This window comes from Ascidiella aspersa, chromosome 3, assembly GCF_963924565.1.
Source record: "Ascidiella aspersa chromosome 3, kaAscAspe10.2, whole genome shotgun sequence".
Classification (NCBI taxonomy): Eukaryota; Metazoa; Chordata; class Ascidiacea; order Phlebobranchia; family Ascidiidae; genus Ascidiella; species Ascidiella aspersa.
In genome coordinates, this window is record NC_139449.1 from 26,664,855 (window position 1) to 26,786,750 (window position 121,896).

Genomic DNA, 121,896 nt, shown 5'->3' on the forward strand with positions numbered 1-121,896 from the left:
TGATGCAAAGCTTACAGTCTCGGGAGCCGGAAATTGTACAAGATATTTCCAATTCAACAGCACAGTCTTTTAAAACTGCTGAAGATCTTTTTGAAGTTGTCAAGAGCTCTATTAACCCTGGGCTTGTTTCTGAAGTTAATGCAACCTATCAGTTCAATATTACTGGTGGTGGGGACTACTACCTTGATCTTAAAAATGGAAGTGGTTTCGCGAGTCGTGGTAGAATACCAAATAACGAAGCAGATGTTGACGTCACAGTATCACCAGAAAACTTACACAAACTGCTTTCAGGAGAATTGACCCCATATACAGCTTACTCAAGTGGCAGACTCAACCTTGAGGGAGACCTCAGTAAAGCAATGTTGCTTGATAAAGTTCTTGAAAGTGTAAAGTTGTAATACTTAAAAAGATTATTTGCAAGAGAATAATACTTCACTGACTTATGATATTTGTTTTATTACTTTTACACTGTGCTTTTATTCACCTCAATTTATTGCCAGTTACAATTTCATAACTTTGCATTTAAATGTGATGTCTAAGAGTTGAAGTATAAGAAATTGTACCTGTGTTTAGTAGAACACTGCTGAAAATACATTGCTAGTAGTTATGCTCTTTGTAAAACATGTGTTTTTCTAGGGGCCCTGTGTATTCTTAGGAAACTTTTAAAATGATATATATTCAGTACTCCAATACACATATTGTCACTTGTGTCAAAGCAGGGGTGTCCAACACACTACAGAAGTTTTTATTCAGCTAAATGTCAGAAAATACTAAATTTCTATACAGCCAATTGACATTGTTTATTCACAATATGAAAGAATCGCGGCAATTATGGCAACTAACAATTACTTCTGATATTATAACATTACACTGTAGTGGAGTCGGCATTCACAAAATTATATAGCATGGTGTAAAGAAACTAGTAGCAAAAGTCATGCAGCACGCCTTGCTACTACACAGCTTAAGGCCAATCTTCCAAGTTTGGCTGAAAACAAATGTTTGCAAAGAAGCAGTTTTTGCTTAATTAAATAAATGTTTTTAAGTGCAAATAAACGCTTTTACTATTAGAAAAATAGACACCCCTGTGTTGAAGTAAGACAAAAACATCAGTCTACGATGGATGATAAAATTGTTTTGTTCGACCTGTTTCTTTGTACTATAAGCTTATTTGTTTTTCAATGAAACAATGAACTGTCATATTATGCACATTTATTTGTCGCATGGTTGGTATCATCCAACAGGCCATTGCCAGATGCACCACGTAAGCGGCAAGAGCATGAAAGATTGACTACCAGAAAAATGAGAGAGAAGTCTTAGCGACGATTCTAACACCACTTGCAAAAGTTCCGTTTTTAAAATGGCAAAAAAATGCACGACGAGAAAATATAAACGAACTAACAAGGGTATAATAAGTAGCGTTTAATTAAAGAGTTTATACACAATAAGCTTGCTATATTTAATAACAAAATTGTTTTGATAAATTTACATTTCAACACATAAAATATAACTAGGCATTAGATGTTAATGTTCACTTTAAAATTTGCTATGTGGGTACTACAGAAATTGTCACACAATTTAGTTGCCAATATTAGGGTGAAATCAAGAATTAAATGTTATTTATCTTTCAAACAGTTAAATATTTTTTTCACATGTTAAGTAGAATATTGTAAAATATCACTAATGATGGTTATTTTTATTGCTAAGATTTTTTTCAAAAACAATCTTGTCTACCTTTAAAAGTTGGCAAAACATGCATTGCAACCAAAATCTTGTTAAAAGCTGATCTTAACTATAACTTCTTCCATTCCACAATGACCAGATAAAATATGTCAAATTTTGTTTGAACCGCAAATAATAATGGGTCAGTGAGAAGACAGATGTGAAACATTACAAGAACTCAATTGCACTAGTTCATTAAATAAAAGTACATACAGCTTCGAAACACTTCCCTAGGATTGGAAACTTTGTGAAGCACATGATCAATAAAGAAAGCAACATTTTTTTGCTTTCCCAAGACATCTGAAAAATAGTGGGGAGTTTAAGTTCATTCATTGTTGGAAGTTACACCAGTATACGGTGCGCTGAGTTGTGCAACAGAATACAGTATTTGTTTTCACTTGCTGTCTATCATTCCCAAGCTGTAGTTGGAAAATTACTGAACTCGCCCATTTCTTGGACGGCTTTTCCTTGGCAGGAGTAGGAAATTCGCATACGTAACCTTGGCTGAACCTGAGAGCAATATTTTTGTTACTCATTAAGCTTTCAATAATGAATTTTGAAATTACTCAAGAAGCATCAAGGTAATCAAGAATACTTATAACTAGAGACGTCCGGTAATATTGGAGCCGATACCGGGTGCCCAATTCTAGGGTGGTATAGGTGCCAAGGCAATACCATACTAATATAGGTTTATATTTGGATCCAGCGCAGGGATTCTACCAGAAGAGGTGTTTTTATTAAAACACAGAATGTTAAAACTGAGAGTAACGATACTCCTAGTATTTCAATTTCATCTTTGACCAGAGTAATTCTGTCATTTAGTATTGGATCAGGTTGCGGTACTTTTTGATCAAAATTTGGGTATCAATATCACAATCAAATGTCAAGTATCAGACATCCATACTAAATTTCTCAAACTTTTTTAGCTTGCGGCAAAAGCAATACGTAAACATCTTAATATTTATCGGTTTGCAAATAAATAGTGTGCATTCCGGTTTCACACGCGTGTCTGCATGCCTATTTGGAACACAAATATATTAAAATAAGCTATTGCTGCCAGGCATAATATATAACGGGGTTTCGACGTGCTATACAGAACGTCTTCATCAGGATACTGACGTATCGTGCAAAACAGATTCCTTATAAATGGTTACAAATATATTAGTTTTAGAATTACACAAAGTTTTACATCACACTTGAGGATCTGTTGAAGAACACTGGTTGCCGTGGCACACAGCAGGGAATTACTGGTTTAAAAAGTTAACACAGATATCTGTATTTTTAATTAGATGACAGCTGCTTACCTGCAAAACTACTATAAACCATAGAAAAAAACGTTTTGGTGCAAACTAGACATATTAAATCAACAAAAGTTTCTACTGTTTTAAACCTGTACATTTGCAGACCACATAGCTAAACAAGGTAATAAACAATCTTACCCCACCTAATAAACTACATTTGCACAATTCAGATGTAACTTACTTTACTCGGATTGTTAAGGCGAATTACTTGTGTTACACTTCCTGCATTATTTGCTGCTACTAAGCTACCACTCGGTGGCATCATTTGAAGTTGAAAAGACTGTAATAAAAAATTGGAAGATTGGTGGATGGCTAATTAGAAAACCCTAACAGCATATATTGGTTACCTTCGGCACGGCAGCTTGAAATACAAAGTCGGTAAAGTCTGTCATTGTAGAGTTGTTAGCAGTTAGCTCAACGGAAAGTATAGTTGGGGTTTCACGATTGAAATGGAAGGATATCTTCAGGCCAGCTTTATCAAATGCCACGGTTCCAGGTGGTCCTAGACACACAAATGTTAGTCTTTTTCTATTTGTTTGGCAAATTATTCAGGGTAAAATCTAGGTAACATTCAGATCGATTTGTCTTGCGTGGAAAGCAGGAATCTTACCCGGGTGAGGTGTAGTATTGCTCATCATTAAGTTAGGAGTTCCCATTTCTCCCGTGGCATTCATGAGTCCTTGTGAAGGCTGAGCATCACCCAAAAGGCCCCCACTGGAAGGGTTGCTATAAGGAGAACCCGAAATGCCATTCATGGTAGGTTGCATCATCGGGTTAGGCATGCTCGGTTGTTGCATGCCAGTTCCAATGTCCAGCAAACTGTTAAGGTCCATCTGGGCACCTGCAGGGGCCATAGGTGCGGGAGGAGCTACAGAGGGAACGCTTCCGCCAATGTCAACCAGGTCCAGCAGAAGATCAACGTTACTCTATATGAATTTTATAAAAACAGGTAAAACCGGACTTATTTTAATGACTGATGGATAGATGGATGCTTTTCCACTAGGGGTAATTAAACCTACAAGCCGAATACGGTTCGCCAATTTAATTTTTCCTGCCCGCCGCATATTTTATTTAAATGCTAATAAAATAGTTCTAGGCACATTTTTTATGAATTTTTTTAAAGCTAAAATACATTTTCATAAACCTTACATACATATTTGGGTAAACATTTTTTTTATGTATCCTTCGTTTATTAATAGCCCACTTAAAAACATTCTGTCTGGCCCACGATCTTCCATATTTACATTTCTTCGGCCTGCGTTCGGCAATGCTTACAATCATCCCGGCCTTAGGGAAAAAGTTGAATGACCCCTGATTTAGATAAACAACACTCTCGGTTATTACTTGCATCGTTTTTATTACCTGGCTGGATGTCACACTAGGTGGTGGCGAATTTATACCAGCGACTTCCTTAGGAATAGAGCCCGGTGATGGGATAACAGTTACTTCCGATTCTTCATTGCTCTGCTCGTTTTCTGCTTTTGGGGCTCGTTCGAACTGTGGCATTCTCTCAAGCACCCCTGGCCTTAGGGTATCATGTTTTCCGAAAAGCTGGGTGTACTCAACAGACCTCTGCTGAACTTCGAGGTTGTGTGACGTCATGTGTTGACTGATAATATTTTGCGAGTCCCTGAAATGGATAAATTGTCTACTTTACTATCAATGTTTTGTCAGGTAATGGTAGTTTGGTGCATATTCAAAACCAATTAGGTTTTTTGCTGGGGTGTACTTGCATTTTAAAGGATGGAAATCTTGTGCTGAGTTTCATGACTGCGTTTATCGCATAGGACTTTGTCACCGCATTTGTAAGACTGCTTTCCAAAGATCTTCTTAACAACAACAAGACATCGCTTTCAGAAACCTACTCAGAAAAAAGATAAACCCAATGATCATACAATCTCAAGTCGAGTTGAAAAGCATAATAATATAATGTGCTCTAAAGGTAACACACCTTAGTTTAACCTATCTGTTAAACGAAATGCACAAAACATTAAAACACAAGGAACACAAACAAAAAGAGAGTTAGAGAGACTAAATTATTTTAGGAGCAACTAATGTACATAAACCTAATTCTTTAATATAATATTCATACCTGAATTGGTTCTTCATCATCCATATGACCAGATATTAATTCATCTCCATATTCACCCAAGCACCAAGACGCCACCTACCAAATCAGGGTGAAGTGATTAATGAATAAAAATTAAAAAAAATGATTAATCTGATATCAAGTTGTTTGCAAGCAGTCAAAAAATAACGTTTGATACTGTACTGGCCTGTAAAAGATTAATACAAGCGGAGAACACTAAACTAAAACTAATTAAAATTTTAGTGTAACGATATATTTTCCTATACATAGAAAAGCAAACACAAATGGAGACAACAACATGTTCTTTAAAATATTGAAAAAAATAAATATGCAGAAACAAATCATCATTATTAACTAAGAAAAGTTTACCTGTGTCAATGGTTGAACAGACAAGTCATCCACCTCCTGAATTGCCTGGTAAAGTTTTTGCGCTGCATAAACATGCATTTTCTCGTTTGCTGACAGAAGGTGAATTAATGTAGGGACAGCGTCATCTCGCACATAGTTTCCAGCCTTTAAGTAATTGAGCAAGTATAGTTTTGGGGAAGTGAAATTTATCACATGTCTAACAAAAATAAATTTATCACATGTTTAAAATAGGCACTACAATTAACATTGCCAAAAAAATATTTTGTTTGACGAAAATAACAATTGTTTTTCACCAGACACCAACTTACAGTGGTTAACACTTTAACCATTGTGTCGATGTGCCATTTCGTGTTGGGAGCAAACTTTTCTGCAGCTAAAAAGATGCCCGATGAACAGTCAGACTTGAATTCAAAATGGCACCTGAAAGCAAAAATAAATTATTAGGGATTTGTCTAAATTTTTTTTTTTATGATAGTAGGCAATTATACATGTAAAGTAAATAATTACAGCTTAACAAATAAATAATGCTTGCCAACAGTAAATATTTCCAATCACAAATGCATGACATTTGCCATCAACACAATTTCCCAGTTGCCTACTAACATTTGACTTACCTGCTTAAAAAGCTGAGAAGTTCACGCATTGTCCCTCTTACATTCTGGGTATTAATAAGGGAGAAGCAAAGTTCCATGGCACGCCTAAAATATATATTATTACCATTTATTACACATACCTAATCAAGAATAATAATTTTGAGACTTTGTTTCAATATTTTATATTTTTACATGTTAAAAAATCAATATAATTTTTAATCAGTATTAAGACCTATGATTTGTATTATTTTAATGGAAAAAAAATCATAATCATTTTCTCAAGGGAAACTGAAACCTTAGAATAGAGGTGTCTGGGTCTTTGAGACAATCAAGAACAGTTGTCCTATGCCTCTGGACAGCCGTCATGTCTGTGTGAACTGTTTTTAGGAGAGAGTTCAATGCAACATATCTGAAAAACAAAGCATTTTAACTGATTTCTTTATTTTCAAATGGTTGATTGCTAGCCTATACTAATTGGTACTAGGTGCAAGTTATTAAACATAAAATGCATTGTATGTACAGATAGGATAGCTCTCAATAAAACAAAGCGATTTGGCAATAAAACAACTAGATTCAGAACAACTGAAAAATTATACACTTGGTCATGGGTTAGGTTTTTAAGAGGTCAAGTGATACTTTTGTATTAATTGCATTTATACTATTAAAGCGTTCTGCTGTTGTGGAGGCAAGATTTTATACCAATTATAAAAAATTACAGTGTAGCCACAATGCATAAACGTTAAAAAGGTATAATTTTTACCTTATGTTCTTATCATTGTTCAGAAGAAATCTCCCAAGAATATTAACTGCCAGAACCTGCAAAACAACAATGCTGTAAAGAAAGTTATGACGAATCCAATTAGTTAAAAATGTAAACAATAACAATACGGTGTTAAAGTTTAATCGTTTTATGTTAAAACCTACCCTCAAGCCACTCTCTGACTTGATGTCCATAATAGTGAGTACAGTTTCATACAAGATTGCGTTGCCCACATTCTTGTTTGTCTCAGTGTTGGTTGCTACTTGAGCCAGGATGTCGTTCATCACCTCACTCGACTCGCCATCGTTCCTGCCTAAGATCCTTAGAAGTCTGATGATGCGAACCTAAATTGGAAGAAAATTAAACAGATGCCCAATAGTACATTTGAATTAAAGATGTAAAGCTGCATAATGATAACTTATTTGTAAAACACAACAAAATATTTATTTATTAATTGATGGAACACATGTTGGAATAGTCCTATGTTTTTACTAAATTCTAAAAAAATAGTTTATTAAAGTATTTAGAGTTAATCAAAATACTAATTTTAAGGATTTGACACTAGTATTTATTAGGCAAACTTTTCATGAACCAGCTATTTGGAAAAAACAAAAAAGTGCTAAATGGGACAAAGTAAGTATGTTCCAAGTACCGTTTCCAAAACTGTAGAAAATTGTTGAAAATGGTGTATTTTATTGACATCATTGTGTTGTTTTGTTATTGACTTTTCACAGGTAATCCGTTATTTTTAATGGGATAATACGGTTAAATATTTAACAGTCTGAACTAGGCCTTACTTAACTTTTATGTAGATAATAAAGAAATGCACTTACTTGTAAAAATGGATCGCTGATGCCATTGACATCATGTTCTGGGGAATACCCGGCCATGATCAGGTTTTTCAGAATGCGAACCAGGGTTGGAACAAGCTGAAAGCAACCACGGTTTCGAGAAAAGTTCTGGCATTTACAAGAGAACAGTACAATTTGGCGCATGAAAAGTGTGTGATGATCTGACTTTTTTGCAAATTTCAACCCATGCAGGAGCGAAATTATTCATTCTTAACCCTTTTAAATTATAATTAAAGCATCATGCAAATATGTCAAATACATCAAAAACACATTCATGTTCCAAAATCTGTTCTATTCTTCATTTAAAGAGCAATTTTTCTATTAAATTGAAAGCGTTTTCCATTTTTTTGTAAGCAACAAAGCATTGCACTTTCATTAGCTGTTTTCGTGCGAAAGCAATTTCATACCTTTTTAAAGTTTTCTCTAACTGTTGCATCTTTTCTGCACATTTCAGTAACAAGGGAAACAGTAGCCAGCATCACACCTAAATAAAAGATAATTACACTTAAAAAAAGGATCTCACGAAGTAAAAAAAGGATCTCACCAAGCTGCAATTTTTAGTCATCTTTAATTGAAATAATTAGCGTTGTCCACAGAAAATAGCAATAATGTATGGGCTGTAATACAAGTAACCTGTCTAATATTGCATTCAAAAATAAAGCAGTTCAAAAACTAATGTTGCCATGTTAAATTAACTTAAACCTAGAGAAAAAATAGATGTTGACTGTGTAAAAGAAAACAATGCTGATGCAAAAAACCTTAGATGTTTATTATAAACAAGTAAAACTAAAGCTTTTATTAGTTCTGAATAGCGATCGACCGCTATAATTTTATTAGATTGATACCCGATTTTTACAATTTTGTCAACCGATACTCGATTTTTTATATATATATATACCTAATAAATCTTGAAAAGTTGAGTCATTCTGAAATAAAATCCAAATCATGTTTTACTTTATATAGCTTCATTAATTTTTAAACTATTATTCTATTATTTTGCATATTAACTTGGTATGATACTAAAGCCCAAATTTTTTGATCAAAAAATAGGTAAAATCATATCATATTTTTGTACTAAAATATCGGCAAAAGTATTGGCCTACTTTTACCAATACCGATATATCAGTAGAAGCCAAATATCGCCGATATATTGGTCTATCTCTAGTTTTGAAGTCCGCATATTCAGTAAAAATAAATGAAAATCAAATAGAATAGAGTAAGGTACAAAATGCATTCTTAACAAACCATGGTTTTTATCTGCCAGAAGGGAGCGAGTCAGTGGTATAAAGTTTTCCATCATCTCAGGAACCTTTCTTACAATCCGACATGCACACAACACAGCCTGAGGAAATAGGTTCAAGAATATTTACTCAAAAGGTAATTTACAAAGCAATAAATCATGCCACAAATGCATCAATAAAAAATCAAGCCTGCAATTTATACCTAAATGCTTATAGGTACAACATTTAATATAAACTGTGAAATAAAATTGTTTTCATGTGTATGGCAGCCAATAAGTTAATATGACCCTATCAATCAAGTTATGATACCTGTATCATAAAGAGCTGCAAAATAAACAAACATAAAACAACAAAATCGGGTAAAAAAAATTGCTTATATATATTATTAACCAATTTAATTATTATTAAATATGCACAATACCTTCTTTTTGACATATCCATTTGCAGTTTTCATTAGCCTTTCAACATCAGATGCTAGATCTCTTGCCATTTCAGTAGAACAAACATTTCCAAGAGTGCACAATGCAAGACTTTGCACATACTGTGAAGGGTTGTCCATGTCACTAAAAACAATTAGTATAAAGAAAAAAACATTTTAAAACAGTTTAACACAATCTAAAATAAAGCTGGTTAATTAGAAAGCTAATAAACTTGCACATATATTTTGCTACAAGGTACACAAACTAATAGTTTAACCAACATTATACATAATAGTTAGTAACAATAATAATGTTCATAACTAAAACAAGATATGATAATCAAATAAAAAAAAAGAATAAAAATTAAAAGATGTTAAAATATTTTTTTCTAGTTTTGGCAAAAAAAATACAGATACCTAAATACGCCCAGGATATGTCATAGAACATTAATAAAAACACTGGTTATTATACTCATTTTTACTTTTTAAGTGAGTTTGTCATGAGAAGATGTACTTCTCTGTGTTCATCAAGTAACAACATTGCACCAAGATATCCTATCCTCTTGTCTGTAAATCGACTACTGACAATAAGTTTCAAGGCTTCCAACTGCAAAAAAAGTATTAACATATCAGTAAATTTATTCAATTGACTATAAATGTGAGTTTCAATGTCACAAGTGAAGATAAATATATTTTGTTTATGATCCTTTAGTTTAAAGACAATTTCAGAAAATAATTTAACTAGCAAAATGCTATTAATTGTTAAAGAATTTTTTTTTATGTTAAAAGGCGTTTTCAGACTTCATATACCTGTCCAAAGTGAGCAGGGTATCCAAGCATGTAAATGTATAAAACTTTGGCGACATTTCGACATCTGAAGATGTTGTCTTCCTCACGAAAGCCATTTCTGATGTCTGCACATTCCTTTTGAATTAAAGCACGTTCATCAGCAGCAGTTTTACAACTTCTGATATTTCTGATAAGGTCACGAAGCCTGCTTGGAACTGGCATGGCTATGTGTACCTTGCCAATAAAGATATTTAAGCCCTTGCAAACTGCAAAACATGAAATATTTAGTTGTCATATATAAGTAACTTCAAATTGGTAAATTTACTTATAATGCTAAACATAAAAATGTTAAATATAATCACAGTAAAATCTCATACTTATCAAAAAAGTCAAGCCATGGCCTGAATAAGTTATCCCAATAACTCAAATCTGACATATGACATATTATGTAAAACAGATAAATTTCTTGTTAAATATTAGGTTTGTTCTAGATTAGTATCCAACAAACGATTAATAACATATTTGTAAATTTGTAAAAAAATATATATATTGAAAGTGTGTTACGGTTTTATACGTTTTTTAAAATGCAATATTCAACGTTTATTATAACAACCTTTTTTACAGAAATGCAGTTTCGTTTAAACGCCTAATTTCAATTTATGAGAGTGTATTTCATTAGCAGTTAATGAACAAACACAACACAAATTTTAACGAAAAACATGTAATTATTATCTTCCGCTGCCGTGTAAAGTCAAATACATTACTTTCCAATTTCCTTTGAAATACTCTTCCTTTAGAGAAAAAGTAAGCACCGGTTCATAAGTTGTGACATCACAAACATGAATCCATTCAAGCAGAACCAAAAGTCTGCGGTTTCCATTTTACAGTGTCATTTTTAATGTAGGACCGGGGTCTGTACGGCAGTTTATTAGATACCTGTAGTGTATACGCTTGCCGTTCGTTTGTTTTCTTTTAGATTGCTAGCCAGAAGAAATGTCATTTTGTTTCGACATAAGTGCTGCTTTGTGATGACACAAAACGTTTCCCACTTTTAATTACTTTACCACAGTTTCTGTGAAAGACTGACCTATGACACACAGCATTCTTTAAAGGCATGCCACGATCAAGTAAGTCTAAATTTATTGTTTTGTAGTAATTTTTGACTCGTTAATTTAATATACGTAAGTAAATGCGCTTATACCTCAATAGTGATAGGTATAGGCTACATTTGAATTTTTATTTCTATTATTTAGGTAACAGCTTGTCTTTGACGGAGTTTCGAATATTATTACGCGAGGAAAATTTCATCGATTTCTTTAACAAATTTTCTACCTTGCCAGTAAGTGCCGTGGTAGTTTTTGATTTACGGTAAACTTAAACTAGCAGTTATATTCAGATATTCGGTCAGCTAGTCACTTATGCGAAAGATAGTCAAGAGTTTATTTTGGATCCCTGTCTTCCAAAGAATGAATATGTAAGTATCGTCGTATCGCCTTAACGCTTATACCCCGCCTTAGTTGTCTTTTGTTTTTGGTAAATTGAATCTTAAACGCCCATGAGCACGATTTCATTTAATTTCAAATCATCAGGTGCTGAATAGAAATGGCCTGTTGGAATGGCTTTGGCGCAAGAGATTCAACTACTTTCAGAAATGTCACCTCTACAACGAATACCAACTTGCAAGGCATCTGCTAAGTCACGATTTTACCTCCAACGATGGCAGAAACTTTAAAGATTCTGGTAATTCTTTGCTTTCAAATATGTGTACGATACTTGCGGACGATTTTTTTTTATTTTTACCTACAGACAAACGAGTGCTTGTCGATGCTCTGCACTGGCTGTTGCAAAAGTGCTTCGGAAAAGTTTCGGCATTGCGAAGATTTCGAATCTTTTTACGAAAAACGGACCAGGGCTACAAAATGTATCGATTTTGGCTAGACACTGAACAACTGTAAGATGCGTAAAGCGTGGTACAGTCAAGTTGGTTGTTTTTTTAACACATTGATGGTCTCACTAAGCCAAGAAATAAGCGCCACGTTTCAGCTAAAAATAGACTATTATTATTAACGTGAAGTAGTAATTTGTGTAAATTATGATGCTCAATCATACAACCGCTATCAAACTGCTTCGAGAAGTGTTCTGCAGATTAAAAACCGGGCGAGCAACCCAATGCGGCTCTTCAACAAGATCAAGGACCGCTATTTCTCCGGCGCTGGCAACCTGGTCCTTCCTCAGCACTTGCTGGACGCGGCCTGGAGGCAAATGCCAGAGTCAATTCAGCGCGGCTCCGGCGACAACGACAAGCGAGTCTACGACTTCACATTTGCAGTCTACATGCAAAAGGTGAGTCTGTGGACCAGAATTGGATTAATAGTAATTTGTAATTGTAATTGATATAATTAGTTATATACAGGTTTTATTGTAATCGTAATTGTAATGAAAGTGAGAAATTTTCATTCTGTGTAATTTTAATTGTAATTTTAATTTGATGTTTTTAGCACGGAGTAATGTTAATGTAGTTGAAGCATTTAGAAGAGTAATTGGAATTGGAATTGGAATTGCAATTGAACTGAATTAATGTAATTGATTTAACTATGCTGTGGACCGATATACGATTAGGCTTAGTAAGTTGTAAAAAAATCCGATTCAGATACCCAAATGTTGGTCGAAAACTATACGGCCGATGTATTACCTACTGACTTTACTGGGGTCAAACAAGAGATTTATAAATTAAATTTTAGAAACGTAATGTTATCTCGGTCGTTAAGAAAAAATATAGCACAGTGCTATGAAAACATATGGTTAGCTTTGTTATTATCGCGAAGAGCCCGGTTGCGCCTTGTCCGTTCGTCTTGTTAACCCGCCTCTCTACACTATTATTTGTGGAAAAAATGTCGCAGTTAGGTCAAACAACGCAGTTTTTTTACCTTTTAGCTTTGCAAGACCCGCCTCTGTACCTACTGGGTTCCCCGCTACGTGGTGTCGGTCGCGATCAAGCCCAAGGGTGCCATGGAGGAGTCCTATTACTCGCTGGCGCTGCAGTACGTACGATTCAGATTGGCGGCAAGCGGGGCGGGCTTCGACCCGAAACCGACCAAGACGAGCGGCAAGTTTGGTATATGCACACTAAGAGGTTGCCTGGCGCGAAAGATGTCACCCAAAATGTCCTATAATTTTTACCATTTCAAATGCATGTTAAGTAGTCTTCTATTAATAAGGTAGGAAAGAAAGTTATTGATGCTTATATATAATCTACCGGGAATTCGTTTGTTATAGCTGACACTTTATTTTTGTTAGTTCATACCTTTAATTTCAAGCCGGTTTGAATGAAATACTTTTTTGTCAATGCATTCCTACACCGTGAATTTTATTTATCTTAATGTGTATTACACTTTGATTCAATTTAGTAGAAAAGTATATGCATTTACCCAAAGTGATGTTCTATATTTCTAAAAGCTTGAGAATCACACCGCCTCAAACAAAATTCAGCCAGTAAGGTTTAAAACTTAAAATATGATAAACGCATTTCGCCAGGTGTAGCGTATTTTTTAACGCTACATTGTTAAATGAAAATCAGGTAAGCGGTATCATCGTTTTTCACAATTCGAATCAATCCTATATATTTCGTTTGTCATCTTAATTGAAAAAATGTTTTCACAAGAAGGGGGGGGGGGGTCGTTTTTTACCACAACGTGTCGATTTTTTTTTCCTAAAATGTGTACAACCTAATACGTTCAGGAGGAGGATCCAAGCTCGAAGCAAGCTTGATCCCGGACGTAGTCGTTTCGTCACCCGATGGCAGCACAGAGCGCCTGATGACGGCGGGGAGTTCCCGGGACAGCAGCACCGCCAGCCAGAGCAAACGCAAGGTCAAGGTCTCGTTCGCCGAGCACGCGCCTCCGGGAAAATCAAGTGAAGACGAAGAGCTCGAGGATTGGGAGAAGGAAGCCATGAAAGAGAGGTTGTGTGTTTGTCATTACTTGTTCGGCGTATGTTTCCACTTGCATGTTGTACAGCACGGGTTATTAACCTCTTTTAAATCGTGGCCCTCCTTGAAAATTTTGACAAATCAAGTAAATTTTTTTATTTTACTTGCATTGGTATTTTTACATGTTCGTTTTTGTACAGAAACTGACGATGCCATACAGGCGTAATATATATTTCTGAAAGATTTTAAGAAATGATTTTATGTTTTATCTGTTTTAATAAATAAACAGTTTTAAGATCTTCGGATACGAAGACAAGAATCTTTCTTTTACATTTTATTGTCCGCGAGAGATCCTTACTTTTCTAAAGTGTTTCAGCTTAAAATCAATCACACATATTTCACAGTTTTGGTTTACTTTTCGCCGTTTAACGATTGTATAAACTAAGCGGTTTGCAGCTGGCGCCTAGCAGGGGTGTCGAAGACGCACGTGTTTGTTTTGCGTCTAAATGTTCGCTTTGACTGGACGTTACTTGGCTTTTTCTGATTATTTGTTTCCTTTTATGACGTCACTACAATCACTATTTTATGACGTCATACCCCAAACTATTTTGTCGTGTTATTATTCATTAACGTCATACAGGAATTCACTAAGCTGTAGGAAACAAAAGTAAAATGACGTATAGGGAACAAAAAAAACTGTAGGAAACAAAGAATAAAACTTTGCTTCCACAAACTGCAGAGCTACAAACAGTTGTTTTCCTCAGGCAAAAACGGAGAAAGTCGAAATCTGGTCGCAGGTCGAGGGACCGAAAGCGCTCTCCGCACGACGACCGGGGTTTCTCCGACAAACCGTCCACTCCTCCCTCGGGTGAGGATGACATCAGGGGAGCGGAGGACCCCGCCCTCGGACCAGGATCGTCTTCCGACAGCGTTGGAAGTAGTGAGAGCTGGGAAGGAATACAGTACAAGGTGGTAAAGGGCAGGAACGAGAAGCAGTTCAAGTCCAAGAGTCGCCACCGGACGCGCTCGCTAGCCACACGGAAGCAGCGATTCGAGCAGTTGCTCCAGAGCGCCACCGACCGACGGAGCAGCGTCTCCTCAGAGACGTCGGCTAAGGCAAAGGCCAAGGGACGCAGGAAGTCCGGACAAGCGGTGGGTAGCCTGTTTTGGTAAATCATGTTTATGCTTGTATGATATCAGGGTATACCCAAGGTGCTTTCGAGATTCATTTTAGCAAATCGATATAGGGATGTTAACCATGATTTGTAGTCCAACGCCGTGATTGCAAGGTAATTGTTTTAAAAAACAGTAGGTTATCAACGTGAGGTAACTGAACCTCTCGAAGCTAAGGCAATTTTTTGACTGATACCCTCTAAAAATACCTTAAACATATCAATTTTAGTTATACGTGTTAAAGTATATTTATGACGTCATTTAGAATCGGATCTAACCGCGGTAAGTATCGGACATCCCTGCCGCACCGTTTCTACACAGTGCATAATTCTCGCCGTTTCAATGTATAATGCTCGCCCTTTTGTTCTAAAAAAATGTAGAGGATAGAAAAGGAGATACCCCATAAAAATTCACGACACATGAATCCGACTTTATGTAAGCAGATTGTCGACAACGTGATCGACGACATCGAGCTGGGCGGCACTTGGGAAACGACTACGGTACAGAAACCCCCCGACAAGGAAAGCAGCAGCAGCAGACGCGACAACAGCGTAATGGAAACTATGGGCGGCAAGGCTTTGTTAAAGGTTAACTTTGCTTAGAGACGGCGAAAAAATTTTTTTTTGCTTAGAGACGGCGAAATGACACCGACCTAAGGCGAAAACTGCTACTTTTATATAGCGGCCTGCAATTACCACACCGAATACTGCGACACGTTGCAATTTAAAATATTGGGGGCAATAAAATAAAAAGCATCAGGTCTAAATTAATTAGAACTACATTTTTCCCGACAAAAACGAAAAAAAATCGTTATATTTCTAAACTTTTCGAATTTCGCTTGACAACGCCAAATATTTTAAATTGAATATTTGTAAAAGATACTTGATAAATTTACAATATTATATTCAACATAGTTTACGTCACACTAAACTTTAAACGTTTATTTTTCGGCGCACGTAATTTACCAGTGCAGCAGTTTGCGTCGTATTTAGTCAAACTATATACTAAACTAAATAGTCGTAACAGGTTAATGCGTTTTGCACACAGGCCGCGTTGCGTTTGAGTGGGACAGCGAGCGACGACAACGAGGGATTCATCAACTCTGCTCCCAACTCATTGTGGGATGTGGAGGTGGCCGACGACCAGGTGTCGAAATGTTCGCGCAGAAATTCGGAAGCGTCCGATTTAAGGGAGGAACTTGGCGGAAGGTAAATTGACTAGAGCTTTGCAATTTTAATTTATCCCATTTCATGTGATTTGCTGACTTACATCGAGGGTATCTCTTTATGTATTGAAATTTCATGACTTTCTTGGCTCCTAGTTAATGTGAAACCCAAATTATTTATGGTTTGATGGACTGTCGGCTAGTATTCGATACTGACTCATTATATTTAATACTAAAATGAATAATTATCTCAATCCTATGCGCCTTTATGGTATGGGACGGTGTGTTAAGTTTATTTTGCTTTTCAAAACATTAACGTAATTTGTTTGTAATTTAAAGCTAACTGTTCGGTTACTTTTTAGGGGAAAGCATTCGAGAAATGGCTAGTCTATAGCAAGTATTATCTAGTTCAATAGATAGATATTGGAATACGCAATTTATTATCGTGTTATTTCTGCTTTTTCCACAGCCTTCTGCTTTCAAGATTATCAGAAACACGACGCTCCAGTCGCAAGGGCTCGACCGAGTCGTTCATTTCCACAGCCACAACTTTGGTGGTAAAAAAACGGAGGCCCACCGTTAAAAACAAACCGAAGAAAACTAAGGTAATTCAGCAAACATTCACTTGGAAAGTTCCCTGTAGTCGTCTGAGTGAATTTTAGCTATCGTTTTACTTAAGCTGACTGCTGCAAAAATCGTAGTTGGTTGTCTGTTTAAAGTACACTCCTGTCATTTGATATGGATAATATTAAGACGTTTTTCTAAAAAATTATGTCGATCCTACCGATGACTGTTGACGGTGGTAGTGTAAAATCACCTTATGATTACTTTAGCCACGAATTCGTGTTTTTGCAGGTCACTACCCTCACGTTTAGCTTAAGTGGTGAAGGACCGACCGAGAACGTTAAAAATCAAACGCAGAAAGACGAAAAGCCTAAGAAAAAAGAGAAGAATGATAAACTAAAAAAGACGCAGCACGCTAAGAAGATGCCAAGAACTATTCACAAGTCAATCGATAAAATGTAAGCCTTAAAATATATTTAGGGTAAAATATATTTTTCATTTCTTCAACAATAATTGAACTATTTAATATCAAAATTCGGTTTAAGTTGTACTGACCTATACGCTAACGGTGCACATTACTAATAAAAGTATACACGCCTTCGGAAATGCTTAGCAAATCAATCGTCCTTTAATAAGTATAATCCTACATTCAACGCAAAGATAAATGATCAGTCCTGCGTTGAGGTTCTCGGCCCAACATGATTATCCAGATTAGGCAATAAAAACAAAAACATTAAAACAGCCAGGTGTATTACAATGGGGTAGCTGTATAGAATACAGTTATAAACTTTATGAAAAATCACATTTTGATGAATGAAAAACCGTATTTTTATAAACAAATATGTTAATAGGTATATGTAATTTAGTTACATTCAGTTGTTAACCGAATATTATTTTGATAAATTTGTGCTTTAAGATTTAAATCTCTGGTTGGATCGCAAATCATAGCTGAAATTCCTCTAATTATTTCGTATCGGACCGGCACCGATAGCACCATAGTATCGGGCGTGTACCGCCACTACAACTTGACACCGGGTATCGGCTGCGATCTTATATTAACGGACATCCCTATATACCACCAATAATGATAAATCCGGCTTGTGCTGGACAGCTCGAACCTGGTGCAGTTGACCGACAAAACATTCTCGATACTGGAGGACCACGAGTACAGGAGCCAGAGCGACAACGCCCGCGTGGTGCTAGCTCTTCAGTGCGACAACGCGGCGGCGCGACCATTTCGCCAGTTCCTGATCAACACGGACAACGACGAGATGGTGCACCACCTCTCCTTCTGGCAGCACGTTGAGTGCCTCCGCTTGGACTACAGCTTCGGCAGCATGACGTTCTTGCGCTTTGTCAAAGGGGTCAGTCTTGTGTTTTTCTCCATTATATCGCTTCCCTTCCAGGTAGCCATTATAATTGTTTTGTGCATGGAGCTATATAGACACCGTTCCAAGTAGCCTTATGTCATGGGCTGTTAGACCTGTTAAGACAGAAGTTGTTACGGTAAGCTTGGCGCATTTATATTTTTGAATTTGTAACCTTTTTACAACATTGGATATGATTTTAAATTTGGCGTAGATCAGTATGTTCGACAAAGGCACATTTTACCGTGGTATAGGGTATAAAATGTTTTTGTTTTAGACACCACATATACTTGATAAATTGTGGTTTGTGATCACATGTCCCTTGGTTGCAACTATACCAAAAACATGACGGGTCCGAAAGCAAAACGATATCTTAAAAATACACAACTTTCCATTACAGATCGACAATGCTTAAAACTGTAGATGCAGTTTTTTTTTAACCCACAACGATTCAATGATGATTTTGTAGCTGAAAAACGAGGTGCACCTTTATAGACTTCCAAAACCTAATCTGCATCACGTGCAAGCCTTTCTCGCACTCATAAAACTGCCCCGACCTTTGTTAGCACTTCACAACGCTTCTTCGCAGCTGAAGGCCATCGTTTCGAACTTCCTCTTGCCCACCTCCCCGTTTCGAATCGAGTCCCCTCCTCGCCTCCGAACCGCCATCGTTACCGCTATCCGTTCAGCCGACTTCACCGAGATGCCATGGCAACTGAGGAAGCTCCAGATGGAGGTCATGGAGGACCTCAAGTACTGCTACGAGGCATTCGCCCAGCAAGACGTCCACTCATTTATCACTGCCGCTGTAAGTATGGTTTAGCATGGAATATGGGTAAAGTACGACGGCAACTTATATCCGATAGGTTTTTTGTTTATTTTTTTACAGTTTTGGTCTTGGACAAGGTAAAGCATTTGCTGGAGTTCAGTGGTATGGCTTTATCTGTATGCTTGCCTCGAAATAAGCACGAAAACGAGGAACAAATTTTCCCATTTCTTTTAAGTTGTAAATTACGAGCAGTTACTTATATCCGACAAGTTTTGCTCTTCTATTTCAAACGATTTTAGTCATGAACAAGGTAAAAGTTTGCTAGAGTTTATAGTGGCATGTACATCTCTATATTTTTGACTAATAATGAGTACAGAACGAGAAACAAATAGTCCCATTTTAAAAAAACGAATGCAAGCTTTTTTTTTCAACGCCAAGTGTTATGTCGACAGGGTTTGAATACCACAATTTTTTTGTTTAGTTAGACCTAAGCTTAGATTGAAGTGTACGTGTCCGTCTTGCGCAGTCGGTATAGTATAAAGCTCTTAGCGTTGCTTCATTCAAGCCGGCTCTTTGTAACCTGAAAGCTGATTTTGTCTCTGATCTAGAATCCTACCACATTTTCGTCCAGGGTTTGCAATGCTAACAATACTTTGGTTAGGGTGAGAGTTAGCGTTTGAGTTTGGTTAGGTCAAATATTCTCAAATATTTATGCCTTCCTTGCAATCTCAACTTTGATAACTCATTTCGATACTGTTAAACAATTGTGGTTGGATTCTAGACCAGCGCCCTGATTTTGTCTGCCGGTGATTGCAGGCGTTTCAAACGAACAACTACGTACCGAACTCGAACGCGCTTCAGTGGCATTTGGGCGGCCAGCAGCAGCCTACCCCGCTCTCTGTGGTGGTTAACAAGCGGATTCCCGACGCCGCCCCGCTGGCCCCGAGACTGCCTGGGAGGGAGGAACTCAAGCCAACCGCCTTGTTTGATGAGGAAAAGATCAGGAAGGAAATGAAGCAGCGGATGATGCGCGCCCACAAGCTGGCCATCGAGGGTCACCTGCCAAGTGGGTGTCGGATGCATAGACTAAACATCTTTGTATATGGCCGTATTTGTCTAATTCTAAATAGAGGAATCAGGTGGCACTGTATAAAGACAAATTGTATTTGTTTCTCGACAAGCTTTCGCACAACCGTGATTCATCAGGTCAAAGTATAAATGAAAACAATTAAAATGCACGTAAAAGCACAAGCGCAAATAAAAGGCGATAAGGGTGGTGACGTCTAACATATCCACAGGCACATGCTCGCAAAAGCGTGTTACTGACGCAAAAACAATTATACTACGAGGCCTGCGCTTCAAGGTACGATGGGTGTAGTACAGCCTGCTATGAGGTGTTGTGTGACATAAAGCCCAAATCCCGATTGAGCCCGACATTTAAACAAATACAATTTGTCTTTATACAGTGCCACCTGATTCCTCTATATAGACTAAACAAACATCGATTAGTAGATCGAAAGAGTAATTATTAACCAGGGCTGAGGAGTCGGACTCGAGCAAGACCACGTAAAACTACCCGAGTCCCGAGTCCGACATGCGCATGCTCAGTACCAAATTTTAAAACTGACATGGCCGCCAACTGGATATTTTAAAGTTGGAATAGCATATGGTGGATATTTTCCAACCATGCATTGTAGATAAATGAATTATACGACATTTCTATAAGTAGATTACTGAATATTCACGTTATTTTAGTTACTTAGGCCTAAATTGGCGGAGTACAGGCTGTACATTCAGGGCCGGACTCGGGACTCGTCAAAATCGCACAATTGACCGGAGTCGGACTCGGGACTCGGGAGGATTCGAAACTCGGGAGACTCCGCATCCCTATTATTAACCTAAGGTTTTTTGCAACAGGAAAATGAAGCTAAAGTTTGCAACCCGTAATTCTTTAAAAAAAATATTTTAAAAATAATTTAGCGCGACATACATAACATCTATATGTAACGAAAAACTGTTGTAAACAAAAAAACGCTTTTATGCAGCTGACCGCGTTCCGGTGCCCGTTGCAGAGCTCAGTGACGATTCCGACGACAGTGACGTCAACGGGAGAATGAAGTCACCAACTCCACCGAAATCCATCCTTCTACGTAATATCGTTATACAGTTACAGAAAATCGGGACCTTTTTACCTAAGATCGGTGCACCATGAGTCACAAAAATACTTGTTAATTGGCTCCCCACTTTACTTTACTACATTTAGAAGAACATCATAAAATTTTATTACACTTTCTGTCTCAGCAACGATTGCAAACATGTTTCATAAAATTTCACATGAATTTTGACCTAACTTAAGAGCATACGCACCTGGGAGACGCAACGTAAAAATAGTTGAGAGACTCTTGTGTTTACCAATAAATTTAATCCACAAGGACCGGCGGTTGACATGAAGGAGCTGGCATCGCGCTCGCTTCGCCAATACCCTGTCAAGAACCGCCGGCAGGTGAACCAGATGCGCCTGAAGAAGGCTGAGCGTAACCCACAGGCGGCGAGCTTCTACCGGCCTACCAAGCGGGGAGCGCACTACCTGAAGAGACCGCTCACCACTCCCGCGTAAGTAATTTAGAAGACACCGAAAAGCCATTGCAGACTCACCAAATCTGTCGATCAATAATGCCTGAAATGTCAGACTCACCAAATCTGTCGATCAATGAAGCAGGGCAGGCTTGGAGAACAACTAGCCTGCTGTGAGGTTCGAGCTCACGACTTCCGGTCATACCGGGACCGTCGTTATAGAAACCCCTATAAGTGGATTGCTGAATATCCACGTTATTTTAGTTGCGTAAATTGTCGGACAACAGGCTGTAGAGCAGTGTTTCCCAACCTTTTTGACACTACTGCCCCTTGGGCTTAATATTATTTCATATCGCGCCCTCACCTTGCTTTACAGTAAAGTATTATATTGATCGTTGTCTAACATCATATTGTCTTCACTTTCGTTTCGATAAGCTGTCAGTCTTATTTTATGTTGTCTAACATACATTCACTATGGGAATTTATGGATTAATTAATTCACCAGGTTATGTCATTACCAGGAAAAATTCAACTTTCTGCACCAATACTTTAAATCAGGGGTCGGCAACCTTTTCTTGTCACGGGCACCAATCAAACTCAGAAAGGTTTCTGTTGGCCGCACAAAATGTTGACTAAGAATTGTGTTATTGGAATGTTAGAACAACTGTGAATCAGGCGGACCTCGGATTTGTTTCATACATACTACTAATGAAAAGTGTAATAAAGCTAGTTTGAGGAAACGCGATAACCTTAGTGTTTATAGATAGTTTAATCAGTGTTTGTTAAGCTCTTTAAGTCCTGGCGAGCGAAGCGAGCGCGATTACATTGCCGAAAAAAACAAAAAATGTTAAAAAATATATGTATTATATTTTTGAATAGGTTTTCCGTTTGTCCGCAACGGTAAAAAAACGCTAATCTATTCCAAAGACAGCATCAAAACGTAAACAAACTGGACGTAGTAAGATCATTCGCGTGAAGCGCGAAAAATTGTTGCCCGTAAATAGTCAAAAAGTATATAAAATGGACTCGTGTCTAGTTGTCAAAGAGGTGGCGGGCCGTAAGTTGGCGACCCCTGCTTTAAATATACAAACATTTTGCCGCGTATAAAACTGTGAAACGCAACAGCAACCAACAACTTTACATAAGAAAGCCAATTATTACGTAACAATGGTCGGAAAAACTAGTGTAAGTTCTCAGTACGAAAGTTGCCATTTAAAGTTAAAAGTTACCTACAGTCCTGTTTGTTACTATTTTTATAAAATTTTTTTTATGTAATACCCCCTTATGTGCATTCAGCGCCCCCCAAATTAGAAACAGACCCAAAACGCCCACTTGTAACTCAACTTGCCAACGCCCACAAGGGGGCGGTACCGCCCACGTTGGGAACCTCTGCTGTAGAGTGAGGGCCGGACTCGGGACTCTAAAAAATCGTACATTTGACCGGAGTCGGACTCGGGATTCGGGTTTATTTTTTTGGCCGGAGTCGGAATCGGGTTATTTTCAACCGACTCCGCAGCCCTGGTACAAGCAACTTCATTTTGAAGGGGATCCACAGTTACATATCATTTATTTAATGTATTCCTGGTAGGTCAAAATTTTTTTTTTCAGGTCAAAATTTATTAATTTTTTTGGTCAAAAAATAATCGCCCTAGTGATCAGATGTTCTCGAATCTTTAGGAATTTTTAAATCACCTTTTTTTGTGATGTGAGAAACTTGCCTAACATTCATTGTGCTGGAAAATTACTATTCGGTTACCAATTAGGTAACCTTATTTTGCTGAAAAGGAAGCACATTAAATGTCATTTAAAAAGGGCGACTCGATTTATTTATTTTTTGGGTAAATGCACTTTACCAAACAGAATTTTAAAGTAAGGACAATTTAAAATAAATACATTCCCAAAACTACCACGTTACAATATAATTTTATGCGTCCTGCCTAATTCGTCAGCAGTTTTACATAAAGTAGGCTATGTACCGGGCATAAAAAATGGCAACACTGCGCAGGAACTTCAACGAGGTGCTTCGAGAGCAGGTCCATCTCGAGTTTTTCAAGAGATTCCTCAAAGCGTACAGAGCCGACACCCCCTTCCTCTTTTGGATCGCGGTGGAGGCGCTCCGGACGCAGGAGAACGTCAAGGAGCGTCAGAACAAAGCGCGCGTCATCATCAAACGCTACTTCCACAATCCCAAGATGGAGGCGGTCAAGATGTTGCAGTGCACGTCCGACATCATAAGGTGCTCAAATAACCGAACGCTTTCGTAGTTACAAAAGGGATGTGATCTGGTCCTGGTGTTCTATATGATGCTGCTATATTGAGTTTTGTAGCTCAATTTTAATCAACTATACCGCGTTTTCAATTCAGACCCCTCTGTTCTATTTTAAAAGGCCATCATTACGATAACCAATTATATATATAGAAGATAAAACTATCCTTAAAACAGTGGTATAATCTGACCAATATTTAGGCACACTTAGTTGTATTACATTCAAGCAGGGGTTACCTATACCTACAACCATCCGATTAAACTTTCGGCCCGCAGCATATTTCTTACAAGGTTATTAATGGTTAGTTTGCGAGAATGTTTGTCAGAAGCAATACTAAGCCAATTTTTCATAAATATTACAATTAAACTACAAATTTGGAATGTTCATTCTTTGGTTGATTACATTATGTTTGTTCATTTAACAATAATACAATCGAATATATAAGGTCAAAACTTGATATCCAACTCGCGATCTTTAGTCTTTACAGTTAACCGTCACATCCCCCCCAAAAAAGTTTGGTTCCTGCTGTACTTAAGCAAATAGCCATCGAATTTATCGTCGTTAAAGGGAAATCCCCTATCTGGACGTGGTGACGACCTCGATGCTTTACTCGGCGCAGACTGTTGTGGCGAAGATGCTGGAGGACCGATGGTACCGCAAGTACGCCGACACCTTCACCGATTCCATATTCACCAGTTGCATGCAGGAGGAGGTGGGCACCGCCCACGTGAAGAGCAACAAACTAAAGCGAGGACACCTGGTAGGAGAATTGTTATTAGACAGGGATAATTTTAAGTTTTTTTTTGTATTTGGACCTCTGTTATCCTACATCTTCACCTGACTAGGTTCAGTTTTACGGTACATTTTGTCGTTAGTTTACCCATAGGGCAGCTCGGCTTGATGACCGTAAAGGTCCTTTCGCTCTCCTTGTGTTTTTTTTATGCTCTGTTTTTTTTATTCTTATTTCAATGTTTGCAAAGAAGCAAAAAAATAAATTGAATTTTGAATCTTGAATAATAGTAAACTACTGGGCCTGGTGTTCTTTAACGGAGAAAGTGGTTGTATTTCAACAATTTGCATTGCTGGCTATAGGGATTGCTATTTCGTTATGTTGACAATCTGGCTCTCCAAATAACTCACAAAATACGTGCAATAAACCAATGATAAGCTTTGTTACACTAAAAATCTTTAAATGAGTCATGCCTAAAACAAAATAGCTAAATCGTTTAGAAGCCGGACTTCAGTTGATAAACAACTTGATTTTGTAGGATTGCCTATATTAGACAATATAATTTTGTGCTGATAAAAAAAGGATTACACTAAATTAGACTCGTTTCGATCAAACGGTCCTAGTCAAACTAAAACAGTAAAAAATCCTGCAGAGACGCGCCTGGACCATCTTCAACGACTTCATCAAGCGTGCCGCCATGTTCATGCGCTATATGCGAAACCCGAGGTTTATGGAGATGTTCAGCGAGTTCCTTAAACGTGCCATTGAGCAGGACGACATTGTGCGACCAGTCGATGATAGCCTCCAGTCCGGTAAAATACTTAGGGTCGCCGAATATGCTAGTAATGTTCCAATTGAGAGCGCAGTAATTTTGGTGCAATCATTGAACGGGAAATTTATCAAGAAGGCTTGTACAGCAAAATACATCTTTCGATTACCGCGGTTTACAAACGGTTTAGAAAGTCGCAATAAGTATGGTTTGTCCCTCTTATCATACTTCGGTACGCATTCGTAAACTTGTTATTGGAAATCGTTCCGAATATTTAGTATACACAACTCTATAACTTCTAATAAACGTATAGTTTCTTAAAATCGTTTAAAACAGTATATCTATTAAAATATATAGTACGTCAACTACACGTTACGACTGCGTGGTAATATCACATATATCACTAAGTTTTACCAACGTTTGCTGATTCGGAAAGCTTTCTTGATCAAAGCAGCTACTGTTTTGATTGGCAGCAAATCGCGACAAGCTAAAGATTATGACTTTGCTTAGCGCTAACACTCAAGTATAGTCCTTGTTTTACGGTGACTCGATTTATCATTGCAGACGTGGTGGCGAACAGGAGCAACAATATGCCCCTGATCGACCTCTCTCGCCCAGTCGGTGACGCGGAGAAGGATCGCAAGTCCCTTAAACAGAGAATTATTAACGGCCAGCTCGTAACCTTTGACCTTCTACCCAACGACCTCAACTTTTGGCGGGAAATTAAGTGGTAAGTATCAGAGAATAGGCTATAATCGGCCATGGCTATTAATTGTTTTGTTTTAAAGAGCATTCGCATGTTGTATTACGTGATGTATATGGCTTTTTATTACTTACCGAGTCATTTAATTGTGCAAATGTCTCCTAGCTTTTGACCAACAGGTAGCAACATTCTTTTATCCACCTTCTGCAACCAGCAACCAGCAAAACGTTTGATTGATATTTTTTGGGTAAAATCATAACTTGTGCTGTAAAACATGCTAATTGTGCTCAAAATAGGTTGATTTAAAACCGAAATTTATGTGTTGGCTACCATGTATGAAATCTTGTGTTGGACAGCTACAAAACGATGAGCGACTGTCTGTCCGCCAAAGAGAGCATCGGAGGTTATTCCCCGGCGGACGCAGAACTTCTTAAGTGGAAAGCGAAGCTTATCGTGAACTGCTACCTCGATTCTTCCATAGCGCCGCCAATCAGGGTGAGCAACAAAATAGATCTTATGTGTTCCGGTTTAGATCCGAAAACTTTTTGTTATATTAACATATTCGTAAATGTAGGATTATGTTGGGTTTTTAAAACAAACCAATTCAACAATGCAATTTGATTGTTTTTGTTATTTGAAAGCACTGTAGCGCTGTCAGATCTAGCCTATATAGTTTGAAATAAAGTCAATCTTAATAAAAATAATAGAGCCATTATATTCGATGATATCGACATTTCGCCGTTTACAGACGTTTCGACGATACCTCATCAGTATTAAAATACAAGTCAAGATAAAACGTTTTTCTTTATTAAAATTACTAAAAAAAACTGTGTATTTTGTTCCAAAGTCAATCTTATTTTTTATTTAGCTTAAAATAAACGACAACATGACACTCCTTACTGTTTAGGTGAACGTTCCCATGGAGGTAGCGGAAATAACTTGCGAGTCGCTGCAAAATGGTCTGGTCGACCGCGGGCTCTTCCACGAGGCCACCATCTACGTTTTTCCTGTTTTGCTCACTTTCTGGAAAAGGTAAATTTCGATGGAATGGCCGTAGCCTGTATTGTGTGTAAGTTGGTTCTCAGCGATGTCAAGTCAATTATTATCATAATATGTAAACTGTAAAATATCAAAACAAAGATTCATACATTATTACGCATTCGTTCCTAGTTTAAAGTGATTTTAGCCTATAGTCTGCAACCGTATCTAGTTTTCCATGTAGGCTATAATATCGCAATTTACGAAAATATAGGCCTATAGTCTTAAGAGACCCTTGATGGACAGCTCTTACCTCGGCTTGATGGCTTACAGGAAAAATCTTAAAATTTAATTGGACGTTAAATTCTTTGTAGTGCAAACTAACCAAACAAATTGTTTCAAACTGCCATTTTTGGCGAAAAAATTGTAACCCAGTAGAATTTGAATATCCCCTGGCACCCTTGAGCGTTAGAAACGGCACCCCGGTTGTTAACCACTGTCTTAATGCAATTAAGTTCCTATTGCCTATAAGGCGTGTGAAAAAAGCCTTAAAGGCGCAGGGCCTTGTCTCGGCACTCAAAAATACGTTGCCGAAGGTTCTGCGATGAGCACTACAAGTACTTCCCGGTGCTGTCCAAGAAGTACAAGCGGATTTACGGGCTCAAGATGACGCCAGCCATCGCCGAGGCCATGAAGCGACAGAACGAGGCCAAGAAGCAACAGGCAATGGCGCGAGAGCTCTCGCAGCAAAAGACTGCGCGCCTCTCCACCCCAGACTTTCCCGATTACCTGCACATCGACCCGAGGAAATTTAAAAAGCGGCGCGGATCACCACACGGAGGTAGACTTAGCGCTTTTTTGCACATTACCATGGAAAGCTTTTTAGACATTTAGCCTACTACTCAATCGGACCCGCTGCGGCGTCGTTGTAGGAAATCTGTGTTTGTTTTGTTTACTGGAGTGATATCGCTGTCGAACCACGATCACATAGGATGAAAGACACACACAAACATATGTGTTTAATAACATCTGTGATCTAGCCCCTCGGAAGTTGCGGAAGTACACGATCACAAAGGTTATGCAGTTAAGCCACAAAAGGCAGTTAAACTCGGTAGCTTATGTTTTGTCAAAATTGTTTTTGTTAAACGACAATTTAAATTTTTGTTATCAGAGTTGGAATAAATTTTTTTCAACAACTAGTTGTTTGTTATTCGTACAAACAATATAAAATGGTTTTAACATATATTAAAACATGGATTGTATGCATATATTTAATACGATAAAATGCAAACTTATGTCTCTTCAGACAGTATTTTGTAGGCTACTTTTTATTTTAATTAGACTTTATGGTAGAAAAATTGAATTTATTTTACAGTTAACCTGAAATTGCCTTCGTTATTTTGAACATTTATTGCTGTGTAAAACCATTTATTTGCTTTACACAGAAGAAACGTGCACACGACTAACGTTTTCCGTAAGCAAGGGAGTAACTTTGGTAGAACCTGTCAGAAGAAAGTTTAATGTCATGAAAAATACAAGGTACACTTTTTGGCGGCCGAAGCCTCTTTTACGTTTTAATGATAAAATTCAATAACGTATATGTTTTATAAGGCCTATACTACTTTTATACTGTATTGGCCCGTAGGCCTTTGTTTACCATGTCTATAAATCCAACAAAGCTACACCAATCTAAATGTCTGTTGTCGTTAAACGCTGATAGGTTGATAGGTTAAACCAGTGTTTCTCAACCTTTTTCACCCCAGGGCGCACTTGTAAACCTTTCAAAACGTGGCGGCGCACCTGACGAGCGAGTCGACTGCTAACTTTGTTTGGATACTTTGGTTTTTGCTGGCAATTTTTATTACAACAGGCTCCCAATTCTATTATCTATTAAGCAGCTTGCGGAGTCGGTTAAAAATAACCCGACTCCAACTACCGAGTCCGACTCCGGCCAAATGTGTGATTTCGTCAAATTCCGAGTCCGTCTGCAACCCTACAGCATTTAATTTTCCCATTTACGTAACTAAATTAAGGTGGATTTTCAACAATCCCCTCATAGGGGTGTCATATATTTCATCCAACCACAATACATTGCTGGAAAATATCCACCATATGCTGTTTCGCCTTTTTAATTTGCATTTGGCGGCATTATTCGTTTTAAAATTGGTACTGCACACGTCGGACTCGGGACTCCATCAGTCCGATTTCAGCAAAAAAAATCGATTACGGTACGCCGAGTCTCAAATATGACTCCCGACTCCACAGACCTGCCATAAAATTCGATGTGCTCAATAACACATGCCTAAAGAGAAAGAAAATAAATGAAATAGGCCTTTCATGTTGTAAATTATGAAAACACACGGTATGTTAGTTAAAGTTAGATGGAAACACAGAAAAAGCCACAAGAGCAACAACATCTAAAAAAAACACCTAAATGGACAAAATAACGCCCAAAACTGTAAAAAAACAGGGTATGGGACGATTAAAGGACATTTTCTTGACATCGGCCGTTTTGGTGTCGACGTTTGGGTGCCAAAGTGTTTTGGCACAGGATTGTTTGCCTCTGTTTGGGGTTAGGCGCGAGTAATGGGTAGAATTAGAATTTGGGTTATGGTAAAAATTATTAGGGGAGTTTGTGTTGAAGTTATGGGTGGGGTTTGGGGTTAAGTAAAAGGTAGCAAAGGCCTTATTCTTGCCGTTTAGGACTTATTCGGACGAATTTCGGTCTTATTTTGATTTAAACGCTATTACAAGTATTAGGTATTAGTCCCATTTTGGTCTTACTCCGAACTGTTTTTTATGCCGAAGTTGCTGTTGTTTTAATTGTGGTCTTAGGCGGAAGCCCCGCTAGATTGCAATAGTTCCTCTTTCTTTGTTAGCGAAGAGCCAACATCAACCATTGGGACTTCAATAAGGGCTACGAATCCAGTCATATTGCTCAGTGTTTATTCACAGAAAATAGTGACTAGAGTTTATTCTAAAATTATTCGCAAATTCTACAAATAGGCCTAATACAGAATTTTTGTAACATTTTTTCCCCATTTTCTCGCGTCGCATCTGGCCACCTTCCACGGCGCATCGGTTGATAAACGCTGGGTTAAACGCTGATAGGTTAACCGTTAACCAATGATACTATATAACCTATAGCCTACTATAGGCCTACTATCATGTTGCTTTGTAACCAAGTCAAACGACATATTACGTCAAGCATTGACGCCAGTTATTTCTCTTTGTATCAACATTTCAGTGCCGACGTGCGGATGACCTTGGCAGGCTCCTTGCCACAGATTGGCAATAAACGGGCGGGAGTAAGGACGCCTGGAAGTCGAGGTGGCCCACGTGTGGCGCAACGGCGGACCGGTTTGATCGACACAAACCTACTTGAACAGTTCAGCAAACTGGCCAAATGACGATAAACTATAAAGAACAATTTACGTCTAAATATAAACTATCTAATGAAACGGACTAGTGTTTACTATAATCAGTTATTCGTAAACGTTTAACTAACACGCAGGTTTACTTTTGTACCTAAAATTGTTTTTTAACGCCTCGCTGTATAAGCAAGTATCGCGTGGTTGCATATACCTAGATACAACAAACACCTAAGACCATCATTTTTAACGGGGGCCTTCGCCTCCTATAGAAATATTTTATAGGGCGTTGGGCGCAAACATCGACGAGTGTTGTAATGTTTGTTGGTTACACTCAAACTTGTGTTTTTAATTCTGTGTTTTTTTTAAACGGTGAGCAAATCAGAGGAAAGGCCAAATTGAGTCAATTGAAGGGGCCCCCGACTAATGAAGGGTTATGAAGCAACAATCGACACGAAGAGTTTGTTAAACGTTTATTTGCGACTAAAAAATAGAATGACTCAATTTAAAAATACTCACGTCATGCGTTTCTATTTTACTATAGTTAAGTTAATCGGTTTTTGTGATATAGAATTTCGTTTTCGGCCACGGTTCACCGGTGTCATATACCAAGGTTTCAATGTTCTAGCTACATGTTTATTAGAGGAGCGGGTGTATGATTAGGCATGGTATTCAATTGACAAAAACCAGTTAAGGCCCAAGTTAATACAGTGGCGTAGCCAGCCGAAAATTTTTGGGGGGGCCAAAATGTTGGAATGTTTTGTTTAGCTCTTAGCATTGTATCAACTGCCGTAACGAACACAAGTAACAATGCTAGCAAACCGTTTCGAGCAGCAACTGACTGAGTGTTAACGCAATACTCAAAAAACAGTCAATGAGCAAAAACTGTCTGAAAGTAGTAAAAGTACACTAATGTATAGTAAATCTTATATTAACTACATCGTTTGTGACGCAACAATGCATGACAATTGAAGGTGTGGCATGCCTGTGATCAAATGTTGTTGTACTTCTCATAAATGCTACAAAACAAATTATTAAGATTAAAATATTTATAAATTTTTTTGGGGGCCATGGCCCCTCAGGCCCCCCTGGCTACGCCTATGAGTTAATAAACTCTCTACTGTTTTAAAGTTTGACAACAGACACTTTGGCAATGTAGGCTGCAGCACTTTTTATGCAAAATAACTTATATAATCTACATATATTCACAACCACTATTGTTTTTTTGGTCCACCACCTTTGGTCTGTTCACGAGCGAAACGCAATACTTAATGAATGTTGAAGTTTCCGTAAGGTTATTATATTTCAGTTACTTTATATCACTGAAGGACATTAATGTATTTCAACTAACAATAATTGGATTTGTGCACTATTAGCACTGCTCAAATATTGTACTGATCTTAGTCACAGGCTCACAGCATAACTATAACAAAAATGTTTCTCAAAAAATCCGTCTTGCATTATTTGCAAATAATTAAATGACTTACTTGATTTATTTTTATAGATTGAAAAACCAGTAGTTTTTATATCACTAAAGGACATTTATGTCGTAACAGTACTTAGACTTGTGCGCTAATAATACGATTTTAATACTGTACCGAACTTAACTACAGCATAACTATAACAGCTTTTGCAAATAATAAACGAATATCTTTGACTTTGGTTTATTTCTCATTAAATATATATATATATAATTTTTTTTTAAATTAGGCAGGTATTAAACAGTCGATCGTATTTTAAGGGTCTAAATGAAAAATACTAAAAATGACCCTTTTATAAATAAATTTAAATCACCACGATTGGGTACATTTTGTCATCTGCTTGTAAACAAAAAAATATTAACTTTTCGTCTCTAGCTCTCCAGGTTGCTAAGTTGCCATGGCTGAGTTATTCTATTAATGTGGTATAGGTTACCAATAAAAGTTTAGTGATGACAACAAAGACACTGCCAGTCTTACTCAATCCCAGCGAGGCCTACACTGATGAAGTTCTGAAATGCATAAAGGATACATTTAAGAAGAAAAGCGGAGAAATTTGTGAGTACAGGTGACATAGCTAGTCGCCAGCTTTCTAGTATAGTAACCAACCCCACTTAATTACATATTAAACAAGCGCGATAACATACAGTACAATACTAGATTATACTTACAAATACTTTCAAACTATACATGCGTTTAGACCGCCGATATGAAGCGGAAAAAACTTTTTCGCGCAACGACCAAACCTTCGTTACCTCCATTTCTGACGGAGAAAAATCATGGAGGGAGAAATTCCAGAGAAGAAAAAATAATTTAAGCCATGGGTTTTTCGCGGACAAGGCTAAACCTTACCAATCGGTTGGAACTGTTTATTTGGAAGCAGGCGATTTAATGCTGAGCTCGATTACGGATGACTTGAGAAGCAAGGTAGGCAAAAACATTTCTAATTTACAAGATAAAAATAGAGCAAAAATGTGGTGAAAAATAGTGTCAATTTTAAAATAACTCAACCGCAATTTTGCAACCACGCGATACTTTTTAGTGGTTCTTCATTTAAGTTTCGTTTTGCAGATTAAACAATTTAACAATAGCTTTATACCTGTGATGAACTTCTGTTTTATATATTTGTGTTAACCTGTGAGTTTCAAATTATTACCAGAAATTCAGCTACCTGGCAAGACAGTCATTGCGATTTGGTTGATTAATGTACCTTGAAGTGAACGATTTTTTAAATAAAAAAGAAAGCTTTTTCTCTGGAAGGTGTGCCCACACCAGAAACACTGGAAAGGTACTTAATAGCGCACTTAAAACACCTAGATCAAAAAGACGCCTCGGCACTTCAAGGAAACCTGGAATTCGGGACAGCCGAAAAAGATGACCACGTTACAAAAGAAGGCCATGGCTTTCACCCCGGTAAACGAGCCTCTTGAAGTGGGCGAAGCTACGGCCGGTTTTATGGCGATAAAACAACGCATCGAAGAAGTGAACACAATGCGTAGAGGTGTCCAGGCGGAACAAAGCCTGTTGGCATACATTTATAAAAAGGTATAAACTCGTGTTGTTTTTTAATGTTTGCATTTCGCCGTGTGCCCGGGTGCTTGAATTACGATTTTCGTTGGGCCTTTTGGTTTACTTACAAACTGCGATTTAAAGATGTTTTATTGATCGAAACTATTTACTCCACGCTCGAGTCTTTGCGTTTGTTGTTTTAAGTCACATACCGTGACATTTTAAATTGCTTCGTGGCTTTTTAAAAATACACATTACTTTAAAGTTAAAACAAATATAAAACGAAATTTCTTATAGTTAATGTTAGAATACTGCAGCAGTGCGTTAAATGCGAACTCACACAGAGTTTGTCCAGCCGTAAGTTGCAAGTTAACATAAGTATTTTTAATTGTTTTTTTTTACACATCGAGAACATAGGCCTAGAGCCCCAGACCCTAGATATAACAAACAGCATTTGTTACTAATGCAGGAAATGGAAACCGGCAGCTTGGAAAACAAGGAAGAGCTAGAGATGAAGGCTCCATACAAGAACAACTGGAAGATCGTGCGCACCATCGGCAAGATCCTGGGAGCTACAAAAACTCGAGGTGATTTTTGGAATTAGTCTTCTGGACAATCAATTTGTCCAGTTTTAGAAGATTTTCCACCAATGTTTCGTTCTGGTTTTGGAGAGTCCATTTTTACCATTGATTCTTTACCGCGTGTAATTCTTCCCTAATGTTGGCGTTTAGTTTAGTTTAAACAACACTGTTAAGAAAGCCGATTTTTGCTGAAAGATTTTATTTATTCTGAATGATCTGTATAGTGCAGTTAATAATTTTTTAAAAACTGCCTAAGAAAATCTGGTAAACTACTTTTTATTATACAAAAACACCAAAAAATAGTTGGGTACACTATACGCACGGATCTGTAACGTTTGGCTTTGCAATTTATTATATCAAGCTTCAACAAAATGGTATCTAGAGTTTCGAGCTGTTTTTTCTGACAAAATAATAACAAAGTTAATGTTTCTGTATGGCAGATAGCATTGACCTAAAGGCTGCGAGCGGAACGGGCTCGGTTGTTTCAAAGGCCTTCCGGAACACCGGGATGAAGAGAATGAGAGAGGCGAGGATCAACCAGGAAATGAACGAGGCCATGGAGGACAAGGAGGAAGTCTTGCAGCGGTCGGATGTTGCCACGAGTTCTCTTCGCTCGAATGCCTTTTGTCAATTGCGTTGATTGGGTTTTTCGGAATTAACGCAGACAAACATTTTAGGGGTGTTTAATGCAGGGGTTCCCAACCGTTTTTACACCGTGGCCCCTTTGGAAATTTTGAGAAATCAATGGCCCCCTATTTTTTCAACATTTTGAAAAAATTGAGAAACGTCATTTTAATTAAAAAAATGGTTTATACAGTAACCGGTAGTTAGATTGATAAAATGATATAAATACAACACACAATAAACATGATACCGGTAGTACATTAATTAGCTATTTAGTTAATGTGATGGTTGAGCTTGTTTTTGCTCTGGCAATGTCTTATTTGCTGGTTTGGTGGTGGACAGGTTGGGAACCCCTGGTTTAATGTATTGTTTTTTTATTTTTGGTCTTGGTCTTAATGTACTTATTTAAGCGAACCTTGTGCTTTGTGTTGGTAGGGTTTGCGTGTGGTTGGCTTTTAACCTTTACAACATCTAATTAAAACATTGTTTATTTTATTTACAAGATATTGTTGAGCTGAATTGTTATTATTAAACAATGATGCGCTTCAGCTGAGTCTTTTTTCCCTTTCAGTTGGAGGCACGAAGTAAAACAAAAGTATCTCATCAAAAAGCTGCAATCCATCAACTCGCTTTTCTGCGCTCTTTTTAACATGAAAGTGAAACTCCTGAAAATGAACGTACGTTGCTGTGTGCCTTCTAAAAGGTTTAAAGGGCGTCGGTAAAAAGTTCATTTGGCATATTGTTACGTTTTTGCGACCTGTGAGTTTCAACTTGCTTCCTGCGAGAAATATTTTTTTGGAATTTTCACCTTTTTAACCCTGGGTCTTAATAGCTGAACATGATTTTGCATTTAGAACCTGCTGACTGACAAAACGGTCAAAGAATTGCTACGGAGCGAAGTGGTTATTGACAACTACAACAGGCCGACTGCATGGTAAGGAAAGTTTAAAATTGTGATGAGCTAAAAAAACTAATTATTTACAAAATAAAATAAAAATTAAATATTGCAATAATCGGCCCAGAGGGTTTGTTAAACGTTTATTTGTGACTATACAATAGAACATCTCAATTTAAAAATGTTCACGCCACGCGTTTCTATTTGACTATAGTTAAGTTAATCAGTTGTGGTGAGTGCTTGAACTGACAACTTTCGTGTGGCCCATAAAATTTCCTTTCGGCCACTGGAAACCAAGCTTCAATTGTGCTTTTAGCAAACTAAATTATTACATTTTTCGTGTTTTGCAGCAGAGCGCAGTTTCATCTAGGCCAAGAAGACCATCCAGACACGGCGGTAAGAAGGGTTCACCTAAGAACAACTCTTGTTCTATTTTTTATCCAAAAATCAAAGATTTATTGCCTCCTAATAGACTTGCTATAGTTGTTATACTTTTAAGGCAAGTAAAAAAAACATTGCCGACCGCTTGCAACGTTTTTTGCGAAGGGACAATTGCTAACCGGATTTGTTTCATGTAACACTATAAAGTTAAGTATATACGTTAACGTTAGTTTAGACTTAGAGTCTCTATAGGAAATTAGGTTGACGGCCGTCCGTCATGCATAAGCGCAGTTCTGATAAATCTGCAAGTAAGACGATTGCAATAAGGTCGCCATTAAAAGATAAAGAACCACCAGTCTCTTAGATGAAACTTTAATTCATAGTACCTCCTGTGACTTTACATGTCACTTCACAATTTTGTCCGTATTTTAGGACGCGGACAAGTTCCACCCGCACCAAGGGCAAGCAAACAGAAAGAGGATGTCGAGCATCAGTATCGGAGTCACCCGTCGGTTAGCTTTAAACTTTAGTTATCAGCATACGATTTTTATTGCGATTCAATTATGAAAAAGCTTAGCCTCATGCGATAACCATATTAATGATATTTGAACTCATTTGGTTTACAGCTGCTTGGTTCTGCTGCTATCCGTCTTTTGCTTGCATCTGCTGTGATCTATTTTTCTGGTTTAACACGATCACGATTTTTTAATAATTCGATTCCACAAGATTTTTTTAAGTTTTAATCTTGTTTTATTTAAGCCCTATTTTCCAAATACAAGTCATTGAAAATACCAAAAACAAGTCCTTCAAAATATCAAGTAAACTTCAAGCCATCAAATATCGTTAACGTTTTGAGATTCCAAGTAACATTTAGCACACTATAGACCAGGGGTCGGCAACCCCTGGCACGCGTACCACACGTGGCAGAGATGATTTTTCAGGGCACGCCAAATAAGTTAACGCGTACGAACAAAGTACAACCTTTACATCGCTACCACATCCATAGGCGCCGAACGTGGGTGTGCAGAGCGTTTTTTGACGCCCTAAATTTCTTGCAGGGCGTCAATACGCCCAGAAATTCGCCCAAGTTTCGTGTACAATTAGTGTGCAACTGCACTTCTGTGAACACTACATATCACAGCTAGTGCAATGTACGCCGCAAGTTGCGCAATCGTGGTTCACTAACAGCAGGGTTGTTCCTAAGCAAAAAATTACACTCGCCAGTTTGGCGAGCGGTTATCAATCAGCACTCGCCAGGACGAAATAACACTCGCCAAATTTTTGGCACGCTGTCTGCAAATTTCCGTCCTAGCGCGGTCATTTCTTGGGTTATCGTTAACCAGTATTTTTCTATACGTAAACACCAGATTGTAAACTTTAGATTTTGCGTGGGAGAGACAATTTTGCAGCTTTAAATTGCGTGGCTGTAATAAAGTTATCTGTAAAATTTGCACGGCTGAAAATGCAGTACTATTTTTTCGCGGCTGACTGAATTTTACGTTGACTTTACATGAAATGCGCGGCTGTGACCGCGGCCGACCGGGTACTTTCCAACCTATCGTAAACATTTGTTTTTATAAAAGTTTGGTCGTTTATTTTTATGCATGGATGAACAAACAAATGAATGACCTATAAAGCAGTTTACGCTTAAAACAATGTTTTTCAGCCGAAGTATTCTTTAGTGAAAAAATAACATTGTCAATTCCTTACGCTCTCTTTTTTTTTATTCTGTTTTTTCTGTGCTTCAAGGACGTTTCATCCAGGTTGCTTCGCGCCACAAACAAAACGCCACATTTCGCCTAACACTATAGTTACTGTTTGAACAGATAAAATAATGACAAAATAATTGTAAATTTACAACTAAACCATTTATTCGCTGAGTTAACAACCATATGCATCAGAGGTTCTGTGCGGCGCGATGCCCTATAGTGGGTCGTTTCTATTTTCCAAGGGCGTCCGCAACGGTTTCGATTCGTATCTATCTTAAATACAGTATAAAATATTTACATACAGTTATTTAACATACTTACGTAGACTAATTACTAATGCTCAGCTGTAGTTACACAAGTAGGCGATATTTCAAATATCGTAGTGTTCAGTGGTCCGTTTTAGTCCCTCAAAATATTTAAAAAAACATTGCTTACAAATATTATTATAAGACATTTGCTTTGAACTTATTGTTACCCAAAACTGCACGTCCAATAAACTTTTCCAAAGGCGTCAACGACGTTGAAGTTAAACACTAAACCACATAACTGTTTACCACTGCAGCAATTACGTTATTGATTGTTCGCCGGTAAACGAACTTTGAACGTGACTTCGATTAACCTTATTATTTGTGTAGTGTTGAATGTATTTGCACCTTAGTGTTTAAGAAAATAATTTTAGTAGTGGCGCTTAACACAAGTTGTCCTGCACCAACTAATTACATTTTTCGCCGAAGCCACTAGCCAGTCGGGCGAGTGGGTGTCAATCAGCACTCGCCAAGAGCAATTTGTACTCGCATTGGCGAGTGGGCGAGTGCTTAAGTTCAACCCTGAACAGTATGCGCGACTTTCCTGAATTACATGGGGAAGTACCCTCTCCGAAAGTGTTCGTTCGCACCTATTAATAAGCCATAGCGGCGCAGAAAATACGAAATACTAGGTCGCGCTAACGTAGGTCATTCTTAAGCTGATGAGAAATTTGTGTTTAGTGAAAAATCTTCTGTGATAAATATGCGTCAAACCAATTACTGAGGCTCAAATAGACAAGTGTTAATCTATTTCATAACTTTTAAACGCCGCATAACACAGTGCTTCGTCTAGCGCAGGGGTTCTTAAACTGGGGTCCGTGGACCCCTTGGTCCTTGAACTAATTTCAGGGGGTCCATGAAAGCCAAATTGAAATATTAGTGTACGTTTGAAAAGTAATCAAATTAAAAAAACGAGTGTATTTAAAAATGAAACGTTTCACCACTGAATGTTAGATTCCTTTTCACTTAAATCATCAGCACATTTCTGGCAGGCTACTTGATTGTGAATTTATGATTTGTGAATTTTACGTGAATTTTAATTTATGACGTCATTTTTAATAATTTCTTGCCTACAGGGGTCCACGTGAAGCAAAAAATAGTTTTAGGGGTCCGCGGTGAAAAAAGTTTAAGAACCCCTGGTCTAGCGTCACAACTCCTATAATGTTAAATATGCTGAGACGTTTGGTCACTTAAATCGATAAATAAACGTAATATTCCGAACATAAGCTTTTAAAACACATATAAAATACTCGTTCAATAACGCCGACTCCTCTCGCACAAGTCTCTTTAGTTTTTAAAATCGTCATAGCCCCAAAAAATTCGCCCTCGCTTCGCTCGCTCGTTCTGCACGTATGCTATGGCGGATAATAAGTTAAGAACACTGCTCAAAGTAGATTGGCACTAACCTTCTTCCTTCATCATTTAAATGCAGGACAAAGCCCGCATTAGCTTTGAGTACAATTATTTCTGACGTAATTACATGAGACATAACGGTTGTTTTAAACCTAGTATACGGAATCGCAAAATCGGTTAGCGAGACCTGCTACGTTTTGTTGGTAATGAGCGGTGGCGTATTGCTGATAATCGAAACATGATTCTATCAAAATCAATCACACATATTCTCCGTCTTGGTTTAGTTTTTCGCCTGAAGTTAACGATTGCACACTAAGCTGTTTCAAAGCACGAGTTCGCTTTTCCCGGACGCCAATTGGCTGTGTCTGGTTATATATTTATGACGCCATTCCCGTCACTATTTCATGACGTCATTATTAATTTTCCGTCAGAAGGAAAATAAGGGAATTCCCTAAGTTGAAATTTCAGGAACCCCTTGTTTAAATACTGGTTCAAAAAACGCCCTGGGAATTTGAAAGTTCGGCGCCTATGACCACATCATTAACATTACTATTACATAACTAATTTCGATTTGCAGTGTTCGTGTCACAAATTAGTGTCTTTATTTTATTTTTTGTGGGCGTTAAACTTGTTGTTTACGACTAAGCGTTCGCATCATGTCGCAATACCAAAATGTGGCGTGTTGTTTTTTCAAGTATATTCCAAAATAGTGGGCAGCATAGTGGTTCGTGACAGTTCGTTTTTAGCAGGGTTTGCGTATGTTACAGAATTCGCTTGTCTACAATCCTACCATATTTATTTTAGCACTAACGAAACGAGGTGTCAAAGGTATAATTGTAAGGAAGGCGTAAATATGTAAGAATAAACATAATAATAATAATAATACTGAACCTACCCAAACGCTAACTCTCACCCTAACCCAAATGCTGTCAGCAATATAACCCCCCGGACAAAATATGGTAGGATTCTGGACCAGCGCCCAGAATTTTACTTATGAAATTTGGTTTAGTGGCGTCTCCCAAGAAACGTAAATTAGCTGTCAGATCATTCGTCATTCGTAAATTAGCAGATAACAGCAGGACTACGGAGTCGGACTCCCGAGTCCGACGTGTGCGCATGCAAATTTCAAAAGTAATAAGGCAGCAAACTGTAAATTGTTAAGGTGAAATATCTTATCGTGGCATATTTTCCATGGGCCCTATGAGTGAATTGCTGAATATCCACCTTTTCTTAGTTACGTAAGTGAGTGAAATACAGGATGTAGAGTCGGAACCAGACTTGGGATTCGACGAACTCTCACATTTGGATGGAGTCGGGCTCGGGTTCAACTTTTTGGCATAAGTCGGAATCTGGTTGTTTTAGCCGACTCCGCATCCTGGTTGCTAGTGCAAAACCAAACATAGAAAACTGTTTGGCACGCGAGTTGTTTATATTTTGACATTGTTAATAAACTGGCACACTGCATAAGAAAGGTTACCGACCCCTGCTATAGACTAATGTGGTGTTGCGATACCAAAAGTTTTTTTTGTGTGATATGTATTTTAGTGTCACTTATATTTGACAATTTAATTTTAGTAGCGAGCAATTGGTTCACAAGTAACAGCCGCCTTTTTGTTTAATTGTCAGTCCCCGACTGGCTCAGCTGGCCTCGAAGCTGGCCAACAAAGCCATGGCGCCGCCCGGGCCCAAGATCGATACCTGGGACGATCTGATAAGCGCCGGCGAAAAGACCAAGTGCGCCACGCCCAAGCCCGGCACCCCCTCCACCCCCAACAGCAAGTATTCTGTGAAGCTACAGTGAGTCTAGATTACTTTTTATTTAAAAATTATAAAGTCTAACAAAAATTACGGTCGCTTTAGTAACGTAAAATGTTTTTATGTAAATGTTTTTTTCGGAATTGTTACTACATATGTTTACATTATCAACCAGCGCATTTATAATTAATCATTGTAACTTAAAAAGGTTCACTTTAGTAATTACTCGGTTTATACTATATTGCGGTTTATATCTTAAACGAAGGATTAAAATAACCATTAACCAGTTTTGCTCCAAGTAATAGTTGCCACTAAAAACGAGTCATTTACATGTGTTAATTTTGTGACTGCTTCTAAAGTCTAAACAAAGAAATTAATCGTCAAAATAAAGTAAATTTATAAAATGTATAGCAAATAATACTAATTTGACCTAAAGAAAATCGGTTTGAAAATGTTTCTTTTTGGAGAGCAAAAATTCTTTCCCTTATATGTTCCGTAAGTGCAAGATAAATGTAGCTCTTTATTTCAGCCGTAGGCGAGACACGACAACCATGACGCCCAACGCCATCCCCGCAGACGCTACTCCACCTTGGATGATGATAGCACAGTACGAGAAGGCCATCAGCGAGAAAAAGCGACTCTCTCTTGGAAGGTGGGTTTATAGTGAAGGTATTAATTTGTATGACACAAATTTTCCTTAATTTATCCAAAAAAGAGTCGGGCAATTTTTTTTTGTTAATGTAGTTTTATAGTTTTTTTTTATATTAGGTTATTCTGAACTTCCAATACTGTCAAAAAGGCGTTCCATTGCCATCAAAAATATCCTTTACTATAGTGTAAGGTATTTAAAATGATGTTTTTCTGACGTTTACAGTTCCGCCAAGAGGAATGCCGAAGAGCTACTCAACGATATTCGTACAGACTTTATCAAGCTGCAGAAGAAGCTCTCAAAGGACATGAAAGATGAACTAAGACGTAAAAAGCAGTGAGTAGTCAGGCAAGCCAGCCGGCCATGCGAGACATGTAACACTGTACGTCGATCCTGTAGGGATTTTGGATAATATCGGTTCGGTTCCGATACACGATACCAAGTGGTAGTATATCGGTACTCGTCTGATACTATAGGTTAATAATTGGTATCGGTGCAGATCCGATACCGAATTGTTAAAGGCATTTTGGCTATCATTTGCATCCAATGCATTTCTCGCTTTGAAACGTAAATTTGTCAAAAAATAGAGTTAGTTTACAACTAAAGGTTACTCAACATCTTAAACACGAAAGCAAATTTTGGCCAAATAACCTGAAAAATGTCTTTCGTCTATTTTATTTATGTATATTGAGCTTGGTAATGATGCCATTGCTATCGGATCTGATCGCGATAGTTTTTGTCTAAAATATCGGGTATCGGAATAAAATGTCAAGTATCGGACATCCCTCTGGTCTAGTCGATACAAATAACTCAATGCAAAAACTTATTTGGGGTAAATGCTGCCTAAAAAGATGTGGATATTACACTTGTTTACGTACAGTGTATAGGGCGGTATATCGAACAACTCTATACCAACACTCACCCACATTTCGTGTTTCTAGCCAACAGCACAAGCTAGTCCACAACAAGATGCGTACAATCCAACTCGGCCCCATAATCAACGTGTCGCTGGACAAGATGCGAGGAGAGGCCAAGGCGATGCTAAAGGACATGAAGGACAGCTCGGCACAACCGGAGCTGTGGTCAGTTTGCTTTACTGCAATAATTTTATCTTAAAAAACTAGCTGACACCTTGCCACTGAGCTAATTTAGTGTTTAGCTTACCGCAATATGAAGATCGGTAGTAAATTTAATTTTCAACGACATACTCAAATGTAAATCGTTTATAAATGTTTGAACCCCAATATTTTCAGTTATTTGTGGTTCCATCAAATTGCGAACACGTTAAAAATTAAACATTAAACATTTTGTAGGTATGTGGATTTAAAGAACGAAATCCGCACGGAGACCGGTCTTCGCAACGAAACTATCAATAGTATTCTAAAGAAAGTGTCCCGTTTTAAATTCGAGAATGAACTAACCATTCCATTTGCAAAGGTAATATTTTTCTTACAAAATATCGTTTTTTGGTTAAATTTTAGCTTTTAGCCTATTGTTTAAAATTAGTTCACTTACGTCATGACATGACATCTAAAAAAATATTAGAACGATTCCTATGCGTAGCCGAACTCGTGACGCGTGTATAAGTTGTCTGTTCTTGACTCCTGCTAGGAAAGGCATAAAAATGAGACGAAACATATTAAGAAGGAATAAAAACGCCAGTATAAAATAAAATCAATGGACCCAGTCTTTACTTTCAAACCGAACATGCGACTATTAACTTTTCTAAATGATAAAACTGTGTAGCTCTACAAATTAAAAGACACCCGTTTAATATACCAACAGGAGAAACTTTGTATTCTGGTGATGTCCATGCCCGTGCATCTACTTCTTACAAACGGCATGCGAGATGCAATAATTTTCCTTCTGGAACATTCCTTTCACGCACCAGCTGAAATATTCGAATCGTGGCTTGTGGCGCGACGACTGGATGCCGTAAATGCAGCTCTCAAAACAAGGATTCGATAATTCCGCAAATTTGAAACTAACTGTATTTTTTTCGTAGCCTATTTATTAACAAGTCAAAAGCGTAAATATGCCTTTCTTGAAATAAATTTGTCAAGGTACAATATTCTTAGCTGTTGCAAATAAAAGGAAGAATTTGCAAGATAAAAACATGTATTATATTCTAATACAATGGGAATATATTTGTTCATGAACAAATATATTTTAGATGATGTTTGCTTGATTGAAACAGAGATAAGCAAATACAACTGTCGCGCTACGTTTTTCGGAAGCGACATGCGACAAGGAAAAGAGTGAGCACGAAATGCAGAAGCATTTTCCTTAGTATTTAGAATTTTGGTTTAATGTTTCAATGAATTGTATTTACACGAAAGTGGTTAATTCCAGTCGAAGTATTCAAGTAATCGTTAGCGTAAAATGACAATTGACTAAATACTACCAACGTTTACATTCACTTATGATTCGTACCTTTGACCCGAATGCTTTACAATAAATATAACACCGCCACCCCGTAGATGATAAATATAATTATTAATCTTGTCCAAAACAATTTTTTTTTTTGCGATTCGAATGTGCACGTGAGACAAAGGGGGTCTGGTCTAAAATCCTGCCACATTTATTTTAAGAGTAACGAAACCAGTTGTCAAAGTTGAATCTGCGAGAAGGCATAAAAATGTAAGAATAACTAAAATGATATTACTTGACCCACAAACGCTAACTCGCACCCTAACCTAGGCCAGCACTGGCAAAAGTTACAAAAAATGTTTTGTAAGTTCTTCCTAACTTAAAATTTTATTTTTAAACACACAATAGACTTAAACTATTTAACAATACCTCTATGTTCATACAGCCAAAAGAGAATTAATTTTTTTTAAATACAAGATAAATGTCAAACTTTAATTGGCCTTGGCAATATGACTTTCCTCCGTTTTTTACCATGCAAAAGAATGCTGACACTAAATCAAAGCAAATGGAAGCCTGGTGCACGCTAGTGCTGGAGTATCACCAACACAACAAACTGACTAAACTTAGACTTGCGGATGCTTCAACTTCACCGTTATTCTACAACAAAGCCATCGATCGCAAGCTCACCTTAGAACATATTAAGGAAATATTAGACTGTCTCCATAAAAAGGGAAATGTTGAATGGACAGACAAGGCAAAAACACAATGTAAAGTGTTTTGGAAGACTACTGAACAGTGGGCCGACTTAATTTACAACTGGGCTTCAAAGACTGGAGTGTTGAACACTGTATGCACTGTTCACGAGCTATCACATGGACCGAACAGCACTGATGAACCATTTCATGGCCTTGAAGATTGGCTTTTACTTCAATCATTAAACGCATTGCAGACGCGCGGCAAAGCTGAGTTAATTGGGGATGAAGGCGTGAAATTCTTTGCCTAATTTTTTTTACAATTTTATTTTGCAATACTATATCTATTATTTTACGTAGAAAAATTGTAATTATGTAATACTTTTATGTTCCTTGTTTCTCTACTCGCGAGTAACTTTTTAGGTACTTTATTGGTCAAAATAAAGAATCATATTTAAACAATAATCGTTTTGCATTGATTTAGGAAAATTTCAGCCAAACTGTTAGCTAGGTATCACGTACAATACTCTGGATGTGGACTGAAATGTGTTTTTAGTAGAAAGCTATATATTTTTTGGTGATATCTACCCTATAAAAATAAAAAGTTAATACATGAACTAATAAAACATGTTTTTCTGTTTAACTGCACTAAAAAGTTTATTTTTAAAACGATGTATTTCATTTTAAATATAGAAATTAACAATTATTCTGCTTGTGTTCCCAAGGTGTTAATTACATCAATTGCTGTGTAACCATGACTAAAATAGTAATTCTAGATGCTGGTTCTCAGTATGGAAAAGTCATCGACCGCAAGGTTCGTGAACTTAGCATACAGTCCGAAATAATGCCACTGCAAACAGCAGCCACAAAAATAAAGGATGCCGGATTCAAAGCCATCATAATCTCAGGAGGACCAGCATCAGTTCATTTGCCTGAGGCCATACAGGTGGACGGTGAAATTTTCAACTTAAACATTCCTGTCCTTGGCATTTGCTATGGCATGCAGCTGATGAACCAGCACTTTGGAGGTGTCGTGGAAAAATCTGATGTGCGCGAAGATGGTCAGTTTAAAACTGTGATCGAAAGGAGCTGCTCACTCTTTAAGGATCTGGATTCAACCAACCAGACCGTTCTGCTAACTCACGGCGACTCTGTGAAAACCTTGGCTCCTGGATTTACTGCAACTGCAAAAAGTGGTATGGCTCTAACTAGAGATAGGTTTACCGATAATATCGGCCGATATTTGGCTTCTACCGATATATTGGTATCGGTAAATGTAGTCCGATACATTGACCAATATTTTATTACGAAAATATGACATAATTTTTCCTGTACAACAAACAATTTACCCATTTTTCGATGAAAAAAATTGGGTTTTAGCATCACGTCAAGTTAATATGCAAAATAATAGTTTAATATTTTAAAGGTATATATATAAACTGAAACGTTATTTGGATTTTATTTTCATATAATTCAAGTTTTGAACACTTCCTAGGTATTTAAAAAAATCGGTATCGGGTATCGGTTGACAAAATTGTAAAAAATTGGGTATTGGTTAAAAAAGTGATGTCGGTCGATCTCTAGCTCTAACATCTGTCACGTTTTTTGGTTGTTGGTGACTTTTTATAAATGTCTTTACTAGCAGTCCGTTATGAATAATTTTGATAGCCATTTAACTTTAATGAACTTTTGATTTTACTGTAAAATAATTATTTACTAAAATTTATTTTTTACATCTAAATTGTAATTCACAGAGAACTTGGTGACAGCAATTGCAAAAGAAAGTCGGCAGATGTATGGCGTTCAGTTTCATCCAGAGGTTGATTTAACAGTAAATGGCAAACAAATGCTGAAGACATTTCTGTATAGCATCTGTGGTACATATTTTTGTGTCATGCCCATTGTACAGCAGTATATCTTTAAAATTACCTAATTGAGTTATTTGCATTTAAAGTTCTGTGTTACGAATCTTGCAAAGAAATGTTGGCAGTTGATAAATATTAGACACTAAATTTTAAGTTGTATGTTTTAACAGGATTAAAACCCACGTATACTGTTGGAAGTCGGGAGGACTCATGTTTACAGTTGATCAAATCTACAGTTGGTACTTCAAAGGTTCTGGTTCTTCTTAGTGGAGGAATAGATTCTTCAGTTTTGGCTGCGTTGTGTTGTAAAGCTCTACAGCCTAATCAGGTTGGTGGCTGTCTCAAATTCACTATTATTAAGGGTTTGGTAATAATATGGTTTAAAAACCAGGCATGTGTGTTAATGACTTAATCAAGCCAAATATGCAGTAATATCCACAACAAAATAAGATCTAAAATCATCTGAGTAATACCTAAATTGGTTGGAATAGGCCCTAAATTCATCAAAATGAGGCCTAAATGGACTAAAATTGTAGGGAAGTTATATGGGACAGTGTGGGGGTTAATTTGTTAGCACAGTAGTGTTTGCCCCTGTTTGGGATTATGGGAAGTTATTGGGTGATTTGGAAATTGTGTTAAGGTTGAAATCATTAGGGGAGTTAGTGGTGAAGTTGCAGTGGGATTTGGGGTTAGGTAAAAGGCTTTCGACTTTTTATTTTTGCAATTTAGGCCTTATTACAATGTATGCACTATTTTCCTATTTTACATGTTTTCTGAATTTTGTGTTAATTTATTTTTTATAGTCTCGTTTAATAATAACTTAAGCAGATATACTACAATAGGCTTTGTTTTTCATAACCTTCACAACATGTGCTACAAGTATGGTGCAACTGACAAACAATCATTTTTGTTAAATTGATCAATGTTTAGCCAAAATAGGTATATATTTCAAGTTCGCAGTTGAGCCTATTCAAAATATTTTACATTAAGCAAATAAATGTGAAATTAAAACATGAAAATTTACATGACAAAACAATTTAAAACAGCAATGTTAACGGAGTAGGTGATGGCACAGATTAATTATTTTGGTGCTATAATCCGTGGTTAAATGTCTTCACTCAATAAATGGTATTTTGTTAAACTGAAAATCCATATTTTTTGTAGACTTTGTGAAAATAGAATGTATGTATGTTTTATTATGAACAGGTGGTAGCTCTGCATGTTGACAATGGATTCATGCGCAAAAATGAGTCTCAGAATGTTGTCAAGACTTTAAAATCTCGCGGAATAGATGTTAAGCTAATCAATGCCAGCAATATATTTTACAACAGCACCACAACGCTTGTTGTAAAGCATACCAAAGGAAGCAAAAGAAAGGTAATAGAATTATTGGGTATTAGCACTGACATGTTGCTTCACCAAATACAGTGCAAATTTCTTGTATGACATGCTCATCAATTTAATAAGCAACAGCGAAGAGCATTTGTCTGCTGTATTTTAATTTGTTTTCAATTTCATATTTTGTATTGTCTGAAGGTTGTCAGTCGCGTACTCTGCCAAACCTTGGATCCCGAAGAGAAGCGCAAGATAATTGGAGATACTTTTATGAAAGTTGTTGACTTTGAAGCACAGGAACTAAACCTTACCCTTAACGATTGCTTTCTTGCTCAAGGTATTTTGATAGATTTAAAGTTTCAAGTTTTTTTATGCTCTTGGCAGTGAAGACCACAGCTTGTGGCTTGTGAATGAATTCTTTTTTATTTATAAGTTTTCTTTTCTTTAAGAATTTTACAAGACAGGAACATTATCATTTATGTGGGATCTATCTATATAATTTAGTGTTGCTATCAAAAAAAGACAACTGTAACTGTAAAAATAGACAAACGATCTACAACCATGATTCACCATGACTTACACATATTTACACATTATCATGAGTCAAATATAATGCTAGAAGGATTTTACTAACTGGTTGAAATCAATGGAACACTTTGACAGTCATTTAACCTTGCACATTGTTAGTGTATGTGCTTTATGACCAACTTAATTGTATAAGCATTCTATTACTTGTGAAAAGCGGTCAAAGGTTATTTATTAGTTTGTTCAAAATGTTTTTTACTGTTCTTGAATGATAAAATATGAAATCTGGTGAAAGCGACCACTTGCCACGTGTAGTATAAACATTCCATCATCATCATAGGGTACCCACAAAACTCAGTAACACAAAGGGCCAATACGAGTCAACTTTAAAAAAATTAAGCAATGCAAATTCCAAAGTAGAAATATAGCAAGTGAAAAATACAGCCGCTTGCCAAATTTGGCCTTTAAATCGCACTACTTTCCTCACCAAATATTTTTTGTCGCCAGGCACGCTGCGACCCGACCTAATCGAGTCGGCCAATGCCCTCGTGAGCAGTAACGCCGACGCGATTAAGACGCACCACAACGACACCGAACTGGTGCGGGCGCTGCGAGCACGTGGTCGGGTTCTCGAGCCGCTCAAAGACTTCCACAAGGACGAGGTGCGCAAGCTCGGCAAGCTGCTTGGACTGCCCAGTGAGGCGCTTGGCAGGTCGGTTGATTTTTAATGTTTTGTAGTGTTTTTGGTTTGTTCGTCGATCACGACCTTTCCAATACGAATGCAAATATATGTTGTTAAACGTAGATTTACCTACCACATATTGCTGTAAATGCATGTACATCACGACACCACCTATTAGAGATCATAGCGCTTCTAAGGCCGCTTACTTCTCTGCGTTTTTTTTTTCTCGGAACTCCAAACCAGTCCTTTTTAGCCTTTTAAAGACTAAGATAGCTTGGAAAAACGATTTTACAAAATTGATGGCTTAATTTTAAAATAGTTCGTTGTAAAATACCATGCTAGGTAGTTACCCTTTATTTTTACACGTAAGATAGAAAATAAGTAATAAGAATATCAAAGCCCATACAGAAGTAGTTATCATTTTGAACGTTTTGAGTAACTCTTTATTCATTTTCAACATCTGTTGAAAAGGTTTCTTATAACGTCTGGTCTAACTACAACCTCCAACCATTATGCTCCAAAAAATAGGGAAAATACTTTGACAAAATGTTGCTCTACAGACATCCCTTCCCGGGTCCCGGCCTGGCGATTCGCGTAATTTGCGCAGAGGACATCTTCACATGCGCCGACTTCTCGCACACGCAGACCATGTTGCGCATCATCGCCAGCTACAATACGGCAGTCAGCAAGCCGCACGCTCTGCTGCAGGTGACCGTTTTATGTAATTTGCTAAAAATTGAGGTTTGACCTAAACCTGGGTATGAGGGGCATTGTCATTGACTTTGTACCTCGGAAACTGACATCACTGTAGTTTGACGATACAGCCAGAACATTTTCATTTGTTTTTAAGGCCAGCTTGAATATGCAGTGAACTATTCATTGTAGCCTTTTTCATGATTTCCTCTTTATGTTGTGACAACGTTAGATTAAAACCAAATTGATTTGCTTCAACATTGTCCTTTTGTACTGAAATGACGTTGTTCTGGACAAGCTGAACTCGTAAGCTGTAGTGTGTTACTATAACACGTGCTCCGTCATTATCAGAAAGTACACGCTGTCCTCGCAACAGCCCAGCAGCGAGAGATCCTGCGAAGTTACACGGAAAGATTTCCGCTAAAGGCAACCCTGCTGCCCATCAAGAGCGTTGGAGTACAGGTAACGCACCGAGCAGTACACAGCCAACTAATCTCCCTTAATTGCGATTTGCCTGCATATCGATATATTAACTGTTCGACTAAAAAAATAGGAAATATCTGAGGCGAATTTTCACTGAGAGTAGATACAGTACTTAATCGGGATCGGCAAGGAAGGGTAATTCAGTTTTTATACAAGATACAAAAAAATACAATGTACAAAAAAACTGAACAAATAGGAACAGTCTAATAGAAAAACATTAGTTTAGTTAGTGTTTTTGTATTAATTTTGTGTCTGCCGTATCGGTTTGTAGATAAATTACATGTACGTGCGATTGTGTATGTTTACTTAGTAGTTGACTTCGTTTAAAACTGTTCTTAAGTGTCAGGTTCTGGCTTTTACAAGAAATACGAACGGAAACTTTTACTCACGTTCAACGAAAATAACTCGGTGACACAAAGTCGAGCTTCGCCCTTATCCGAGTAACACGACACACATTACCGCCCTTTTACTAATTTATCCTACCGACGCAGGGTGACAGCAGATCGTACGGATATGTTGTTGGTTTGTCGTCGGACAATGAGAACCCGGACTGGGAGGTGCTCTTCTTTCTCGCCAAGCTCATCCCTAGGATCTGCCACTCCGTCAATCGGGTCGCCTACATTTTCGGCCCCGCTGTTACAGAACCGATACAGGTACTACAGCCTGTCTGGTATACATGACTTTGATAAATGCACTTTTTTACTTACTGTTCGGTTTTAATTTTTAATTCATTGTGTTTTTGCATATGATCGTTTGAACCGATTCAGGTACTACAGCCTGTCTGCCAAAGTGTCTGGTATACATGGCTTTGATAAGTGCAGTTTTTTACTTGGTGGTCGGTTTTAATTTTCAATTTATTGTGTTTTTTGCATATGATTGTTTAATCTAAAGCTGTCTTTTAACATTTTGTCCAGCCTATCTTGTTGCAATTACCGGCCAGTTACCGAAATCATACCGTAAAAATATCATACATTGCCTATAACCACCAATAATATAAAGTGAAATATTTATCTTTAAAAATTATTTGATAATGTATTTCAAGTTTCAACCCAATTGTTACACCCCAATTCCAACCCATGTTGTGCTAAAATCATTACACACTGCTATTATCAGAAATAGCGGTCAGACGAATTCTTTGTCCCTTGCAAATAACTTTCCCACTACCACGTGCTTGTCTCGCCTGCTTCCAGAAACTATTTTTTTATAGAACTAACTGGTATCGCCTCGTGGGATTTCGTATTCTTTAGGGCTTTTACTATTGCGGTGTAGAAGCTTTGCTATTTAGTGTGTCATGCTGCCAAATATTTATGCTATAAGCTTATAACACCTTATTTATTGGGATCACCAATTCACCGTTGCATAAAGAGAAACATAACTGCAGTAGGATTACGTTAATAATAGTAATTATTTTTACCAACTTTTTGGAGTCAAACACTACATTGTTTTTACAGGATGTTACTCCGACCGTTTTGTCGTTCAACGTATTAGCAACGCTGCGTCAGTGCGATGATGTGGCCCATCAAGTGCTGTTAAAACACAACTTGTACAACAAGCTAAGTCAGGTGAGCAATTGTCATATCCGATTTGTAAACCTGATAGTCGAAATCGCGCAAAACGCACACTAATTTTTAAAAAGTAGCAACTAGCAAGTTAAGGAACTTGTTCACAATGGATTTACTAACAGTGATATAATCGGTAATTCCTTCGAAAATAAAAATCTTGCTATCAAATCAGACGTAAAGGTCATTTGTCCATTAGGTCAATAACAAATTAAACGCTTAGCACTAAACATCTAACATTGCCAATGTAACATTTCGGCCATTACGAAAAACGCTGTATATTCAATATCCTAATTCCTTTATAATACAAAAAGTCGTTTTACACTGTTAAACAGTTATCTTGCTCAATTTACAATTATTTGCGCAGTGAAGTCACGCTAGTTGTAAAAGTCAATTAATCAGGCCATCAACTCGAGTTGGAGGTCGTTATGTACCTACACAACCCGAGTGGTCTCGAGTCGAATAACAGACTAACGGCTTTCGCAACAACGCCGCCGCCATCACCTGTCCTTCAGCGCTGCAAAAATACTCGAGATGTCCATTACTGTTTTCTTACCGATATCCACATTTTGGGCAAAAGTGGACACATTCTTACTATGGACAAACAAGCAGTATTGATTAAATTCAAACTTTCAAACGCAATGTTTTTGAGACAAATAAGCCAAAATTTGCTTTAACCCTTGGAAACATCGGAAGCTTTGATTAAAAGTATTATGACTACAATGCACCTAGTACCGATACCGAAGTTCCGATACTGACATGTTCGGGTATCGCTCGCCTCCGATCCTACCTCCGTGGCGGCACCTGCTTCCTAGTGGTGACAGGTTGTCAGAGGACTGGGCTCAGACTATTACTGATTTGCGCAGTTTTTACTCAGGCCCTACCTCCGTGGCGCTATATTTTTTGCTGTTATCGGACATTCCTTAATCGTGACTTTAGTAAACTTTGCACTTTGCGCAGATGCCCGTTGTTCTACTGCCACTTCACTTTGACCGCGACATTTTCGTGCGTGAGCCTTCTTGCAAGCGATCGGTCGTGCTGCGTCCCTTCAGTACCAGCGACTTCATGACCGGCCTGGCCGCGCGGCCCGGCGCCGACCTGCCCCATGACGTCATCACCGAGATGGTGCGCGAGGTCGAGAAGGTGCCGGGAATTTCCCGGATCCTCTACGACATGACGTCCAAGCCGCCGGGTACCACCGAGTGGGAGTGATTGCGCCTGCGGGAAAATTCTCCTTGTCTCGACTATTTTAGTTTCAGCCACTTTGCTCTCTTACTTGTTATTAAACCTTAATCGCGTCGGACGGGCGCCAAAACCAAATCCAGCCGAATGGACAGAATCGTTGAAAGAGACCACTTACTGCTGATTATTTACCAAAAAACACACCTATCAGACGTCTAGGCTTATTTATATAATTTGTCATCCTATAGCAATTTGCTGTTTGAGGTATTACATGCAGGACATGGTTTTACAGCGCATTTATTCAAGGACATTATTATGGTTTCCTTCGCCCTGTTTGAGTGTCTTTGTCCTAGTTATTAGTACTTCGTGTCGTCCGGGCCTGACTTGCTGCTGTGTTTATCCAACAAGTTCGCCACCGCTATATGTTTTAAACTTTCAAGACTGAATAAACTTGATTTGCCCATTTACAAATTTTTTACAGCGTATGACGCCCAGCAAAGCGTTTATGAATCGCGACATTATTGGAAGGTGTAGAATGTAGATGCTGAAAAAAAAATACTGAAAGATCTGGCATTATTGTAGTACAACAAAAGTTGACGTACTTACGCAACATCCTGAAGAGTGTAGATAAGTGGTTCGTAAACGGATGTCCACGCAACATCTTTCAAAATTATTATTGCCTTTTGAATTATATTACCTGGAGCACATTATCGTGGTAATAATATGAAAAGCTTGCCTACAGTAAACTGTAATTAGTATGAATATTGATCTAGAATTCCAGGGTAATTATTGTTAGTGTTGTAAAGAATCAAATTTAAAGAATTAACATTTAGAGTTTAGTCCAAGGCATCAGTTTGTCCAAGCCATAAAACTGTTACTTATGTCATTATGCAACACTAGTTGTTATTATACCATTTTTTAACAGTAACAAAAACGAGTTGTCAAATTTAAAATTTCAAGAAAGGCATAAATATGAAAGACACACACAAACATATGTGTTTAATAACATCTGTGATCTAGCCCAGGGTGGTCCAAGGTTGACAGCATCGCGGGCCACAATATTTCTTTGATATACTTGGCGGGCCACATAAAGTAGGCTATATATGCGACATGCGTGCTAGGAGCGATCAACGATTTTCGGGGGCATGAAATGTTTAAACATGACGACAAAAAGCATCGTCAAAAAGTAATGTGATAATGAGACTGCTGGCTAAATGGTGGGCGCGAAGCACGAAAAAATTGATATTTGACAAAACAGAATATTGCATTTATAAGCGTAGAATGTTTTTAACTAGATATATTTGGCGAGAATTGCACGATGGAAAGGTCCAGGGCGTTTACCTTTAGTCACTGTGAAATCCTGTAAAACAATACTTTCCCGAAGTACTATATATTTCATCGTTCATCTACCTTAAAGTGGCAAATAGATTAATTTATATAGGGTCGTACTTTTTATGTTATGTTTACTGGTCCATTAAAAAGACGTAAAACAAAACGCTAATGTAACCTACAAGTTCGCAAAACAGCCATTTTTGAAAGTTCCATATAGGACGTACTGCGCTTTTTAAACCGGTCTAACACATAAAAAATTAGGCGTTCTTACCACCCCTGGATTAAACCTTGATGGGCGATAGTCAACCGGTTAATTTATTTAATAATGTAACTAGGCCTATAATCAGACAATTGCAATATGCTTGCCGATGATCGTTGGTCAGTTATATTTCATTGATTTAACCCTCAACTTTACGTATTACAATAATTCAACAGTGCTTCGCGGGCCACAAAAAATGATGTCGCGGGCCACATGCGGCCCGCGGGCCTGGGTTTGGACCACCCTGATCTAGCCCCTCGGAAGTAGCTTTATGACCAACGATTACGGCTTTTGTATCAATAGTACACCGAAAAGCCATCGCAGACTCGCCGAATCTGTCGATCTATGATGCAAGCAGAGCAAGCCAGAAAAACAACGTTATTAAACACATATGTTTGTGTATGTCTTTCATTGATTGATACGGACTGATGATCCCCCAGTGTGAAGTTGCTTGTACTAACAAAATGTGCAAGTATTGGCGCATGGTTGTTTCTCGACTCGCTCCTCTCTGAGCCTGCATAGCTCAGTTGGTAGAGCGACGGTCCCGGCTTGACCGGAGGTCGTGAGTTCGAACCTCACTGCAGGCCAGTTGTTTTTCTGGCTTGCTCTGCTTGCATCATAGATCGACAGATTCGGCGAGTCTGCGATGGCTTTTCGGTGTACTATTGATACGGAAGCCGTAATGGTTGGTCATAAAGCAACTTCCGAGGGGCTAGATCACAGATGTTATTAAACACATATGTTTGTGTGTGTCTTTTATTGATTGATACGGACTGATGATCCCCCAGTGTGAAGTTGCTTGTACTAACAAAATGTGCAAGTATTGGCGCATGGTTGTTTCTCGACTCGCTCCTCTCTGAGCCTGCAAAGCTCAGTTGGTAGAGCGACGGTCCCGGCTTGACCGGAGGTCGTGAGTTCAAACCTCACTGCAGGCCAGTTGTTTTTCTGGCTTGCATCATAGATCGACAGATTCGGCGAGTCTGCGATGGCTTTTCGGTGTACTAAGGCATAAATATATAAGAATAAACACTTGAACCACCCAAACTCTGAACTCTCACACTAACACAAATATTGCTAGAAACTAAAAAAAAACAGGTCGAAAATGTGGTAGGATTCTACACCAACACCGGTTTTGTAATGTTTGTTGTTTTCAAATGTTTTGGGTTCCTACTCAGTGTTACGTGTTTGACACGTAACACTCACGTACACCGTTGGTATGAAGAATGGATGCTAAGCAAGTAAATATGTAAAATATTTTCATACCTAGCAATACTTCCACAAAGAACAACTAAACCTATACAAGTGGTTCAAGATACGTTGCCTGTCATTAGTTCCTACAACTAAAACCTAATTTTATGAACAACACTGAATAGGCCAACATGTTTTCAATTAAAATAAATTTTATGACACAATCAATAAAAGTAATCCAAGTCAAAGGTAACAATTCATTAAAGAACAACAAAATACTTGAAAATGGACATAAAAATATATGCTCTTTGCATATTTACAACAATTGTGTACTTCAACATCATTGCACATAATAAACAGTGAATATAATATTATTTACACAATAAAATTTGCACTCAATCCATTGGGTCATGGCTCGGATGGATTTCTGTTGACTCAAGCATTGTAGTGGACATTTCGTTGTCACGGTAACCTTCGCTAACCCTTTCTCTGCCAGCTACTCGTAGAATCGCAACAACTTCAGGATGCTTGTCAATCACAGACGTCATTCCGTCCTTAAACAATACAAATCATTCAAGTGTTTAGCTGCAAGCAAACAAGTATACATCCAGGAAAGTCGGAGGCAGATCCAAACATAATTTGGTAATAATGTCAGTTTAATTTGACCCAAAACATTCCTAGATCGTGGTTAGGCATACAAACATCGCATATGTTTCTACAGAAATGTATGCTCATATACATAAATAAATATATATATATGTTTAAAACTTTGTATATAAGGCTTTTTAACTCCATTTTTTAAATACTAGCAATTTGCATGGTGAAAATTAAACTTACTTCGTCCTCTTCTTCATCATTTGCTGGCTCCTCACCAAGACCCCAAGCTTCCAAAGTGTCAATTACAAACTCGGGACTGGCAGAGAGCTGTGGACTCTTGTATGTGGTACATGTCGGTTTTCCTTTGCTGTGTCCACTGCCGAATTCTGAGCTCAACCAAAAACCAAAGTAATCATGTTGTCCACCCATTCCCTAAAATAGGAAAGTTGAATGCTTACAGGTCTTACACACCAGAAAATGCTGTAAACTTACAAATCCATTTGGCATTGTTTCTTGCCTTGTGTTGAAATATGCATAATGGTCATTGATTCCAGAAGTGTTGAAGACACCAAACTCTGGATAAAGTGTGAAAAGAAAGCTTTCTGATGTACCTGAAGCAACCAAGAATCAGTCAAAAACCTGTATTGAAACACATAATTTTCATCCAATGTTAAAAAATACCTTGGAATTTAGCACTATATGACAGATCTGTTGAGACAAATCCACCAAAAACATGGCCTTCCTGGTCTTTAACAACAAATAAAAGTGGGCCCCGGTTTACCATTTGGCTTGACAGCTTTGAGAAGCTCTCCCCTTGTAGCTTAGTGGAATAAAGAAATCTCCACTTTAGCTGCAATTTCATTGGCAAATGACTGTTCAGGTACACAACATCAGATATACTAAGAAGTGTGTTGGCAGGAGTTAATTTGTAGTTATGCAGCACCTCAATGTTGGGAAGCAGACAGGGCACACTTCCATGGAGGTCCTAAAAAACAGATTTTAAATGTTGCTTAGAATTATTATTAGAATGATTAAAATAGTAAACAATTACTTTGCTTATTTCTGGAATTGTGCTGAAGAACGCCACACGCAAACCTGCTGTGAATATTTCAGCTACAAATGGAGAATATTGAAGGAAAGAATGAAACTCTTGTTCTTTAATGTCCTCATTTATGTTGGCAACACAGTTTCCAAAATGTTCTGCAGACAATTCTTCCAATCCAAACATTTTGGCAGTGTCGTGGGATTTTAAGCACTTTAAACATGCCACGAGAAACTAAAAATATAAATTTAGTTAATACCTAATAAACAATGTACTTTTTCCAGTAAATTGTGAAGTACCTCTTTCAAGTTGGAGGAGGGGATTTTTTGAGTGTTAAAACTAAGAGCTTCATATATAAAAGACATTCTGTCATGTTGCAACCCAAACACAAGTTTACAGATTTCCTGCCTGATTTGAGCTGATGGTTGGGAGGCAACTCGGCATCTCAGTTGCAAAGTAGACAATACTCCAGCATTTGCATTCTTCGAGAAATATTCTGAGATTGCTTTCTATAAAGATTGTTTAATCAAAGTAGTGCTTTACCATTGGTTTCAAATGTGTTTTCATAATAAAACTCCCAACAAGGCATGTAAAGAACAAAAGTTATCCACATACATTAAAAACCTGGATTTACTGTTACATGCAGCATTGGAAAGTGCTATATTGAACGGAAGCAATGTTTTACTAACTGGGCATATGTGATTTAAATAAAATGTTTGACTAATTTGGTCCTCATCAAGTAGTTTTATATTTTAGTAAAATAATATTGTTATTTTTAAGGTGTTGATATATATATGTCTCATTGTCATGAAATATGAGTATTCTCACATTATATGCACTAAAGTTGCACAGTGTTTTGTTTATCATGCACAAATATCAGTTATAGAGAATTTTAAGTAAATAAATATTTAAACTTTACCCGTAAGTTTTGTATTATGTCATGCAAAAGTAGTTTTTTATCATTATTAATTCCCAATTTGTCGTTGAGCGAGTCCAGTTCTAATTGCGATGCATAGACTGTGAAATCTTCCTTTACCACTTCAGATGAATTACCTTGTCCCATGTTTCACTATAGTTTTACAAGACACTACTTTTAGCATCTTTGGTGAAAAAAAAACATCATAAATGTACATACTAATTACCCATCAGTTAGGACTATTATCTGTTTTGTTGAAAATTTAACAATTAAGCTACCAAATTTCCCTATGAAATGTTTAATTACTTATGGGCTAGTTACTCATGCAATTTTTTATAATTTCATAGCTTTAGAAGTAATTGTGCATAAGGGTAGTTACACAACAAAATAACCATTTAAAGTTACACACTGTAAGCAAAAATCATAAAGCAAAATTTCGGCAGCAAACGTTTAGAAATGTTCCACACTGCGACTAGCAACAGACCTCATGTTGCCATAGACCTTCGACGGAGGACTACCTAGGATTAAATTACATATTGCAGTCCTGGCAATGCGAATGTTTTGGTAAGAACCCAAAATGTGAACGTTAACATCGGCCAACACAATACGGGTTTTTGTCACATTTTCAATTGTAAACTTAGTCCTTCCTCCGGATCCAGCAACGCGACCAATGGCTCTTGACAAGTGATCACCTTTTAACCTCTTCACATCAGTCACTTTAAACGATTCCAGGAACAAGTCATCCAATCTGATTAATGCCAATGCGTCCTCAACAGAAAAGCCCAAAATGAAAGCCCTGACAAAATCGGCAGCTTTTTGTAGGCCCGATATTTCAGTGGTGTCAGTGCAAGTCTGCAGCTCCACATTTCGGGTTTTCAAGTTGAAGCGGATTTGAAGCTTTAAGTGTTCAACAATCGGTGTGTATATTTTCATCCAGTTTTCTTTTAGTGGTGTGTATCGATTGGCAGGGACAGCAATCCGTCTTAATCCCTTTTCTCCACTAACCAACTTATCAGCTGATATTGGAGGAAAGTTTGGTCGCTTTACAGACTCATCCAATTCCATTGGTTTGTCTGTTGTTTTTCTTTTTCGAGACTTAACGGTCTTGTATTCATCATTATTTTCAACAGACATTTTTTAAGCACATGTATAGTTGTAAATATGTATTTCAACCTAAAAACATAAACAAGAATTTTAAATTAAATCGCAGAAATATTTAATACAGATTGGTACATATATGAGCTCAGGTAATAAACACAGTCATAAAACAGATTATATATACCTCCCGAATTTGCAATAAAACACATCTTGTTATGACACAATATTTAGCAACTTGATATATTTGGGATTAATAAATTTAGTTTTCACCAAGCATTTAATAAAAATAAAAATACTGTTTAGAAAACTGGCCATAGAGATATGGAACCACTGAAATATGATACTTAAAATAAACTAAATCTTACAAGTGAAAAAAATAACTTTTACACCATGTTGAACCTGCAAAAACAATAGCATTTGTAAAAGAAAATATAACTTAAAACATGGAACAGTCACTGTTATAAAATTTAATTATAATCGGCATACAATCACATTTCATCATCATCGTCAATATCAATTTCTGGAAAATCACCGGTTTCAACATGTTTTGGCCTGACAAAGGCACCATATTTTGGTTTACATGTAAAATAGGTTTTCCCCTGCAAGGTGCCATCGTGTTTACCATATGGCTCATCATACTCAACACCAACCCAAACTCCAGGTTTAAATTCAGTTTCACCCACAAACAAGACAGTCCCACGTCTTGCCAATTGACCAGGCACCAAAACCTCACATCTGCTATTAACTTTAATTCTTTCTCGAGTTTTTTTATTTTCAAGGGCTTCCTCCTCCTTTTGAATTTCTTTTGCTGTTATATTTTCAGGGTCAAAATGCTTCAGTTTGTTTTTCTTTAAAAAGGACCGAACAGTGTCAGTGCGTTTGTCATAATCCTTGTCTCCCATAGAGTATTTCTCCACTTGGGATACATCTTGGAAATCGTGTTGTGCTTGCAGATTTTTTCCCATTACATGCAGTCTCATACCGTTGTCAAGTTGATAGGATCCAATCATACGATCATCCTTGTCGAGTCTAAAAAGAAACTTGTTTTCATCAGAGAATACCTCTACATCTGTAGATTGGGCAGATAGTCCGGTTATGAGCTCAAGTTTTGCCTTTAACTGTGCAACTGTGATGCTTTTGTCAAATCTCTTTGAAGACGAAAAGCTAGAGGCATTGTTGCTGATTGCCACATCAACAAAGCTAGCAGTAATAACCTGATCAGTCATGGTGGCTTTGCTGTATAGGTGGTAAAAAATAAACGATATTGGTATATAATGCACATATTTAATGTGTTACAGTATTAACAAGTTTACAAATTTTGGATTCCTTTACTCAAAACTTTATTAATTAAAAAATGGAAAATTTTGTAGGTTTAAATATGAAATATGGAGCTGTTTCATCTGCTGTAAACAGTTTTCTAAGCCTGATATTTCAACATTAATAGAAAACACATAATTTTTTTACACACTGTTTAACTATTTTCATAGAATTCTGTGGAAAGGTGCACACCAAACTATAAGTGCTATTTGTTAAAAATCACTTCAAGTTCATAGTTGGCGCCCAGATTGGAAACTGCGGATTTTGCGCGGGGAGACAATTTTGCAGCTTGAAATTGCGCGGCTGTAATAACATTTCCGTCCAAATTTGCGCGGCTGTAATCAGCTTATTTGTAAAATTTACATGGCTGGAAATGGAGTACTATAGTGAAAAACGTTGGCGCGACGAAAGTTTTGCGCGTTTGAGCGATTTTTCGCGGCTGGCCGCATTTAACGTTGATTTTACACGAAATGCGCGGCTATGACCGCGGCTGAGCACTAAAATGGACGAGGGATAAATCCCCCGCGCAGGCCTTACTTTCCAACCTAGGTTGGCGCTGCATGGTGTAGAATCCTACCAAAACGGTCCGCAAGGGGAATTAGTTTTGTTTTCAAACATTAGTCTATGTTTTAAACACTATCTGTAGTCATTATTGTCTTTAGTTCCGCTTTATTATTTGATTATAGCGTGTTTTATGATGTCTCTTGTGACATCATAAAGCATCTATTATGCTGTACTACCTGCTCTCAGCGAATCCAGGGTTGGCAAGAATACCCAATTTTTGGGATGTGTTAGACCGGTTTAGAGAAGTGCGTCCCATATGGAACTTTCTTTCTAAAATGGCTGTTTTTGCGAACTTATAAGTTATATTTGCGTTTTTAAGCAAATGTACGATAAAATATATCGCGCTGCTGGAAAGTATTGTTTTACAGTTTTCACCGTGACTTGAGGCTAAACGCCCTGACCCCAAGATGCAATTTCAGCCAAATTGATCTGGTTAATTAAATCTTTTTGCGCGAAATGATAACGTCTTTGTAATTTCGCGATTGGGGAGTATGCAACATCTCTCTTACGCGAACATTCTACGCTTATAAAATGCAGTCTTCGAATTAAATTTTTTGTCAAATACGTAAATTTTTGGCGATTCGCGCACACCATTTTTCCCAGTCTCCTAACATTCGGTTTTATTTGCGCACAAGTTCGACGACAGAAATGTTTAAACATTTCATGTCTCACGAAAAACGTTGATCGGCTCCTGGTACGCATGTAGCCTACTTTATGTGGCCCGCGATGCAGTCAACCGTGGACCACCCTAAGTTAGAAGGTTGGGCGCTCTTTCACTATTGTACGTGAAAAGTTATGCAAAAAAAAAAGAATAATAATACCGCATACCACAACGCATATTGTTTGAGTTAGGGTGCGGGTTAGCGTTTGGGTGAGGGTGGGTAATATTATGGTTATTATTAATCATAACTTGACCCACCCTCAACCAAACGCTAACCCGCACCCTAACCCAAACAATATGTGTTGTGGTATGCGGCATTTGAAGAAAATTTTTTTTTTATTAATTTTTACGTACAATAGTGAAAGAGCGCCGAAGGTTGTTACATTAGAAAGAATCGTGACTGCACCAGTGCACTATAAGAAACATGGGTTAACTGACTTTGAAATTTTATAGGGCCGCGAAATATCAAAATAATTGCAACGGGTCCGCCAGGCAAAATATTTAGAAAAGTTTGGGAACCGCTGCTCTATAATATTTGTTTCAACACTGTGGTAGGATTCAGCGCCGTTAAGTTATATTACAAATTACGGCGCTGGTCTAGAATCCTACCACAGTTCTAAAATCAACGCACAAAATTTGAGTTAGGTTGCGGGTTAGCGTTTGGGTGTGGGTGGGTCAAGTACTATTATATTCTTTATTTAATAATAATACTTGACCCACCTTTACCCAAACGCTAACCCGCACCCTAACCCAAAAGGTGTTTCGTTGTGGTAGGATTCTAGACCAGCGCCCAAATTACTTCAGAGACTTTAGTCTTAAAAAGTGACTTGGGCGCTCGTCTAGAATCCTACCACAACGAACATTATTAGGGTTAGGGTGCCGGTTAGCGTTTGGGTTTGGGTGAGTCCAGTAATAGTGTTAAACAATATTACTTGACCTACCCACACCCAAACACTAACCGACACCCTAACCCACGTATTGTGCATTGCTTAATAATTAATTTAACGTTGTGGTAGGATTCGAGACCAGCGCCGTGACTTGTTTACTGCTTTACTAGGCGTACTTTGCACCGTTCTTCGTGAAGCTGCTGAAGCAGTAAATTAAACTTAACTTCCACTCGCCTTCGCCATTTACCACGCTTGAAAAATGCTGATTCAAACTTAATCAGCTAATTTCAGTTACAGGCTTGCTGGCGTTTTATCATAGAGATCGTAATTTTTTTTTGTACACACCAAAATCAATCTAAATTTTTAGAAACTTAACATCATTGTAAATTGTGCAGGTGTATGTCAAATAGTTGTCATATATTTGTTGAACATTAGTCTTTGACATTCAGTGGTATATCGTTAACCGTGACATTTATTATACGACGATTGGAAATAAAAGCAGTAGAGGCTATCTTGTGATACTCGTGGAGAGTGTTTTTGTAATAAACAAACACATTGTTGGCGGATGTTTCTGTTCGAAGAATATAAACCCGAGAAGTTGTTATCTTAAGGATTTATGAGGGATGACAAAAAGCTCAGGCTAAAGGTACCCACTGCCCTCCGTGTCAGCATATGTTTACTCTTATGCAGGAGTCTGCAACCTACGGGCGCCAATGTAATTCATCCGGCCCGCCGCCTATTTGACAACCTAGACATGATCGAGTACATTTCAAATATTTTTGACCATTTTTACTACGTAAGTGCGAAACATTTTCGCGCTTCGCGCGGATGATCTTTATTCATCCAGTTTGTTTACGTTTTGATGCTGTCTTTTGAATCTTTTGTCTTTTTTTGACAAAGTGCGTTGCGGACAAACGGAAAACGTATTCAAAATATTGGACATATTTTTTTTTATAAAAGAAAATATCGGTATACCAAGAAAAAATCGCACTCTCTTCTCTCGCCAGGTGTGCCCTGACTTAAAAAGGTTAACAAATACTGATCTAGATTAACCATTAAAGTTATCGGGTATCTTCAAAGTAGCTTTATTACACTTTTCGTAGTAGAATGGATAACGTCGTGTCGACTCGAATTTTAACCAAACAAACGCCTTTTATTCGCGCTTTGCGCCAATACTTTACTGCCTCCTTAAATGTAATTAAACATGTGTTAAAGTGCAAACAAAATCCGAGGACCGCCTGATTCACAGTTGTTCTAACATTTTAGTAACACAACTCTAGTTAACATTTTGTGCGGCTTGCAAAGATCTTTCTGAGTTTGATTTGGCCCGCGAATAGAAAAAGCTTGCGGACCTCTGTTCTTATGCAATCTTCGACTAGAGTGGAAATGTTCCTTTGTTTTAAAAAATGAATAAAATCTTGATCGCAATGAGTGAGTTTAAACAAATTTCTTTATGTGAACTTTTAGAAAAATTAATTTGGCAATCATCGCTGACTATTTTATGTATTTTATCACTCTAGTCGTTTACATACATAAGCTACTTTAATTTTTAAACCGTAAATTAATAATTTTATTTTACGCATGAAAAAATGTATTTTGGATTTTAACAAATGATAATTTAGAAAAATGTTGTTGTTTTTGCTTTGATTCTTAACCGAGAGGCCCCAGGGGCGTTTAGAGGTTCTCATTAAGAGGGCACCAACAAAAAAAAGACGTGGACCACTTGAAGGATCTTGAATTAAAGCTAAAACGTTTTTCATGACTCATTTTAAGTTATAAAACAATGACATATGTATTGTAGCGTACTTCATTTCGACTTTAAGGGTATGGGCTTATATTGGCGCCTGTGGCAAAAGTAATTCGATTGGCACATTACTCTTAACATTTAGAAATCAAAAGTTTGTATGAATAGGCTATTTTCTAAAATGTTGTTTTCAAACATTTTCAAATACACATTCGACAAGGCCACAGATTGACCAAAATCACCCGGATTGTATTTCTATAGATACGATATTCGCAAATGAGGATTTCTATATGATTGCAAATGGCGATCCACGAAATGCGAGTTATAATATATTAGCCTACGCATGCAAAATGCAAACACTATTTCAGAGAAAAAACAATTTACAAACGATTCTTTGAAAAACAGGATAAAAACTATACAATAGTTTTGCAATAATCTTATAGAACAGGAAGAACTTTTATTAATGCACTAAAATAAAAGTATGAAAACAAAGCGACGGCAAGAAAGTGCAAAAGACAATTGGATCCGGCAAATTTAGATAGTGAGGAAACCTTATACTAAAAAAATTGTATTAAGGTTATAGCCTACTGACAAAAATAGCTCCTTTTTTGCGCTACTCTACCAGCTGTTGCTGTGACTTATAAAAATTATGCAGGCGTGATATAACCCGCTCCTCGTTACGATAGTACTTTGACAGCTGATTCGGCGGGTCCTTGTAGAGATCCAGTATGGCGATCGAGGTAAGGTAGTCGTTCTCAAAGCCATCGGAGACCACAGACGAGGCGCTAAACTCACCAGCCGGCTGGTCGTCGCGTTGGCTTCGCCAGTTTTTTGGAAGGCGCCGAAACGACACGATTATAGAGCAGCAGTTGAACACCCGAGACACGATAAACCGCCGCAGGTCCGCCGCCAAGCGCAAGGCGTCAGTCCGGTCGCGCTCACGCGTGCTTGAATCAGTACGAAACCCGTTCGCACCTGGCCGATCGTCGTCGGCGTGACGACTCAGGTCAATGTTCCAGTTAATCTCGTCGTAAGGAAAGTCCAGCGAAAGCAGGGCAGCGTCATCCGGGTGCTCGGCTACGTACTTGGACAAGCGGGCCTCCCGCTCCACCACGTCACGCAGTGGCATACTTCTCAAGCTGGACACGCTCGACAGAAAATCCAGCACGTTTGAGCCTGTACAGGTTGTCGGCATATCGCCGACAGGAGTGTCGGCCGCTATTTCCGTGGAACGGCGACAGTGCGGCTGGCTAACGAATCCCGACTTGAGTGACTGGTCGGTAATGGGCGAAAGCAAAGCCCCGCATAGGATGTTTAAGAACGCTTCCCTTTCCTTGCCGAAGCTTCCGTTTTCGCACAACAAGGGCCACAGCGAACTGCCGTGATCGGGAAGGTCAATCAAGCGGTCGTTCACGCGAACGAAAAGGTATCGTTTTGGAAAGGCTAGTAGGTCGCTGATTGCCCTCTTCATTCGCCTCGTGTCCTGCGAGTATAAGTCAAAGGGGCAATAGTCAGTTTGAGGCTCGTTGCTACAGTGTTCTAACGCAAGTCGGCTGAGGCAGAAGTAGCACTTTCCTTTCATACGCGGATGCGATTCGTCTGGAAGCACGGGTAAATAGATCGACTTTGGACGAAGTTCAATGCTTATCACTGGCGACGGAGGTTTGAGTGGCAAAACGTTGGCGAGGGGTTTGCTATGATTTAAGGACAACAGAGTACAGAAATTGGGCATGATAAGTCCATATTCAGTTTGGCAGTTAATGGAATCCAGACGAAAACGCTTCGGCCGTTTGTCGTTTATATTTTTTTCGAGCTCAGATAAAAAGTCTTTCGTAACTGGAACCTTTTCAGCTTTGAAATGTATTCGAAACTCGTCCAACATTTTGTAAATGACTGATTCCAGGAAATCCATTTCGCGAAACTGATTGGTGGCATTGTTTCGTTGCTTGCATTTTCGTCGGTGGCGAGATATTTTGGGCAGGCGAAGTAGACAGGAGTTGGTTGTATTGGAAAATACAATGTTGTTGTTGCCTTCAACCCTATAGGCCCAGTCACTTGCACACAAGTTCATGCTGCGCTTACGTTTACCTACTTTGTTTATTTCCAGTGTAACTAAGCCAGTCTAACATAAATCAAGAAAACCGTTTGATTTCATTCAAACCTTAAACGTAGGGCACCTCGCCAATATGTTAGTCGCTTGAGTAAGTACGAGCTCTGCCACCATAGGCGTTTCTACTGAAGTTACTTCCGTCTGTGTTTAACTAAAGGATTGACTGATCTCTAAAACCACGTCTTGTCAAATCGCATACTTTGCTCTCGTTTACAAGTTGTATTGCTCTATGGCAGTCCCTATACTGCTGCATAAATACCACTAAACGCTTACCAGCAGGAAATTACGTCACTGCTACGACAAACTGCTGGCAACATGACGGTACACAAAAAGTATGCATGAACAGCCTCATGACTGCACGGCCGATTTCATGCGTGGTTTGATTGGTAATCTCTGAAGCCCGCGCGAAACAACTAACTAACCGTCGAAACAACAATCACGATCTGACTAATCATCATCACAGCAATTTGCCGACACTTAATATAGCTGCACCCACCGCTGCCGACGCCACTGCTGGTAACCTCATAACATGCCCAGTGGCTGCGAAATCGCGCTATATCGAACGACGCGCATAGGCAATACAATAATACTTACCCTTCCTTGCAAAGAAAGACAACCGACAATTACAGCAAATCGCTTTCCCGACCAACGACGTAGGAATGTGAAGTGAAAAACGTACGGGTCGACTGTTAACATAACTGGCAACGTTTAAGTAGCAGGGTCATGATTTCCGGAGGCTAGCCTTGTCGGCGTATGCTTTGGTCAGTGTAAATGCTGCTATTTTAGCACAGTTAAAGGAGAAACACGCGATGAGACACTTCTGTGGAAAATCGCAGTGCCTTATCTATTTTAATGTAATCGAAAACGTGTTAACTTAATGTGTTTATAATAATTGTAGAAACAGTAACCATTTAATATCAGGTTTGAGCTGGTGGCTGCCTTTTGCGAACTGTTTTCGAACAGCCATTCTCATTAAACGTGCTAAATTGTATTTTAAACGCGTTCTGCCGGACTGCATTTTTACCTGCTGGACAAAAAACAGCACACAGGCATTGTTGAAACGCACTGACCGTAAAGGCCGCTTTAGCGGTTCTAACGTAACGCCGCAAAAGCATAAACATACAACCAATACTACTACGAGAGGGGAAAGCGGCACTTCACCGAGCATTCCCTCCGGTTCGTTTCAAGCTTCAGTTTAATACGAACGTAGGTCAATGTGGAAAATACAAGACTAAAGTAAAAATAATGCCATAGGCAGAACAAACGATTGCCACGGTCCTAATGAAGAAGGTTTACTGGAAAACGCCCAACAACATCTTGCTGTTGACTGCAAAACAGGGCGTAATTTTTCGCACACCTTGTCTCTGCTGCATGTAAATCAAGTTACATTCCTTGCATTGTTTGCGACAGCGCCTGGTCTCAGAAAACATTGCGCATCGTTAAAGTTGTAGCACCAAAAAAGGCGCTTCATGCCTGTCGATTTCAGTCGATCAATCAGGTTGTTTGTTTATATCCTGTCAATTGACCAAAAAGTTATTTTAGCAGCATTAACCCAAATAATAGTGTGCCTGTGATGCGTCTCAACTGACTCACTTCCATTTTTTTGTATTCTAAAGCCGTAAAACAACACCCCTTGTTAAGTAAACCACCTTGTGTTAGGTCTAGTCTTTGACACAGAACTAGGCAGCGGAACACTATAGTACATTTTACTGATTTGGTTGTTATGTTGATCTGCGTGCGTAAAATACGTAGGTACCTGGGAAAAGCTATTTATATATAAATATACAACGATTGTGCTTGAAGTTAATTTAACGCAAACAATGGAAGACAAACGACCTTTTTGAACTACTTTTCCAAAAGTTTTTCTGACGAAATAAAACACAGTGCAGTGTCTCTTTAAAAACGCTGGACTCCGCGCCCGCGGTAACGTATCATAAGGTGTGTGACTACAGCATGCGGAAGATTTCTACAGTCAGCTTCAGCAACTGCGCGAAGCTAGTAGATGCCAAGCAAAATCGAAGTTGAATTTAGAAAAGGGATATATATATAAACACTTTTTTAATAAATATTTCCCCCAAAAGACCCAATTTCGGATATTCCTTAAAATGTGGCCCCTGTCAACTTCTTAAAATGTTGCCTCCCCTGTCAACTTGAATTACTGGTATAGCACTGTATATCCTAGTTGACAGAAATAGTACTACAATTCCATATTTGAACACTAAAAAACATTTTTTGTTTTATTTATTCCGAAAACATAATAGTGATTAAATATTCGCTGCGCAATTAAACATGAAAAATATAACACAAAACAGTATAGTTCACATGCATTTTATGGAAAAGCCTTTCGATAAGAAATATATAATACCCAACAAATGTGACCTGGTGACAAATTTGACTTTTGTTTAGGGTTTCACATCAAAATTAGAAAGATGGAATGATGATGGTTGGAAATTGAGTTGCAGGTGTGTGTCTTTTTTCAAAGTTTGTGGTTGTGACACACACCAACACTTTCCAAAAACAAATATTGCACAAAAGTATAAAAATCAATTAAAGGCGTTGAATGCATTTAAGATTCTCAGGACCCGGCTTGACGTAATGCCTAAAAATGCAAAAAATATTTAGATGAAAAAAAAGTTCAATATACAAAAATTATTGAATTGTTAATGCTGATAAAACTACTTATTTTTGCAATTGTGTTTGGAACCAATGTTTAAAGGAGTCCTTATTTCAAGTTTACCAAATATGTGAAATAAAGCGAAAATACACCAGTGGTTCTCAACCTTTCATGAGTCGTGGCCCCCTTCCATTGACACTAAATACGCTGTGGCCCCCCTCGACTACAAACAGATAAATAATACAATATATGGCGCTACAAGAGTGGCCTCTAAAGTCATAATGAAAACAACCCATTTGAGTTTAACTGCCTAATATCAAAATAGGATGTGCTTGTGGCACCCTGAAGACTGCTCTGTGGCCCTCAAAGGGGTTTAAAAAAATTAAAAAATAGCCTAACAAGAAACATACAAAAGAAGATACATCTTATCTGTTGTTATGCCAAAATTGTTTTAAGTTAACCTGCTCAGCTTCCTCCAGGCTGGAAACAAATTTATCCAAATCTGCTTGGTTCATTTCTACAGAAGTTATAGCAGAACAATTTGATGAAACAATGTCAAAATCAATGTTGGCCAAACCCTCGTTTATGTTTGATAACTTGTCACTTGACATGGCCAACTGAAACACAAAACACAATAAATAGTAAAAAGGAAACATCAAATTTTTTTATCTGTACTATGAGAATCCAGAATGAAATTTTTATTTACAACATTTTTACCACTTAATAAGCAACAACAATGTAACATTTAAAAAACGAACGCAAGGTTGTTTTTTTTAACAATAAAACATATAGAAAGATTGCAGCAAGTTGAAGAGACAATCAAGAAACCAACGCTAGATAAAAGGAAACAATAAATAACAACGTAAAAATAACTATCTATGAAGCAATGCTACAATTTAACAGTTACTTACGTTTAGTTGCCAGTCAAAGTCAACTAATTTTCCTGATATTTTTTTCGTTTCCTCTGCCATTTTTATAGCTAATGATTAACGTCGTACGATTAAATAAAGAAGTAAGTATTAGTCATTATTTCAAAGGTGCTTCGTGAAAAATGTAACTTTACGTAAACAAACTAAATATGCTTTAAACAACGTTATCCAGCAGTTCAACTATGATGTTAATTGATAAACATTATTGGTTGATATTTAAACAAATCCGGAAGCCAAATTATTGGTTTATTGTCGTTCAAAAATATTTTAACGTGTTCCTCAGACGAAAATACCTAATTAACGTTAAACTAAAAATTGGTTAGAGTTAGACTAAAAATAAGAATATTCCTCGTTGCGTTTTAGTACTCTGTGAAGACTGTGGACTGTGATACAACCACTGATCTCTATGAAACCTGGATAGCGCAACTAGTGGTTGAAAATTGAAGCCAATTAGAACGCTGAAACTCCATCTTGAAAAGGTCCTAAAGTGGGGTGGTACTAAATACCGAATGGTACCGAATGGTACCGAATGGTACCGAATGGTACCGAATGGTACCGAATGGTACCGAATGGTACCGAATGGTACCGAATGGTACCGAATGGCACCGAATGGTACCACATGGGATCGAATGCTAACGAATGCCAACCAAACTAAACGTATGTTTTACTCCTAAATCTGATTTAATTTTACACTGAAGCATATCTTGTCGCATGAGAGTATTTTGAAACGTATGAGACCTAAGGAGGGTTGCAATGAACATGGTACCGAATGAAACCCAATGAAACCCACTGTAACACGAAATACCGAATGGACTCCAATGGAGCCCAATACAACTCATATGAGAATCACTCAATACCGAATGGTACCGAATGGAACCGAATGGTACCGTATTGAACCCAATATAACCCATTGTAACTCGTAATAGAAACACTAAATACCGAATGGTACCGAATGGTAACGAATGGTACCGAATGGTACCGAATGGAACCGAATGGTACCGTATTAAACCCAATAGAACCCATTGTAACTCGTAATAAAAACACTAAATACCGAATGGTACCGAATGGAACCGAATGGCACCGAATGGAACCACATGGGATCGAATGCTAACGAATGCCAACCAAACTAAACGTACAATGGGTTCTATTGGGTACCATACGGTACCATTCGGTTCCATTCGGTACCATTCGGTACCATTCGGTACCATTCGGTACCATTCGGTACCATTCGGTATTTAGTGTTTCTATTACGAGTTACAATGGGTTATATTGGGTTCCGTTCGGTTCTATTGGGTTCCGTTCGGTGCCATTCGGTACCATTCGGTATTTAGTGTTTCTATTACGAGTTACAATGGGTTCTATTGGGTTCCGTTCGGTTCTATTGGGTTCCTTCGGTGCCATTCGGTATTTAGTGTTTCTATTACGAGTTACAATGGGTTCTATTGGGTTCCGTTCGGTTCTATTGGGTTCCGTTCGGTGCCATTCGGTGCCATTCGATATTTAGTGTTTCTATTACGAGTTACAATGGGTTCTATTGGGTTCCGTTCGGTTCTATTGGGTTCCGTTCGGTGCCATTCGGTACCATTCGGTATTTAGTGTTTCTATTACGAGTTACAATGGGTTCTATTGGGTTCCGTTCGGTTCTATTGGGTTCCTTCGGTGCCATTCGGTATTTAGTGTTTCTATTACGAGTTACAATGGGTTCTATTGGGTTCCGTTCGGTTCTATTGGGTTCCGTTCGGTGCCATTCGGGCCATTCGATATTTAGTGTTTCTATTACGAGTTACAATGGGTTTTATTGGGTTCAATACGGTGCCATTCGGTTTCATTCGGTACCATGTTCATTGCAACCCTTCTTAGGCCTCATACGTTTTAAAATACTCTCATGCGACAAGATATGCTTCAGTGTAAAATTAAATCAGATTTAGGAGTAAAACAGACGTTTAGTTTGGTTGGCATTCGTTAGCATTCGATCCCATGTTGTTCCATTTGGTACCATTCGGTACCATTCGGTACCATTCGGTACCATTCGGTACCATTCGGTACCATTCGGTACCATTCGGTACCATTCGGTATTTAGTACCACCCCTAAAGTGCGTAAATTTTGCATTACGGCTTATGGAGGAAGGTGCTAGTAACAGCGTTTTCCGACTATTTATTAACATTTATTATTTAAAATTAATGGTTTCTAAGGCTGCAAGCCATACTCTAATCATTTGGAAGAGAAAAAAACCTAATACTGTATAATTAACGCAAAAATCGGCATTTTTAGAACGACGAAACCCGTGCCTATATATATTCAATATATAGGCATGGCGCTGGTCTAGAATCCTACCACAATTATTAAATCAACGCACAATATTTGGGTTAGGGTGCGAGTTGGCCTTTGGATTTGGGTGGGTCAGGTATTATTATATTCATTATTGACCCACCCTAACCCAAAACGCTAACGCACACCCTAACACAAATTATGTGCGTTCAATTCAATTTTATTATTTTGGCACATAACGTTGATACAACAACAAATGCAATAAGAATATTATGCCAGGAGGCACCGATACAACCAACAGGTTTACCAGTCAAGGTGCCCCATTTCACTATATATAATGATTTTAAATTGATATCAATATTTCCCCATACCACTGGTCCTTGATAGCCAAGTGATCTCTGCTCTAGTGATGTGTTTGTGCGAGGTAAAAATAATTGCCTAGTATCCTTTAACCTAGTAACATGATTGTGTATATCAGAAATTTTAGTAAAGTAAGAGCTAAATGTGGGAGGTAGAGCATTGCTGTGGAATTTGTGCATAAATTTCCCAAATTCTAATTTATATATTTCTGAAATTTTAAGTAATTGCAATTCCTTAAAAAGTTTTGTCGGGTCATGGTTGTGGTATAATTCTAGGTCAGTATGATTTTTTTCCCACTTCAATGCCACCCAACCTTTCAGCTTAGTTTTTGATTGAGAAGCTGCTGGTAAAACTCTGGAGTATAGACAGTTACCGGCCAGAAATTTATTAATAGTAATTTTGAGCACAACGTGAACAGATTGGCCATTTTCTGTCTATTTTTTTCTTAGGAGGCACTGACAGTGGCATGTATATAAATACTTTTGAAGTAGCTATTTTTCACAAATTCAAACTAGATGGGTAACACTAATTTATGGAAAGATAAATGGTCGGAACGCTCACAGTATTATTATTAAATATAATAACACTTGACCCACCTTCACCCAAACGCTAACCCCCACTGTAACCCAAATATTGTGAGTTGGTTTAATAATTGTTTTAACGGGTTAACACTTAAATTATTGAGCGTTCCGACATTTCCGACCATTCATCATTCCGTAAATTAGTATTACCCAACTATAGATGGGTAATGAGAATCGACTGCTGATGATAATATTTGAATATGTATTGCAGTTGACCAGTTTTGCTTTAACTATCCAAATAAAGTATAAAAATGCCAGGCATGCAATGCTGTGCGTTTTGTTGCCTAAAGCGCAAACGCAAAAAAGCTAGTAGAAGTGACAGTGATGGTAGCTCGGATGAAGAAACAGTCCTAAAGAGAAAATTTCCGAGAACTTTTCATAAGTATTATAATTATAATAGATGTCAGAAATATCCAGTTTGAGTGTTGTCTTACTGGTTATAAAACTCATAATAACTGAAGTAGTATAGCCAATCTTTGAAAATGGTTTTCTTGGTCAGTGTTGTAGATGTATTTCAATTTGGTACATCTTTACTATGCTGGTTGATAATACTGTTTTTGACCAACAACGCTTATAATCAGTTGGCCCTGTAAATATACATACTTTTAATAAATGCAGTTAGCTTAGATAGTTGCAGATTGAATATTAGTTTACCTACTCACTTAGCTAATTGAAAATATTAGTTCTTAATTTAGCTTAACTTTCAGTTACTAGTTACCTATAAGCTATGAGGACAGATTAAAGTCGTTAGTATTAGACAGGTTTTAATACTAGTAATTAGGATTTAGAAGTCACATCAATTTCTATATAATTATTACAAATCACTTCCGTAGAATTTTAGAAGTATTTCTCTATTATAGATGAGTTATGTAATAGTACTCTTGACAGAGTTCCAGCAGATCAGGAAAGAAAAAATCTTTGGGTGGCAAACATTCGATGGTGTGTTCCGACCATTTTGCTGAGAAAAAAATAATTCGGACTGGATATAAAGTGCGACTTGCCACCGATGCGGTTCCGACCAGACATAAAAAATTTCCAAAATACTTAAAAAAGGTAGATATATACATTCTATATTTATATATATGTATATAAACATACCATACTGATAATATCAGAGCTGATAGACATGTCTAATAACTAAATTACTATACTATACTATAGTAGTTTAGTTATTAGAAACCTCGCATCAGCTCCAAAATTACCTGGATAGTCATTCCATGCTTAATTTAAAGAGCCGGAAACCCAACACAGATTATTAATTTATAAATTTCAAATATTCACTAATATTGAATATTTATTAACTAGGTATAAAAAAATTTCAATTAAATGGTTTTGTTTCATGAAATACACATAATAATAAAGGAGCATTTTTCAAATGTGTCCCTCAGGCCCCAGGGGGCCACAAAGAAGTCTTCAGGGGGCAACAGACATGTCATATTTTAATTTTTAGTTAGTTAAACCATTTTGTTTTGGTTTGCGGTATGTCCAGAGACCTGACTTATAAAAGGGGGCATGACTTATAAAAGGCTGAGAACCACTGGTCTTTATGTGGCAATATGCCTAATAATATTTATATTTTGTACAAATGTATTGATTAATTTAATTACTTTCTAGATTGTCCTGTAAAATATCTAGCTATTTCTAAATATAATTTTTTCGAACCCATTGATTTAGTTTGTCAAAGTTAGACAAGCCATAAAAATTAAAAGTGCCACTATAGCTGGAGTCTGTTGCAAAATTATTTTCCCTTTGAGGTCTTTGATAGATGGGTGCAAAAATTTTGAAAAACTTTAAATTAAATGTGGAATGACCCATATAACAAATTAGGGTATTACAATGAACAACATTTATAGTTAAACATTAAAAAATACTATGTAAAAAGTAAACATTTGTGACACACCACTGTGTATCCTAAGCAAAATGTATTAAATATTATTTTAAAAAAACTAAAGCGCCCTAAGATTGAACATTAACTACATTGTAAACTAAAACACACTTGAAGTTTAAATAAAGTGTAAAACTTTTTTTAGCAAACAAAAGAAAGAAAACTACCAAATGCCAGACTACAAGTGCTAGGATCAACCAACCAACTTAAGATTCCCAAGAACTACATAACACATGACCATAATTACTGCTTGAACATTTATTCAAAAAACGAAGAGAACAAATTGAAAGAAAGCAATGAAAAAATTATACGATTAAAAAAGAAAATGAAAGTTGCAAGACAAAAAGCGAGAAGATTAAAATTGAAGGTCAATTCAAGGGGATTATTAGAATTTTAAAGGATAAAAATTTAATTTCAACTCGCTGTGAAGACATGTTAAAGCAGTGTTTATCAGAGGTACCATTTGAACTATTAACAAGAATCAAAAAAACAAAATCTGGCAAAGGATTTAAATATTCAGCAGCTTTAAAATCATTTGCACTTACTCTACAATTTTATTCCTCTAAAGCAGTGATTCCCAAACTTTTTTTCTCGCGAACCATTTTGAGCTTTTGTACAGTGTTGATGTACCACCTAAGTTACACCTTACCAGAATATCTCAAACTTTAACTCAGTGGTTCTTAACCTTTTTTCAGCCGCGCCCCCCTTTGGTAATTTTCTCATGCCTTGCGCCCCCCTAATATTTCGACATTTTGCAATTAAATATCACTGAGAAAACAGGAAAATAGTGAAGGAAGGGATTGTTGGTCGCGCGAAGCGCGAAAAATTTTGAGTTTTAGTTGGTCGAATTGGCTAAACTGCAACCGAAGAGGCGTTTCGCATTGGGCACGCAACAAATTGCGCGAGCTCGACACATTGATTTTATCGAGCTGATTTTGACAAACGTGTTGCGAGGGCATTTACTCCACAGTTGTAAGAGTTATTATGTCGAGCGCAAAAAATGTCAAGCGCAAATATTAAACATTGCGTTATCGTGTTTCAAAAGATGTAACGACACACAATACAACGGCAATATTGCAAAAACAATATAGTTTCGAAAATTTTTGCAGTTTTAATGTTAAAGTTGGCAAAAAACAGAGTTTGTATGTAGGAATTATGCCTAACCCAAACGAAACCATTAAAATCACTGCAAAAATTAAACATATATAAAGTCGAGCTCGCGCCCCCCTTAGAATTCCTTGGCGCACCCCTAGGGGGGCGCGCCCCCCCACCCCCCCCCGGTTAAGAACCGCGAACCGCTGCTTTAACTATTTTAGCATATTATACAAAATAAGTAAGCAGAATTAAACTTTACCAAACGCCATACCAGGAAGACAAAGAAGCCATAAATTAAACAAAACCCAAGGTTCAATGCGATAGTTGTTTTTTCTTCACCAGCTGGTCGATACATACTACAACTACACCGCTCACTGTTAGTTTATTACTACATATATATTAAACCAGCTAACAATTAGCGTTTTATTATCTTGAACAAGATAAGTGTTACGTCATAAACGTGCGATACCTCAAGTTAAAGGTAACTAAAACGCAGCACGGCAAATTACCCAATCTGAAAGTTTAAAAAGTTGAACGTTTTCGAAATTTATACGTATGCTGAAGTTAGTCGCGTACCATCGGTGGTACGCGTACCACAGTTTGGGAACCACTGCTCTAAAGCATATGAATTTGTCCGTAAAAGTTTCGATTTTTCATTACCCCACCAAGCCCAGATTCGAAAATGGTACGGCAAAATAGATGCGGATCCAGGATTTACAAAACCAGCTTTTATTGCAATTAAAGAAAAGGTGAGAATCGCCCACAACAATGGTAAACAAGTTATGTGCTCCCTTATGCTTGATGAGATGTCTATTAGGAAACATATTGCTTGGGATGGTAAAAAGTTTTGTGGTTTTGTAGATCATGGAAATGGTCTCTATGATGACGACTCTTTACCATATGCAAAGGATGTTCTCGTTTTAATGGTTGTATGTATTAATAGTGGTTGGAAGGTGCCATGTGCATATTTTTTTGTAGATGGCTTAAGTGGTGCAGAGCGTGCAAACATCGTCAAAATATGTATTCAGCGTGTTTCATACACTGGTGCAAAGGTAGTATCTCTGACATGCGACGGTCCTTCTTGTCATTTCACTGTGTTACGAGAAGTCGGTGCATCTATGATACCAGGTTGCTTAACAGCAAACTTTTAACATCCCTCGAACAAAACCGAGCGGATTTATGTTCTTCTTGATGTTTGCCATATGCTTAAACTTGTGCGAAATACTTTTGCTGATTGGGGAATTTTGGTAGATGGAGATGGAGGAAAAATCAAATGGCAATACATTATTGCATTGCAAAAACTCCAACAAAATGAAGGTTTGCGTTTGGGCAACAAGCTTAAGCTGGCACACATCAAATGGCAGCAGCAAAAAATTAAGGTAAACCTTGCAGCACAGGCATTGAGTTCTAGTGTGGCTGATGCCATCCAATATTGTGCAGAGAATTTAAAACTAAAGGAATTTAAGGGATGTGCACCAACTGTCAGGTTCTTACGAATGTTTGATCGTTTATTTGACATTTTAAATTCAAGAAATCCCCTCGCCAAAGGTTTTAAGTCTGCCCTTCGGATTGCGAATAAGTTTGTATGGGATCCCTTTCTTTCAGAATGTTTTACTTACATAATGCAGTTAAAAACAACTGACAGCACTCCAATGCACATTTCCAGAAGAAAAACTGGTTTTGTTGGTTTTTTAGCCTGTATCCAGAGCACAAAAGGTTTGTTCGATAACTTAGTAGGCAGAGCCAATGCTCCACTAAGTTATTTGTTAATGTACAAGTTTAGCCAAGATCACCTAGAATTGTTTTTCAGTGCTGTCCGAACTACTGGTGGCTGCAATAATAACCCAACAGCACAACAGTTCACAGCAGCCTTCAAGCGTCTTTTGATGAGAAGCTGTATTAAAGGAAAGGTACAAATGGTAATTGCTCCAACCAGGATTCAACAACAATTCTGGATGCAATAAGCGACACCTGTAAAACAAATTATACGGAGGTAAAGTTAACTGATGTGGCATTAATTAAAAAATATGACCTCATTGAACGTCTGCCCATTTCAACAGACCATGATTACTGTGACAGTCCAAACATAGAAATTTTATCAGAATATAAAAAAGCAGCTATTACATACATAGCTGGGTATGTTGCAAAGATGGCAAAAAAACAAACAACATGTTTTACCTGCTCCTTGGCACTTGGTTCCCAGAAAATGATAGCACAACCCAGTTTTTTGACATTCAAAGACAGAGGAGGTCTTATGAAACCATCAGAAAGTGTAATTAGGGTGTGCTCTGACACCGAAAAATGCTTCTTAAGATTGTTGGCATGTTCTGGTGGAAAATTACCGATTAATACAGGAATTCCAGATGCCATTGCAACATCAGTATTACACAGTATTAATGCATCCCAATTATTTCCTGATTTAGATAGTCACATGTTTGACAGTACAGTGATGGATAATCATGTCTTTCAACTGATCAAAGTTGTATCGAAGTGCTACAGTAAGATAAGGCTGTACCATCTTGGAAAGGAAACCTCTGAAAAAATAGTGGGAGAAAAAATAAGAAAAAAGCTTAGCAAGCTAGTTTTATGTAACAATCAATAAGTTTTATTAATCACATGTTCACTTGTTGTTTTAAATTTGTACTATTTGTTTATTGCTACTGTTGTTAAATATTTTTCAATTATTGCGTTTTTTCCTTTGCTGCAAGCAACCAAGTTACTTTTAAAACCGACTGTGTCAGTCTACAGAAGTATATGCAAAAATATGGCTAACCTTCAGGACATCCAATAAAATGCATCCTTGGGTTTTTTAAATTATAACCTGGTTAAGGATATCCTAGCCGAACACGAGTTTTGTTCCATGTCTGTCTACAAAATAAAATAAAACTTAAATAGAAGCCTTTACATAACAAAAATGCAGAGCATTATTTTAGTACTATTATAGTTTTAACTCAAAAGTAACCAACAAGCAGAAAGAATTGAACAAAAGATTTAATAAAAGATAAGTTTAGTTGAGTGTAAAACTGTCATACTGGTTTAGTCTCGTAAAAAAACACAAAAAATAGGTGCTTTTAACGTTTTTTTATTTCTAAATAGTCAGATATTGGCTTGTCGCTTTAGAAACCACCAACTTTAAGTTATAAGTAGTCTAAAAATAAATGGGAAAAATACACTGGTTTAGTCGTCTTTAAAAAGCAGATTTTTGCGTTAATTATACAGTTTTATTTATTTTTTCTCCTTTAAATAATTGAAGTATGGCTTGCGGCCTTAGAAACCACTAATTTTAAGTCACAAGCATTCCTAAATAGTCAGAAAACGCTGTCACTAACACCCTTCTCCATAAGGCGTAATGCAAATTTTGCGCATTTTAGGACCTTTACAAGATGGCGTTTCAGCCTTCTAATTGGCTTCAAAAACCGCTCACGCGTGCCGCTAGTTGCGCTATCCAGGTTTTATAGAGATCAGTGGATACAACGCTCGAATAAATGCGGTCACGGTCTATTAGACATTAACAAGCATGTGCAACACTCACTGCAATATATTTCTCAGTTATTGCCTTAAAAAAATCAATTAAGTTGCATACAGTTTTCATTTATTCGTATATCTCTATTATTTGGCTATTCGACGATAAGCAAGTAAGAGGCGTGTTTAAAAATACTTATTTAATCTATAGGAAAATTACTTTTTGCCCGGTATGATATTAAATTGAATAAAGCCTTTTTTATTTGAATAGGTTTACTTTTAGTTCCCAACACACTTACAGTTGCAACAAATATTACTTTCAGATTCGTATTTAATTATAGTTATACAGTGTTTAAAACTACCTTATACAACACGTCAGCAAAATGACGGAAAAACTGGAACTTAAAGCTAACTTTGCAGTGAATAAAACTTTTTCACCTTTTTATATGGGTGGTCCTGTGTGTGTGGGCAAAAACGGAGAATACATATTTTCCATGTGTGGTGATCATGCTGCTGTTTTGTCTCTTGCTACTGGGCTTGTTGAAAAGAAACTGGAACACAATGGAGACGACCTAAGCTGTTTGGCTGTAACACCTGATGGTTCTAACCTTGTTACTGCTACAAAATCAATGCTACTAAAACAGTGGGATTGGAAGGAACCAAAATGTTTAAGAACTTGGCAGGCAATTCACACCTCCTCAGTGCTCTGTATGACATTTGATGCAACTTCCACACTGCTTGCTACTAGTGGCAGCGATGGCACTGTTAAAATCTGGGACTTAGTCAAGCAATATTGCACCCACAACTTTAGGGATATGCCAGGTGTGGTCAGCTCCATCGTATTTCACCCTACAGAGCTGCATCTTTATTGTGCTAGTGATGATTATGTAATTAAATGCTGGGACCTAGCAAGTAGCAAATGTGTGAAGAAACTTGAAAGTCATGTCAGCGCTGTAACATGTTTGCAGTTTGTTGCAGACAACTATCTTGTTAGCAGTGGCCGTGATAGCATCATTAACATATGGAACCTGGCTGAGAACAAGCTAATTAAAACTATTCCCGTGTATGAAACTATTGAACAATTCCTTATTCTTCCTGGCAGTAGCATATCAGAGAGTTCATCCATGCCAGAATTCAGCTTTGCCACATTTGGTAATAAAGGCATTGTTAAAAAATGGAACAGCCGCGGAAAGTGCATTCAAAATTCTTCTTCTGGAGAAGATATCACAGAAATATTCGGATATCTAAAGGCAACATTTTTGCCAGGCAATGGTGATATCTTTGCAGTTACCAGTGATCACAATATGGACTTTATTTGTACTGAAACTTTGAAAACATACAAGCATTATGTTGGTTATATCGATGAAGTGCTTGATGTTAAATACCTAGGGGAAAATGATGAGCTCCTCATTGTGGCAACTAATAGCCCAAAATTAAAAGTATTTACTGTTGAAACTTCTAGTTGTCAACTTTTAACTGGACATACAGACACAGTGTTGTCAATTGATGTTTTTTGTAACCGTTTTATCTTTGGTAGTTGTTCCAAAGATCAGACAGTCCGACTGTGGAAGATGGACAAGAACTCTTTGTCTGTCTCCAGTCTGTGTGTAGCTAAGGGACACACTCATTCAGTGCAATCTATTGCCTGCTGTAAATTAAAAATGACTTTTATGGTAACTGGAAGTGAAGATCACACTCTCAAGGTGTGGGGTGTTTCAAAGAATGACCTTAGTAATGTATCTGTGGAACATACAATTCTTGCTCACACCAAAGACATAAACTCTGTTGCCGTGAGCCCCAATGACAAACTAATTGCCAGCGGCTCTCAGGATAAACTGGCCAAGTTATGGGATGTGCAAAATGGTGAGAATCTTGGTACCTTTAGGGGCCACAAGCGTGGTATCTGGTGTGTTCAATTCAGTCCTATGGACCAGGTTTTGGCGTCTTCTTCTGCTGATGGCACAATAAAGCTATGGAGTTTAAGTGATTTCAGCTGTCTAAAAACTATGGAAGGACATGATTGTTCAGTATTGAAAGTTATATTCATGGTCAAGGGAACACAGTTGGCAAGTTGTGGTTCAGATGGGCTTTTTAAACTATGGACAGTAAAAAGCTCAGAGTGTATAAAGACACTAGACGAACACACTGACAAAATTTGGACATTGGCGAATAGCAGTGATGAGCAGTTTGTGGTGACTGGCTCAGCTGATTCAACTATTTTAATTTGGCAAGATGTTACCAAACAGGAAAGAGAGGAGGTATTTACTAAGCAAGAGGACAGTATCCTGCAATATCAGGAAATGCAGAACCTACTTCAAGAGAAAAAATTTTCCAAGGCTTTATCAAAAGCTATTCTGCTTCAGCATCCCTTTACAGCGTTAAGTGTGGTACGAGAAATTTTGTGGGAAGACAGTGGCTTTGAAATGCTCTGTGACAAAATCGCTCGAATGAGACTGGACCAAAAACACACACTATTGAATTTTGTTGTGACCTGGAACACAAACTCACGGAATTGCCATGAAGCGCAAGCTGTGCTTAATGCTGTACTGTCTAGCACGCACCCTGAGGAGATTGAAAATTTCCCTGATGCACCAACACTTGTTGAAGCACTATTACCATATAGTGAGCGCCATTTTCAAAGAATGTCTCGCATTTCTCAACAGGCAACTTTTATAGATTATACTTGGCAACTAATGCGACTGAGTGTAACTGACTGAGATCTTTTCCAAAATTATAAAATAACGCCGTAAAATTGAAAGTTAACATAAGGCCACTGTAAAACATTGTTTGTTTTTTGTGATGCCTTCAGTTTTGTCTTTGTAAGTCATTTTTACAAGTAATCGTGTAACATTTTTCGTAATAATAGGTTTAATTTTAAAGTCAACAATATGTCAAGTTTTGCTGCAAGTAAACTTCTCTCTCTGCAATCTGCAAGGGGCAACATAAGCTGGACAAAGTTTGCTAGATTCATGTCCGGTAAATAAATGTTTAAACTTACATAAAATTGCCTCTCTAATCTCTATTCTTTGATGTTTGTTTGTCAACAGAAAGAAGGAAATTTTATGATGAAGCAAGGATATGCCATTCTGATGGTAAACTTTTGAAGTTCATAATATTATTAACAATAAATAAAATCATATTATATTGGTAAAGTCACTTAATTTTTTTCACCTTATATTTTATTAAGGCGGGTTTGAGATTAACCTTGATGAAAGAAAACTAAGAAGTCCTCTTGGTAAAATTCTAAAGATTCCTAATGAAGGTCTTGCCCATGCAGTTTCGGTGGAATTTAATCAACAGTCAGACAACATTAAAACTAATCTAATGCCACTGGTAAGTATTGCAGCGAATTTTTTTTTATACTGTTTTATTAATATTTTATTTTTTTCTTTATTTTGTTAACTTTCTGTATGATGTCGAGGTCTTCAGCCATAAGACCGAAATAAGACTAACATCAACATAAGAATAAATTAGAGTTAATTGGAAATAAGATTAAAAGAGGACTTATACCTAATAGTTGTAATATCTTTGAAATGGGATTAAGTCCTAAACCAGTCGGAATAACACCCAAATGGCCAGAATCAGGCCTATACAACATTCTACCTAAACTTGAACCCCACCCCTAAGTACATAACTCACTCCCCTAATAATTTTAACCCTAACCTATTTTGCAAAAAATCTGTTACCAAAATCGCTGTGCCATTCAAACGAGGGCCCCCAAACATTGACAACAAAACGGCTGATGCAACACCCATGGCCCTCAAACGTCTCATATCTTCTCCCTACAGTTTCAGGCATTGGCTGTTTAGGCATTATTCTGATGAATTTGGATTAGGACTTATTCCAACAGGTTTATGTCTTATTCAGATGATTTAAATCTTATTTTGTTGTGCATTTTACTGTGTATTTGCTTTATTATGTCATTTCTTTTAATATTATGTTTTATAGATTTTTCTGCTTTAGATATTGTTGCTTTTACGGACTTATTGTGTGTTGTCTCTTGTTTAAACTTAGTAAACTGTTTACCAGCCTCCAGTTTCAATTTGTTTCTGATTTATTTCAGACTGCTTTGTGCTATGCTGCAGCTGACTGCTCATCCAATCGCAACCCAGATATTCTGGCAGCAGCTACCCTAAAGTTTTTGCATACAGACACAGTCCTGTAAGTTATAAGTTGTACTATGTGTTATTAGATTTTTATTTTCGGATTACATAATATGTATTTTAATTGACAATCTTTTGTAGTTACAAACTTATTTTATGTATGACATTACTACTTTGATAGCTGGACTTTTTATATTTTTGGCCACAGGTTTCATTTGGATGAACCAGAAGACCTTGTTAAACTTCAGGAAGAACGCTGGGGTGGACTGGTTAGAGACTTTAACAAAAGACATGATGTCTTCATTCAAAACACCACTGGTTTCGGAAAACCAACCATTAGTGAAAACACAAATTTGGTTCTAACAAATCATTTAAAGTCATTTAATCCTTGGAGCTTAGTTGGTAGGTGCATATTTTATGCATTTTTATAATATTTTTTTTTTCTTTTTTCCATTCACTTAGGATTAAAAACTACAAATTAAGAATTGAGGCTACTCTTACTAAATGTGCTTTAAAATTCCAAAAAGCTGAAAAACTTATAAAAAACATTATTCAAAGACAAAATAAAGAAGTTTGGCACAAACAACGTTACACAAAAATTTACAAATACTTTTAAATGTAATCATAAAGATATAACAGAAATATATCTTAAAAACACGAAAGCACAGTAAAGGTTTGATTCCTTGTAGGAATTGAAATGCTGGCAAACGCCCTGAAATCTGTGATAATTCCGTTGACGCTTATGGACCGTCAAATTACTGTGGAGGATGCTGTCAGCCTATCACGCCTGGAGCAGGAATTCCAGGTTAAAATAAAAGTGTTCTCATCTGTGAACATTGTGGTTGGGTAAAAGAGCAAAATGTACCAGTGATTTTTAGGAACTGCTAGAGATATCGCAGTTCGAGTGCCAATCACTATTTTTTTTTATGGTTTCTTAAACGAATATTAATACCTTATCCCTGCATAATTGGCTGTCGAGTCATATCTCATTTTGAGAGTAAACTCGTAGCTATCACCCTATGTAAGTCACTTGGGCACATTTTATTTTTAAGGCCGAATATGACTGAATATATTAATATTCATATTCAATATTCAAAAAAATCTGATCGCTGGCTAAGTTAGGTTGCTTTGAGTAATGTGTAAAAATTTCTGATCGATATCTTGTTTACTTCCGAAAATATTACGCGACGAATTTCGAGCTGCATTCTTCACTTTGGTCATTGTCCTTTTTTCTCTCTCGAGCGACTAGACTTTAAACCAGTGGCTCTGGATAGCTTGGGAAAACGTGCGACATTTTAGCACGTCACCAAATAGATAATTAAACCTATTAATATGGCCTAATTTCCGTTTAGAATATTTTAAGTCACTTTCCTTTTTTATTATTTTCTTGTTGGTTTGTAAGTTACTTTACAAGTTTCGGAATGCCGCTTGGACTACTCAAACCGGTGTCATTCACACCGTCCGACTTAAAAAAGATCTAATTTTGTCAGTAACCTGGGATCGAAGTCGGTTCGGGGACTCAACGGAGTCTTTGTTTGGCTTGAGTCTGACCTGGGACTCGAGTAACACGAAAAATTTACGTTTTTTATTGTTTTATCTTCTGATTTTGCGGTTTTGCGGACTTCCTAAAATTTCTTAAGCCGTTTAAAGCCCTCAAAAATTGCACTCTTAAACATAATTTTAAAATTCGGAAATAGAACGTAATATAAGGTTTAAAAAGTTTTAAGTTTTCTAAAAAGTATATAAAATTACACCTGTATTATTGTACAAGGTCAAAATACCTGCCTTGATGAGATATACAATTTCCACGTTAATTCGACTGAATATTATCCGTACCTCTAAAATCCCAAGTAACACACCTCGACGCGGCTTACCGGTTGCGGAGCACTGTTCTAGATACCCGAGTCCACATCACAAATTGCGCTTGTTAAGTAAGTTCAATAAAGCCGTATACTGTAAACCTGTAAGGTTAAATAGTTTTGTACTCAGTATTGTGGGTGGGTGGGTTATATGTCAACCTTTGAGTCAGTACATTGCTGTATATTATTGTCCACCATCGATTGTTACGGGGATTGGTGAATACAGGGCTATGGGTCGAAGCCGGGCACAGAATTTGGCGAGTCGGCTACTTTGGACGAAGTCGGACTAAATTTGTTTTTTCGCAGCCTTGGCATTAACACTTTTCAAATTCGCAGATTTCCAAGTGGGGCAACGTGGAGTGGGCCCACGACATGGAGCTGCTCCACACGCGCATGAAGACGGCCGCCTGCGCCACTTTTGTGCAGCTCTGCTCCGAGGATTCATCCGTTCGTCGCATCGACAAGAAGACTCGAAGCTCGCCATGAGATTTTGACCATTCCGCTTTTTGTTCGTTTAGGTCATTTGTTTTTAAGTATAACGTTTTTTTGTTTCGTTTTTCGCTTGACAAAACGCAGAGATGATGTGACGACGCACGTTTGGCTCGCTTAGATTCCCTCGGCGTGATTGGTGGAGAGAGGCCTTTTAGAGTTCGATCCCAAATGTGCATATTTGCAGACTGCTATGTTTCTCTCGTCGAAGTAGAACCTTCACGTTTTGTGTTGTTCGAATCGGGGTTACGCGTGGTTTGTTCGGAGCTCCTGGTTTCTTGCAAGTTCGCTGTCAACCAGGGCCTTCTTCAATCGAGGTGTCGCGAAATATATTCTGCAATAAATTCATTGCAATTAAAAGGGTTTTGGTTTTTGTTGAGTTCCCGACCACTTCCAGATGGTGCGCTGCAAATATCACCACATATTAGGGATGTTCAAAGTAGAATATCGAATCCTTGGGTTCGAATCCAGATGGCATTAGTATACAATTCTACCGTTTATTTCGGGTAATTGCAACCGATATAATTTAATGTTTTACCGCAGATTGTTGCGCCTAATTGTACAAACGCGTGTGGTAAGTTGTCCTGTCGCTGCGGCGACCAATTTATGATGCTTGCTTTAAATGTAACCTGGTATTGCAGTGTCAGCGTTTTTTCGGGCGACCAATTACCGCGTCTCGCGATAACGTTCGTCTAATAATTAAGTGTCAATCAAGCGTTATTGGGCGAGCGACTAACGTGTAATATGTCTGGTGTGGAGTTCGAAATTGTCCTAAATGCGTTTAGTTGCAAAAGTAATATTACGTTGTAAAACGTGCTGGCCGTCTACAAAATGCGCTATAGGGTTACTTAAGGTCAACTTTAGGCGAATATTCAGCGAGGTTATGCACAGCGTAATTGTCAAGAATTCGTTATGTCAATAGTAACTTTGTATTCCTGCAGTACATTATTTGACTGCATAACAGATCATGTTGGTCAAAAAAGAAGCACTAAATCCCAACAATGCTTTAAAAAACAGTACCGAATTGCTTGAGACTTCTGTTTGCAGTGTTTCATGTACTCACTATTGGTAAAAAATATATGTACTCACTATTGGCAAAAATATAAGTTTTGGCAACAACCTGGACAGTTGACATAATACAGTTTACAGAACTTCTTCAAATGACAGTTGTTAAGAATGTTAAACATATGGGAGATTTTTTTTATTATAATGTGCACATGTTAGCAAATTGTTTGGGCGATTTATTGCTGTGATTGGAGGCCCTGTGGCTACCATACAGTTAAGATTTATCCCTTCCCCAAACAAAACCAAGGTTAGATAATTTAATTAAAATATACTAGGATTCGCTATTCTAGATTCGTTATTCTAGATTCGAAACCTATTATTCTAGAATACCTTGGGATTCTACTTTGAACATCCCTACCACATATACACATTTATATGGCCTGAAGTCAGTAAATTGTGATTTGTTATGTATTGGAAACATTAAGGCGGCAAGTTTAATGAAGCTACTCTAAAAAATACTACGAGGTTGACCAAATAGCATTCAATTATTACAACATGTCATTCTTTCCGAGAAAGCTGGTCATAAAGCCATTCTTTACACAGTTTCGCCCTAGTGATTTATTTTGCAATAAACTTTTCTTTAAGAATTGCAGCCTATTTTTGGTGTCTCATATGCATTCTTGCAGTTACATAAAACAAAGTTAAAAATTTAAACAACCTTTAGCTGTGCGTTGTATTGCGATACTTACTTTCCCTTGCTAGCCACGCGTCCTTGACAAGTTTCGGTGCCGCTTGTTGTTCCTTGTGAGAGAAAAATCTTCCGCTTGGCGGTGGTCGAGAGTAGTTGGGTCGTCGATCTAAAATATCGAAGATATTTATTATTGGTCAATAATTAGGGTTCAACATAAGCAGGGACGCCGGAGCGATTTCAGGGCAAGGGGGTCGACTTTTTTGGTAAGGGCAACATAGAACGCAGGCAATCGTAGCGAGCCGAAGTATTTCGGGGTCCGGGGGTGATCCCCCGGAAAAATTTTTGCGGCAACGCCCTCTAGATTGGCTTAAAATGGTACCAAAAATGTTTTAACAAATGTCAACCGTGTCATTTAACGAATTTTTTGCATTTTTTCGTAGCTCAAGCCCTACTCCTGTCGGTCGCATAATATTTAACGTTGTGAAAGCAATATATCATTTTTCATGAAAAGGACACTTTTGCCCCCTTGCCCCCCTTAGCAAAGGGCAGGAGGCGCCTGTGTACATACAGTTATATCTAAGTTAAACATACAATCGGGCAACCTACACATTTGCCGGGTGCAAGCGAAGCATCTGCGGTATGACTGGACTGTAGATTGCGACTGTTCGCTTGAGTTGCATTGGGCTGGTGCAGTTGTAGGTCTCTAAATACCAAAAACAAATCTGTTAAATTAAATTTTACTTTACTTATATAAGCCTGTTTAAGCCACTTGTTATGAAAAAGAGTAGATTTTTAATACTTTGTTGTGCTGGTATCTTTTCCACGTCGGAATTTGTTGGTTGTCTTCGACTTTTGTACGATAGGTGCTGCCAGCAGTGGACGGCAATCCGTTCGTCCAGTAAGCGCTAGACGGCACATATGCCGGGCTCCGTCTCACCAGCTGCGCGTCTGTTTCCACTTGCTGCTTGATCTCGGCTTGTAAGTCGGAAATTCGCCTGGTCGTTTTACTTATCTGGTATCGCTCGTCCCTGCCAATCGAGTCTAAGCGCACCCTCAAAGTCAAGGCCAGGTGCTGGTTCGTGATACTCGCTCTCCTGTCCGTGGCGCTCATTGGCCGCTTGCCTTGTCGTCCGTTTGAGCCTTGCAAAGACGGTGGGACGAAGGGCTTCATGTTGTCTCGGATTATCACTATTCAGTTTGAGGAAAGCTAATCCGAAGATTACAGAGTATTTTTTTTCTTTGCTTAACCTAATATTGCTTACCTTTGGACTATCGTGGTTCTGTACTGTATAGGTATAGTGTAGTTTATAACTCTAACTAAAACAGAAATTGATAGTCGTATTTTTCTTATTAAAATCTGGAAATCAGGTGGAACTGTTTAATGATAAATTGTATTAAAATCTTGACAAGCTGTCGCACTGCCGTGCTTTCATATTTTTACGTTGAACTAATAAAGCACGGTTGACGGTTGTGCGAAAGCTAGTCAAGATTTTAATACAATCTGGCTTTATGTAGTGCCACCTCATTTCCAGAAAACAGAAACTTTATTCTTGCCTAATACACGATCGTTACTTTCTCAAGGCCATCTAGAGATTTTTTTGTTTGTTATTCTAACTCGTTATGTTTATTGTTATAAGGCTGCTGAATAAACCGGGGCAACACTGTGCTCTCCATTTACACATAGAGAAAGTGGCGCAAACTATTGCTTTAGTTTATATCTACTGACTTAAATGTGCTTTAGCATTCTGCTCGGCGATTTATCACTTTCTATTGGGACAGCTTGCATGTCGACACAGCGTCCGACCGACCAACCAGCGAGCAAGAGTTTATTGTGGCGAGGACGCGTTTATGTTTGAACGCCAATTAGAGCTATTTGTGGAGGAAAGCACACACGCATCACAGCAGGTCTCGACACGCACAGTCACGCAGATCCGAGAGTACTTTACGGAAAGGCCGGGCTGTGCGTTGCACTTCTTTATCGAAAATCTCGCTTGGAAAGCTGCCTGCCCTTGACAACTACGCTCGTTAGGGTTCGTTTGTCCCGGGAAGTTTTAACGACGGCGTAAACTGCTTTACGGATTATTAACGCTTGGCTTGTTTGCTTTTGGCGAGTTGAATATGGGCGCGGCGTTCATTGCTTCGAAGGCTATCCTTTAAAATGGAATATTTGCGTTAGCTAAACTTTGGTATTGTCTTTTAAAGTTATGCACCAATACGTCAAATATAAAATTTATTATAGTGCTGTGGCGACTTCCGAATCAAAGCTTTATTATTAGGCAATATCGTCATGACTATAAAACTTGTTTATCGACAAAAGCTGCCGTTGTGCATTTAACATTTGTTGCGAATTTTGGCAACTTATATAATTTTTATATACATTATATCGCTTTTAGTTAATATTTTGTTATTACTTCCCCAGTTCTTATAATACCCGTTAAACGTTGGTTGGAGCGCTTATCCGATATACTACACACTACAGCATAACTTATAGATTTTGTATAAAGTCACATACACATATGTTTTGATCAATATTTTAAATATTTCTTTAGAATGCTCCTTGCTATCGTCCTTGCGGAACATAAGGACAGCAACCACAGCAAACCACGAAAACTTATGTCTAAATGTGGCAGTTAATATCTGATATTCATGTTCGTAAATAAAAGTGGTCACCTCAATTTCTAAAATATTTTAGCAACAACGCAGCTACAAAACATGCAGCTTGATAAGAATATAAGAAAAAAATGATTTTATATTGTAGTGTTGTAATGTTGCAATGAAGTCTTTTGACCAAAATGACTTGACTCGACTCATCAAGTCTTTGGGATACATAACTTTGAACTTGAGTCATTTCAAAACGCCTTGTTTAACAAGACTGTTATGTGGTGTAGCAAGTGACGATTGCAACTTGCTGAAAAGCACACATTCGGGCCGCTGCTTGTTGATTGAAAACTATAAAATATACTGTGTTGTGACAAGTTCTTTCTGTCTTCACGCGAATGTTTTACCAAGCGGCTGTCACAACGTTTAGTTACACGATAAGGTCTTTGTTATTCAAGTCGCACAAGCAAATCACTCGTCGTTCCGTTTATTAAATCTATCCAATATTTGTCGTATGGCACATGTGGCCTTGTCAAGCGCGATTTGATAGTTACAGGTTTTAAATATATATGTTCAAGAAGTAGGCCTATGCCTTTCATGGTGACATTTATGTCATGAAGTTTATTCGTAATATTATCCTAAATACCCTAAAGTATTGGTCTTTAAAAGTGTTTAGGCTTTACTCGTAACGCAAAGTTTCAGAAACATGACCTCACCAAGTAAACGTAAAACATCCACATACAAAAACGATATAAAACAACTAAACATAACAAAAATTCTAATGGGAGATTTTTTGTTCATTTATTATAGAAAGTGCCAGGAAGTTCACAATAAAAGTTCCCGAAAAAATATAGTGTTTAAGATGTAGTAATGTTATTTACGTTTAGTATGGACTGTAAAATTGAAAATTCCAATGGAAACTCGAGATAGTCGCATATTAAACAACATACCAAGGGTAACAAAAAAGGTAAATCTTCAAGAACAAAACATTAATTTACAACTTGATAATACAAGACATGTCTTTCTTAAGTAAATTTTTTTAACTAATTATCAATTATTACTGCTTTTATTCCATGTTAAATGTAAACATAACGGCAACATTGAATATTTTGTAACCAGTCTGTGGCACTAAAAATGTCTTCTAACGATTATTCTCGGACAACAATACTTGCCTTGTATTACACATGCCATATAGCAGGGGTTCTTAAACTGGGGTCCATGGACCCCTTGGGGGTCCGTGAACTAGTTTTAGGGGGTCCATGAAGCCCTAATTAAAGAACTAGTGTATACTTAAAGTAATCAATTTTTAAAAGAAAATACTGTAATTAAAAATTAAACGGTTTTGCACTGAATGTATAGCTAGACTCCATTTAACTTTCACATTTTTCGGACCGAAATAACACAGTCATGAAGTCTATTTGTATTGTGACGTCAATTTATGACGTCAATTTGGAGCATTTCTTGTCTACCGGGGTCCATGTAAAGCAAAAAAAAATTTTAGGGGTTCGCGGTAAAAAAAAAGTTTAAGAACCCCTGCCATATAGTGTAGGCCTACTCCAAACAATGCTTGTTCGCGTACCTTTCACAGTTGTTTTTCCGTTATGCAGATAGGCTACGTCGTACAAACTCAAGGGTTTTCGTACTGATGCCAAGAAGACAATACCAGACCTAGTATTTATTTATAGAAGTGTTCCTAAACGGACACATCAACGTCATAATAAAACACAGATTTAAATCAGACCAAAATAGGACTACCACCGAATCGGTGGTTCTCAAACGGTAGGCCTACACCTATCACTTAGGCAGCCCTATGTCTTATGCGAGTTTTGGACAAATTATAATGTAAAACAATTCGGCTTTAATGAACATCAGCATATATATTTGAAAAGCAGCGGTACGCTACAGCAATCGTAAAAAGCCACTAAATGGTACTCGGCAAAAAAGTTAGGAACCACTGAAATGCATGGAATAAGCTCTAAATTGCAAAAAATCCTATAACTCCGTCAGAATAAGGCCTAAACCAGAAAAACAAAAAGACAAACCCAACCTTTACCCTTAACTATATCAAAGAACCAAACAGAATCACAAGGGGTATAAAAAACATCTAAAACAATTTTATTCAAAAAGAGCAGAATACTATAGTTACGCAAAATACATCATCAGTTCCCCTTAAAACCTACAACTAGCAGTGTTGAAACGGGCTTAGATCCTAATATATACAATACAAATAATAACAACAATAACAATATTTTGTCAACATATCTTTATCACTAACCCTCCCAATAATTCCAACTATAACCCCAATTCAAACTCACCCAATTACCCAAACCCTAATCCAAAATAGGGACAAGAAAATCCACTCCTACCCATTGCCATCCCTTATACAACCAAGGGCAAATTGACGCCACATATATAGGATATAATGTATATAGCATTTTGTCCATCATGATTCAAAGCAACAAAACAAAACAAAAACTCAGTCGTGATTTATTTTAGGTCTGAGAAACATGACAAGTCCTAGATTATTTGTAATTTATCTGTCCAAACATGAAAGTAGTCATTAAGTGCATTACAGATTCACTTGTGCAACAAAATGTAATTTGAGCAGTGCTTTTTAACCTTTAAAATTTCCATCCGCAATTTTTTAATTCGGAAAATTTCCATCCGCACCAAACAAGCACATAGTAAGTTTGCAACGTTTGATTTTACTTGTGAAATGAAATGTGCCTAAGCCTTGACCGATATAAAATAGATAGCTTAAGCTGCAATGGGCCACTGTACGAGACTATATTATTCTACATTTAATGCATAAGTGGGCGCACCGGATAATTTGATTACTGTATTACACATAATAAAATATAATAATGCACCATTTTCATCCGCACGGGCATCCGCACAGGCATCCGCACAGGCATCCGCACGACGTTAGTCATCCGCATTACAGTTTTTTTCATCCGCACAAGTGCGTACCTTCCCACGGGTTGAAAAGCACTGGATTTGAGGATTGGAGTTTTACTCTTGGTGCATTGTAGCCAGATAGCGTTAAGTGTGATTGGGCGAACGTTTCGGATTGCATTTTTTGTTATTTTTTGCAGAATAATGGGGAGGCAGAGGTTCAGAACCACCGCTTTACAGTAACCACATAATCAACATAGACTAATCACGAGGTGCACGATTCTGCTTGTCGAACATGGAATGGTTTTACAGAAAATTAAGATTGATTAACCAATATTTGAATACAAGTGTTTATCTCAGAGTGCTTGGTGTCTTGTACTGCAGTTTGGCTATCGATTGGTGAAGCTTCTAAACTAGCGTAGTCTACTTTATTACTAAACTTAACAAGTCATTAACATTTCCTTGGGTTTAAAGACAGTTTTTAATTATTAAGTATAGATCAGATCATTTTACCTCAATAACTTCGCGTCTTTGGAGACCTATTTCTAGTCTAGCAGTTTTTAATTTTTATTAACTGTGTGGGGCACTTTTACTTTTTCGCATTCTTAACGAAAGCAACTGAGCCAGTAAGCCATAGTATGCGTGTATGGCTCAGTTATTCAGGTAGTTTAATACAGTTTTTACAAAGACAGGGCGTTCAATAGCGTTCAATAGAAATGACATAAAGGACCTACAATGCACGGCTTTATTAGTCCAGGAAAGATAAATTTTGGTTATGGCCACATAAAATATTAGTGCCTAGTAAATACAGTTAGTTGTTTTATAGCGAGCAAATGTGAGGATAAAAAGTTCATTTTTTCGTAAATACTATGGAAGCACTGCCGATCAGATAGTTCTCCATAAGATGACCAATTTTCCGATCTGATGTTCGCCTCATGCAACTATATTATTTGGCATGGACCTGAATCGCAAATTTATATAAGGAACTTTGGGACTATACAACCGAACACAAAAGTCGGCAATTCTAATGACAAAAATTGCATTTTTGCGCTTGTATCCACTCTAACGTCTTAATAATTTTACGGTACCATAGTTTACGATGCGTCTAATTTAACTTAATCAATTTGCTTTGTGCTTCGCTAGAATCTATTAATTTTTAAATTAAGTCGCCCAACCTCGCTGCTGATAGCTCTAAGTATGGTGGGATTGGTGGCTTAAAAGAATGTGGAATACCTTTTTTGGCCTCTTTTGAAACTTAAATCATATACTCAAACGGTATTGTAAGTTTATTGTTTGGCGTATATTTGTCTCTGCTTTAAACTCAATTTACGTATTATTGTATTTTGGAATCATCTAACGATTACTCAATACGTTAAAAACATTTTAGATCTTGTTGGATTTCTATACCTTTGGTTAAGGCATTTCCACCGTAAAATGGAGCATACATGTCCAGAAAATACAGCGAGGCATTTCATCGCCCGACAAACTTGGACCAAGTCATGGGATTTTTTGTTCGCTGTTGTGGGTAGTTCTGTTGGTTTGGGAAATCTTTGGAGGTTTCCTTATCTTTGCTACAAGTATGGTGGAGGTATGGCCGACTGCAGAGTTTTTGTAACTGTCCTGTTTTTATTTACGTAAGTTGATAAGAAAAGTAGTTTGTCCTGTAAGTATTTGGTTGTTTTTCTTTCGAGTCTAAGGTCTATTCTAAGGTCTATTGTACTTCAAGTTTTGTTAAATAGCTTAAGCCGTTGACTAAGTCATTCGACATTTCAAATGGCCGCAGTTCCAATAAAATTGTTTCTGTTGTAAGTATATATATAAAGTTCACATTGTAGGAAATTTAGATTGATTACAGGGCCTAATGCATTTACGGATTCTATCTGCATGGATACATAGATAAATGTCAACCGTAAACAATCTTTTTTCGCAGGTGCCTTTCTTATTCCGTATACGCTGTTTGCTATTTTTATGGGAATTCCCCTAGTTATACTTGACACTTCACTCGGACAAAAAGTGAGAAACAGTCTTACCAAGTGTTGGGGGATCGTGCCAATATGGAAAGGTATTTAAGAACACAATTTGTGAACCATTAGCATTCTTTGCGGTGGCTCAATTGTTCTCTAATTTTCAGGAATAGCCTTTGGACAGTTTATCATTCTAGTTCACGCCAGCGTCAGCTACCCAATCTTGCTTGTCTGGGCGTTGAAGTACTTCATCAGCAGCTGTTCTTCCGTCTTGCCGTGGTCGACTTGCGACAACCGTTGGAACACCAACCGGTGCGTTACGCCGAATACAAATTCGACTCTGATCAACTCTACGTTGAACATGACAATCAACTCTACGTTGAACAAACCCATATCTTCTGGAGAGGAGTTCTGGAAGTAATAACTTTTGGCAGCTTTCTGTGTGATATAGTGCTTTCTCAAATCTTTTTCGTGGCGAACCTATTTTGATTCATTTAAATAGCAAAGTAGCACTGACATGAAAATTTAAAAACAACAGCGATAGGATACAATAATTATTACTCATAAAAACAACTTCCTCTACACGAGCTGTTTAATATTTGTCATTTACATGACAGGAATGTGCTTCGGTTATAAGGCAATGACTTTGAATAATGTTGCTCGAACCTATCAGAACTTTCTAACGAAACCCAGTTTTACACCCACTGGTGTGAAAGCTCAAATTTGTTAACTATGAACTTCGCCAATTTCTTTTTTGCATTTCATCTTTTAGTTTTAAAGTTCTCGGTATTTCAAAAGGAATTGACCACATAGGAGATCTTCGCTCAGACCTGGCTCTTCTGTTGGCAGTTTTGTGGGTTGCAACATACTTCTGTACATTTAAGGGCATTAACTGGACGTCAAAGGTAATCTTAAGTTTTACAATTTTGAACGAATAGTAATTGAGTGTCTTGTGAAAACGACAACGTTTTGCAGGTTGTATACGTAACTGCGACGCTTCCAATGATCTTTATAGTGGTAATTGCTGTCGTCGCAACATTGCAAGAAGGTGCTATGGATGGAATTAGGTTTTATCTCAAACCGGATTTGGGCAGACTAAAAGAATTCACAGTTACGTAAACTACGTAAAATTTGCTGACTTACCCGTATAGTTTTTTAATAGATGTGGTAAAATAGTCTCGTATTTATTTTTGCAAAAAAATTAACCAATAGCAGTTTAAGTATTTGAATTTTGCATCCCTAATGATTTAAAAAGTATTATAACAAAATGGGCATGTATAAAGAATTAATGATGCCAAAATCTAACGATAAAATATTCTGCTAAACAACTCAGCGATAACCTATTCACAGTATTATCTTGAATACCATCTAACTACGAGGCAATAGCATCACAGCAATATATAGGTCTGCCTTTCTATGTCAATATAGTTGTTTCTATGTCAATATAGTTGTTATTTTTACTATTTATCACAACACTAAAGTTTTGTATGTGTATTAACAACAGAATCTGGCCCTCCAACAGAACACATAATGCCGACGATAAAAGTTCTAAAATTTATTAATAAAAGCTTGAGAAGCGCACCGCTCCGAACAAAAATCAGTCAGCAAGGTGTAAAACTTTAATACAAATATGCATTTCGCCTATAAATGGCATCATCAGTTTGTCTGTACAAATAAATAGTAAAAAATTAAAAAATTAAAATATAAATGTAAAATAAATACATCCAAGATGAACAAAGACAAAGACAGTCTGCGTATAAACCCCAACCACTACTGTAAAACAAAAGCAAAAGGAGCATGCGATACGTGTAGCGGCCACAGAAAGCCACTGATAAAAACACGGCCCAGAGGGAAGCGGTATGAGAATCAGTGACGTAGCAAAACACGGTAGATAAGAAAAGGTGGAAAGGCAAAAACAAACCTAAAACCACAGTTAGACAAGAAAACGGATATGACTCACATTCCGAAATGGAACGGCACAACGCAAAAACGAAAAAACAAATCCGCAAAGATATATATAAAAATATATATAAAAAGGCTACCGAATTTGGGGCAATATCATTTTTTGAATGTTAATTGAGGCTCTGGTGAGTTTGAGCCATTTAGCCTCACATTCATCGAGCTTGCTGGTGTCTGGCTCATCAACGAAAATTACCGTAAAACATTCGGCAATATGCGGATGTTTCTTTAACTTCTCGCCATGGTAGGTTGCGTAGTGGTGAAGCAGCGCTGCGTTGTCGTTTGTTGTTGCTGAGTTAAATGTATTCCAGGTCGTTCGGTGTGCGTTCCACCTAACAGAAAACCTGTTCTTGGTTTGACCGACGTACTGGGCAGAGCAGATGTTGCACGTTGCCACGTAAATTCCGTGGTTTCTACAATTAAGGCTTTGCCGGAGCTCTATGGTCTTACCTGCAGCCTTAAGTTTACTCGATTCACCAACCATCCCTTTGTGTCCCCCATGGTGACCGCAGAGTGCGCATTTGCCGCACGGCGTTGACAAACCGACTGCATTGCCAAAGGTGTGCGCAAGTTGTCGGTAGTTAGTAAGAAGGTTACCGAGTGTATGAGGCCTTTTGTATACTATTTTCAGACAAACTGATGATGCCATTTATAGGCGAAATGCATATTTGTATTAAAGTTTTACACCTTGCTGACTGATTTTTGTTCGGAGCGGTGCGCTTCTCAAGCTTTTAACACTAAAGTTTAAACGTTTTATATATTTGATCAAGGTTTGGGTTGAAGCCGGCTCGCAAGTTATGTACTCTTATTCGGTCGCGAACGGTACTTTAGCAACACTGGGGAGTTACAACAAAAGAACCCAGAATTTTTGGAGGTATAATTTTGCATCATTTAAAAACATCCCTTTTTTTCAAACTTATTTGCCAATCAAAGTAACTGGTTGTTTCTACTAGAGACGCATTTCTCATTGCTTTCTTCAACACAGCAACAAGTTTTATAAGTGGATTTGCCATTTTCTCAGCAATTGGCTTTATGGCGCAATATCAAGTAAGTAACGGCATTAGCTATATAATAAATTGCCAGGAGCGCGAAACATCAAAACTATATTATTAACAAACAAATTATTACCTTTCGCTGTCCAATATATGCTGCATATTGTTACTGATGTTTTAAAAATATATATTGTAGAACATTACAGTACCTCAAGTGGCCACTACTGGACCTGGCTTGGCTTTCATCGCTTACCCAGAAACACTGTCTCTTCTGCCCCTTCCACAACTTTGGTGTGCAATTTTTTTCCTAACTGTTTTACTTCTCGGGTTCGACAGTCAGGTATAACAAGGCGCGTCATTATGAGAGCATGTCAATTTCAAGTCATGTCGTTGTCATAAAAGTAAATTGTTTAACTATTAAAGTTGGCGAACTCGTCCCAATAAGCAACAATTCAACTAAAAAATAACACAAGCGCAGATACAGCAATTAAATGGTTTAATATGAAAAATCTCTGATAAAAAAAAAAGAGAAAAGACTAAGTCAAGTCAAATCAAATCATTTTAGTCCACAGACTTTGGTCAAGTCAAGTTATTTGAACTGTAACTTAAGTGCACTTAAGTCAAATCAATGACTGAAGTAATTATACAACACTTCTTCATAGATCTGGATATGGACTGCTGTCCACAAGTTAAAAAACCCTGGCCCATAGCAAGTTGCAACTTTCTTTAAGAATTCTTAATTTATTGATAACAACCGGCGACCGGCCGACAAACTTTCTCATTTATATAAGAGATAACAATATACAATTTCACCTTACCCAAATTTAGTTCGTGCAACAAGAGTGTGCAGTGAGCTTCTTGATGGATTGGCTTCCTCAAGTGCACGCTTTCCGCTTTGGCAGAGAACTTTTCCACGCCGCTTTTGCGCTTGTCGCTTTTCTGTTTGGACTCATCATGGTAACAGAGGTATGTTGGTTTTCCTATTGTTCCGTCAAAACGCTTGACAGCGGTACAGTTAGAAATAAATAGATCGACTCCTTTTAAAAGCAACTTTAAGCTGAAAAATGTTCTTTCAAGAGCTGTAAAAAATGCCATCTTTCCTAATTTGTTTTCCTGGCACTCTAGGGCGGCGTGTATATCTTTGAAATCTACAACCTGTATGGCCTGGCTGGTTGGTGCAAGGCAATTATGGCCTTCTTTGAGTTTATGGCGATAGGCTGGTTTTACGGCATGGACAGGTACTGGGATGAAATGACGGACATGATTGGCGAACGAAGGGGAAAGTTGTGGATCAAGGTGACTTGGAAATATGTGGGGCCGGTGATTTGTCTGGTGAGTCCATTTGTCTGGTAAGGAATACTAATCTACCGAAAGTTATGTCTATATTGTGTATAAGAAAATGCCATTACCAAAATTATTTGGCCCAATAATGATTGTATTAGCAAGGCAATAAAGCCTTTGTTGAGGTTTGAACTGACTACTTTTTAACGTAATGCCACACGTACTGAACCAGGTATATTACAAATGAAACGTTATAGTCAGGGTTGCCATATCGTCCTTATTTTTAAGATTTGTCCTTATTTTAAAGGGCCAGGTCTTAGAAAACTTGAATGTCCTTATTTCTAAGAAATGTCCTTATTTTCGACTTTTCCTTAATTTGTCTTATTTTAAACTATTACAGAACTTTGATCGTTTTCCTCTTATATCCGGTGTTACTACTGCTGTTTAGACCAGCGGTTCTCAACCAGTGGGCCATGGGAACATTTTGAGTGGGCCACAGACCAATTTTATAAAGCTAGATTTAATGAAGAATTAAGTTTTATTTGTGTCACTACACTTAATTTTACAGAAATAATGGCTTGGGATGGAATTTAGAAGGAATGTAAATTTATTGTTCAGCAGCTAGTATCTCACTAATGCACGTTTAAAGAAATAATCTGTTTTGAAATATGTTCTGCTGTTTTTTGTTCTAAACCTATTTCATAGTTGTTTTTATTATAAACATTTATTGAGCCACAGAATTTTTGTACAACGAAAATGGGCCACGAAAGAAAAAAGGTTGAGAACCACTGGTTTAGACTAAAGTAGAATAGGCTGCAGCGAAGGCAGCACTAGTCTCTCTACATGAGCATGTTAGCTGACCCGTGTTAGAAAGCGCGCGAATGCCTACAAAAGCGCGGGAAAACGAATTGATCTACATGAAGCACATTATGCGCGTCAAGTACAAAATGGCGGAAACCCAGTGAAGTTTAATCCATGTTAATCGTGAACTCCTAGGCACCAATTATCGGATTTTGTTGATATTCATCATTGATTTGTGGCGATATGTCTATTTTTGTAATCACATCTCTAAAGATACTTTATATGCAGTACTATTTTCAATAAAACTAATTCAAATGGTTAAACTGTGTGGAAACGATAACTGCAAATAATATTAACAATACCCATTACCTAATGTGTCCAACGTCCCTATACCTATTATAGCCTAATATGTGCATATATATATTAAGATTTTGGTGAAAATATATTCAATAGGTAACTGTATATAAGTAGGATGAAATGAATTATAATTTTAACAACAAATCGCAAAGTAAACGCCAACCCAAGAGATAGAAATTTGCTTAACACACTTATTAAGCGACTAACCTACCTCTTACGAGCGTGCTAGACTTAGCGCGCGCTTTAGCACGATAAAAACCAGTCAAGCGAGGCGACGTCGCCGTGCGTCATTTTAAGTGTGCCAGACAAGCGCGCTAGCTCACTTATTTTGCTCATGTAGAGAGGCCTATATTGATTATGAAGTGGTTGTTAATGGGGAAATGGTTGCAGTGCAGTCGACACTTGAATTAAAGCAGTAGAGCTATAAGAAGGGGTGGCCAACACGTCGATCGCGATCGACCGTTCAATCGGTAAATTTCACGTTGTCGATCGCGTTGATTATGTGTCAGATTTCTAAAATAGCGTTCTTCATCAAGCGACATTAATAGGAATAGAACAAAACACAGACCATAAACCTTGATAAATTGCTAAAGCATATTGTTTCTGGCAAAAATTATGGAATGTGTTATGAAACAGCGCGTATAAATACAATGTATTTCCTAAAACATTTTTTATTTTTATTTATTTTTTTTAAATGCTAATCTAATTTTTTGGTTGTCCTTATTTTTGGGTCCATGTCGATGGTAACCCTGGTTATAATGTATTGTACTGCGCAACGCAACAGCATTATAGGCTACGGACGTACGTCTTTATAAAAATCATACAGCGAAAAATGTCCTTTCCCTTGTGTTTTAGATTATGGTAGCGTACTACCTTGCAACCACCACAGTGCTCAGCTATGGAAATTACGTTTACCCACCTTGGGCACAAGCGGTCGCCCATTTGCTTAGCTGGTCGTCAACCGCCTTAGTTCCCGGCTACGCGATTTACAAGCTAATCGATACTTGGAAGAAGGGCGGCGAGTTTCACCAGGTAAGATTACCGCAACTTCGGTTAAGGGACCTTTATCTTTAACGTGGTAGGATCGGCAACGCTCCATTCATTATATATGCACCCGCAAGGGGAGTTCTGCGCCTCGGTGATGGAAATGACAAACCGATGTACCGTTATTTAGGTCTTACAAGTTTTACCAAACCGCATTCCTTGGGGCGAACTTTACTAAATTAACTACGACTGTACCGTGGAAAATAAACCTAGAAGTTTGCAGATAATGTTAAACCTTAGAGTCATCGTAACCAATGACGCCCTGTGCTCGTTTGGAATTAAAGACTCAGATAAATGTTTCTGCTGCGATGCATTACAAACTGAAAAAAAATATGTAACCGTGATTTAAAATTTTACAAATTTGTCGGAGGATTGGGACATCACAGAAAAACTGATGATCCACTAAAAAAATGTTTTATTAAAACATCGCAAACGCGTCATACCTTACAACACATTGTCGAAAGTCGTCAGAGTGCCATTCCTGTCAGTCGAAATGGTTACAATATAGCTAAATTACAATATTTACAAATCGTGAATTATATATATCATGTAATATAACACGATAAGTTTTGCGGCAATTTCGCATTCAAAAAAGGTAAGGTGATATGCTTTCAATTTAATTAAACAATATTTATACGCAGTTGTTTCACCCAAGAGTCAGTGTGCAAATGGACAAGAAGCAAACATCAGCTGATGAAGGGGCAAAGTTCATATAGATTCATCATGCGCAATAAGCATCGAATCACGAAATACAAAATAATGTGTGTGTTTTTACTGTAAAAGTGTTTTTTACTGTAAAGGCAGACCCAACATCGCAATTGTACCAGTAAATATATCTAAAACAGTGGATGTGAAAAACATAGAAATTTCGTCGCACATAAGTGTTTTATTTCAGTGAATACGTTTTGTACATGTCGCATAGTAGGCTATTTTGTTCCTGTACCAAGTTTGATTTTGTCTTATTTGTTAGATAACTACATTCGCTTTCCCATAGTATATTGTTGCAGTCATTAAATATCACACCCAACGTATTTTCACATATGCCAACCGGTGAGTGATTGCAACTAAAACCTGTAATAACAATTTTTGCTATTTTATTATCTCGCAACGATATTATGCCTGATTGACATATAGCTCCCGAACGAAAGCGAAAATGATGGACGGACGGATAGCTATATGGCCATGTTAAATGTTTGACTGAATCCAGTCCGCCGCCGTTTGGTGGTCATCCTCTCTAAAATGGCGTTTGTATAGAATATATTTTGCAAGGCAATTGACACACATTAAAAGGCGTTCGGCGTTTTCGCATTCGCGTTAGAAACAGTTGGGTACCACCCGAAATGAAACTCTGCCTTCATAATATCCTTAGGGTTAAACGCCCTTCTTTATCTCGCCAGTGAAAATATTCTTGCAAGCGGCACGCAGATCGTCGTTTAGGTAAATCTGCAGGTAAGGATTGATTGCAACCAAGAACTTTGGGAATAACTGCAACAAAAAACAAGTCGCTATGGTTATACAATTGCAAAACACATCGTCGAGAAATATGCACTATACCGGCAGGGTATGGTTGTGGCCTGGCAAGGAACTGTGCGGTTAACTTAAGGAAAGTATTAGAAAATATCCCAACAAAATTGTTTCAACAATTACTTGTTAAAGAAATTACATGTTACAATGTGGTAGTTGTACAATAGCTTTTCATGGCCGTTCATGCATTCGGGCCATTGTTGCAAAGAACATACTAAATTACTAGTTATTGTTGTAAAATTTTCTGTTTCGATTGCGAACTCACGTGAATCCAGATGATGTTGTAGTAGAAGCGGTCAAGACCGCTGGTTACTGATAAAAGGGCACAAAGGGCGAACGGGGTATAGAAGCTCAAAACCGTGATGGGAACCAACCAGTTTCTCTGGAAAGTCGGTTAAATTGTTTACGTGTTGTTCAGCGACGAACGAGTTTGTTGTTAGGTGTTTACACCTATACAAAACCGTTTGACACTGGCCAATATGCTGTAAAATAGTAGCCTATGTATTTAAATAGAATAGCATATGGTTGGCAGTATTTATTCTATAGATTTCAGTACTAGCCATACCCGCTATTTAAGCTTGTGATTGATGCCAATAAATTAAACCGCTCTATGTAACTTTGCTTAAGTCAAGTAGTATTGACTGATAACTAGGGGCATTTTTATTTTAACCTAAAAAAAAGTTTTGACTTTATTTTTATTAAATTTTAACTTTATTTTAACCTAACAAAATTGCTTATTTGTAGAGGCTACAGTTCTTTCTTGAATTGATGTCAGTTACCCAAACATAATATTGTGTCGATTTCAGACCCAAACGTAATATTTTGTCGAAAAGTCAAGATGTTGTGCGGATTTAAAAAGTGCGTCGTGTTTTCTTGCGTTAGATTTAGCATGTCAGTAGGCTATTCCTTAGATACAAAATGTTGATCTTTGAAAAGACCACGTTTATGAAATTTATTAAGATCCTGATAATAAATCATAAAGCCAAAAAGGTCGAGTAGATCGACATCATCTTGATTAAGACGTTTCGATACGAGCTTGTATCATCTTCAGTTTAATGTTGACATTAACTGAAGATAATACAGGCTCGTATCGAAACGTCTTAATCAAGATGATGTCGATCTACTCGACCTTTTTGGCTTTGCAATTTATTATCAAGCTACATTACCGATCCGTGCATACTGTACCCAAGTATATTAAGATCCTGTTTATGAAAATTTCACGTGTATTATGAAGAGGAGTGTTATTAGAATTATTTAAATGCGTAACTAGGAATAAAAAATGGACAATTTGCGATAAAAGTTACTGCTGATCCAAGTAGGCATTGTGACATATTTCCTGGTTTTATGGGTTCCACGACGATTTTTACAAAAACTACTCTCAAGAAACACAAAAACTTTGTCAAAAGTCATAACTTGACAAATTTAGACATTATTGAAAATTTTGACTTTATTGTAAATTTTAACTTTATTTTAACTTATAAACTTCTTAGAAACAGTCCCCTAGGTGCCGAAAACAACTTTATTCTTTAATTCGTGGACAGATGAGCTCCTTAAAAAAATTTAACTTTATTGACTTTTGCGGGCCCTACTGATAACCCACTGGTAATGATAGACTAATGATGTTCAAATCGAGACAGTTTAGTATTTCGGACCATTTTACTTAGGCAAGACAAGTCCCGTTATGCCAGGGTTTATGAACTGTGACCCGACTCCCCGGGGGGTACCACACGCATGTAATTTTTTATATTTAAACTGTTCGTCAGTTCAATTTGAATTTGTGGTTTTCTTTATGACATCAGATACCTCCCTTGTTACGTAACGAGACATATTTTTTAACGGGAGAAGCGGAACAATAAAATTTTCATGAAAGGGGCAACCACTATTCTACAGTTGACATTGCCTTATGCTGAATTAGACATCAAAACACTTGTTAAACACTGAAAACATTTAAAACGTTTGTTTTTACCCTAAAATAAAACACGAACCAAACTTACCTTATTGCCCAAAACTAAACATGCTTTTCCCATTTGGTACATCGGCAGCAAAAACCAACCCAACGAAATAACAATGATAATGCATTTCGGGAGACTGCGTCAAACAATCATATAGTTAGACAAATGCCAACAAACTTAATATAAAAAAAACAATCGTTTTGGTATTGTGTATCGCTGTTCCAAGTAAAACGTAAAATCATTTTTTTACATACATGTTTACTACATTATTCTAAAAAAACAACACGTGAAGTCCACAAATTTTCATACGAAGATTTCAAATAAGGTTGTACTTCATCTGGGCAATATAATAAAACTTGCTGAACATTCTGAGCCATATGATGAATTTATGCTCGTCATATAGCCGCATTCGGTAACTTTAGGGAAATATCAAATAACTTACACGCCCTCGTCGTCGAGATTGATAAGGCAGCCAAAAGTGTGCGGGGTGATCGTAAAGGGAGATATGGAGAGGTAGTACAGCACGCAAATCGCCGCCGCCGACAGCCAAGCTACAGGCACGCTTGTCGTGAACACGTCTGCGTAAATAAGGCTGAAAGTGCTTCAAATTGAATTATGGCCCACTCCCAGTGGGTCGATGCCCAATCAATTAGACATTTGGTTCAGTGCCGTACGATAGGATGGAATTGTGGAGAAACAATAAGTGTTTTTCTACACGCTAAAAAAATACGACAGGACGAAATTGTGGAGAAACATCAAGTGTTTTTCTATGAGCTAAAACATAAAAAAATATTAAATTACGGTTTTAGCTACTCCTTGTTTTACCTACTATACCTATTCGTTTTAGCTACTATACTTATTAGTTGCCACATATGCGGTTGAAAAAATTGTTTTAGGCTTGTTATGCTGTCGCGCGTGAGAAACCCCACATCTCTGCAATAATAGAAATAAAGAAATATATGAACAACATTAGCTGATTAGATTATGTCATAAATCGGGACGAATAGTTACATAGCACCCTAAGAAAAAGCAACTCGAACATATGAAATATCAACACTCAGGTTGACATATTTCTTAAGTTGAAGCAAAATCAAGGATAACTTAGGCTTAAGCAGCTTCATACATTGCAACTTGAATTCGATTTAACGCCAAGTTAAGCCTGGAGCGTGGACTGCTGTAAATCAATTTAAATCAAATTGGCCTTACCCAGCGGACGTTGAAGATGGCGTTCTTCAGCACGGCACACCAGCATCACAGCATTGCTGGAGATGCTGACGAGCCCCATGCAAAGGGCAGTGAATGCGTAAACCTTAAAAAAGAGATAGATGTCATTACACACTTTAAACTGAATTTATAAAGCTGCGACGAAGATTGCTGCAATGACGTGAAGAGGCTCATATTTTCACCTTCCAGTGTATATTTCTTACTATTATATGGTGAATCGGTTAAATTTAACCCTCGAAATATTTTTATAGATTTTTGTGATCATGCTAAGCTTATGAAACAACTTGGGTGAAAGACGGCAGTATTAATGGCTTGCAAGACTTTCATTCAAATGAGCTACTTGCAGATTTCTTTGATAATAATTAAGATATTTCGTTGTTGTAATATCGGGAATCGCAATCCAAAGTTTAGTTTGTATATTGTTTTCTGGTGAATGTCTCTCGACTTGTTTGTTCACTTCTGATAGCCCAAACCCTATCTATATGACCAATTTAGATCAGTAAACCTTGAATTTAGACTAAGTACACATAGCACTTGGATGCATAAATAATTGATATGGTGAGAAGACCGACGGTAATTGAGACGAAGGCCCGGAGAACCTAATTATATTCAAAAACGTGGAAATTAATTTTCTAACCTGGCGAATCGACGGCAAATATTTATAACAACCTAAATTTTAAATAAAAATATGTGCGCAAGGAAATACAAACTGTTGGAATGCCACCAGTCTGTTTAAGTCTCGTTTACCGTAAACCCAAATTCGCCGAACGGCCAGCGCCTTAGATAAGTAGCGTATGCGTTCATGGCCACGTGAATAGCGAAAATCATGTCGGAACAGCAGAGTGACTTCAACCAGGCCGTCGACATCACTGACTTCCGAAGGTCTCCTCTGTGTACAGCCGATAATATTGTGCCGTAGCCAATCACCGACAACAACACTGCAAATATAATTTGTAAGACTGTAAGGCTATAAGACCGATACGGATTTTGCATTCAGCTGCGAGGCAACGAAACAAGTGGTTATCACCTTGCTTCGCTTTTACCAGTGGATTTACAAGATAACACTTTTAATGATACTTGTTGTTTGGTGTTTATTTGACTTCGATTTTTTATTAGGTTGTTATTATGATTGATCTTTACTATCAGTCTAGCACGGTCCTTAAGGCAGCCGTATCAATATGGCGGTCTGTCAATGGGGAAAAATAGAAGACTATTTTTAAACTAAAGGATAATCGGCGACAGCAATAAAATACTATTTCATATCATTTTCTTGAGTTTATGTTTATGAAAAACGTCAATAAACAAAACTGAAAGAACTTTAATATGCAGGCCTATGCTTAAAACTTGCTATTTAATGAAACAGGGTTTGGACTGTTAATAATGGTTAGTAGCCTATTTATTTACGCACTTGTTATTTAAAGTGTTAAACAGAAATAAGCTGCCGAATGTAAAAAATTATAACAGATTAAGGGCACTGTTTATAACACTTGTAGATTCGCAATCGGATCGTCGGCAAATCTATACATGCTTGCAACAATTTGTTGATGTCACGTACATTCGTCACGTGTTACCGGTTTTGGTGATTTCATGCAAGTCGAAACATCAATGTTATGGTTTTGTCGAAGTTATGTTATTCCATTATGCATTCTAACACTAGAATAATGATCTACTTATACATCGTTTTGCGCAATCAAAAGATTGTACGGTATCACTTATCCTGTTTAAAAATACTGTAATATAACTTACCTGTCAGACATGACGAAATGCACACAATAGTGAAGTCTGTTTCGTTTTTAATTTCCATTTTAAATGCACCTAAATAAGTATGGCGTTGGCAAGTTATTCCCTGCGAAAATAATAGACTGCTTTTTAACTGTAACATTATTACTACACTTAACACATTTATTCGCCTGCTGTCTGTCAGCTATATAGACTGTAGTGTAAAATATTTACTCTAGCAAACGGTTAAAGCTATTAAATGACAGTGATTTTGCCAATGGCGATAGTTTTAAGCGCAGTTTTGCAAATTCCGCTTAAGTTATGTTTTAACAAAAGCTTCAACGTAAGTCACAATTTTCCCCTTATCGCCTTGTCATATTGTAGCCTGAAGGCCTGTAACGTAACTCGAACTAGTTCAAGTTTACCAGGAAAGGCTTTGTGAAAACATACAAATTGAAAAAACGTTTATACTCCTTTAATACCTCCAACCTTTTTCTATACCTGCACGGTTACAACTAAAGCTTCGCTGCACTGTTCACACCCTAACGAACAACTTTGAACTAGTCCGAATTATGCGTTTGCCGCCAACGAAAGCCAATTGCCGACACGTGGTTTCGCACCTAGGTGTGAGACATCGGACATTTTTGTCGAACTTTAGCTAGCACTAAAAATGTAGCAACTCACGCACTTCTAAATGTCCCATCGTGACTATGCTCACCTAGAGCTAAAAAGGCATTTCCGCTTTGATTCAAAAACATTGTGAGTTGCCGTACTGTAGTGAAATACCACACAGTACAAAAACAAATAAAATAGACATATGGCAATTCATAAGGTAAACCCGCAAATATACTGGCAGCTACATTTCTAATATAGTAGGTCTACAATGCTTCTTTACGCAAGCCCAATGGTAAGGTGCAGCAGATTTTAGCCAACCTTATCGTAAGGCGTAACTATTCGAGCGTGACTTTAGTTCTTTTTCGCTAAGGTCAACAAACCTCGCAGGTAACAATGTGTAGCCTATAACTGCTTTTTTTTCGCGGGGAGCTAGTCGTTCACTATGTTAGGGGATTGGGATCAAGGAAGTTTTGCGCCGATTATATTGTACCGTATGTAAAAAGCTTAATTCATAATTTTTTGCACCGCGCGAATTGCCATTGTCACTGTAGAAATGACACATACTCTTTAACCTAGTGGTTTTAAACTTTTTCTAAAAAATTACGCAACGGTCCACTAGCAATTTTTTCAATTGCTCGCGGTCCCCTTAAAAATACACACAAATAAACATAAAATAACACGTTTCGATGGGACGGGTGCACTTACAGTCTTAGATAGGCTTGTTGATGCCGTATTTAGTATTGTAACGCTAACAAAATCACTTTATTTGAGTGAAGCAATCGCGATAAGTTTTAAAACCGCGACCGTACAACCCACAATGGCAGCACCAGGGCTGCCACACTGATTTTCAATTTATCCCAAGGTTTCATGTCTAAAAATCCCGAGAATTGAAAAAAAAAATCCCAAGATTGAAAAAGCTGAAATATAGGAGACTGTGGCGGACTTTGTGGTATGCATCCATGTGTATTGAAGCTCTAACACAGGTTTTGGCAACCTTTTTTCTAGTCGCGGACCAATACCAAACTGTCTCGTCATCCATACTACTAATAAAAAGTGTTATAAACCTACTTCGAAGAAACGCGATAAGTTTACCTCTAGCCAAGCGAGCTTGATTTTGTTTAGGTATACCGGTATTTTTTATAAATTTCTTGTAAGTTTTTTATTACATTGCCAAAAATACTAAAATGTTGATATTTTTTAACCCTTTTTCCGTTTGTCCGCAACGCAATTGTTAATCTTCCACGTCGCAACAGTAAAGAAGCGGTGTCTTCTATAGTTCAAAAGACAGCATCAAAGTATAAACTAACCGAATGCACAAAGATCATTCGCGCGAAGCGCGACACTTTCTTGCACTTGCGAATAGTCATAAAGTAAAATTGACTCGTGTCTAGTTCGTCAAATAGGCGGCGGGACGGATGAATTACATTTGCGGGCCGGATCCGGCGGTAGGTTGCCGAACCCTTCTCTAGTAGCTCTCATTATTATCGTCGATTGGGTCTGGAGCATTAACGCCGTCACACAAACTAGTAAATGAACAGCTTCGTCTAACAAGCAAGTAATAGCATTGTTACGTCACATAAGTAATGTATAGGTACAGTCGTACACCCACGAGCCAGGCAAATATCTACTTCCTTATTCTTATTAGGAAATGAGTCCTCAAATACAAGTGTGGGGCGCAGCCACAATGGAATAATATTTATTGCAAATAAACAAACGACAAACAGTTCTTACAGGTACAATAATTACCTCCAACGTACGCGATCTACACTCCAGAAATGAACAGTTTGAGACTGCTCGTTTTTGGTATAAAATGAAATCCCTTATATACTTTATATACTTTATACCAGATGGCGTTAATTAAATTTCATAACAATGCGGTTCTGCCACGCAAACAAAAACAGGAAATTCTAAGCAATTTACGAAACACGAGTATAGCAATATGCTGACAGTTTGATGAATTCACACAGGCTGGTGTGACGACGTCACAATCCAACAGACTGTTTCAATTGAATGAATGGCCACGAAGTGACCCAATTATAGTTCCAAAGTCCAAACTGCTACACAAGCAAAAAAATATTTGTAGTTTCAACCTGCTAATGAATTAAAACCCCCAAGATGTGGAACAGATATCACCAGATCCCAAGTTCTAGGCTGAAATCCCAAGATCTTGGGAAAAATCCCAAGGAGTGGCAGCCCTGGGCAGCACAGCAAGCTGTAGAAACGTAATTCTTATTAGCACAACGCATCATTATGACGTCACAATGCACAATTCAGCTCAAAGCATGCAATCACCTAAATGAACAACTAATCGTAGGTTTTGATGACGAGCGCAAACACGTTGAAATTAAAATGTTCTCCTTCAGGAGGTCTAGTTGATTTTTGTTAGGTGCTTCGTGGTCCCAGAAAATTGTCTCGCGGACCCAAAATGGACCGCGGCCCCAGTTTGAGAACCACTGCTTAACCCAACAACTGTGATCTATCCCAACAGAAGTTGCTTATTGACCAACGGTTACGGGTTCCGTATCACAGTACATCGAAAAGCCTTCGCGGGCTAACCGAACCTGTCAATCAATGATGCAGCAAGGCAGGCAAGAAAAACAAGTAGCCTGTAGTAAGGTTCGAACTCACGACCTCCCGCTATACTGGGACTTTAAAGCAAACTTGTTTTTCATTGAATGATATGATACCGTACAGTGGATCCCCTTCAATGTGAAGTTGCTTGTACTAACAGAATGTAGCAAGCATTGGTGTATGGTTGTTTCTCGACTCGCTCCTTTCTAAGCCTCTGTAACGCAGTTGGTGAAGCGCCAAGTACCTCACTGCAGACTGTAGTTGATTTTCCAGCCTGGCCTTGCTTGAATCATAAATGGACAGATTCGGTTAGCCTGCGATGGCTTTTCGGTGTAGTATGATACGGAAGCCGTAATCGAAATTCGCTTTGACAAAAGTTTGGTTTCCTCTGGTTTTTAACCTACTATGTTTTATTAATTCACCTGCAAGGTGAAAATCGATGGGTTGTAAATCATTGCTAAAATTCCAATATTAATTTAGATTTGGATCGGCCCGTTTCCACCCTAAGATCGAATAAGTACAGTTTATAGTTTAGGTGCAATGAAGGCAATTCGAGAGTCATTTGTCATCCGTACTTGCGGGAAGCAACCATTGACATATATATATATATATATACCATAAGACGACTAAATGTTTTTTGTTACCCGAGGTTTAAACACCGTCATATAGTAACTCAGGGACCCCTCTCAGAGACAATCTATTTGCCGTATGTCAGTAATCCCGAGTCTTATTGATAAACAGTATTTGGCTGACTCTGTGTCTGCCAACAAATTTCACCAAGCACACGGGGAGGTTAAAAATATCTTCGAATTGACTGTACAGAGACACACGGTTACCAGGGGCGGATCCATGGGGGAACGTGGCCATGCCCCCCACAAAAAACTCTATATTTTGCCTATTGTAGCTATACGAAAATGCCAAAAAAATTCCAAATACGCGCGTTTCTAAAACGGTCTTAAATTATGTCTCCATTTTAATATCATTGTTTTGTCCCGATTCGATAACATATTTTTAATGTAGCCCTTGTATTGAAAGTAACACCCCTCTAACGTGAACTTAAAGTATAAACGAACTGTGTAGTGTTCCTCAGGTTACTTGTTTATGACGTCATGTCGTCACGTGACTTTGGTCGTCACCTATCAAAATATCATGGCACGCCATCAAACAAAACTCTGATCGCGCCTGGCATCTATGATCGTTTCGTTGCACGAATCCTTGTAATTGATATGTAGAAGTCATACTCTGTTTGACAGCAATGAGCTAAAGCAACTTCCAACAGCTAATTTTACACGCAACTGAGACTTCTCGAATGCAATGTGAAGAAACAAGCTATACAGTTGACAGTTTATTAACTTACCAGATGAAATATTTCATTGCTGAAAGTGAAGGCTAAACTTTAAGAAAAAAAATATTTCATACTTTACGATTTGGAAATTTGACCATTATCAGTTAGTTAGTAATCTATTTAGTTTGAGTGAAGTTCTCAAACCAAACTTCTTGATGATGGTTGGAGTTGTACCCAAAATCGTTCACTTAAATGCGTTTGTTTTCTAAATAATCGTAGAATTGTATTGCAAACTGCAGTTTTGTAATGAATTAAGTCACTTAAGTCACTGTTGTCAAATGACTTGACTTGACTTAGTCTTTTGGACAAATGACTTGACTTGGACTTATAATAAATAACTTGGAATTAAATTAAGTGTTTGTCATTAAAAAAAAATTATGTCATTTAAAAAAATATATAACTGGGACTTGACTTGTTATTTTTTCAAAAGACTTGACTTGGATTAGGTCATTCCAAAATGACTTGTTTACGACACCGGATAACTGCTCAGTTTATGCCATAAGGATGCGGAACGTTTACCTCAGGGTTGTTCAAACCCAAGGAATATGAGTGACCAACGAACAGTAAGCATACTGTAATTGTTAAGTATGATTACATTTCCCGGCTATACCATTAAATAAACCAGCTCTTCAAATTCGGATCCAGGGGTGGCAAGAACGCCGGTTAGACCGGTTTAAAAAACGCCGCAGTACGTCCTATATGGAACTTTTTTAAATGCGTATTTTGCGGATCTACATATTTACTTAAAACTTTACTAAAATACGTACGGTTTCCGCGAACATTCCAAGCTAATAAAGAGGCAGCGCGCACAATTTTTCTCAGTCTCAATAACACTCGATTTCATTTGCGCACAAGTTCAACCATAGTAGCAAGTTTCTGTAGCATATAAGTCTTTGACGATGCTTTGTGACGTCATTTTTAAACAGTTCATGCCCCGATCAAACACAAATCGTCGATCCTCTTCTACTACACATGTAGTCTACTTTATTTATGTTGCCCGCAAAGAATATGCATGAAATATTGTGGCCCGTGATGCTGTTAACCTTGGACTACCCTGGTCTACCTTATGAAAGCTACCATTGATCATCACTTATCGTTATAAACGCCGCATCGGACAAATGCTTTTTGTTAGTTATTTTATCTATGGGCTTATCAATTAATGTAGTTAATGTAATGTACTGAGTAAACTAATTCAACCTAGTGATAAAAAGCGCTGATCACAGCTAAGATCTTCTACAGGAAAAACAAGTAGAACTCATTTATTCCGTCTTGGTAGCTGTGACTGACCGAAAAATCATGTTTTAAGATCCAAGTTTAAACGTATACTAATTATGGAGCATAATAGTTGGAGGTTGTAGTAAGATGTAGTAAATTTCCATCCGCACTTTCGTAGTTCAGAAAATTTCCATCCGCACGAAACAAGCACAGTAAGTTTGCAACTTTTAGTTTTATTTGTGAAATAACAATGAAAGGGTTTGCGTATTAAAACCTTGTACCTTACCGATATAAAATAGATAGCTTAAGCTGCAATAAACCAGTATACGAGACTATATTACTTTAGCTGTAACGCATAAATGGGCGCACCAGCTTATTTAATTACTGCATTACACATAAAAAATAGTAACACGCACCAATTTCATCCGCACATTCATCCGCACGACGTTAGTCATCCGCATTACAATTTTTTCATCCGCACAAGTGCGTACCTTCCCACGGGTTAAAAAGCAGTGCACAAGTGTATCATTTTGACTATGTTGTAAAAATTTGCAGTAAATGAATAAAGAGTTATTCGAAACGTTCAAAAGGATACCTATGGCCTTGGTATTCTTACTAGCTTACCTAGACTAGCTATACTAATTAGTAATTAGGTTCACAGTAATATGCTTCGCATGTTTTGGAGTAACTTCAATATTACTTTCAACGAAATTTTCTTTTATCCATATGTGCCAGTGTGTAAAAAACTGCAGACAAAAAATATCGTGGTCTAAAAATTCCAAATCATTAATTCTCCAAAAACCGCATTGGCTAGTCAAGAAGGCCACAGGTTTCTTACTACTGATATATGTTTACTTAATAACAATATTTTGTTTAGTCAGATTTGCTTTATTAAATTAAATATATTAAAGTTATGAAAGACCACCAAGAACAAAAGTCTAGAAAGATAAACCGTCCAAGATGGCAAAATTCTTTCGACTTTCTTGTAGCCGTGGTTGGAAGTACAATTGGCCTAGGAAATATTTGGAGGTTTCCTTACTTGTGTTTTATATATGGCGGAGGTTAGAAATGTAGAAGCATTATGACTTTTTTTGCATTTTGTGTTTCGCATGCTTCATATACTTACTAGGCTCACGCTTAGCTGAGCAGCGAAAAAACGGTTTGTCTTTCGACATTCAATAAAATAGAAACAATCGATTGAATATTGTTTATTTTTTTAATGTTGTTTTAGCGTGATATTAGTCGATTTAGTTTTCGTATTTAGAAAATAATCAAAATATTTTAAATGCGCTGCGAAAAGTGATAAATATTCTTGGCCCTCTTGTGATTTACTGCTTATATTTATTTGCTAAGACTGCAAGACTGGGTCCTTAAAACGGAAAGTGATTAAAAGAGGTTCTGCTTATTTAGGAGCGTTTCTCATTCCCTATCTGTCTTTTGCGTTACTACTCGGAATTCCCCTTCTCATTCTTGAAACCTCTCTCGGACAAATGATGCAAACCGGCCTTGCCAAATCGTGGGGCACTGTGCCGATTTTTAAAGGTGAGCAATACCGAAAGGCAAACTTACCGCAGTTAAATTCTATTTTAGCCAAGGTTAGTACAATATAAACAAACCAAATATCAGCAACGACACTGTAGTTTTCAAAAAAAACGTACTCTCTTTGTGGAAATACTTTTCAATTTTAATTTACTTTTTGGTTTTATGAAGTTTTTTTATCGGTTTATTTAAAACAGTCAAAAATTTAACAATATTTTGTTTAAGGCATAGCGTTTGCCCAGATTCTCACTCTGATGTACTCCAACGCATCGTATCCCATCATATTGGTCTGGTCGTTGAAATATTTTATCAGCAGCTGCTATTCGACCCAGCCTTGGTCCACTTGTGATAATCCTTGGAACACGGAGCGGTGTGTTACGCCAAACAGGACTTTTGGAACTAATGGAACTGCTTTAACTGCAAACAAATCGATTTCGTCCGGCGAAGAATATTGGAAGTAAGTTAGCGACCTTAGCAGCTTATTCCAATTAATGGCCTTATTTTTTAATAACAGCGGCTGCTTTGTTAAAAGAGCTTCCTTAGAACCTTGCTTTTAAAAATCAAGCGTAACTTAGTTTAATTATTATTCATGTGGTAGAAAACTATTAATCATATTTTGGTCAGTGAGAAAAAAATTTTACAAAGCTGCTACACTAGCAAAACTCTTTTCTGTAAAGAGAAAAAAATCGCATCAATCAATTAGCAAATTAAATAGCAAGTTGTAGTTAAACGTGCTTATGTGACACTATCGCTTCAACGTATAAGACAAAACATAGGGGTAAAACGTACAATTTTATCTGCATTGAGACGTTTTATAAACTTAAATTAGTGGCAATGAGCAAGTGTACAAACAGAAAACAGTTGGCATATCAATACTCCTCACACAATAAAGAACAATATAATAACACTAAGCAATTCGTTTTTCATCTGGGTCCATTTAAAATTTATTGACTTGTACCGAATTCACACATCCTAATATACACTTTTTTAGAGTGTATTTTTAGCACAATTTACCGGCGATTTCACAGTAAAATAAAACATACATTATTTACCAATCCCCTAGGCTTGCGAACTCGGAGTACGACTCCAGCTAAATTGGCCGACTCGTCGAGTCCCGAGTCCGAGTCCGCAGCCCGAAAACAAACCAAGCACTTTTTAACCAGAAGAACTCGTGTCCGAATGGGGCGCTGGTTTGTAACATGTATATTTGCAACAATTTAGCTAAATGCCTTCTTGTATATACTTGTCTTACAGCATAAAAGTGCTGGGGATTTCTGGCAGCGTTGATAAAATTGGAAATTTGCGAAACGACCTAACTCTACTATTGGTAGCCTTGTGGATAGCCACATACCTCTGCACTTTTAAAGGCATAAAGTGGACTGCCAAGGTAAAGTTAAAACACGGGATTAATCGCTCCAATTAAATTTGACATTAAACAATGTTTTCTTGTCGATACCAATATACCCATACTGTTTTTAAGACACAACAACGAAATTCACGAAAATCAGCACTTTCTAACGTAGAAAAAAAATTATAATTTTTTAAATGATAAAAAGTATCTATTGTAAAAAGATATACCGTTTACCCGATTCAGATCGTATACGTGACTGCAACTCTACCACTGGTTTTCATATTAATAATCGTCGTCGTTGGATCAGTACAAGACGGAGCTCTGGATGGAATAACATTTTACCTCAAACCAGATTTGACGAAGTTGAAAGATTTAACGGTTAGCATATGTCATGTTTCGGCCATTTCAAAAAATTATCGACAACTTTGCTTTTTCAATCGAAAAAAGCAATAGGGGACGTGGCGTTATTTTGCACAATGTGCGCACATTTCGAACTCCAACTCCAACTCTAACTCTAACTCAAACTTAAAAATGTGCGCACATTGTTGAAAAAAGTGCGCACATTTTTGAAGGTATTTTAAAATGTGCTCACATTTTTTGCACATTTTGGGCAACACATTTTTGCGCACACTGTGCGAAAAATGTTCGCATCCCCGTCTCAATAAATACCCTTGTGGGTTAATGATACCCCTGCTGATGACCGGTGAACTAATTGTTTTTGATTGCATAGGTTTGGGCCGAAGCCGGCGCGCAAGTTCTTTACTCCTACTCGGTAGCAAACGGTTGTTTGCCGATCCTCGGAAGCTACAATCACCGGAAACACGACTTTTGGAGGTTCGTGCTCATACCGATGCTAAATGTATGTAATGTTAAGTCAGTGTTGTAAACAACCCGGTTCAGAATAATTTAAGTTCAAGTTATCTCATTTTAGAATGACTTTATGTCAAGTATACAAGTCAAGTCATTTGCAAATTAACATTAGCCCGGTCAAGTCCCAGTACATAACCAAACATTGGTATGAAAAGTGTTAAATATATACGAGATTTGTTATCGCGTTACATTTGGTACGTTTTTTGGTAGGCTATAGCTCAAAACCTTTTTTTTCTGGGTTATGTTGTCTCAAATAACTTGGGTTGACATTAAGTGTTATATTAAACATGTTTTAATTAAATTTATCTCAATTTTGGCATGTAAAACAAATTGATGGCTATACGATGCGGTTTTGTTACTTGGGTCTTGATTTGGGCAATTTATACCTTGGACTGAGACTTGACTTTGTTACTTTAGCGAAAAATTTGACTTTCACCTAAGTTGTGTATTAAATAACTTGACTTAAATCTTTGGTCATTTCAAAATAACTTGTTTATAACCCTCGGTATTAGTGCAGGTAAAGCTAGCGGCTGAGATGCACTGATGGGTAAATCTCAACATATTATGAGAGTATGTTGCGATAGTGTTGCTTATTTCATTGCAATATTGTTACAGGGATTCCTTTCTGATCGCTTTCTGCAATACACTGACGAGTTTCATCAGCGGGTTTGCCGTGTTTTCCGCACTCGGTTTTATGGCGAAATATCAAGTGAGCATTGAACCTTAAGTATCTAGCCTAATTTAACTTCGACTCTGGTCTGAATTCACATGGAATTAACTTTTCACATTTGCAGAACACTACAGTGGAACAAGTGGCCACGTCTGGTCCCGGCTTGGCATTCATCGCTTATCCAGAAACCCTATCTCTTCTGCCTCTTCCACAGTTCTGGTGCGCGCTTTTCTTTCTTACGTTGTTGCTGCTCGGGTTTGACTCCCAGGTATGGATTCTCTCCGGCTTAAATGAGCCGGAAACTGTAAATAGTAAAGGTGGGATGGCAAGTGGTAGACTATTTGCTAACCACGTATAGTGGGGGTAATAAATTATATGACACCCCTGTTAGTGGATTGCTGAATATTCAGCTTATGTTTTAGTAACGTAAATAAGTTCAATAAAGACCGTAGAGTCGAAGCCGAACTGGGCGTAACTCTAAAATCTCACGTTTAGCCGTACTCGAACTCGGTCCTCAGGAATTAAACCCGAGTTCATTTTTTGGCGGAGACGGACTCGAGTTGTTTTTAACCGATTTGCACTGATACAGACAAGGGTTATCATTGTTTGTTTGTTTTAACAAATTGATATATCAAATCCCGAATTCTACTTTAGCGAAGAGAGGGTGTGTAGTTAGGGGTAAGAGGGAGCTGGCTCTGTAGACGAGAGCCGACGGCTGCCTAAATCCCTTACAAGTTCTTTATCTGACTCCAAAGTAACAGGCCGCTAAAATACCTGTCCTTAACTTCTTGAACTCTAGCCAAAGTCAATTCACTCAGTTGATAATTGCCCGTTGAGTATATTCACAAATCTCAGAAGTACATATCATAAGGCAACGCGGTGATTCAAGCCGCTAGTCTATAAGACGAATAAATTAGAATGAATGCGAAACGATGAAAGCGCACTGTTCGGCGTTTTGGTCACGCGTCAGTGAACAACGGTCACGTGCATAGTGACGTCAAATGATGCAATATCGAGTAATATTGCATGATAAATGCTACACTACTCAGAAACAAGTATGGGATGCGTTTATCTTAAATACCTTGATGTTTTTTCCTCAAAAATCTTCCCGCACTTAAATAAATATCGTTATTACGTCTTCTTCCTTCTTTGGTTTAAAACCAATCTAGAACCAAAGATCCTTACTTCAAAAAAGACATGATTAAGTAGTTTTGAATAAATTGTTAATGATAAGTGAAAACGTTATTGTTTATCGTGATGCGATGGAAAGTGCAAAATCAATTAAGAAGATATGATGTGATTTAATGATATAGTAACAAGTTAAATACTTGCGCTTGTGCTTTTACGTTAATTTTCATTTTCATTTATACTTTAACCTGATAAAGCACGGTTGTGCTAAAGCTTGTCGAGAATTCAACACAACTTGTCTTTACCTTGTGCCAGCTGGTTCTTATAATTATATAGTTGTTGCTTTTTGATAATAACAATCTTTTGACAACATTCACTGCATGCCACTGAACTATTAAATCTTCTGGCCAATTGAGATGGAGGTTCATTTTGTGGTATTACTGAACTGAGATACTTGCGTCCAGTAATATTTATAAACCTTATTTTACTTTTAGTTTGTTCAGCAAGAGTGCGCAGTTAGTTTCTTTATGGATTTTTTCCCAAAAATTCAAATGCGTCGTTGGGGCAAGGAAATCTTTCATGCAACGTTTTGCCTTTTGTCGTTGCTCGTTGGCCTTACAATGGTATCAGAGGTAATGTACTTGAATAACATATGGAAATACTGAAAATCAATGATTCAAAATAGTATCTAAATTTAAATTAGAGATATCGCAACTATAGTAACAATCAGGTATAGTAGCTACAGCCATAATACTTTTTGGTAAACACAACTTTAGTTACATGCAAAATAGTTTTTTTGTATGCAGGGTGGAGTGTACGTGTTCGAAATATTCAATCGACACGGTATGGCAGGTTGGTGTAAGTTTCTCATAGCCTTCTTTGAGTTGGTAGCGATAGGATGGTTTTATGGTATGGACGGTTACTGGGCTGGAATGGCATCCATGGCTGGAGACAGAAGAGGAAAGTGGTGGATCATGATATCTTGGAAATACTTAGGTCCCGTGATTTGCATGGTAAGCCAAGGCCTTGTGTTAAGAATAATTAAAAGGACCAGACCCAATATAACAACGTATATCTATACTTTAAAACATTTGTAACGAAGAAAAATTAATCTAATCGGTTCCCCACTAGGCTTATGTCGTCTACTCGTTCTTCACGAGTACTCCTCTCAGCTACGGCAAATACGAGTACCCCGCTTGGGCGCAAGTTATCGCACATCTCATGAGTCTGTCCTCCGTCGTCTTTATTCCATTCTACGCAGTGTACAAGATTATTAAGACTTGGAACAACGGCGGAAACATTCGGAAAGTTAGAGCTATAGTACAATACCAGAATTACATATATTGATAGAGGTTAAATTTTTAATGAATAGAAACAAAAAACATCTGTTTGTTTTAAAATCGACATACGTAAACGTGAAAAAACGCCCACAGAAGTAAACCATATCCGTGGTAATTATCACTCCATGTACGGGCCCGGGTTGCCGCCCAAATGGCATACATGTTTCAGTTGAATTTTTTTATTATTAAATTTCATATTTTGGCAGTTGTTCCATCGCAAAGTGGATGCTACGATTAAATGTCTACCTCCTGAAGAAGCGATGGATATTTTTCCGTAATTTTGTGTCAATTTCGTTGAATACAACTATATAGTGTATAAAAGTTATTTATATGTAACATTATTTTCTTGACTAAAATAAAATTCAGTTTTAAAGTTCAAAATATGTAGTCTATACAAAGTACTTTGATGCACGCCCTATATGTCATGCCAAATCAACAACATAACAAACAGATGTTGGTAATCGTGTTGCGAAAAAATGCTAAAATTTATTATTTTATAATACGATGGACTTCACTAATCAGACGATAGACTCCTGCAATGCGACTCAAATTGCGAGAATATCATAGTCGGAATAAAGCACAATTTAAAATAATGAAGTAATTCCTAAACCCATCAGAAAAATATTTAATCAGCCAAAATAGAATCTAAACAACTTAGGTAACCCACAACACCTACCTCTAAGTTTATTACTAACTCCCCTAAAATTCAACGCTTACCCAAATTTTAACTCTATACCCATTTACACACCGCTAACATACACATTTACACACG

At 37.5% G+C, this 121,896-nt stretch overlaps 18 protein-coding genes across 20 annotated transcripts in view; 9 read left to right on the top strand and 9 right to left on the bottom strand.

The window, feature by feature from the left end:
• Nucleotides 1-1,134, top strand: part of LOC146161219 (stomatin-like protein 1) — a 3,169-nt gene extending 2,035 nt beyond the window's left edge. Inside the window, exon 1 of the mRNA XM_083385801.1 lies at nucleotides 1-1,134. This exon is cut by the window's left edge and continues 2,035 nt beyond it. Coding sequence (XP_083241927.1) covers nucleotides 1-398 — 398 coding nt within the window. The 3' untranslated portion in view covers nucleotides 399-1,134.
• Nucleotides 1,135-1,194: 60 nt separating this feature from the next.
• On the bottom strand, nucleotides 1,195-10,392 carry LOC146161220 (AP-1 complex subunit gamma-1-like). 2 transcript variants are annotated; one of them, XM_083385800.1, is made up of 19 exons: nucleotides 10,152-10,392; nucleotides 9,824-9,948; nucleotides 9,345-9,486; nucleotides 8,928-9,024; nucleotides 8,090-8,166; nucleotides 7,665-7,760; nucleotides 6,996-7,175; nucleotides 6,832-6,887; nucleotides 6,367-6,480; nucleotides 6,093-6,176; nucleotides 5,787-5,898; nucleotides 5,479-5,622; nucleotides 5,113-5,187; nucleotides 4,754-4,881; nucleotides 4,383-4,650; nucleotides 3,631-3,946; nucleotides 3,368-3,522; nucleotides 3,202-3,300; nucleotides 1,195-2,229 (listed from the first exon to the last, which is right to left on the bottom strand). In XM_083385800.1, the coding sequence occupies exons 1-19, from the start codon at nucleotides 10,350-10,352 to the stop codon at nucleotides 2,128-2,130; spliced, it is 2,571 nt and encodes an 856-aa protein (XP_083241926.1). In that variant the 5' UTR covers nucleotides 10,353-10,392; the 3' UTR covers nucleotides 1,195-2,127. The 2 variants fall into 2 exon arrangements, with proteins under 2 accessions (XP_083241926.1, XP_083241925.1); XM_083385799.1 differs by having other exon boundaries at nucleotides 7,665-7,790.
• Nucleotides 10,393-11,244: 852 nt separating this feature from the next.
• Nucleotides 11,245-30,527, top strand: LOC146161221 (uncharacterized). The gene is made up of 27 exons (XM_083385111.1): nucleotides 11,245-11,257; nucleotides 11,384-11,469; nucleotides 11,527-11,604; nucleotides 11,720-11,870; nucleotides 11,937-12,081; nucleotides 12,266-12,473; nucleotides 13,065-13,245; nucleotides 13,869-14,091; nucleotides 14,823-15,210; nucleotides 15,675-15,818; nucleotides 16,279-16,439; nucleotides 16,866-17,001; nucleotides 17,252-17,418; nucleotides 18,072-18,324; nucleotides 18,917-19,135; nucleotides 19,913-20,162; nucleotides 21,142-21,246; nucleotides 21,529-21,709; nucleotides 23,676-23,906; nucleotides 24,505-24,697; nucleotides 25,320-25,479; nucleotides 26,001-26,166; nucleotides 26,496-26,634; nucleotides 27,047-27,171; nucleotides 27,714-27,958; nucleotides 28,563-28,656; nucleotides 30,365-30,527. Exons 1-27 carry the CDS (start codon nucleotides 11,245-11,247, stop codon nucleotides 30,525-30,527), a joined length of 4,605 nt encoding a protein of 1,534 aa, XP_083241237.1.
• A 1,891-nt stretch (nucleotides 30,528-32,418) lies between these two features.
• LOC146161222 (uncharacterized) lies at nucleotides 32,419-43,695 on the top strand. Its single transcript, XM_083385112.1, has 15 exons — nucleotides 32,419-32,524; nucleotides 32,667-32,893; nucleotides 33,284-33,511; nucleotides 33,945-34,062; nucleotides 34,497-34,641; nucleotides 35,252-35,357; nucleotides 35,535-35,614; nucleotides 35,926-35,971; nucleotides 36,389-36,468; nucleotides 40,950-41,120; nucleotides 41,608-41,730; nucleotides 41,953-42,063; nucleotides 42,669-42,809; nucleotides 43,041-43,164; nucleotides 43,513-43,695. The coding sequence occupies exons 1-15, from the start codon at nucleotides 32,419-32,421 to the stop codon at nucleotides 43,693-43,695; spliced, it is 1,989 nt and encodes a 662-aa protein (XP_083241238.1).
• An 852-nt stretch (nucleotides 43,696-44,547) lies between these two features.
• LOC146161223 (vacuolar protein-sorting-associated protein 25-like) lies at nucleotides 44,548-45,514 on the top strand. Its single transcript, XM_083385880.1, has one exon. The coding sequence runs from the start codon at nucleotides 44,579-44,581 to the stop codon at nucleotides 45,098-45,100; it is 522 nt and encodes a 173-aa protein (XP_083242006.1). The 5' UTR covers nucleotides 44,548-44,578; the 3' UTR covers nucleotides 45,101-45,514.
• On the top strand, nucleotides 45,514-53,677 carry LOC146161224 (GMP synthase [glutamine-hydrolyzing]-like). The gene is made up of 11 exons (XM_083385879.1): nucleotides 45,514-45,985; nucleotides 46,544-46,666; nucleotides 46,825-46,982; nucleotides 47,861-48,031; nucleotides 48,191-48,326; nucleotides 49,022-49,226; nucleotides 49,757-49,904; nucleotides 50,241-50,351; nucleotides 50,864-51,025; nucleotides 51,824-51,934; nucleotides 52,892-53,677. Exons 1-11 carry the CDS (start codon nucleotides 45,544-45,546, stop codon nucleotides 53,141-53,143), a joined length of 2,019 nt encoding a protein of 672 aa, XP_083242005.1. The 5' UTR covers nucleotides 45,514-45,543; the 3' UTR covers nucleotides 53,144-53,677.
• A 2,416-nt stretch (nucleotides 53,678-56,093) lies between these two features.
• Nucleotides 56,094-58,615, bottom strand: LOC146161225 (MTOR-associated protein MEAK7-like). Its single transcript, XM_083383668.1, has 7 exons — nucleotides 58,451-58,615; nucleotides 57,831-58,040; nucleotides 57,541-57,765; nucleotides 57,171-57,474; nucleotides 56,982-57,100; nucleotides 56,730-56,921; nucleotides 56,094-56,446 (listed from the first exon to the last, which is right to left on the bottom strand). Exons 1-7 carry the CDS (start codon nucleotides 58,592-58,594, stop codon nucleotides 56,288-56,290), a joined length of 1,353 nt encoding a protein of 450 aa, XP_083239794.1. The 5' UTR covers nucleotides 58,595-58,615; the 3' UTR covers nucleotides 56,094-56,287.
• Nucleotides 58,616-58,630: 15 nt separating this feature from the next.
• Nucleotides 58,631-59,621, bottom strand: LOC146161226 (RNA-binding protein PNO1-like). Its single transcript, XM_083383671.1, has one exon. The coding sequence runs from the start codon at nucleotides 59,579-59,581 to the stop codon at nucleotides 58,898-58,900; it is 684 nt and encodes a 227-aa protein (XP_083239797.1). The 5' UTR covers nucleotides 59,582-59,621; the 3' UTR covers nucleotides 58,631-58,897.
• LOC146161227 (tubulin-folding cofactor B-like) lies at nucleotides 59,621-60,965 on the bottom strand. Its single transcript, XM_083383669.1, has one exon. It carries the CDS (start codon nucleotides 60,769-60,771, stop codon nucleotides 60,034-60,036), a length of 738 nt encoding a protein of 245 aa, XP_083239795.1. The 5' UTR covers nucleotides 60,772-60,965; the 3' UTR covers nucleotides 59,621-60,033.
• A 4,000-nt stretch (nucleotides 60,966-64,965) lies between these two features.
• On the bottom strand, nucleotides 64,966-67,018 carry LOC146161228 (inositol-pentakisphosphate 2-kinase-like). Its single transcript, XM_083383667.1, has one exon. It carries the CDS (start codon nucleotides 66,787-66,789, stop codon nucleotides 65,332-65,334), a length of 1,458 nt encoding a protein of 485 aa, XP_083239793.1. The 5' UTR covers nucleotides 66,790-67,018; the 3' UTR covers nucleotides 64,966-65,331.
• A 2,043-nt stretch (nucleotides 67,019-69,061) lies between these two features.
• LOC146161229 (COMM domain-containing protein 8-like) lies at nucleotides 69,062-70,680 on the bottom strand. The gene is made up of 3 exons (XM_083385590.1): nucleotides 70,354-70,680; nucleotides 69,904-70,059; nucleotides 69,062-69,427 (listed from the first exon to the last, which is right to left on the bottom strand). Exons 1-3 carry the CDS (start codon nucleotides 70,411-70,413, stop codon nucleotides 69,404-69,406), a joined length of 240 nt encoding a protein of 79 aa, XP_083241716.1. The 5' UTR covers nucleotides 70,414-70,680; the 3' UTR covers nucleotides 69,062-69,403.
• Nucleotides 70,681-80,358: 9,678 nt separating this feature from the next.
• LOC146161230 (transducin beta-like protein 3) lies at nucleotides 80,359-82,889 on the top strand. Its single transcript, XM_083383650.1, has one exon. The coding sequence runs from the start codon at nucleotides 80,407-80,409 to the stop codon at nucleotides 82,738-82,740; it is 2,334 nt and encodes a 777-aa protein (XP_083239776.1). The 5' UTR covers nucleotides 80,359-80,406; the 3' UTR covers nucleotides 82,741-82,889.
• A 4-nt stretch (nucleotides 82,890-82,893) lies between these two features.
• Nucleotides 82,894-86,806, top strand: LOC146161231 (ATP synthase mitochondrial F1 complex assembly factor 2-like). Of its 2 annotated transcripts, XM_083383651.1 has the most exons (7): nucleotides 82,894-82,999; nucleotides 83,071-83,115; nucleotides 83,211-83,356; nucleotides 84,087-84,184; nucleotides 84,335-84,528; nucleotides 84,816-84,931; nucleotides 86,322-86,806. In XM_083383651.1, exons 1-7 carry the CDS (start codon nucleotides 82,912-82,914, stop codon nucleotides 86,469-86,471), a joined length of 837 nt encoding a protein of 278 aa, XP_083239777.1. In that variant the 5' UTR covers nucleotides 82,894-82,911; the 3' UTR covers nucleotides 86,472-86,806. The 2 variants fall into 2 exon arrangements, with proteins under 2 accessions (XP_083239777.1, XP_083239778.1); XM_083383652.1 differs by lacking the exon at nucleotides 84,816-84,931.
• On the bottom strand, nucleotides 86,783-89,341 carry LOC146161232 (uncharacterized). The gene is made up of 4 exons (XM_083385113.1): nucleotides 88,970-89,341; nucleotides 88,762-88,873; nucleotides 88,229-88,336; nucleotides 86,783-86,808 (listed from the first exon to the last, which is right to left on the bottom strand). Exons 1-4 carry the CDS (start codon nucleotides 89,339-89,341, stop codon nucleotides 86,783-86,785), a joined length of 618 nt encoding a protein of 205 aa, XP_083241239.1.
• Nucleotides 89,342-95,097: 5,756 nt separating this feature from the next.
• On the top strand, nucleotides 95,098-102,777 carry LOC146161233 (sodium- and chloride-dependent betaine transporter-like). The gene is made up of 12 exons (XM_083385114.1): nucleotides 95,098-95,251; nucleotides 95,594-95,725; nucleotides 95,795-96,044; nucleotides 96,400-96,532; nucleotides 96,603-96,737; nucleotides 98,357-98,460; nucleotides 98,540-98,633; nucleotides 98,775-98,918; nucleotides 99,407-99,544; nucleotides 99,704-99,910; nucleotides 101,873-102,049; nucleotides 102,703-102,777. Exons 1-12 carry the CDS (start codon nucleotides 95,098-95,100, stop codon nucleotides 102,775-102,777), a joined length of 1,743 nt encoding a protein of 580 aa, XP_083241240.1.
• LOC146161234 (uncharacterized) lies at nucleotides 97,666-98,235 on the bottom strand. The gene has a single exon (XM_083383543.1). It carries the CDS (start codon nucleotides 98,233-98,235, stop codon nucleotides 97,666-97,668), a length of 570 nt encoding a protein of 189 aa, XP_083239669.1.
• Nucleotides 102,614-108,614, bottom strand: LOC146161235 (uncharacterized). The gene is made up of 8 exons (XM_083385115.1): nucleotides 108,508-108,614; nucleotides 107,509-107,699; nucleotides 106,744-106,846; nucleotides 106,467-106,470; nucleotides 105,980-106,129; nucleotides 105,580-105,673; nucleotides 103,851-103,967; nucleotides 102,614-103,546 (listed from the first exon to the last, which is right to left on the bottom strand). The coding sequence occupies exons 1-8, from the start codon at nucleotides 108,563-108,565 to the stop codon at nucleotides 103,433-103,435; spliced, it is 831 nt and encodes a 276-aa protein (XP_083241241.1). The 5' UTR covers nucleotides 108,566-108,614; the 3' UTR covers nucleotides 102,614-103,432.
• A 6,525-nt stretch (nucleotides 108,615-115,139) lies between these two features.
• LOC146161236 (sodium- and chloride-dependent betaine transporter-like) lies at nucleotides 115,140-121,452 on the top strand. Its single transcript, XM_083385116.1, has 12 exons — nucleotides 115,140-115,287; nucleotides 115,637-115,768; nucleotides 115,991-116,222; nucleotides 117,020-117,152; nucleotides 117,360-117,494; nucleotides 117,847-117,950; nucleotides 118,602-118,695; nucleotides 118,781-118,924; nucleotides 120,279-120,416; nucleotides 120,591-120,797; nucleotides 120,916-121,092; nucleotides 121,331-121,452. Exons 1-12 carry the CDS (start codon nucleotides 115,140-115,142, stop codon nucleotides 121,400-121,402), a joined length of 1,716 nt encoding a protein of 571 aa, XP_083241242.1. The 3' UTR covers nucleotides 121,403-121,452.
• Nucleotides 121,453-121,896: the final 444 nt, after the last annotated feature.

Coding starts and splice junctions, on each gene's coding strand:
- LOC146161230 (XM_083383650.1), top strand. CDS start 80,407: ATGACGGAAAAACTGGAACTTAAAGCTAACTTTGCAGTGAATAAAACT.
- LOC146161224 (XM_083385879.1), top strand. CDS start 45,544: ATGACTAAAATAGTAATTCTAGATGCTGGTTCTCAGTATGGAAAAGTC. Junction 46,983..47,860: donor AAGCTCTACAGCCTAATCAG/GTTGGTGGCTGT, acceptor TATTATGAACAG/GTGGTAGCTCTGCATGTTGA. Junction 49,905..50,240: donor AGCCGCACGCTCTGCTGCAG/GTGACCGTTTTA, acceptor CGTCATTATCAG/AAAGTACACGCTGTCCTCGC.
- LOC146161221 (XM_083385111.1), top strand. Junction 11,470..11,526: donor ACAAATTTTCTACCTTGCCA/GTAAGTGCCGTG, acceptor AGTTATATTCAG/ATATTCGGTCAGCTAGTCAC. Junction 16,440..16,865: donor AGGGAGGAACTTGGCGGAAG/GTAAATTGACTA, acceptor CTTTTTCCACAG/CCTTCTGCTTTCAAGATTAT.
- LOC146161229 (XM_083385590.1), bottom strand. CDS start 70,413: ATGGCAGAGGAAACGAAAAAAATATCAGGAAAATTAGTTGACTTTGAC. Junction 70,060..70,353: donor ACTTTGACTGGCAACTAAAC/GTAAGTAACTGT, acceptor TTTGTGTTTCAG/TTGGCCATGTCAAGTGACAA. Junction 69,428..69,903: donor GCCTGGAGGAAGCTGAGCAG/GTTAACTTAAAA, acceptor TTGCATTTTTAG/GCATTACGTCAAGCCGGGTC.
- LOC146161236 (XM_083385116.1), top strand. CDS start 115,140: ATGAAAGACCACCAAGAACAAAAGTCTAGAAAGATAAACCGTCCAAGA. Junction 117,495..117,846: donor CGAAGTTGAAAGATTTAACG/GTTAGCATATGT, acceptor TTGATTGCATAG/GTTTGGGCCGAAGCCGGCGC. Junction 121,093..121,330: donor ACGGCGGAAACATTCGGAAA/GTTAGAGCTATA, acceptor ATATTTTGGCAG/TTGTTCCATCGCAAAGTGGA.
- LOC146161231 (XM_083383651.1), top strand. CDS start 82,912: ATGTCAAGTTTTGCTGCAAGTAAACTTCTCTCTCTGCAATCTGCAAGG. Junction 83,000..83,070: donor GTTTGCTAGATTCATGTCCG/GTAAATAAATGT, acceptor GTTTGTCAACAG/AAAGAAGGAAATTTTATGAT. Junction 83,116..83,210: donor AAGGATATGCCATTCTGATG/GTAAACTTTTGA, acceptor TATTTTATTAAG/GCGGGTTTGAGATTAACCTT.
- LOC146161228 (XM_083383667.1), bottom strand. CDS start 66,789: ATGAACTTGTGTGCAAGTGACTGGGCCTATAGGGTTGAAGGCAACAAC.
- LOC146161226 (XM_083383671.1), bottom strand. CDS start 59,581: ATGTCTGTTGAAAATAATGATGAATACAAGACCGTTAAGTCTCGAAAA.
- LOC146161222 (XM_083385112.1), top strand. CDS start 32,419: ATGACAACAAAGACACTGCCAGTCTTACTCAATCCCAGCGAGGCCTAC. Junction 42,810..43,040: donor TCGGCACAACCGGAGCTGTG/GTCAGTTTGCTT, acceptor AACATTTTGTAG/GTATGTGGATTTAAAGAACG. Junction 43,165..43,512: donor TAACCATTCCATTTGCAAAG/GTAATATTTTTC, acceptor ATATACCAACAG/GAGAAACTTTGTATTCTGGT.
- LOC146161223 (XM_083385880.1), top strand. CDS start 44,579: ATGTCAAACTTTAATTGGCCTTGGCAATATGACTTTCCTCCGTTTTTT.
- LOC146161235 (XM_083385115.1), bottom strand. CDS start 108,565: ATGGAAATTAAAAACGAAACAGACTTCACTATTGTGTGCATTTCGTCA. Junction 107,700..108,507: donor CATTTCGTCATGTCTGACAG/GTAAGTTATATT, acceptor TTATATTTGCAG/TGTTGTTGTCGGTGATTGGC. Junction 103,968..105,579: donor GTTTAGTTTTGGGCAATAAG/GTAAGTTTGGTT, acceptor CCGACTTTCCAG/AGAAACTGGTTGGTTCCCAT.
- LOC146161232 (XM_083385113.1), bottom strand. CDS start 89,341: ATGAAGCCCTTCGTCCCACCGTCTTTGCAAGGCTCAAACGGACGACAA. Junction 88,874..88,969: donor AAAGATACCAGCACAACAAA/GTATTAAAAATC, acceptor TTTGGTATTTAG/AGACCTACAACTGCACCAGC. Junction 88,337..88,761: donor AATGTGTAGGTTGCCCGATT/GTATGTTTAACT, acceptor TCGATATTTTAG/ATCGACGACCCAACTACTCT.
- LOC146161220 (XM_083385799.1), bottom strand. CDS start 10,352: ATGCCAGTTCCAAGCAGGCTTCGTGACCTTATCAGAAATATCAGAAGT. Junction 5,899..6,092: donor CTTCTCAGCTTTTTAAGCAG/GTAAGTCAAATG, acceptor TTTTGCTTTCAG/GTGCCATTTTGAATTCAAGT. Junction 2,230..3,201: donor GCCTTAACAATCCGAGTAAA/GTAAGTTACATC, acceptor TATTGCTCTCAG/GTTCAGCCAAGGTTACGTAT.
- LOC146161225 (XM_083383668.1), bottom strand. CDS start 58,594: ATGGGACAAGGTAATTCATCTGAAGTGGTAAAGGAAGATTTCACAGTC. Junction 57,766..57,830: donor CCTCCTCCAACTTGAAAGAG/GTACTTCACAAT, acceptor TTATATTTTTAG/TTTCTCGTGGCATGTTTAAA. Junction 56,922..56,981: donor AAACAATGCCAAATGGATTT/GTAAGTTTACAG, acceptor TTCCTATTTTAG/GGAATGGGTGGACAACATGA.
- LOC146161234 (XM_083383543.1), bottom strand. CDS start 98,235: ATGGCATCATCAGTTTGTCTGAAAATAGTATACAAAAGGCCTCATACA.
- LOC146161227 (XM_083383669.1), bottom strand. CDS start 60,771: ATGACTGATCAGGTTATTACTGCTAGCTTTGTTGATGTGGCAATCAGC.
- LOC146161233 (XM_083385114.1), top strand. CDS start 95,098: ATGGAGCATACATGTCCAGAAAATACAGCGAGGCATTTCATCGCCCGA. Junction 96,045..96,399: donor TCTGGAGAGGAGTTCTGGAA/GTAATAACTTTT, acceptor TTCATCTTTTAG/TTTTAAAGTTCTCGGTATTT. Junction 96,533..96,602: donor GCATTAACTGGACGTCAAAG/GTAATCTTAAGT, acceptor AACGTTTTGCAG/GTTGTATACGTAACTGCGAC.